This window comes from Salmo salar, chromosome 29 (assembly GCF_965601325.2).
Source record: "Salmo salar chromosome 29, fSalSal1, whole genome shotgun sequence".
Lineage (NCBI taxonomy): Eukaryota > Metazoa > Chordata > Actinopteri > Salmoniformes > Salmonidae > Salmo > Salmo salar.
In genome coordinates, this window is record NC_138319.1 from 23287610 (window position 1) to 23431788 (window position 144179).

Here is a 144179-nt window from a genome sequence, read left to right on the forward strand (position 1 = left end):
ACCAGGATCCTATTCCTGGAAGCGGGTCAGACATAAGCTCTCCCAGGGCGTCGGACCCCTGCTCCATTGTCTTGCTGGCTTGGCTGAGCTTACAGCTTCCCTTTATGACAGGTGTGATGGTGGCATCCCCCTGGAGACTAGAGGTAAACCGATTATGATTTTTAAACACCGATTATTGGATGACCAAAAAAGCCAATGCCGATTATTATTTTTTATATATTTGTAATAATAACAGTTACAATACTGAATGAACACTTTTTTAATTTAACTTAATATAATGCATAAATAAAATCAACTGTCTTCAATAAATAATGAAATGTGTTCCATTTTCTTTAAATAATGCAAAAACGGTGATGGAGAAAGTAAAAGTGCAATATGCAATACAAGCAACAAACAAAGAAGATAGTCTTTTGAAAAATAACTATTTTTCATAAAATTTTAGTTATCTTAGCTAGCTGAATTGTTTACCAGTTGCTAAGCAGTTGCTAGGGACTCTTTTGGAAGAAGCTAGCTAGCTAACGAAGAACAACAAAGAATATCTAGTTAACAGAAGAAAAGAAAGAGAAAATCAGGACAGAAGAAAAAGGATATCAAAGTGAAACAGTTCTCTAAAGACACAAGAGACAATAATACAAGAAACAACACTTCTGTAGCTTGTCAACTATGTGTCTGTCTATCCCTGTTCTCTCCCCTCTGCACAGGCCATACAAACGCTTCACACCGCGTGGCCGCTGCCACTCTAACCTGGTGGTCCCAGCGCGCACGACCCACGTGGAGTTCCAGGTCTCCGGCAGCCTCTGGAACTGCCGGTCTGCAGCCAACAAGGCTGAGTTCATCTCAGCCTATAAAACCCTCCAGTCCCTAGACTTCTGGCGCTGACGGAAACATGGATTACCACAGATAACACTGCTACTCCTACTGCTCTCTCTTCGTCTGCCCACGTGTTCTCGCATACCCCTAGAGCATCGAGCCAGCGGGGTGGTGGCACTGGAATCCTCATCTCTCCCAAGTGGACATTCTCTCTTTCTCCCCTGACCCATCTGTCTATCTCCTCATTTGAATTCCATGCTGTCACAGTTACTAGCCCTTTCAAGCTTAACATCCTTATCATTTATCGCCCTCCAGGTTCCCTTGGAGAGTTCATCAATGAGCTTGACGCCTTGATAAGTTCCTTTCCTGAAGATGGCTCACCTCTCACAGTTCTGGGTGACTTTAACCTCCCCACGTCTACCTTTGACTCATTCCTCTCTGCCTCCTTCTTTCCACTCCTCTCCTCTTTTGACCTCACCCTCTCACCTTCCCCCCCTACTCACAAGGCAGGCAATATGCTTGACCTCATCTTTACTAGATGCTGTTCTTCCACTAATCTCATTGCAACTCCCCTCCAAATCTCCAACCACTACCTTGTATCCTTTTCCCTCTTGCTCTCATCCAACACTTCTCACTCTGCCCCTACTCGGATGGTATTGCGCCGTCCCAACCTTCGCTCTCTCTCTCCCGCTACTCTCTCCTCTTCCATCCTATCATCTCTTCCCTCTGCTCAAACCTTCTCCAACCTATCTCCTGATTCTGCCTCCTCAACCCTCCTCTCCTCCCTTTCTGCATCCTTTGATTTTCTCTGTCCCCTATCCTCCAGGCCGGCTCGGTCCTCCCCTCCTGCTCCGTGGCTCGACGACTCACTACGAGCTCACAGAACAGGGCTCCGGGCAGCCGAGCGGAAATGGAGGAAAACTCGCCTTCCTGCGGACCTGGCATCCTTTCACTCCCTCCTCTCTACATTCTCCTCTTCTGTCTCTGCTGCTAAAGCCACTTTCTACCACTCTAAATTCCAAGCATCTGCCTCTAACCCTAGGAAGCTCTTTGCTACCTTCTCCTCCCTCCTGAATCCTCCCCCCTCCTCCCTCTCTGCGGATGACTTCGTCAACCATTTTGAAAAGAAGGTTGACGATATCCGATCCTCGTTTGCTAAGTCAAACGACACCGCTGGTCCTGCTCACACTGCCCTACCCTGTGCTTTGACCTCTTTCTCCCCTCTCTCTCCAGATTAAATCTCGCGTCTTGTGACGGCCGGCTGCCGAACAACCTGCCCACTTGACCCTATCCCCTCCTCTCTTCTCCAGACCATTTCCGGAGACCTTCTCCCCTACCTCACCTCGCTCATCAACTCATCCTTGACCGCTGGCTACGTCCCTTCCGTCTTCAAGAGAGCGAGAGTTGCACCCCTTCTGAAAAAACCTACACTCGATCCCTCCGATGTCAACAACTACAGACCAGTATCCCTTCTTTCTTTTCTCTCCAAAACTCTTGAATGTGCCGTCCTTGGCCAGCTCTCCTGCTATCTCTCTCAGAATGACCTTCTTGATCCTAATCAGTCATGTTTCAAGACTGGGCATTCAACTGAGACTGCTCTTCTCTGTGTCACGGAGGCTCGCCGCACTGCTAAAGCTAACTCTCTCTCCTCTGCTCTCATCCTTCTAGACCTATCTGCTGCCTTTGATACTGTGAACCATCAGATCCTCTCCACCCTCTCCGAGTTGGGCATCTCCGGCGCGGCCCACGCTTGGATTGCGTCCTACCTGACAGGTCGCTCCTACCAGGTGGCGTGGCGAGAATCTGTCTCCGCACCATGCGCTCTCATCACTGGTGTCCCCCAGGGCTCTGTTCTAGGCCCTCTCCTATTCTTGCTATACACCAAGTCACTTGGCTCTGTCATATCCTCACATGGTCTCTCCTATCATTGCTATGCAGACGACACACAATTAATCTTCTCCTTTCCCCCTTCTGATAACCAGGCGGCGAATCGCATCTCTGCATGTCTGTCAGACATATCAGTGTGGATGACGGATCACCACCTCAAGCTGAACCTCGGCAAGACGGAGCTGCTCTTCCTCCCGGGGAAGGACTGCCCGTTCCATGATCTCGCCATCACGGTTGACAACTCCCTTGTGTCCTCCTCCCAGAGTGTTAAGAACCTTGGCGTGATCCTGGACAACACCCTGTCGTTCTCCACTAACATCAAGGCGGTGACCCGATCCTGTAGGTTCATCCTCTACAACATTCGCAGAGTACGACCCTGCCTCACACAGGAAGCGGTGCAGGTCCTAATCCAGGCACTTGTCATCTCCCGTCTGGATTACTGCAACTCGCTGTTGGCTGGGCTCCCTGCCTGTGCCATTAAACCCCTACAACTCATCCAGAACGCCGCAGCCCGTCTGGTGTTCAACCTTCCCAAGTTCTCTCACGTCACCCCGCTCCTCCGCTCTCTCCACTGGCTTCCAGTTGAAGCTCGCATCCGCTACAAGACCATGGTGATTGCCTACGGAGCTGTGAAGGGAACGGCACCTCCATACCTTCAGGCTCTGATCAGGCCCTACACCCAAACAAGGGCACTGCGTTCATCCACCTCTGGCCTGCTGGCCCCCCTACCTCTGAGGAAGCACAGTTCCCGCTCAGCCCAGTCAAAACTGTTCGCTGCTCTGGCACCCCAATGGTGGAACAAGCTCCCTCATGACGCCAGGACAGCGGAGTCAATCACCACCTTCCGGAGACACCTGAAACCCCACCTCTTTAAGGAATACCTAGGATAGGATAAAGTAATCCTTCTAACCCCCCCCCCCCCCCCCCCCCCCCTTAAAAGATTTAGATGCACTATTGTAAAGTGGTTGTTCCACTGGATATCATAAGGTGAATGCACCATTTTGTAAGTCGCTCTGGATAAGAGCGTCTGCTAAATGACTTAAATGTAAATGTAATAGTATTGCTAGCCTAATCTCGGAGTTGATAGGCTTGAAGTCATAAACGGCGCAATGTTTGAAGCACAGCGAAGAGCTGCTGGCAAATGCAGGAAAGGGCTGTTTGAATGAATGCTTACGAGCCTGCTGCTGCCTACCACTGCTCAGTCAGACTGCTCAATCAAATCATAGACTTAATTATAAACACACAAATACAAGCCTTAGGTCATTAATATGGTCAAATCTGGAAACTATCATTTCCAAAACAAAACGTTATTTCTTTCAGTGAAATACGGAACCGTTCCGTATTTTATCTAACGGGTGGCATCCTTAAGTCTAAATATTGCTGTTACATTGCACAGCCTTCAATGTTATGTCATAATTATGTAAAATTCTGGCAAATTAATTACGGTCTTTGTTAGGAAGAAATGGTCTTCACACAGTTCGCAACGAGCCAGGCGGCCCAAACTGCTGCATATACTCTGCTTGCACAGAACGCAAGAGAAGTGACACAATTTCCATAGTTAAAAGAAATTAATGTTAACAGGCAATACAACAATACTAAATATGTAGGTTTAAAAATATATACTTGTGTATTGATTTTAAAGGCATTGACGTTTATGGTTAGGTACACTGGTGAAACGACAGTGTTTTTTTCGCGGATGCGCTTGTTAAATCACCCATTTTGCAAAGTAGGCTGTGATTCGATGATAAATTAACAGGCACCGCATCAATTATATGCAACGCAGGACAAGCTAGATAAACGAGTAATATCATCAACCATGTGTGGTTAACTAGTGATTATGTTAAGATTTTTTTTATATAAGATAAGGTTGACGCTAGCTAGCAACTTACCTTGGCTCCTTGCTGCACTCACGTAACAGGTAGTCAGCCTGACATGCAGTCTTCTCGTGGAGTGCAATGTAATCGGTCATAATCGGCAACCAAAAATGATGATTACCGATTGTTATGAAAACTTGTAATCGGCCATTCCGATTAATCGGTCGACCTCTACTGGAGACCCACATACCTTGTGTATGCATTGCTTGGGCCGGAGCCACCGCAGGCAGAGACCATCTGCTGCCAGTCCTGGACGGGGGTAGGACCGCTGGGACCACCTTGACCGGAGGGTGCATGCCCTGCGTCAGAAGGTTGGTAGCTTCGATGGTGACAACAGCTGTTCCCTGTTGGCCAGTGATGGGCTGTTCCTTGGGGACAATGCTGGCGTTGTTCACCGCCGTGAGCAGGGCTACCAGGCTGACAGGCCATCAGAAGCCGGCAGTGGGGCTTCATCGCCCCCAGCGGCTCGAGAGGCTATGAGGGGCCTACTCACCCGGGTAGCCACTGCACTGGACATCAAACTGGTGGACATTGATGACTCCATCTGTCCTCATCTCTGCTGAGTTCTGCAAGGCCTTGCAGGAGAGCTGTGCTGACTCACAGCAGAGACTGGACCATGGAGTTATGTTGTGGGCGCAGAGTCACTCGGCCTCCGGGAGTACCCAGCCATGGACACCATGATAGCTACCATGGTCCTCCCGGACCGGGAGATTATAGGGCGGAACCCACGACTGAAGCTGGGACCCCCCACAGTCTTTGACGCGGACTTGAAAGCCAAATATGGGTCCCTCTGCGCTCTTGGCCGCCTTACCAATGTGGCCATGCTGCTGCAGGCCTACCAGCAGACTCTGTTGCCCCGGCTGCAGGGGGACACAGAGGAGCTCCTCCGGGAAGCGATGGAGATGTGTCTCGCCTGCTTTCCCTGCTCCAGAGGGATGTGGCCTGCTCCAACGGACGGGCTGTGGCGCAGGTGGTTACCTCCCGGTGCCTTCTCTGGCTGGCCCAACCCTGTCTGCCAGCTGCTCTCCAGAACACATTTGCCACTCTCCCCATCACCCCAGGGCTGACGTTTGGCCCAGGGGTTAATGACATTCTGGAGCAGACTGATAAGGTTTGTAGGGACCGGGAGACCCTAAGACGGTTCACGCCGCCTCAGGCCCTGGGTCCAAGGCAGATGGACCGTCGCCACCCACCTGCACCTGAACGACGGTGGGGTCCCTCTCCTGCCCCATCTCCTTACGAACGACAGCGGGGAGGGGCACAGCGTGTGGTGGTGCAACAACCTGTCAACCGTCACTGCCGTAGGGACATGCTTGGGGCTCCAGAGGAGAGGCGGGCCCCGGCAGGACCCCTGACACACCGTTCCCCGACCTCGGCCTCTTCTCCTGGTCTCAAAGGGCAAATTGGGAGGAGTGTGTGGAGTCTCCATAGGTGCTTCCCCCCCTTGGAGATCAGCTCGTTCCTGTACAAGGGTGCCATCTGCAGGATCGAGACACCAGAATGGCTAGGTGGGTTCTACTCCACTTATTTTGTGGTCCCAAAAAGACGCGGCTGTTGGCTACCCCCCCTTGGCGCAGCAGGAACATCAATACACTAGAGCTCTGAGCTGTACTGCTGGCCCTGCCGTCTTTCCTTCCACATCTGAAGGGAAGACATGTCCTGGTGAGAACGGACAACACCACAGTGGTGGCTTACATCAACCATCAGGGTGGACTAAGGTACCACCGCCTCCATCTTATGGCACGGGAGCTCCTTCTCTGGGCTCAGGGATGTCTAGCATCTCTACGCGCAGTGCACATACCTGGCATCCTGAATGTGGCAGTGGATATGCTCTCAAGGGCCTGCCACCTTGACTGGAGCCTACATCCCCAGGTGGTGCAGCACCTGTGGGACAAGTTTGGAAGGGTTCAGGTGGACATGTTTGCTTGCCTGGACAATGCGCACTGCCCCCTGTGGTACTCCATGTCAGAGCCACTCTGGGCTTGGATGTTCTGGCTCACGATTGGCTCTTTTCCCCTGATCCAGGCTGTGCTGGACAGGACCAGGATGGCTGTCACTGGAATTTTTCTATCCCAATGATAATAATTAACAATCAATAAGCCTTGACTAATCCCCAAGGTTTGTAAGACACTGGGTTAAGAATAATTAGGCAAGGACTCAGCTTTCTGCAAAAGGCTCGTACAGTTTATTCAGAGAATGTTCTGAGGTCAATTACAGAAAGACATTCATTTTAAGCTAACTCTCCACTTACGCACATGCAACTCACCTACTGTTTGTGTGGAGGTATCCCTCCCTGGAGTTCTCATCACTGTTAATCACTGTCCAGTGCTGTCTGTTCCTTTCCCCTGAGATTAGGGGGACCTTGAAGGTTACTCCCTGTTTTCTCCTAAGTCTCTCCAGGTCGGGTCAAACGCATGTCTACAGTTCCCTTAGTCTAACACACACACACACGCGCACACATTTCCCTTCCTCCCGGGTCTTCTACTAGACCTTATGGGACTTAGGTTCAGTACTTTAATTATTCATTACACATGCTACAACTATTAATCAGTTACGTTTCAGGGATGGATTCTTTATTCATTTACCTTTATTATATAATTCCCTTATCAATGGCAGAGCATCGTCTGCTTCTGGTGGCCCCATACTGGCCCAGGCGACCCTGGTTCAGGCTTCTCCTGTCCCTGTTGTCTGGGACATCTGGGCAACTTCCCCTGAGACCGGACCTGCTGTTTCAGGCCAGGGGAACTCTGGCATCTGAGGCTGCACCACCTCAGTCTGTGGGTTTGGCCACTGAATGGCACCAATGGTCCATGTTAGGACTACAGGAGGGTGTAATGAACACCATGCAGAGCGCGAGGGCACTGACTACAACCGCGGCATACCAGTTGTGCTGGCGGTTCTGCTCTTGGTGCACTGGTATTGAGGTGGTGCCCGAGTCATGCGGGGTGCAGTATGTCCTCCAATACCTGCAATCTCGCTTGGATGAGGGCTTAGCAGCCTCTACACTGTGGGTATTTGGGCACTATCTGCCTGCCATGTGGGGTGGCTGGACAAGGCCAGTGGGTCGCCATTTCTTGGTCTCCAGGTTTATAAAGGGGGTTCGTTGCCTGCGTCCAGCTAGGACCTGCTCAATGGCGAGCTGGGATGTGGTCTTGGCAGATTTGGCAAAGCCGCCTTTCAAACCATTGGAGTCTGCCTCCCTGAAACGCCTCTCTATGAAGATGCTTTTCTTGGTAGCTATTAATTCCATGAAGAGGGTGGGTGAGCTCCATGCTCTTTCGATAAGTTTTGAGTGCAACCGGATGGACCCCGGGGGGTTGACTATCTCTCCGCCCCAACCCTTGATTCCTCCCGACGGTTCTGTCATATCCTGTCTGTTTACAACCCCCCCCCCCAAATGTTCATTATGCATTTAGTACTGTACATAGGCTACCATATTTAATGAATGCATCATGTCTTCACATTCCATCTGTATTGCTGGGATTCATCTCATTGTATGACAATAATATGCACACCAGAGAATAATCAGTAATTTTCAAGTCACATTTGTTCAGTGGCAACAGCCTGTCCTTGTTATTATTTCCAGTGGAGGCTGCTGAGGGGACGATGGCTCATAATAATGGCTGGAAAGAAGCAAATGGAATGGCATGAAACACATGGAACCTGTGTGTGATGTATTTGTTACCATTCCACATATTCCGCTCCAGCCTTTACCACAAGCCCATTCTCCCCAATTAAGGTGCCACCAACCTCCTGTGTTTTAATTTAACCCTATCAGTCCCGAGACACCAGTAAAAATCGGCTTTTCGTTTCTGACTTTTATTTATCTGCATGTCCAGCCCTTATTTAGCCTCACAATTAAGTGTTTTACCATTTTCCTTTCAGGACAACCAGGGCTACAAGTAGAACACAAGTCAATTTGACATAAACAGTTGTATTCATGAGTTTTATTGACAAATGTCCAACAACAAAAAGTCAGCCAAAGCAAATACATGAATAAATGAATTTCTGTAAATGTTGTAACTACAGAAATCGTTTCCTCACTGGGAAATGAATATCCAACTAGTCAGTGACAACTGTGGAGTTTGGGACAGAAACTGTGAGCTTATTATAGACACTGTCATGGGATTTGTAGAAGAACCCCTTACCTTCTAACAACTCTTGAGCAAAACATGTTCATGTGTCTGTTTTTCATAGATGGCTTTTAAGTGTGTAGCTCAAACCATACAGACTCTAGATGTTTTTGTAAAAAGACCCGGGCCCCTTCAGGATCCGCCCTTGTCTCACAAACACCACTCTAGCTCAGACCCCTGTTAATCGCACAGACTAATGGTTGGTACGTACGGATACAGAATAAACAGACAAATCCAATGGCACAACCCATGTAGCTCGAACACACACACACACTGTTTGAAAGGGGTTAGAAGTCCAAAAAACGCCTGCGTTATGGTGGGACTCATTGGGTTAATGTAACTAAAACATTTAAATGTTTAGTTATATTTTATTCCACCTGTTATTACCCTAACAATGGTCTGTAAATCATCTCTTGAATATTTTCCTGGGATAAATGCTGTAATTAAAAACAAAACATCGCACCATTGTCTGTAGGCCTAATCGTGTGCTCTCTGGGGAAAAGAAAGTTTAAAGACATTGAGGAGTATTTCACTCAATGGTTGGAGATGGATACCCTTCTCAGCTGTGATGAAACTCAAATGTTAACATGTGATCCTATATAGGGCAAGGCACAGCATCTTACATGATATTATTTGCATGGCTGCATACCAAATGTCCTTTTATAGCAACAACAAGATTAGTTTAATGCTGCAGAAACATAGAAAACATTCTCTATTGCACTATAGACTGTAAAGGACTCTTTCCCTCTCCTATAATCTGATCAGAATGATGCATACATCCCAAGTCTCCTAGCAGCTTCCGACTTCTTGGGCCCTTTTCTTTGGGGGAAGGGGTAGTGGTGATGGGGGCTAGAGGAGAGAAGAGGCGGCCGCTGCCCCCCAAAACTCAGTTGTCTGGACAAAACGGCTGGGGCTGAGAACTTCCGGGAGCCTGAACTGCTGTTACTGGCACTCAACTCTACAGAATGGATAGAAATAGAATCCCCCAAGACCTTCTCACTGGACGTCTCAGGAAAGTCTTCAGACAGCGAAGTAAAACTTGAATTACTGCCCGTGATTGTGGGGTTTGTATGTGGTGGTATAATGATGTTGGTCTGTCGGTGGATAGCCAAGGGTTTGCGCCATGGGGCTCTCTCCAAGTCCCCAACAAAGTCATTCTCAGACTCTAAGACCGACATCTTCCTCTCGTGTTTGCTCTTCATCTCCTGGTTGACTGGAACTACATTGACCAGAGATTGCCCACTGATTTCTGCTGCATCAGTTGATACTGTTAGGAAATAGAATGGAAATTTACAGACAGGTTTACACAGTCATCTGCAATCAACCTTCCAGCTCAATGGAAAAGTACTGTAACAAAAATATTACTTTTCTTCAAATGACCACATTTCCAGTATAGCTTAACTGCAGTATAACTGTATTTTGTTGCTCAAAGCAGGCTAGCAGGAAAAGCTTTTGTATGAAGAAACAAAAGTACCAAAGACTAATGCTGCCACGTGTCCATCCACAAGGACTCAAATTTATGTCATATAAATCAATTACTGCTACTTTGTTGCAACATGACCTTGAGGATGCACAATATTGTCTGCAATTTAACAACTTGTTGCCAGTACCAAAATGTTCAGACAACTGGGCCATGTTAAGTTACCAAACGTTCTCGAACGTTGCAAATAGAAATCCCATGAATAAAGCCGATGTGATTCTTTATTCTACATGTCAGATAGGCATGTAAGCGTCCTGCTGAACGCGCCCCCGGTTGGGTGCGTGCCAAGCTCTCGCAGCACTCTTCGAAAGCGATGTCTACCTTGTCTGAATAAAACCACCAGCGTCTGGCGCTTTTGTTTCTCTTTAGTCAAGTTGTACTGTTCCGTCAAAAGTGCAACATCCATCCTGGTTAGGTCCGCGACAATTTCGCTTTCGTCCGCTTCCTCGACCAAGTGATTCACGTCGCCGTTGTCTGTTTCACTACGGCTCCGGGATCTTATCTGTTCCCAGGAACACGTCGAATTGGAACAGCAGCACGACAACATCCTGTTTGCATTGATAACCAATTTGTATTTGTATTTCCCCAATCAAAGAAGGCACAGCTGATAGAATGATAAGTAGTTATCCACCTGCTGCCGGCAGTATAGCCTATACGGCACTGTCTACATCTCAGTAGGTGTAGTGTAGGCTAGTCTAAAGTGGTTCAAAAGTTTGAGTGATGTGCAAACAATTGAGGACAATTGAAGGTTGCCCTTTTCTTTTACAGTAGACCATGTAGGTTTATGTGTAGTTTTGGTGAAAGGTGAAAACTGCTTATGGTTATGATAGGCTAAAGTAAACTAGGCTACACAAACATCTTACATCTTCATACTATAGAATCCAGTAGTCTTTTATCTGTGGGCCTATCAATCAACATTGATTTTCATGTTCATATATTATGTTCTGGAAAAATGTGTTGAATGACCCAGTTACTTGGGCTGGCACTAACACAGTATATTGACACAGTGTTGTTGAAGTTGTGGGTGAGTCCTGCTTTGGAGGGGTGATTTAAATGGATGACGTGGTGGTAGGGACACATCTAGCAGGTGTACCTGCGCTGCAAAAAAACTCTGAAAATTAGCCCTTAGTTCAATGCTTAGTCTACTCGGGAGCCCAATGCTTAGGGCTCCTGAGTGGCACAGCGGTCTAAGGCACTGCATCTCAGTGCTAGAGGCATCACTACAGACCCTGGTTTGATTCCAGGCTGTATCACAACCGGACGTGACTGGGTGTCCCATAGGGCGGCGCACAATTGGTCCAGCGTCGTCAGGGTTTGGCCGGGGTTGGCCATTATTGTAAATAAGAATTTGTTCTTAAGTTACTTGCTTAGTTAAATACTCACACATCACTCCTTTGCCTGACACGTTCTCCTTACTAAAGCAGGGAGGCCTGTGTTTCAAAGATATCATTACCACAGTGATTTTCTATGCAAAACAGTCCCACTTCCATGAATTGTTTGTGGAGACCTGTGGATTTCCTGTTTCTGAAAAGTAAGCAATGAGCTGCTGATAACTCATGCAGCAAATAAAATAAAATTGATCTCTTGTCTCTTCCTGTCGGTCTGTCTGTAAATGTCCAAATACTAAAAGCTATGGGTGGAGCATCTGAAGCTAACTGAATGCAATCAAATCAAATTGTATTGGTCACACATACATATTTAGCAGGTGTAGCGAAATGCTTGTGGTTAGTTTAATAGTAAGTTTATGGTGCATTTATCCTACTTTTTGCAACAGACCTAATAGACAATAAGGAATATATATATATATATATATATATACTGAACAAAATATATATAAAAGCAACATGCAACAATTTCAACGATTTTACTGAGTTACAGTTCATATAAGGAAATCAGTCAATTGAAATAAATTCATTCATTAGGTCCTAATCTGACTGGGCAGGGGCACAGCCATTGGTGGGCCTGGGAGGGCATAGGCCCACCTACTTGGGAGCCAGGCCCACCCACAGGGAGCCAGGCCCAGCCAATCAGAATGAGTATTTCCCCACAAAAGAGCTTTATTACAGACAGAAATACTCCTCAGTTTCACCAGCTGTCTGTGTGGCTGGTCTCGGACGACCCTGCAGGTAAAGAAGCCAGATGTGGAGGTCCTGGGCTGGCGTGGTTACACGTGGTCTGCAGTTGTGAGGCCGGTTGGACATACTGCCAAATTCTCTAAAACGCTTATGGTAGAGAAATTAACATTAAATAATCTGGCAACAGCTTCGGTGGACATTTCTGCAGTCAGCATGCCAATTGCACGCTCCCTCAACTTGAGACATCTGTGGCATTGTGTTGTGTACCAAAACTGTACATTTTAGAGTGGCCTTTTATTGTCCCCAGCAGAAGGTGCACCTGTGTAATGATCATGCTATTTAATCTGCTTCTTGATATGCCACACCTGTCAAGTGGATGGATTATCTTGGCAAAGGAGAAATGTTCAGTAACAGGGATTTAAATACATCTGTGCACATACTTTGAGAGAAATAAACTTTTTGTGCATGTAGAACAATTCTGTGTTCTTTTATTTCAGCTCATGAAACATGGGACCAACACTTTACATGTTGCGTTTATATTTTTGTTCAGTATATAAAGAGACAGTATTTTTTGCTTGTCGTAAATGTTTATGACGTTTGTCATGAAGTATTCAAAAAGCCACTCACCAGAGCGTATTTGATTAAACAAAATGCAACGTAGGCAAGATATAGCTAGAAGAGTTTGAGTCTTTAACTGCAGCCTATATTGCATTTTTGGAGTGCGCTGCACCTTTAAACATGAACCCTGTGTGCACTGTTCAGAAACAGCGATACAGTGTTGCACTTCCAGTTTTAGGACGTAGAACTATGTGTTGACTACAATGGCTGCGTCCACCGACTCATTTTACCTGGGGTTTGATTTCAGCACTCAACAAGTAGGTTCAGATTATAATGCATGCTTTACGTCGTTCGGTTTGCAATATTGCCTATACGCAGACGCGTAGACTTTGTGTAACACGGAAGAAGAGAGAAAACGATGAATCAGCGGCTACAAATGAAGGCTCATCTGGAACATTTGACATAGCATAGGCCTACGGGAAGATAGCCTTTCAAATAGCCCATGTGTACCATGCTACATAAGCAATATTTAGTGGTTCTGGCATTCATTAATAAATTAAATGCGCGTAACATGTTTTCTCCTTTCATTCCACTGGACTTCGGACTTAGCCTAGCCAAACATTGAATTGCTTATTTCATAACATTTTGCCATTCTTCCTACTACATTGGCTGCAAAGCAGGCACTTCTGTTCCTGTATCCTACTGTAGTTCCTAAACTTACTCAACCCATTTCCCCAATGTGTTCAGCTGAAGGTGGTTGCTGTTGATGGGAACCTCAGTGTTGTCCACCAGGACAGTGTGCAGTTTGACAGTGAACTGCCAGAATTCGGGTAACACAAAATAAAAAAATACATTTCATAATGTGTAGGATGATATGTGTGCTGCCAACTGATAAATAGCTATGTCCTCTCGACTATAGCAGCACAATTCCAAGGCGGGCAAATCCTACACCCTTGATAGTAGGCTAGTCTACACAGTTTGGAATTAGTCCATGAAACTGACTTCTATCTTTTCATCTCCCCAGGACTCAGGGAGGGGTCCATATCCATGCAGACAGTCTGACTGTCACTTCTCCTGTGCTCATGTGGGTAAAGGTAGTCCACCATGAATACTTTACTACTTATTAGTGCACTGCACAGTGAATACTTCACTAGTACTCAGTAAAAGTACTAGTAGCTCAGTGGTCTGCTCACTCTCAAACCATTGCATAGCTGAAGTACTGAATTAACTTCCATCTAAGCTGTTATTCCGTTGAGTTCAAAGGTAGGGCCTACAGCAATAAAATTCCCCAAAGTGTTGTAACAAATGCATTACACTGCAAGGTTGATTAAACTAATATTATTAAACTGCAGTTAATTCAAATTTTGGGAAGATATCTCTCTTTGTAAGTAACTACTCACTGTTATCTTTTTTTAAATTATTTGACCAGGTAAGTTGACTGAGAACACATTCTCATTTACAGCAACAACCTGGGGAATAGTTTCAGGGGAGATGAATGAGCCAATTGTAAGCTGGGGATGATTAGGTGGCGGTGATGGTATGAGGGCAAGATTGGGAATTTGGCCAGGACACCAGGGTTAACACCCCTACTCTTACGATAAGTGCAATGGGATCTTTAATGACCTCAGAGAGTCAGGACACCTGTTTAACATCCCATCTGAAAGACAGCACCCTACACAGGGCAGTGTCCCCAATCACTGCCCTGGGGCATTGGGATATTTTTTAGACCAGAGGAAAGAATGCCTCCTACTGGCCCTCCAACACCACTTTCAGCAGCATCTGGTCTCCCATCCAAGGACTGACCAGGACCAACCCTGCTTAGCTTCAGAAGCAAGCCAGCAGTAGGATGCAGGGTGGTCTTCAGCAGAAATACACAACACTTTGAATCAATAGTCACCAAGATCAGATTCAAGAGCAATCTATGCGTAATAAGGATGCCATTGGCAGAGCTGAGCATGTTTTAGTCCTGTGATTTTTAACTGAGCAATTCCATGGTGATTTCCCAGGCACTTGACCTGATCCTTGGCAAGATGAAGAATGCAGGATTTGACTTCTCGCGTGTGAAAGCTCTATCTGGGAGTGGCCAGGTGTGTGGACTATTACTAGTACTCTATTATAGTGCTCCATTGTGTATTTTGAATACAGTCAGGCATTACATGTATTGTATTTCATCATTGCCTTGTTTTTACAGCAACATGGCAGTGTGTATTGGAGGAAAGGGACCAACCAAGTTCTCAGGGATCTCCATCCAGGAAAAAGTTTGCATGAACTTCTGAAGGTAGGTGGTCCCATACATGGCAGTAGCAGGGAGAGATTCTATACTCTCTGGTTGTCCTTTATGTTTATTACTACAGCAGAGTAGAGTGCATGTTTGCTAGTGACATGCCAGATAAAACAATTATCTCCCATTTTTGATAGTCAACTTCATCGTCCCATCAAATCAAATGTATTTATAAAGCCCTTCTAACATCAGCTGATATCTCAAAGTGCTGTACAGAAACCCAGCCTAAAACCCCAAACAGCAAGCGATGCAGGTGTAGAAGCATTTAATTTTTCACATACAGTTCAGTATCAGCAACAAGCACAAATGACATGCACCACTTGATTTGAAATACAGTGCCCTGTTTTTGGCAAATGTCAAATAGGCGGTGTCCGCCTGGTTAAAAGTTAATACATTACCTTCCTTGTGTGGGGGAGGAAAAAAACACATTTGCCACATCCTTTGATACATTGCAGGCACAGCCAACCCTATAGCCCAATGTTTGTTCATTAATCCAACAGTACAATCAAACCCTGAGGATTATTCAGTTAATACTAAGCTGAAGGGCCTCCTTTTTACATCAGTGAGTTTGCAAGTCTAAAAGGACCATGAGAAGGCGTTTCTATGAACATTTTGTCTCAAACCTGGTTCTCTTCCAAATTTGTTCTTGTCTTTGAATGCCTTGATATATATTTTGAGAGTATTACAGTAGTTAGTTGATTAGTAGTTGTTTTGATTCATTCAAACACTTTGTTTATTGAATACATTTTAGTTGTGCATGTTCCACTTCTATTAAGTGATTCCATGGATTGCAATAAATAAGCTAGTTTCTTGTCATCTGATTTCTCAGTTTGTATATTGATACATTATGCCTGTACTTGTGCCAACAGGGTGGTTTTGCAGTGTCAGATAGTCCAGTGTGGATGGACTCCAGCACTACAGAGCAGTGTCAGTACCTGGAGACAGCAATAGGTGGCGCTCAGAGAGTTGCAGACATCACAGGCTCCCGGGCCTATGAGGTGAGGAAGACTCAGTTTCCTTGACTGGATGGATTTGATGGATTGACTTAATTGACACTTACTTTACTCATTGTTTTACAAGTAACTTCAATCATTCATGTCTCCAAGTGATATGGACACAGGTAACACCTGTACACGTATGTGGGGGATCCAATATTTACTAAAGGCGCTGACCTTTTTTATCAATTCTATAACATTACCTTTCAGCGTTTCACTGGAAATCAGATCGCCAAGATTTACAAGGCCCAACCAGAGAAGTACGAGGACACAGAGGTGAGGTGACATGTCGTGCCCATTTTACTTGCCTGCTATCACCATTCCCCATTGTCTTATGTTAAATCCAATGATTTATATGCTCCATTGGTAAACTACTCTAGGTCGCATATCTGTGTGAATTCAATAAATGAAGGTAAATAGGGCTCTAAAAATGCCAGATAATTCTGCTCTCTTTGTGGAACATATTCTGTGTTGATTTAGTAGGAAAGATCAATAGAATTTCACTAGTTCTGTAATTGTCTGAAATATTTCCCCCTTCTTTTTTTGCTCTTCACTTCAGAGAATCTCATTGGTAAGCAGCTTTGCTGCCTCTCTCTTCCTGGGCAGCTATGCAGCTATTGATTACAGTGACGGTAAGGTACTGATGATAATGGTTAATGATGATTTTGTTATCGGTAGCACTTTATTGAATGGTACAGAAATTACTACACAATAGTAAGCTATGTTTCACTTTTTTGTTTCACTTTGGGATTTATTAAAACAAATGAGTACTGCATGTACAATTTGTTATCAGTTTAGTTACCACTTAGCACAAGAATGTACCTATTGGTAGCACATCATTTCATTGTAAATACTAGTGCAAACATTACCCTAAAATAAAGTTATCCTGCATTATAACATGTTATAATATAACATTTAAGTACAACTACTATGGAACAAATACCTTGGGAGTGAAGATCCTTCTTAAACAGTTTTATCTCAATCTCTTCCTTCAAAGACTCAATCATGGACACTCTTACTGACAGTTGTGGCTGCTTTGCGTGATGTATTGCTGTCACTACCTTCTTGCACTTTGTGCTGTTATCTGTGCCCAATAATGTTTGTACCATGTTGTGCTGCTGTCATGTTGTGTTGCTGCCATGCTGTGTTGTCATGTGTTGCTGCCTTGCTATGCTGTTGTCTTAGATCTCTCTTTATGTAGTGTTCTGTTGTCTCTTGTCGTGATGTGTGTTTTGTCCTATTTTTTAAATATATTTTCTTCTTTATTTAAATCCCAGCCCCTGTCCCCGCACGAGGCCTTTTGCCTTTTGGTAGGCTGTTATTGTAAATAACAATTTGTTCTTAACTGACTTGCCTAGTTAAATAAAGGTTAAATACAAAAATAAACAAATCCTTAAAGAGTTAGCTGTTTCAGACCATATTACTTTACCCCAGCATGCTTGAAACATCACTTACTATGGGAACACAGTGGGTTAACTCTCCAAGTTGGCTCGAACTTATCTCTGACACTTATTTCATTACAATGTTTTTACCTGGCAGAACCATTCTTTTAAGGTCTGCTGGATAACATTCATCATTGTGTTTGTGCAATAAGGTCGCCAAGGGATTTTTCTCCATCTGTTATCAGCAGCACTGAAACCAGGTTGACATTGTAATCAAGTCATGTAGCCTGTTTTTCACCTGAATTTCGTTACAATATACAACAGGGCAATATGAGGGAAATGTCTTGTTTATCATACAGGAAGATTACAGTAGTTGTGACAATTTGCACATGACATTCTAGTCTATCAGCACAACGATATCTGGCATATACGTAGAAGTATACCACAGTGCTGTGATAACATGCATTACAGTTTATGAATAACATAAATTCAGATTAGTGAGATTGGATTTAGTTAATAAAAACATTTATAATAAGACAATTTCAATGTTTATAAATGTATAGAAATAATGAAATACTTATGCATAGAAAGTGTATTAATAGTTTATTCATGATTTTTAATAAAAGTCATTATTAAGGGTTACCCAAACATTTGTTACACTCGGTTCCGTGATCCGCATTCTAATAAAATTGACTTCCATTGAGGTGCACTGTATATTCTATGTTCTTTGGAAAGGCTTGATCAGTCGTTCTGATTCGTGACATGTTCATTCTTCTCCTTTATTAAGGTTCAGGGATGAATTTGATGGACATATTCAGCAAACAGTGGGCAGACTCCTGTCTTGAGGCTACTGCTCCTCACCTGGAGGAGAGGCTGGGAGCCCTTGTGCATTCTTCAGCTGTCTTGGTGAGATACCCCTATATGCATTATCATGGTTCTTGACCATGTGTTGATATTTTTTGTCTATTCTCCTGGCTGGGCAACTGATAAGGAATGCAAATCAACTTTTGACTTTTGAATGGGCTGTGATTTCATCTCACGTGGAAGGTTGTTTTACATTTTCATTGTAAAATAAGTACGTTTTTGGTGAATTCCTCAGTTGCAAGTCCTTGGGTCAGGTCATGTAGGCTACATAATATCCATCGTATCACCTCATATTCAAATGTTTGTATTTAAATAGTTGTAGGTCAGCCTGAGGGCTCCGGCAATAATTGGATAAAGAACTGGGGCCATCAAGGCTTTCGTCCCAGCTCCACCTGTTTGTCTTTGGATCCTCGTAACACTTAAACTGCCGGGCCTCACTACCCCCGTACTATGCCAATGAACAGCCATTTTGTCTGCAACATTCTAACAGTCTAATAAATTAATTTCATATATACTATCGGAAAACGTATCCTTTGGTTGTGTTTATAAAGGTCTTGGGTAACATTAGAATACACTTTTTTTGTTAATTCTATGAACAAAAGTATTTTCCTTAGTTTATGTTACTGTAGGCGATCTGCTACTGCATGCTCACGTGTGGAGGGCACAGAAACCGAGGTTGTTCTTAGACAAATATATATTTTTTTTTAAATAAGAGCTAATCTCCAATTTTGAGAGTTATTTGGCAAAGCTACGTGTTTTGGAAACCTCAATCTATCTGAAACTACCTTACCGTGAAATGCTTACTTACAAACTAAAGTAAAAAATAAAAAGTAATACAATAACAAAGGCTATATACAAGGGGTACAGGTTAGTCTAGATAATTTGTACATGGAGGTAGGGGTGAAGTGACTATGCATAGATAATAAACAGTGAGTAGCAGCAGTGTACAAAACAAATGGGGGGGTTGTCACTGTAAATAGTCCGGTGGCCATTTGATTAATTGTTCAGCAGTCTTATGGCTTGGGGGCAGAAGCTGTTAAGGAGACTTTTGGTACTAGACTTGGCGCTCCGGTATCGCTTGCCGTGCGGTAGCAGAGAAAACAGTCTATGACTTGGGTGACTGGAGTCTGACAATTTTTGGGGCTTTCCTCTGACACCGCCTAGTATATAGGTCCTGGATGGCAGGAAGCATGGCCCCAGTGATGTACTGACATAGTAGAGACATAATCCAGATTTTATTTATGCAGTTAAATACAAGTAAGGCATGTGATGTATCAGAAATTGTGTAATATAATTGTCAACCTAAAATATTGTCATATAATTATAAATACAGTTTATGGTTTTATACACTTTCTGTATATATAGCCTTAAAATATATGTAAACAGACCATAAATGTTTGGGAAAGTTAGTGCTATTATATGATACAATATCAGTAGTTTTACAACTTGTCTACAGTAAGTCCTATCATCAACTGATTTTAGCCAATGTGTGGCTGTGGATTGAGTGCATTGTTTGAATGGAATGTTGGCATATTGGCATTTAATTTGAAAAATTAACAGAATCATTGCTCTAAAACTGGTGGCTGGCTAGCTAACAAACATAGATGTGGTAAAATCGAACTCGACCAAAACAATGGAATTGCCATGGAAACGCGTGGGGGAAAGGGCCGTGGGGGTAAGATCCCGAGTCTCCTCATTGCCATCCATCAAAACTATTGTTTATATGTGTATTTCATGTTGAGGTAAAAATCGGAGTATAATGCTTGTATGGATGTCAACCCCAACACATGTTCATGTCATCGTTGCCAATCAACTGCATTACAGTTAAAAACAAATTTGACTACCACCAGCGATTTCTTTATGCTAGTTATGCTAACCAGTTTATGCGCGCGGGAGTTAGCATTTAGCAGTCACTTCTTCAAAACTTGAAAAGGGACAACTTCTACATGTTATGCAGCGAAAACAGCCAAATATATCAAAATCGGACTTAAGTAATCAATACATAAATCATGATGGAGTTGACGAATATCTACTTTGTTAGATCAGATTTCTTGAATGTGTGCCAATCTGGTCAATGGAACGTCTGCGTTTACCGCATCTATACCTTGCAGATAAATGTGTGACCTTTATCCCACCTTACATGGTTCATGTCTATTCTAGTTATTTAGGAAAAGTCAAGGACTGATTGCTTTGCACAATATCCATAGGAAACGCTGATGACTGCTAAAGCTAACATTGGACTGTTCACATCTCTTTATTCCTCATCCTCTTCTATAAACCCTAACCTCACCTGGTTCCCCTCCACAGGGCCTCCTCTCTCCTTACCATGTCTCTCGTTATGGCTTCCCAGAGGACTGCAAAGTGGTGGCATTCACTGGGGATAACCCAGGTAAGAGCTTTATCATGCTCTGATGCTGTCTTTGTCAGGGGCCTCTGTTTTCTATTTTCCGTCATCTGGCCACTGGGTGGCAGTAGCACTGTACTGACTGCATTGATCTGCTCCAGTGATCCTCCTCCGCTCCTCCTATCCTACACATGGATGTTGTGCAGATTCTAATGAGTGTTTGGCGGCGGTGGTCACATGTTCGCCCTCCTCCCAGGCAGCTTGATATAAACCTGATGAACGGAGAGAAGAGCTGGCCCCTCGCCAAGCAAGCGGCACTGGTTTAAAGGGATAGTTTGGGATTTTGGCAATGAAGTTCTTTATATATTTCCCCAGAGTCAGATGAACTCGTGGATACAATGTTTTATGTCTCTGCGTCCAGTATGAAGGAAGTTAGAGTTTTTCCGAGCCAATGCTAACTAGTTTAGCACAATGACTGAACATTTTTGGGTACAGCTCATTGCCAAAATCCCAAACTATGCATTTAAGACTATCGCCATGCGACTTGTGCCGTGTGCTGCCCGTGTCTGTAGACTAGAGGTGGTGACTCTGCTTTTTCAATTAAATGCCGCGTAAACACTGAAACAAGCCTAGACCGCTCTCCTCTCTGCTAGTCCGCTCAGCAGTCATCTGCATAAAAGGGGCTTTACGACCAATTAAAAGGCGGGCGACGCCCAGACGGTGGTTGTGTGAGGGAGTCTGGCACAGTCGGTTGAGATTTAGCTCTTTCAGCACAGCTCGGTTTGAGCAGCCAAACAATAGCCAATGGACTAATTGATACCGTTTTGAAATTGCCTGGATATAATTAAATATTATCCATGGTGTGATATAGTAGATGAAGGGGAGGCAGGATACATAAGGAGTTGGTTATGAATGCCTAGACTAGACAGTGAGATGGCTGTCCTCGTATTTATACTAGTTGATCATTGTAAGAATTGATTAGGCTAGTTGATCAATGCAGGGGCTTATGCTAAGATTTGAAGAGCCATGGTGCATTCAGTAATTTAATTCAAATTGTTTGTTGATTGATATGTAGATAAGAGTATCATTAATAGTTATCATGTATGCAAAAAACTCACTTGAATGAATTTTCTGAGATGTGAAGGGACAGAAGTATCGAGGCAAACTACATGTCCATGACCGCTGTGTCTTGCCTAAACAAGCCCTCATATTTTCATCCAGATTTGAGAATGATTTAGTAGCTCAGGAAGGTATATGGATTGTATTTATTCTACACACTAATACATAAAGATGTCGACTTATCAATATATTTATACTACTACATTCCAATAAATCATCGCAGCAAACCATTTTTTAAGGTCAATGACAGATATGAAATTCTCAAAATTATTCCTAAGCTTCAGACTTGAACGCCGGTGAAGAATTGAAATGAGAATCCAGTCCGAGGGCCATTTTTCTCGGGACTGTCGTCCTTTCAGGGGCCTGCGTGTGTATGCGTCACAGCATGGGAAAGATTGATTTAACACTCTATGCAAGGTCACCAAGAAATCCAATAGACTGGAATTAATAAATCTTTCCACCAGGTCCGCCCTCTGAAGCCCCCAAAATTAAAACATGTAAAAGATCTGCCCAGCAACTCCCAACTCAACAGCAGAATTTGGGACTTGTTATGGGCCATACCTGTATACCTCGTTATGGGCCATACCTGTATACCTCGTTATGGACCATACCTGTATACCTCGTTATGGGCCATACCTGTATACCTCGTTATGGGCCATACCTGTATACCTCGTTATGGGCCATACCTGTATACCTCGTTATGGGCCGTACCTGTATACCTTGTTATGGGCCGTACCTGTATACCTTGTTATGGGCCATACCTGTATACCTTGTTGTCCATACAGAACAATGACAATATACAGTATATACACCCCATAGGATAACCCTTTTTGGTTCAAGGTAGAACTCTTTTGGGTTCCATGTAGAACCCTCTGTCGAAAGGGTTCTACATGGAACCCAAAAGAGGTTCTACCTGCAACCAAAAGGGTTTTACATGGAACCAAAAGGGGTTCTTAAGGGTTTTCCCATGGGGACAGCCAATGAACCCTTTTTGGTTTCAGATTGCACCTTTTTTTCTAAGAGTGTACCTTAGGTCACAGTCTGCGGATGGAATTGAAATTAAACGTCTCAATACGGTACTGCATGTTCAGTGACTCAAGTAGATCTGAGAGAATCTATGTTGTGTCTATGTTGTGCAGACGCATCCCATTTTAAAGGACAAAGGCAAGAGAGATGAATGGAACGTGGGCTAAAGGGAACTAGACTTTCTTACTGGCTTTCAATCTTCAATTAGTGTGTTTCAAGTCTGAATGCTGTTTTCATTTCTTATTCCAGGGTCCCTGGCTGGGATGAGGTTACAGGAAGGAGACATAGCCGTAAGACCTTTCATCTTTCTTTCTGCTCAAGCACAATACATCATATCATAGCCAATTAAAGGGTATAGGGCTCAAATGCTATCAAGTTGCATTTCAGTGCTTAAAGAGGTACAGAACTCTTGCTTCTGAGGCTACTCAGAAATGACCTCATTGGACACAAGGGCATACCTCCCCAGACCCATGAGCAAGGATGTTGTCGTTTTAGGAGATAAGAAATTGATTAATATTATTGAGGTGAACAATTTGCAACTAAGCTTCCATACAGCCTCTTTAGCTGCAGCAGTAGAGTAGTAAGGTGCAAGGAAGCCATGTTAAGGACCACATGGAGGTTTCATGGCATTAAATCATTCATGCCAAGAGGTCCGCCATTGTCCGACGAGGAGCAATATCAAGCTGTTTTCATCATCAAACGGAACACTTGGTAGAATGAACGCATTAAACGCATTACAGCGCTCGCTTTGAACTTCACCTAAATGAGGGAATCACACATTTTTCGAGATGCGCTTTGACTACCGGCTTTGAAATCACTTCAGAAACCTACAACCAAATATAATTCACTTACTCTAATCAGATTTTGTTTTGCATGTCTTCACTTAAAGGCTCATTGCAGTCAAAAATGTGATTTCCTGTGTTTTATATATATTTCCACACTAAGAGTTTGTAATAATACTGTAGAATTGTGAAAATGATGATAATGCCATTTTAGTGTAAAAGCAGTTTGAAAAGACCAACTGAAATTTCTGCCATTTTTAGTGCGATGGAGTTTTGGCCTGTCTGGTGACATCACCAGGTGGTAAATTAGTTAATAGATAATAAGAAAAGTTCAACCAAAGTTCCAATCCTCTGCTAATAACAGCTAGTTTTCCATTTTTCTCTCCCAACTCAGATCACTCCCAGACAGTCCTAGCAAAATTCTTGCTTGAGAAATAGCTCTTTGCTAAGAAGCAACCCACTGGGCAAAAACTGGTTGAATCAACGTTGTTTCCACATCATTTAAACCAAAAAATGTAATGTGATGACGTTGAATCCATGTGGAAAACTGATTGGATTTGAAAAAGTAATCAACGTCATAGCCGCGGGAAGTAGGGGTGCTGAGGTTGCTGCAGCACCCCCTGATAAATCACAATGGAGAAAAAAAAGAAATTATTGTAATTTAGTTTTTACCAAATTATTGCACTTGCCATTTAAAGATGCATTATGCAGAAATCGCTCTGCCATTTGCTGGTTGCAAATTGTTTTATAGTTCGCCTAATTTCAGTTTATGTGACAAAACAAGCAAGTATAGTGTAGAGAATCATTGTACCATCTAAACCGCTGTGAAAAATTATTTCCCAAAATATTGTATTTTAGTGTTCAAAACCGAAAGTAAAAGATGCAAAAACAAAACTTAAGCACTGGAATCATAGAAATAGTGCACATAGAACAGATTAGACTTCTTAGACTTGCTTTCATTGACAGATCTATAACCCACATATTATTTGGGGTGGCAGAGTAGCCTAGTGGTTAGAGCATTGGACTAGTAACTGAAAGGTTGCAAGTTCAAATCCCCGAGCTGACAAGGTACAAATCTGTCGTTATGCCCCTGAACAAGGCAGTTAACCCACTGTTCCTAGGCTGTCATTGAAAATAAGAATTTGTTCTTAACTGACCTGCCTAGTAAAATATGTGAACTTGGTTTGTTTGCCAAAAAAGTTACATATTGCAGCATTAATATGATGAAGAGAGCAGGGAGAAATGTCTCCCCCCCAAAAAAACATCTTCCCGTGGTCATAAACAGCGTAAGGGAATTTTGTATTTTGTTTACCCAACTTTTAACATAAATCCCCCCTATCCCTTTTGCCCTGGACTCTACAAGGTTGATTCCAATTCTTCCCACAGTTGTGTCAAGTTGGCTGGATGTCCTTTGTGTGGTGTGCAATTCTTGATACACATGAGAAACTGTTGAGTGACACATTCACATTCACTGAATGGCACACATAAACACTACATGTCCCAATTGTCTCAAGGCTTAAAAATGAAAGGATTTTCTTTTGCAATTTAGCACAAAACAAAAGCACACAAAAAAATAACCAAAAAACACAGCTGCAAGACATGAAATGAAGTATTGCTTAAGCAAGACATGGGACAAGAATAGAGCAACAGTGACAGTTACAACAACAGTAAGCATTCCTAGTCAATGTTCACAATCAGTCTCTGTCCAGATGGTCCAGAAACAGACCCCAAACCTTGAGAAATCTGTTGGAGGAGTTAGTCCTGAAAAAACTCATATTTTACAAGTTAATGGTCTTAATCATTTCTGCTAACCATCTATGGAAGCGAGGTTGGGTGGGTGACTTCCATTCTGTGAGGATCATTTTTTTTGCCGCCACCATTCCAAACATCAGAGCCTGTTGTTCCTAATTGGACAATCTTAGAAGAGACTCTGAGCAGCCAAAGAGAGTGAGTTCTGCGTCAGGGTCAATGGCCCTCTCATATACCTTTTGAATACCAATCAAAGATGCTCCTCCAAAAATTATTAAGTTCGGGCCAAAAAGGATGAGTTAATGAACCCTCTGAGGCTTTACATTTTTCACACAGTGTCACACAGTGGGGAGACCTGGGGTCTTTGGTTTTGGAGTAGCGAAGTCTATGCCTGACTATGTATTGTATCAATTGATATCTGGCATTGACAGAACAGGAGTGAATTCTAGACAGTGCTTCTCCCCATAGATCATCTGAGATCTCTATTTTACTCTTTACCCCAGGTCTCCATGAGATGACTAGTAGAGGCCTTTATGTATTTGACAAACTGTGAGAGGAGGTGTCTTGAGTTGGGAGGGCGATGTAGCAAATCATAAAACGAATATTGTACAGGGAGGGTGTCAACATTTTGAATTTTCCCTTTGATGTAGTGTCTGTTAAAAATACTTCTTTAACCTGTCTCCTCCTCCTTCACCTACACCGATTGAAGTGGATTTAACAAGTCACATCAAAAATCGATCATAGCTTTCACCTGGTTTCACCTGGTCAGTCTGTCATGGAAAGAGCATGTGTTCCTAATATTTTGTACACTCAGGTATATGTTATATAAGTGGTTATATAAGTTGTTTCTCCTTCCGTCTTCCTATCTTCCTCACTCCCAGGTGAGTCTTGGTACTAGCGACACAGTCTTCCTGTGGATCAAAGAGCCGAGGCCCACAGTGGAAGGACACATCTTCTGCAACCCAGTGGACCGCCCCTCCTATATGGCTTTGATATGGTAAACACCTCCCACACTACCCCCACGTCTTCAGAAACAAAGTAGTTCCCCCGCAGTTCACATTAGAATGGTATACATTTAACAAATGGCGAAGAAGCGCCACATCCCGTCACAATAGATCTAGAGCCAATACGCTCTGAAAACTTACATAAGCAGAAACAGTATAGCTTTGCAGAAACAGACCATGGAGGTGCAGTAGGTCTATAGAGTAGGGTTTAGCCACAGTACAATTTTTTTTTTTTTTTAATGCACGAAATGAAATGTATGCATTCACTACTGTAAGTCGCTCTGGATAAGAGCGTCTGCCAAATGACTAAAATGTAAATGTAAAAATGTAGACTAAGCCTATAGACTCAGTTCTCTTAGTGAAGTATCATTTATTGAACAACTTAGCTCTTTCTCTGAGGCATTCAGGTACAGTGCGTTCGGAAAGTATTCAGACCCCTTGACTTTTTTCACATTTTGTTATGATACAGCCTTATTCTAAAATGTATTAAATCGTTTTTTTCCTCATCAATCTACACACAATACCCCATCATGACAAAGCAAAAACAGGTTTTTAGACATTTTTGTACGTCAAAAAAAACCTGAACTATCACATAAGTATTCAGACCCTTCACTCAGTACTTTGTTGAAGCACCTTTGGCAGTGATTACAGCCTCGAGTCTCCTTGGGTATGACGCTACAAGCTTTGCACACCTGTATTTGGGGAGTTTCTCCAATTCTTCTCTGCAGATCCTCTCAAGCTCTGTCAGGTTGGATGGGGAGTGTCGCTGCACAGCTATTTTCAGGTCTCTCCAGAGATGTTCGATCGGGTTCAAGTCCAGGCTCTGGCTGGGCCACTCAAGGACATTCAGAAGCCACTCCTGCGTTGTCTTGGCTGTGTGCTTAAGGTCATTGTCCTGTTGGAAGGTGAACCTTCGCCCCACTCTGAGGTCCTGAGTGCTATGGAGCAGGTTTTCATTAAAGATCTCTCTGTACTTTGCTCCGTTCATCTTTCCCTCGATCCTGACTAGTCTCCCAGTCCCTGCCGCTGAAAGACACCCCAACAGCATGATAATGCCACCACCATGCTTCACCATAGGGATGGTGCCAGGGTTCTTCCAGACGTGACGCTTGGAATTCAGACCAGATAATCTTGTTTCTCATGGTCTGAGAGTACTTTAGGTGCATTTTGGCAAACTCTAAGTGGGCTGCTGACGCTTTTACTGAGGAGTGGCTTCCATCTGTCCACACTACCATAAAGACCTGATTGGTGGAGTGCTGCAGAGATGGTTGCCCTTCTGGAAGGTTCTCCCATCTCCACAGAGGAACTCTGGAGCTCAGTCAGAGTGACCATCAGGTTCTTAGTCACCTCCCTGACCAAAGCCCTTCTCCCCTGATTGCTCAGTTTGGGCCGGGAGGCCAGTGCTAGGAAGAGTCTCCATTTAAGAATGATGGAGGCCACTGTGTTCTTGGGGACCTTCAGTGCTGGTACCCTTCCCCAGATCTGTGCCTCGACACAATCCTGTCCCGGGGGCTCTACAGACAATTCCTTTGACCTCAGAGCTTGATTTTTGCTCTGACATGCACTGTCAACTGTGGGACCTTATATAGACAGGTGTGTGCCTTTCCAAATCATGTCCAATCAATTACCACAGGTAGACTTCAATCAAGTTGTAGAAACATCTCAAGGATGATCAATGGAAACAGGATGCACCTGAGCTCATTTTCGAGTCTCATAGCAAAGGGTCTGAATACTTATGTAAATAAGGTATTTTTGTTTTTTATTTTTAATACATTTTTCGCTTTGTTTATGGGGTATTGTGTGTAGATTGACGAGGAAAAATAATAATTGAATCAATTTTAGAATAAGGCTGTAACGTAACAAAATGTGGGGAAAAGTCAAGGGGTCTGAATACTTTCCGAATGCACTGTACATGATACATGACAAAGATTATTTCCACTGTACTACAACTGACCTGGTGATAAAAGCATGTTGTAAATGGCATAGATGTACTGAATGTAGTGAACAAGGTTATTATAGTAAACTAAAACGTAAATGAAATTGAAAACGGATCATGAAACAACAGTTTAGTAGTGAAATGAAATAATTAACAAACCCATTTGAAAAACTAAAACTATACTGAAACTATTATCGAAAATAAACCAAAAACCGTCATGAATTATGTTCAGTTTAACGTTTTTGTCGTGCCATAATCGAATGGGGTTTTTGTTCTCATGGGGTTTTCAAGCTTCTGAATCTGGTGGGTCAGATTGAGATTGACTTTATCATTTAAAGGTAGACTCAGTGAGACGACATGTTTGACTGGTAAGGCTAAAGCAACCGACTGTAGACAAAAGGCGAGGAGTGAAGTTGGGGGAGGTGCGTCTGCGACAGCTGAAAGTTGGACACTAATGTGGTTCAGATCAACATGGCACATCACAAACTGAAATTATAATATTATGTGTGTACATTGTACAATCAATTAGTAAGAAAGATCCTCAAATATCAAATGTATTTGTATATTTCCACTGTACACATAAATCACGGCAAATTGGTTCCATACCCACTTTCACGTGGGTCAAACTGAAAACACCCTAATGATTGGTTGACAATCGAGCCTCACAATGCAGGTGATGGATGAAGGTAGTCTGCAGAAACTTGCAGTCGACTACAGTCAAAATTTCATGATCTCTGATCAAATGATTTTTGTAAAGTTCATGCAGTCAACATGTAGGCGCACTTTGAAAGCAAGACTTTGGTCTCACACAGTCACACAAAGTGTCTGCGCATGTGCATGGGTACGCTTCACTCTGTTACAAAGTGGTAGCTACAGGAACAAAACAGCAGAGACATTTAGCTTCACGCTTCAACGCTCCTGGTTGTTGCGGAAATGTACCCACTATTACTGTTTACTTGGTGCGTCTACGTCATCTCTTTGAGTCTATCTTTAAAACTAACCTTAACCTATGATCTGACCAATCACCTTTACTGACCCACAGTAGCAAGAAGTGACATCCCAACACACATACATGTCTCCTAGCCTCCCACGCTACTTTATTTACATTTAAACATTTTTGTTGTAATTTTTACCCCCCTTTTTCGTGATTATGATCTTGTCTCATCGCTGCAACTCCCCAACGGGCTGGGGAGAGGCGAAGGTCGAGTCATGCATCCTCCGAAACATGACCCGCCATGCCTTACTTAACCCCCACTCGCTTAACCCAGAAGTCAGCCTGCAGGCGCCCGGCCTGCACTAGAGCACGATGAGCCAAGTAAAGCACCCCCGGCCAAACCCTCCCCTAACCCGGACGACACAGGGCCAAACCCTCCCCTAACCCGGACGACACTGGGCCAAACCCTCCCCTAACCCGGACGACACTGGGCCAATTGTGCACCGCCATATGGGACTCCTGGTCGGGCCGGTTGTGACACAGCCTGGGATCCAACCCCAGGCTGGAGTGACGCCGCAACACTGCGATGCAGTGCCTTAGACCGCAACACTGCGATGCAGTGCCTTAGACCGCACACTGCGATGCAGTGCCTTAGACCGCAACACTGCGATGCAGTGCCTTAGACCGCAACACTGCGATGCAGTGCCTTAGACCGCAACACTGCGATGCAGTGCCTTAGACCGCAACACTGCGATGCAGTGCCTTAGACCGCAACACTGCGATGCAGTGCCTTAGACCGCAACACTGCGATGCAGTGCCTTAGACCGCAACACTGCGATGCAGTGCCTTAGACCGCACACTGCGATGCAGTGCCTTAGACCGCAACACTGCGATGCAGTGCCTTAGACCGTAACACTGCGATGCAGTGCCTTAGACCGCAACACTGCGATGCAGTGCCTTAGACCGCAACACTGCGATGCAGTGCCTTAGACCGCAACACTGCGATGCAGTGCCTTAGACCGCTGCACCACTCAGGAGGCCCTTTATGTCCCTAACATTAAATTAAAACTGAAGCTAAATAATATAAAAATGAAATATCTGTTTTTATAAAACTTAAACTAAATAAAAACTAACGAATATAAAAACACAACTGCAATAACCTTGTTACCTAATGCTTACGATTGTTATGTGGCATTGACATTTAATTGAATTCCTTGAGACTTTGTTGAACTATAATTCTGTCACATACAGTCCTACACAAATTTGCCACTTGTCATTGTGCCACTGGTAACCTTGCACAAACACACAAACACACACACGCACACACACACACCAAGTGACATTGACATCTTTTACTAATCATTATCATCTGTCTGTATGACTCCTGTTCCATAATGTTTTAATCTACGGTAAAATAGAGTATTATAAATTAAGTGGTTTTACTCATAATAGCTGATACACAAAGGAGATTAAAATCGGAAAGGATGCTCAGGCATTTACTGTAGATGGCTTGCTTTGAATTCAATTATACTAAATTATGGTATTTCAGCCCAGGTAAATCGTGTGTGTGTGTGTGTGTGTGTGTGTGTGTGTGTGTGTGTGTGTGTGTGTGTGTGTGTGTGTGTGTGTGTGTGTGTGTGTGTGTGTGTGTGTGTGTGTGTGTGTGTGTGTGTGTGTGTGTGTGTGTGTACGTGTGCCTCCTGCCAGCTATAAGAATGGCTCCCTGACCAGAGAGAGGATCAGAAACAAGTGTGCTGGAGGGTCATGGGAAGTCTTCTCCTCGGTCCTGAGGACTACACCAATAGGGAACGACGGGAACATAGGTGATGATGTCAAACATGCTGTATCTATCAGTAGATTTGTTTTAGTCATCAAGTTGGATTGATTTAGAGACTGTAGGCCCCAGATTTATTCAGATAATGGCATGGTTTTCAGATAACGGCTTGATTTTTTTTGATGTGATGCTGACTGATTCTGAATGGGCTGGCATGTAACGTTCTCTCCCAGGGATTTATTTTGATGCCATGGAAATCACGCCGTCTGCAGTCGGAGTTCACAGATTTGACAAAGACAATACGAAGGTCAGTGCAAAGACTGCTGTATACTGAAGGAAGTCAAATTATGGATGGGATTCTATTTGCAGTTCAAACGAAAAACTGGAAACAGTAGTTCTCTGTGTTTCCATCTAAATGAAAAGATGTACAAGCACATAAGTAATTCATAAGTAAGAGATGAATGCATGTAGTTTTTTTATTGATCAATGTTTTATAATGTTTTATTGTCAGAGACACACAAAGATAAGTCACGCGAGGCTACAGTATCGCTGTCACCCTCTTTTCCTTATCCTTGTGAACTCCTTCAACGGGGCGGTGAAGCCGGAGGATTAGGAGACGTCATACAGGGTGATGTGAGGAGAGAGGTCAGAAGGGGTGGGGACTTAGCCCGGTGGGAATGAGGCTCTCCATTCCCCCAGTCAAAGAAAGTTCTGTAAGGGCAGGAATCTCCCATCTACTCCCCTGCTCCTTTGCCTGCGTTCCCAAAGCCTCTCTTTGTGTTCCCCTTCCCTTTCATCCCGCTCAGGTAGCCGGCTTCTCCGCCCAGGGGGAAATCCGAGCCCTGGTTGAGGGACAGTTCCTGGCAAAGAGGGTCCACGCCGAAAAGCTGGGTTATAAGATCAGTGAGTGGATGCCGTTTCTTTCTCCTCTCTCTTTCTCGTAGTCATTTTTTGCTTCCCTCCTAACTCATTATTGTACATTGACTTTCTCTCTCTCTTTTCTTATCTTCTACTCGCTCTTTCTTTTTTACTCTTTTTTTCCCCCCCTGGCATTTCCTTCATCTATCTTCTCTTCATCTCACACACACACACACCCACACACACACACACACACACACACACACACACACACACACACACACACACACAATCTCTGTCCCTCTCTCTCAACTGTGGTCAGTATCAGTAGTCTTTTAGCATAGTGGCTGGATGCAGTTTCACTCAAAAACCCCCGGAAGGGAACAGAATGCCTTAAAGATATTGAAGCATGAGGACTGAATAGGCTACCCCGTGCACTCACTTATCACAGCTATTTGGCAGACTCAATTTTGGCTCTATATTGGTCCAGAATATTAGTGATTAATCAAAGGCTGTGATTTTGCCTTGAGGACCTGGTATCGAGCGGCAGATTATTATTTTTTTATTCCCCCGCAATAGAAGTCCATTATTGCAGTCAAATTTGCTGAAGGAGAAAAAAAACAGAGTAATATTGTGATCCGTTAGGATATTTCTACTAACTGCTACTGTATGGATCTTGGCAGATGATGCTAGTTCAATTAAAGCACATTGATTACTGCCAAGGCGGAGTATTTTAAATTAGTCCATGAGGGATCTGTTTGTCTGTTGCCTTCATACAAAGCAAGCAGTTTGGTCCATCTGTCATCATTGGAATCACTCTGGGCCACTCTGCTATTTCTCAATGCATCCTTTCAATTCAAAACCATTGCAAAATGAAATGCTCAAAATGTAGCATTTTCCCAGAGAGTTTCAGGAGCCGGAGCCTACCAGGTTAGATCGATACTGTAGACAGGCAGGTTTGTGCACCGATTGATGCTGATTTCTCTTATGACGTTTGGGGCTGGTCCTATGTGTGTGTACGTGCGAGCGTGTACGTGCGAGCGTGTGTAGTCTGGCCCGAACTGCCAAGGCTAAGCTGAAATCTCACTCACTCGTCACCGAAGGTCAACATTCTGCCAGAGAATTTAACTTCAAATAAGACCCTCACTGGCCATCAATAGTAATGAATAATGTATTCACATACTGACAGATCACTCTTTAGTAAAAGGAAACCCTCTTATTGACACTCTAGGTCTATATACAGGGGGTAATCAACAAAGTGAAGGAGTCCAGGTGAGTCCAATGAGCGCAGCTGCGTGTATTGTTGGTAAAAGGAGTGTATAATGATGGGTAGCCTGGCGCCCTCGAGCGCCAGGGAGGAGGACCGGGAGCAGGCGTGACAGAGGTTATGTTATATCCACCTCAAATGGAATATTATGAACGAGCATGTTGTTGCTTTGCATCCTGGAGAAGTGATTTGCTGTTGACTGGGACGCCCAGGTTACAGTTTATTAAAGAGCTCGGTGTTCTGCTCTCTCTCTTTCTCTCTGGTCCCCCCCTCTTCTCTCTTTATGTCTCTCTTTCCCTCTCTGTACTCTTTCACTCTCTTTCTTTCTCTCTATCCTCCCTCTCATGTCCCTTCCTCTCTTCTCTCGATCCTCCCTCTCGTGTCCCTTCCTCTCTTCTCTCTATCCTCCCTCATGTCCCTTCCTCTCTTCTCTCTATCCTCCCTCTCATGTCCCTTCCTCTCTTCTCTCTCTCCCCTCCCTTTCATGTCCCTTCCTCTCTTCTCTCTCTACTCCTGTCATGTCCCTTCCTCTCTTCTCTCTCTCTCCTCGTGTCATGTCCCTTCCTCTCTTCTCTCTCTCTCTCTACTCCTCTCATGTCCCTTCCTCTCTTCTCTCTCTACTCCTCTCATGTCACTTCCTCTCTTCTCTCTCTACTCCTGTCATGTCCCTTCCTCTCTTCTCTCTCTCTCTCATGTCCCTTCCTCTCTTCTCTCTCCCCTCCTCTCATGTCACTTCCTCTCTTCTCTCTCCCCTCCTCTCATGTCACTTCCTCTCTTCTCTCTCTACTCCTCTCATGTCCCTTCTTCTCTCTCTCTACTCCTGTCATGTCCCTTCCTCTCTTCTCTCTCTCTCTCCTCGTGTCATGTCCCTTCCTCTCTTCTCTCTCCCCTCCCTTTCATGTCCCTTCCTCTCTTCTCTCTCTCTCTCTTCCTCTCATGTCACTTCCTCTCTTCTCTCTCTCTACTCCTGTCATGTCACTTCCTCTCTTCTCTCTCTCTACTCCTGTCATGTCCCTTCCTCTCTTCTCTCTCTCTACTCCTGTCATGTCCCTTCCTCTCTTCTCTCTCTCTCTCATGTCCCTTCCTCTCTTCTCTCTCATGTCCCTTCCTCTCTTCTCTCTCTCTCTCATGTCCCTTCCTCTCTTCTCTCTCTCTCTCCTCCTCTCATGTCCCTTCCTCTCTTCTCTCTCTCTCCTCCTCTCATGTCACTTCCTCTCTTCTCTCCCTCTCTCCTCCTCTCATGTCCCTTCCTCTCTCTCTCTCTCTCTCTCTCTCCTCCTCTCATGTCCCTTCCTCTCTTCTCTCTCTCTCTCTCTCTCTCATGTCCCTTCCTCTCTTCTCTCTCTCCTCCTCTCATGTCCCTTCCTCTCTTCTCTCTCTCTCTCCTCCTCTCATGTCCCTTCCTCTCTTCTCTCTCTCCTCCTCATGTCCCTTCCTCTCTTCTCTCTCTCTCTCTTATGTCCCTTCCTCTCTTCTCTCTCTCTCCTCCTCTCATGTCCCTTCCTCTCTTCTCTCTCTCTCTCTTCCTCTCATGTCACTTCCTCTCTTCTCTCTCTCTACTCCTGTCATGTCACTTCCTCTCTTCTCTCTCTCTACTCCTGTCATGTCCCTTCCTCTCTTCTCTCTCTCTCTCATGTCCCTTCCTCTCTTCTCTCTCATGTCCCTTCCTCTCTTCTCTCTCTCTCTCATGTCCCTTCCTCTCTTCTCTCTCTCTCTCCTCCTCTCATGTCCCTTCCTCTCTTCTCTCTCTCTCTCCTCCTCTCATGTCACTTCCTCTCTTCTCTCCCTCTCTCCTCCTCTCATGTCCCTTCCTCTCTCTCTCTCCTCCTCTCATGTCCCTTCCTCTCTTCTCTCATGTCCCTTCCTCTCTTCTCTCTCTCATGTCCCTTCCTCTCTTCTCTCTCTCCTCCTCTCATGTCCCTTCCTCTCTTCTCTCTCTCTCTCCTCCTCTCATGTCCCTTCCTCTCTTCTCTCTCTCTCCTCCTCATGTCCCTTCCTCTCTTCTCTCTCTCTCTCTTATGTCCCTTCCTCTTCTCTCTCTCTCCTCCTCTCATGTCCCTTCCTCTCATGTCCCTTCCTCTCTTCTCTCTCTCATGTCCCTTCCTCTCTTCTCTCTCTCTCTCATGTCCCTTCCTCTCTTCTCTCTCTCTCTCCTCCTCTCATGTCCCTTCCTCTCTTCTCTCTCTCTCTCTCATGTCCCTTCCTCTCTTCTCTCTCTCTCATGTCCCTTCCTCTCTCTCTCCTCCTCTCATGTCCCTTCCTCTCTTCTCTCTCTCTCTCCTCCTCTCATGTCCCTTCCTCTCTTCTCTCTCTCCTCCTCTCATGTCACTTCCTCTCTTCTCTCCCTCTCTCCTCCTCTCATGTCCCTTCCTCTCTTCTCTCTCTCTCTCTCCTCCTCTCATGTCCCTTCCTCTCTTCTCTCTCTCTCATGTCCCTTCCTCTCTTCTCTCTCATGTCCCTTCCTCTCTTCTCTCTCATGTCCCTTCCTCTCTTCTCTCTCATGTCCCTTCCTCTCTTCTCTCTCTCCTCCTCTCATGTCCCTTCCTCTCTTCTCTCTCTCTCCTCCTCATGTCCCTTCCTCTCTTCTCTCTCTCTCTCTTATGTCCCTTCCTCTCTTCTCTCTCTCTCCTCCTCTCATGTCCCTTCCTCTCATGTCCCTTCCTCTCTTCTCTCTCTCATGTCCCTTCCTCTCTTCTCTCTCTCTCTCTCATGTCCCTTCCTCTCTTCTCTCTCTCCTCCTCTCATGTCCCTTCCTCTCTTCTCTCTCATGTCCCTTCCTCTCTTCTCTCTCTCTCATGTCCCTTCCTCTCTCTCTCCTCCTCTCATGTCCCTTCCTCTCTTCTCTCTCTCTCTTCTCCTCTCATGTCCCTTCCTCTCTATCTCCTCTCCTTCTTGAATCTATTCTTTAAATCTAGTGACTACTTCACTCCGACCACTAGTCATCTTGTAAGCTTGTAGATTTATGTCCTGCTCAGCACTGACCAGTTTTCTCTCTAAACGATATGGATTAATCACAGAAAATGGAGAGGAGAGGACTGACTTAAATGTCACTTCTGACCTCAAATAAAGCAAATGATTGTGAAGATGATGACAGGGGTAGTGATTATAATGGTAGTGGTGTTAGTGATGATAATGGTGGCAGTGAGGATAATGGTGGCAGTGATGATAATGGTGGCAGCGATGATAATGGTGGCGGTGGTGCTGCTGCTTTTGATGACAGTGGTAATGATAATAATTGTGGTAATGATAATATTAGATATGAATGGTGATGATGATGTCAATCAAATCTAATCAATTATGCCAAGGGCATATCTTCTTCATACAGCCTCTTTAAGGGCCTTTATAAATGAATCCCCCTGACCACTAAGGAACATTGATTATCCAGCCAGACCTGGTGTTCTCCTTGAATTATTTACTTCCTCCTTCGATCCAGCCATCCTGTTCCTACCATGTATCCCCCTCTTTTCTTCTCCCCCTGCTTCTTGTCTTTGATACGTTCCAGCCAGGGGGAGGAAGGCATTGGCTACTTAAGAGGACAAGCCACTGAGGAAACATCGATAGAGTGGATGGATACTATCAACATGCATCCTTCCTTCTGAAGAAATCCCTGATCTAGCATTGCTGGATTGGTGAAAGCTACGTGATAAAACTCAATCAATCAATCAATGAAATTTTACATCAGCAGATGTCACAAAGTGCTTATACAGAACCAGCCTTAAACCCCAAACAGCAAGCAATGCAGATGTAGAAGCACGGTGGCTAGGAAAAACTCCCTAGAAAGGCACAAACCTAGGAAGAAACCTAGAGTGGAACCATGCTCTGAGGGGTGGCCAGTCCTCTTCTGGCTGTGCCGGGTGGAGATTATAAGAGTACATGACCAGTTAAGGCCAGATCGTTCTTCAAGATGTTCAAACATTCATAGATGACCAGCAGGGTCAAATAATAATCACAGTGGTTGTAGATGGTGCAGCAGGTCAGTACATCAGGAGTAAATGTCAGTTGGCTTTTCATAGCCGAGCACTGTTGTTTACACCTATCTGTTTGTGTTACAGTAAGTCAGTGATAACTTCAAGGAAAGGAGGAAGGAACGATGTGTTTTTAAGGTATTCAATTATGGCCTTCATGTTTTGTTGTGGCACATTCCTTTAAGATGATGTCCTCCATCAGGAATAGCTATACAAGTTACGATGTGTAGTGCTTTGACAGCATAGCTTCATTTTATGAAGAATAGTGGCTATTATTTTTATACACCGGAGCCTTTCTTTCAAGACAAACACGGATTCTGTCATCATCTGTAACGCCATGTAGGCTACTGTTGTAGTGTTACAGCTCTGCACTGTACTTACTGACAAATGTACCATTCTCATGTAACTCAAGTGATTGTTCGATCTAGCACCTCTATTTGGAAATTATATATGCTGTTTTTTTCCCCACAGAACGTTTTACTCTGGGTTGGGTCTTTAGTCTTTGAGTGCATGCGTTAGTGTGTGTGTGTGTGTGTGTGCGCGTCAGTGCGTGGGCACACGCGCGCATACGTATGCAATTGAGGACGTATGTGCCTTTATGTCATATATATATATACACTGCTCAAAAAAATAAAGGGAACACTTAAACAACACATCCTAGATCTGAATGAAAGAAATAATCTTATTAAATACTTTTTTCTTTACATAGTTGAATGTGCTGACAACAAAATCACACAAAAATAATCAATGGAAATCCAATTTATCAACCCATGGAGGTCTGGATTTGGAGTCACACTCAAAATGAAAGTGGAAAACCACACTACAGGCTGATCCAACTTTGATGTAATGTCCTTAAAACAAGTCAAAATGAGGCTCAGTAGTGTGTGTGGCCTCCACGTGCCTGTATGACCTCCCTACAACGCCTGGGCATGCTCCTGATGAGGTGGCGGATGGTCTCCTGAGGGATCTCCTCCCAGACCTGGACTAAAGCATCCGCCAACTCCTGGACAGTCTGTGGTGCAACGTGGCGTTGGTGGATGGAGCGAGACATGATATCCCAGATGTGCTCAATTGGATTTAGGTCTGGGGAACGGGCGGGCCAGTCCATAGCATCAATGCCTTCCTCTTGCTGGAACTGCTGACACACTCCAGCCACATGAGGTCTAGCATTGTCTTGCGTTAGGAGGAACCCAGGGCCAACCGCACCAGCATATGGTCTCACAAGGGGTCTGAGGATCTCATCTCGGTACCTAATGGCAGTCAGGCTACCTCTGGCGAGCACATGGAGGGCTGTGCGGCCCCCCAAAGAAATGCCACCCCACACCATGACTGACCCACCGCCAAACCGGTCATGCTGGAGGATGTTGCAGGCAGCAGAACGTTCTCCACGGCGTCTCCAGACTCTGTCACGTCTGTCACGTGCTCAGTGTGAACCTGCTTTCATCTGTGAAGAGCACAGGGCGCCAGTGGTGAATTTGCCAATCTTGGTGTTCTCTGGCAAATGCCAAACGTCCTGCACGGTGTTGGGCTGTAAACACAACCCCCACCTGTGGACGTCGGGCCCTCATACCACCCTCATGGAGTCTGTTTCTGACCGTTTGAGCAGACACATGCACATTTGTGGCCTGCTGGAGGTCATTTTGCAGGGCTCTGGCAGTGCTCCTCCTGCTCCTCCTTGCACAAAGGCGGAGGTAGCGGTCCTGCTGCTGGGTTGTTGCCCTCCTACGGCCTCCTCCACGTCTCCTGATGTACTGGCCTGTCTTTTGGTAGCGCCTCCATGCTCTGGACACTACGCTAACAGACACAGCAAACCTTCTTGCTACAGCTCGCATTGATGTGCCATCCTGGATTAGCTGCACTACCTGAGCCACTTGTGTGGGTTGTAGACTCCGTCTCATGCTACCACTAGAGTGAAAGCACCGCCAGCATTCAAAAGTGACCAAAACATCAGCCAGAAAGCATAGGAACTGAGAAGTGGTCTGTGGTCACCACCTGCTGAACCACTCCTTTATTGGGGGTGTCTTGCTTATTGCCTATAATTTCCACCTGTTGTCTATTCCATTTGCACAACAGCATGTGAAATGTATTGTCAATCAGTGTTGCTTCCTAAGTGGACAGTTTGATTTCACAGAAGTGTGATTGACTTGGAGTTACATTGTGTTGTTTAAGTGTTCCCTTTATTTTTTTTAGCAGTATATATATATATATATATATATATATATACTGCTCAAAACACTGTTCTGAACACCTCCAAAACAAAGGTCATGTGGTTTGGTAAGAAGAATGCCCCTCTCCCCACAGGTGTGATTACTACATCTGAGGGTTTAGAGCTTGAGGTATTCACCTCATACAAGTACTTGGGAGTATGGCTAGACGGCACACTGTCCTCCTCTCAGCACATATCAAAGCTGCAGGCTAAAGTTAAATCTAGACTTGGTTTCTTCTATCGTAATCACTCCTCTTTCACCCCAGCTGCCAAACTAACCCTGATTCAGATGACCATCCTACCCATGCTAGATTACGGAGACATAATTTATAGATCGGCAGGCAAGGGTGCTCTCAAGCGGGTAGATGTTCTTTACCATTCAGCCATCAGATTTGTCACCAATGCTCCTTATGGGAAACATCACTGCACTCTATACTCCTCTGTAAACTGGTCATCTCTGTATACCCGTCGCAAGACCCACTGGTTGATGCTTATTTATAAAACCCTCTTAGGCCTCACTCCCCCCTACCTGAGATATCTACTGCAGCCCTCATCCTCCACATACAACACCCGTTCTGCCAGTCACATTCTGTTAAAGGTCCCGAAAGCACACAAGCTGCAGCTAACGACTGGAACGAGCTGCAACAAACACTCAAACGGGACGGTTTTATCTCAATCAATTCATTCAAAGACTCAATCATGGACACTCTTACTGACAGTAGTGGCTACTTTGCGTGATGTATTGTTGTCTCTACTTTATTGCTCTTTGTGCCATTGTCTGTGCCCAATAATGTTTGTACCATGTTTTGTGCTGCTACCATGCTGTGTTGTTGTCTTAGGTCTCTCTTTATGTAGTGTTGTCTCTCTTGTCATGGTGTGTGTTGTCCTATAATTATTTTTATTCCCATCCCCGCAGGAGGCCTTTTGCCTTTTGGTAGGCTGTCATTGTAAATAAGAATGTTCTTAACTGACTTGCCTAGTTATATAAAGGTTGAATAAAACAATTTAAAAACCTGCTAGTTGAACATCTCATTCCAAAATCATGGGCATTAATATGGAGTTGCTCCCCCCTTTGCTGCTATAACAGCCTCCACTCTTCTGAGAAGGCTTTCCACTAGATGTTGGAACATTGCTGCGTGGACTTCTTTCCATTCAGCCATAAGAACATTAGTGAGGTCGGGCACTGATGTTTGGCAATTAGGCCTGGCTCGCAGTCGGGCATTCCAATTCATCCCAAAGGTGTTCGATGGGGTTGAGGTCAGGGCTCTGTGCAGGCCAGTCAAGATCTTCCACACCGATCTCGACAAACCATTTCTGGAACTCGATTTGTGCATGGGGGCATTGTCATGCTGGAACAGGAAAGGGCCTTCCTCAAACTGTTGCCACAAAGTTGGAAGCACAGAATCATTTAGAATGCCATTGTATGCTGTAGCGTTAAGATTTCACTTCACTGGAGCTAAGGGACCTAGCCCGATCCATGAAAAACAGCCCCAGACCATTATTCCTCCTCCATCAAACCTGACAGTTGGCACTATGCATTCGGGCAGGTAGCGTTCTCCTGGCATCCGCCAAACCCAGATTCGTCCATCAGACTGCCAGATAGTGAAGCGTAATTCATCACGCGTTTACACTGCTCCATAGTCCAATGGTGGCAAGCTTTACACCACGCCAGCCGACGCTTGGCATTGTGCATGGTGATCTTAGGCTTGCGTGCGGCTGCTTGGCCATCAAAACCCATTTCATGAAGCTCCCGGCGAACAGTTCTTGTGCTGAAGTTGCTTACAGAGTCAGTTTGGAACTCGGTAGTGAGTGTTGGAACCGAGGACAGACGATCTTTACGCGCTATGCGCTTCAGCACCTGGTGGTCCCGTTCTGTGAGCTTGTGTGGCCTACCACTTCGCAGCTGAGCCGTTGTTGCTCCTAGACATTTCCACTTCACAATAACAGCACTTACAGTTGACCGGGGCAGCTCTAGCAGGGCAGAAATTTGACCAACTGACTTGTTGGAAAGGTGGCATCCTATGACGGTGCCAAGTTGAAAGTCACTGAGCTCGTCAATAAGGCCATTCTACTGCCAATATTTGTCTATGGAGATTGCATGGCTGTGTGCTTGAGTTTATACACCTTTCAGCAATGGGTGTGGCTGAAGTAGCCAAATCCATTCATTTGAAGGGGTGTCCACATACGTTTGTATATATAGTGTCCATGCACAAGGAATGCAAGCGGCCTTCATGAATATTTGATGAATGCAGATCTATACAGGTAGATCTTAATCAGATCCCTATGTGGCGAGCAGAGGAGTGGAGCGGGTGTTATTTACATACAGTCACCGTACAGGCAGGAGAGCAGTAGGCATATAGGTGGGGGAACCCAGTGCCCTGCAAATGCCAGACTTAGTAACGCCCACTCTATGACAAGGGCCAAGGTCGTGTGTGTGTGTGTGTGTGTGTGTGTGTGAGAGAGAGGGAGAGAGAGACTGTTTGTGTGTGTCTGTGTTTATGCAACAGTGTATTGATCTGTGAGAAGACCGGTGCAGTGATGCAGAGTGTAACATGGTAAGGAAATGGATGTGCCAATACCTCACTGACAGGACATGGGTGTTTTCTGGTTTATGCTGTACTTTACCTGACTGAGAGATGCACTATTCAACATGTTCTACCCAATGACGCCCCAGGTGTTCCAAGACATTGGTGAGGAATGATTGTAGAAAATGTCATTATAAATTTTAGACTACACTTTTCCTCATAGTGTTACGGTGCTTCTAGCAACCCCTTGTCATAGATTAGAAATGCGCATGAAGAAAAACGCAAATGTATCTTCGTTATAGCCTGACATCAAAACAGATTTTGCCCAGGATTCCGTATGGTTTAACCAGGCTTTCTCTCTTATGTAGTGGGGGAAAATCACTACATCAAAACCCCTGCTGCTACTGTCATTTTAGACGCTTTTTGGCGCTTAGCCTATTTTCCTTCTCCCCCTCTCTCCATACTTTGAGTTTCTTTATTTTCTACAGATCCGACCTTCAGTACGTCTCGTCATTGAGGGAAGCAAAACAAAGCAACAAATCAATTGGGGAAGGCATACTGGGGATCCATTTCATTCAGATTGACACCCCAAGGCTAACATCGGCCGGCGTGACTGTTTTTAATAGTGTACACGGGAGAGCCAATTCCGTCTCACCACAGTATATATTATAATAATGCTCCAGTAAAACCACCTGAAACAAAGATTGCTGAACAAATTTCAATTTCACGCTGTTAACACGTTTCATGTGGAGCCTTATGGATATATATATATATATATATATTGTAGTCATGTATTGCGTATTTGCATGAGTTTCGACACCCACGATGGGAAAGATGGCATGCAGTACAGGCTACTGTATAAATGGTCCCACCATAAACAGAACATACGAGCTAATGAAGCCTTTCTAAGGCCTCTATAGATGTTTTAGAAATGATGCATAAGTAAATGTCATGCTATACAAAGGGTTGCAAACACTTGTGCCACATTTGACCAAGGAACATATTTCATAACACCCTTTGTGTAGTATAATCTACAGTGCTTATGAAGATTTTATGAATGCTCTATAAAGCCTTTATATGTTGTTGGACAGTGGAGTATGCTCCAGTAAGTCTTTATATGTTGCTGGACAGAGGAGTATGCTCCAGTAAGTCTTTATATGTTGTTGGACAGTGGAGTATGCTCCAGTAAGTCTTTATATGTTGCTGGACAGAGGAGTATGCTCCAGTAAGTCTTTATATGTTGCTGGACAGAGGAGTATGCTCCAGTAAGGATCTGTTACTCAGTTTCTGGAGGTCTGTAGACTGTCACTCCAATTGCAATGAACCTACCCTTCTACCCTGTTGTGATGAATCTTGCTGGAACTGGTATTGAATTAGCACTCTCTCTTTCATCTAGTATAGATTAGAAGATCACAATGCACGAGTGAAATACTGTAGACTATGGAACAATAGACTGGAACAATTGATGAAATGTCTATTTGAGGCTCTGGGTCTACTATACAGATCCCATCGATGGGTTGGCTGACAATCGTTGGGGCTGAAAGCCGTGTGATGTTATGATTCTGAACGGTCAGATAACTAACAACAATGACAAAAAGCTGCCATGTGGGGAATCTTAGGTGGCTCGTTTCAGCCAGTGCTTGATACCAGCAACATAACAATGTATTTGAGAGACAACAATTGCTCATTGTGCAGAGTTATGTTTTCAATAAACATTTCGAGACTAAATATACTTTACATGTTGTCAACAATCTAAGCCAACCCCTTCTGTTTTGCCGCTAAACAACCAACCCGTCTATGGAACCTTCCTGCAAAGATATTAGAAACGCAGGAGATAAGAATCGCAGCGGGAAATGTATGGAGAAACGTATAATGCTCTGCCCAGCAGAGTTTCCACAAATCACGTTGTCATGCTGCGTCGCACGGTTGCTAAGCTAATCGTCACGCAATACTTTCTAAAATTCAGGTTATGAGTCAAGGGAATTACTCTTTTCACGGTGCAATACTGAAGTACATTTTTTGTAGCAGGCTAGGAGTACTTACGCAGCAGTAAGTAAACCTGCTATTTTACTTAATGTAAGGTTGAGCTTCTTGTTCACGTAATTCGTTCTCATGTTGTGTTTTTGTGCTAGCGCCCAATTAACTCCTTGGAGATATCGCCTTGTCGGAGTGTACCCAGAATGCACCGCGCAGCCCATTGATGATATAGGGGCAACGTAGTTTCCCATCTCCTCAAAAGTATCACAAACACAGACTACCCCTAGCTAATCAGGAAACTCTCGGATATGTTGTGGTGGACTGTCATTGGAATTGCTTCACGGAACCTGCTAAAATTATGTTTGTAGTGTGTTAGTCAGTGTCAGCATGTAGTCAAAGCTAGCTACAACCACTTTTGGAGTAAACTAGTGCTCTCAAATCCTTTTCTGATGACGACAGCAGATGGGAGTTGTATTAATATCATGGCTAACTTAGCTAGATAACGTATATTAAGTGGCTAACTAGCTAGCTAGCTTTACCAACGTTTGGTGGTCAATGATAATGGCTGAGCTAGCAAACTATGTAACAAATGTATAATTTCAGATTCGAAAAATACTCCCAACAGGCTCTGCATTTTAGGAATCACAGTAGCAAGTACTCCTGATGCACTGTTCAATTATTTAGCCATTAAAAAATAAATCATTATAATTAAGAAAACGGTCAGTTTTTCCCACTGCTTTCATGTGTTTCAAACATGAGCTTCAGCTTGTCTGAGGTGTCGGACTTGACAACAGTTGCTATCCATTGGAGCTCTACGATTGGTTGGCCAAAATTCTGGGACGGGGCTAAGCGAAGGGTCCATTGGCCCATTATACTCTCCATGTTGTCCATGTTCTGATCTCACAAATAAATCACTGTTGGGAGCATATCAGTTGCAGACATTGTTTAATATTTTTCAGTATTCTCAGTTCTCTCTTGACACTTGTGAAGAGCTCTTTTGAGAGGCCAATTTCAAGTCGCATAAGAAAGTACCAAAATGCATGACAGTAGTATTTCAAGTGCTTATGTTCAATAAACTCTCTTTCTCTCGCATTCCCTCTCTCAATGACTCTAAACTCAACATGCAGTCAACCATCAATGATTACTCACTGCTGCAGTAGCAAAACTTCTGTCATTAATGTATCATCAGCGGTGTCACTGATGTCAGAATTCTCTCTTCAGTTCCAGGAACCCGAGTGCTGGCCACCGGAGGGGCTTCTTCTAACAAGGACATTCTGCAGGTTGGTGTTGTTGATAACCATCTCATGTTTTTATAAACTCTCTTTTTGGCTTTTTCTATCCCCTACAAATGGTTTATTTATAACCCCTGTTTTTCAAAGGCGCTACTGTGTGGTTTGGATCAAAACGCGTGAACACACACACACACAGTAGTTGATTACAGTATGTGTGCTGTCCTCAGGTCGCGGCGTGAAGCTAATACCATCTGACTGCCATGTCTCCTGCAGGGCCACACAGCTGTGTTTGAGGCCTTGTGATTCGCTATAAATGTACGCCGACCCCGGCTGACCTCTCTCCATACATTAGGCCCTGTGTGTGCTCTCATGGCCCCTTTGTTGTGCTCAGCCCAGCACACCCCATGCATTTACAATGTGCTCCCCCTTAAGCAAGACACTTGGCTGCAGTCCCTTCACTATTTTTGTGTGGGTGTTGTGGGCGGCACGCTCAGTTTCAATGATATTGACATGATGCAGTATTGGAAATGGAGCCATTAGAATGCGTTGCCATGCCAAGCCCCTGCGGAACAGACATTTGTTATGTATTCATATTCTCTCTGTGATGATGTTGTTACATGTTAGAAATATTTTGACGCTACAGATGTTTTGTTTGCCGTCTAATTATTTTTTTTTATTACAAAACATAATGTTGTATCGCTTCACGCCTTAACAAGGTTATTCCCTGATGAGTGGCAAGGTAATGAAATTAGAGCGCTGCAAAATTGTGTATGTTTTACACTCTAAGTGAGTGGAAATGGAATCAATCGGCCTCAAAACAGGAAACGATAACCATGAGGAAACTGTATGCTCTTTTGTTCCTTTGTTTCGTTTCTTGTTCGAGTGAAATGGATGAAAATGTTAGCGTTTTATCCTCTCTGCAGTGTTTAGAGATCTTATTTAAGCCACCACTAACCTGTGTAAATACAGATACAATCCACAGTATAGACTTCATAGAATTCAGTTCAGGTATGTGTCATTAGACATTGCTTTCTATATTACGGACAGTGACTCATACAATGTAACATTTGCAGACAGTAACATTTCCAATAACATGCGGTCCCATTCCTCTTCTCTCCATACTCAGGTGCTATCTGACGTGTTCGACGCTCCCGTGTACACCATTGACGTGGCCAACTCTGCCTGTCTAGGCTGTGGCTACAGGGCCCTGCAGGGTGAGTAAGACTGACGTATACAACAGAGTTTCTCCAACGCTGGCCCCGGAGAGCTGCAATACTGGGTGTGCAGATTTTTGTTCCAGCCCAGCACCAATACCCCTGCTTTAAATCATCAACTAATCTTGGTCTTGGGTCTGAACCATAATAGCGGATTCAGCTGGTGTTACTGCAGGGCTAGAACAAAAGACTGCGCTTGCAGTAGCTCTCCAGGACCGGAGTTGAAGAACCCTGGTATAGGAACCCTTGTGGAGATACATTTACAGAGTGACTCATACTGTTATTCAATATAATTTCCTGCCTACTTTGTTCCTGTGGTGTATTAGCATTCTTTTGTGTACAGCCGATTCCTCCATCTGATGGAGTTTAGAGGACACCCATGTTGGATATGTTTATGCTGGTTTCGCCATTAAAAGGATGTCCAGTAATTCACTCACATGTTCATCTGGAAGTGTACTAAATTAAGACAAATTGAAAAAAAATCCTCAGTGAATTCTCTTGAACTTTGACACTTCAAAGGCTTAAGCCAGCATGGAACCGGCAGACAGAAAAGATCAAGCAGTTGATAATTCTAAGAGCAGATTTTTTTGCAGCATCAAATAATCTGAAGAAGTCTTTACTTCTAAGTGTAAAATAAAGATTTTTGGCATTTCAAACACTAGGCAGAGCTATATCATAGAAGCTGCATTCAAACAGTAAGACAAATGTGTGCATTTAATTGAATATTTGGATTGATATTCTGTTTGTGCAGCTGACATGTTTTGTCATAATAATCCATTGATTGGTCTGATTCATGGGGATTTTTGGGCATGAATTTTGTCATCTGGAAGTTTGATCAATGGGATCGATTGGCTCTCAAAGACCCATTATCATAAAGATGAAATGGTATTTCCTCCCTCAAATTGAATCTATGTACAGTAGCAGACCTGGGTTCAAATAATATTTGTTGTTTCAAATACACTAGCTGCGCTTGATTGCGCAGCTAGTGTATTTGAGGAAATGGACCCAATGGCATATTCCCAAAAGTTCAAACCCCGCCCATCTGGCACTCCAGGCAGGCTCAATCAAATACTTAACGTAGATTAAAGACAAGTACTATTTGAATCCATGTCTGAATCATCTGACGTACAGCAGGAAAGAGAAAGGACATTCAACACTTAGTAATCCTTTGTCAGTTGGTCACAGGATTTAAATGTCAGCGAGAGGAATTTAATGTCTTAGCATTTAATAAATGGTATTGAATCGATGGCTTTTTAGAGATTAGCACTCTTAAATTAGGCTATAATTATTATTTTATTATGCATACTTGTTTTGCGGTCTCACCTTTCACCAATGTTTTCCCGGTTTCCATAAACACTGCTTATGCGCCTCGAATACCTTTTAATGGAAGTCAAAACTCATAAGTGGAATGCATCCGCTTGGTTGTTTTCTCTACCATTGTGCGAGTGTGTTTTTCTCAGAACGTTCATGTATAATCATGCATTCACATAGATCATCAATTATACTTAATGAAAACCTAATAATGTTTCAACCAGACTTGGATGGGTTGTATTATTATGTTTTTTTTCCAATACTTTGAATCTTTGATTGATTGTCTGCCTAGAGTGCCGGATGGGCAGGGTTTGCATTTTTAAGACGATTCCATTGGTTCGGTCATGCCAGGCAAGCTTAATCGAGCGCAGCTAAAGTACGAAAGAAAGTGAATACCATCTGAACCCAGGTGTGGTTTAAATGTACCAATCCACAGTGTGAGGCAATTACAACACTGCTCAAAGATCTAGCTCGTGTTACAATGGCCAAAACACGAAACAATTCAACACTGAAGGCTTGAATCTCCTCATTAGCGATAATCTATATAAAGATTATGAATGAGGGAGGAAGATATATGACTTATGAGTAGCTTAGAGGCAGAGAGACAAAACAGTATAACAAAGCCAGAGAGATGTACGGCATGTGTTTGATTAATCAGGCCTTTTGCTTCACCACCAGTCTAATCATTAGATCTTGTCATAAGTTGCTAATAAAGAAAAATGCCTGCGGAGATGATGTTGACGAGAGCTCATCTCTTTACACTGTTAATTAAACAATAAAGAATGAAGTGTCTCTGCTTCCTCCCCTCCCCCACTTCACAAACACCAGTCCCTGCGCGACGCAATACATGGTCTGGGGGGGAACAGAGACAGAGCCCCTGTTCTAGGTCCTCCGACGACAACCAAAGTCCATTTTCATTAAATGCAGTGCTCAGTTTGAATCGCTTGTCATTCTTTATTATATTCCAGAGGCGGGAAGCGGGGTGGGGGGGCTGAATCTGGGGGAGAGGGGTTGGGTCGAGCAGGTGGGGGGGGGGGGGTAATGTGCTTCTCCAGTGTAATTTCTATGCTGAGTGATCTCATTAATATTAGTATTTCTGCCATGTTTTAGGGTGACGGGGGAAACAGTTCCTGTATGTTGTTGACAGGCCGGGCTTCTTGGCCTCATTTTAGATTCCTCGCCAGGGACCGAGGCTTAGAAACAAACCAATAAATACGTCTCTAAAATGTAGCCCGGATGGAACCTGACTTTATTCAATAAGTCTGCCAAGACCAATTGCCTCCTCGTCTTCGGGACGGTTGAAATTAAGCACTCTGTCTTTTTTTGGCAGAAACACATGCGAGTGCATGCGTGCACACACACACACACACACACAGACACACACACACACACACACACAAATTAAGCCAATCGAGCGGGGAAAGGAATTGTTCTATGCCGTGTTTTTGCTTGAGTCAAATGTTGGATGTCGTGCCACAGTTTCTCAGCCATGGCTCACTAGGTACAGCTAAGTAAATACATGGATTTTTGATTACCAGCCTATGAGTGAACTGGGTCTGGGGCTTGGATAAGTAGCACTTAAGCACAGCAGGCCTTCATAATTCTTGCAGAAATGTCATGTGACTTGCAACATAAATATCGACTTAACGAAGCATTCGCCCCAATTTTCATTGACCCACTTAGCCATCCATGTTGAATCATGTAAACTGATGTAGAATAATGCTATATATGTATGATGCATATAGTGGCCCATAAAATACACCACAGCAATACTTCCATTTTGCCTTCCTTCCTTAACTACAAACGTCAACATATTTGACGTACGTATTTGATGTTTTTACTTTCATAAGTGACATTATTTGGAGATTGCGTTGTCAGATCTGAGCTGAAAATGTCAGTTTCAATGATGGAAGCGAAAATAAATTGAGTCTGGAAAGCCACAGTGATTGTGGCATTGTTCTACACAGCTCTGACCATGATACGTTAAAACAATATCCCTGCACCCAATAACCTGGCGTCAAATGTCAAGAGCATTCAGAGTCAACAGATATCGTAGAGACAAGCTATTCGACTCCTGCAGAAAAGGTCAGCGGTGCCGTAATGTCTTACGCAAACGACCACTGACATCGTGACCAATTTAGACCCGAAGCCTTTCTTCCTTACACCTTCACTGAACTTAAACACTAACTATAGAGCTTCTTCTCTTCATACAGTGTCCTTCAGAAACACTGAACTTAAACACTATACACCTTCTCATCACACAGTATCCTTCAGAAACACTGAGCTTAAAAACTGAGCTTGGGCTCCCGAGTAGCGCAGCGGTCTAAGGCACTGCATCTTAGTGCTAGAGGCGTCACTACAGACCCTGGTTCGATTCCAGGCTGTATCACAACCGGCCGTGATTGGGAATCCCAAAGGGCGGCGCACAATTGGCCCAGCGTCGTCCGGGTTAATGTTTGGCCGGGGTTGGCTGTCATTGTAAATAAGAATTTATTCTTAACTGACTTGCCTAGATAAATAAAGGTTAAAAAAAATAAACACTATGTAGCTTCTCTTCACACAGCGTCCTTCAGAAACACTGAGTTTAAACACTTTACAGCTTCTCTTCACACAGCGTCCTTTAGAAACACTGAGCTTAAACACTTTACAGCTTCTCTTCACAGTGTCCTTCAGAAACACTGAGCTTAAACACTATACAGCTTCTCTTCACAGTGTCCTTCAGAAACTCTGAGCTTAAACATTTTACAGCTTCTCTTCACAGTGTCCTTCAGAAACACTGAGCTTAAACACTTTACAGCTTCTCTTCACAGTGTCCTTCAGAAACACTGAGCTTAAACATTTTACAGCTTCTCTTCACAGTGTCCTTCAGAAACACTGAGCTTAAACACTATACAGCTTCTCTTCACAGTGTCCTTCAGAAACACTGAGCTTAAACACTATACAGCTTCTCTTCACACAGCGTCGTTCAGAAACACTGATCTTAAATACTTTACAGCTTCTCTTCACACAGTGTCGTTCAGAAACACTGAGCTTGCAATCATATTACAAGCTTTCTCATCCATTTATATGCAGATGATAGTCTTATACTCAGCTGGCCCCTCCCTGGATTTTGTGTTAAACTCTCTACAACAAAGCTTTCTTAGTGTCCAACAATCTTTCTCTGCCCTACAAAATAAAGGTCATGGGTTCGGTAAGAAGAATGCCCCCCTCTCCCCACCGTTGTGATTACTACCTCTGAGGGTTTAGAGCTTGAGGTAGTCAGTCACCTTATACAAGTACCTGGGAGTATGACTAGATGGTACACTGTACTTCTCTCAGCACATATCCAAGCTGCAGACTAAAGTTAAATCTAGACTTGGTTTCCTCCAACATAATCTCTCCTCTTTCACCCCAGCTGCAAAACTAACCCTGATTCAGATGACCATCCTACCCATGCTAGATTAAGGAGACGTAATTCATAGATCGGTAGGTAAGGGTGCTCTCGAAGAGCTAGATGTTCTTTACCATTCTGCCATCAGATTTGCCACCAATGCTCCTTATAGGACACATCACTGCACTCTATACTCCTCTGTAAACTGGTCATCGCTGTATACTCGGCGCAAGACCCACTGGTTGATGCTTATTTATAAAACCCTCTTAGGCCTCACTCCCCCCTATCTGAGATACCTACTGCAGCCCTCATCCTCTACATACAACACCTGTTCTGCCAGTCACATTCTGTTAAAGGTCCCCAAAGCATACACATCCCTGGGTCGCTCCTCTTTTCAGTTCGCGGCTGCTAGCGACTAGAACGAGCTGCACAAAGCACTAAAACTGGACAGTTTTATCTCCATCTCTACATTCAAAGACTCAATCATGGACACTTACTGACAATTGTGTCTGCTTCGCCTGATGTAGTATTGTTGTCTCTACCTTCTTGCCCTTTGTGCTGTTGTCTGTGCTTAACAATGTTTGTGCTGCTACCATATTGTGCTGCTGTCATGTAGTGTCACTACCGTGTTGTTGTGTTTCTACCATGCTGTGTTGTCGTCTTAGGTCTCTCTTTATGTAGTGTCTCTCGTGTCGTGATCTTTTTTAAATTTATTTTTTATAAAAAGCCCCTGTCCCCGCAGGAGGCCTTTTGCCTCTTGGTAGGCCGTCATTGTAAATAATAATTTGTTCTTAATTGACTTGCCTCGTTTTAAATATAGGTAACAAAAATTAATAAAATGACATGTGGTTGAAGCGACCAAACCTTTTCCTTGATGATTCCCTATTGATGTTTTAGCATTTATACGAAGCTATTTATCATGACACAAGGCAAGAACCAGATGCAGATGGTTGTAGTCTTACAATATTTATTAATCCAATAGGGGAAGGCAAGAGACTTGTTGTGGACAGGCAAAAGGGTCAAAACCAGTTCAGAGTTCAATAGGTACCGAAGGGCAGGCATTATCAAGGTCAGGCCAGGCAGGATGATCAGGCAGGTGGGAAAGTAGTCCAGAGTCAGGCAGGGGTCAAAACCAGGAGGACTATCAAAAAGAGAATAGAAAAAGGAGTATGGGGAAAAACACGCTGGATGACTTGACTAACATACAAGACGAACTGGCACAGAGAGAAAGGAAACACAGGGATAAATACAATGGGGAAAACAAGCGACACCTGGAGGGGGTGGAGACAATAACGATGACAGGTGAAATTGATCAGGGTGTGACACTGTTTACTTTGGCACTTGAAATGCAATTCTCATTTTTCGGATGGGGAAGCAATATATCCCACCTCCTAGAATAAATGTTTCCATACATACGATTACACATAATTTTAATGGTAGGTTTATTTGAACAGTGAGAGACAGAATAACAACAACAAAAATCCTGAAAAACGCATGTCAAAAATGTTATAAAATGATTTGCATTTTAATGAGGGAAATAAGTATTTGACCCCCTCTCAAACAGAAAGATTTCTGGCTCCCAGGTATATTTTATACAGGTAACGAGCTGAGATTAGGAGCACACTCTTAAAGGGAGTGCTCCTAATCTCAGCTTGTTACCTGTATAAAAGACACCTGTCCACAGAAGCAATCAATCAATCAGATTCCAAACTCTCCACCATGGCCAAGACCAAAGAGCTCTCCAAGGATGTCAGGGACAAGATTGTAGACCTACACAAGGCTGTAATGGGCTACAAGAACAGTTGATGTTGAGATGTGTTTGTTACTTGAACTCTGTGGAACATTTATTTGGGCTGCAATTTCTGAGGCTGGTAACTCTAATGAACTTATCCTCTGCAACAGAGGTAACTCTGGGTCTTCCTTTCCTGTGGCGGTCCTCATGAGAGCCAGGCTCATCATAGCGCATGAGGGTTTTTGTGACTGCACTTTCAAAGTTCTTGACATTTTCCAGATTGACTGACCTTCATGTCTTAAAGTAATGATGGACTGTCATTTCTCTTTGCTTTTTTGAGCTGTTCTTGCCATAATATGGTCTTTTACCAAATAGGGCTATCTTCTGTTTACCACCCCTACCTTGTCACAACACAACTGGTTGGCTCAAACAGATTTATTAAAGACATTCCACAAATTAACAAGGCACACCTGTTAATTGAAATGCATTCCAGGTGACTACCTCATGAAGCTAGTTGAGAGAATGCCAAGAGTGTGCAAAGTTGTCAAGGCAAAGGGTGGCTACTTTTAAGAATCTCAAATATAAAATATACTTTGATTTGTTTAACACTTTTTTGGTGACTACATGATTCCATATGAGATTTGTCATAGTTTTGATGTCTTCACTATTATTCTACAATGTAGAATATTTAGAAATAAAGAAAAACCCTTGAAGGAGTAGGTGTGTCCAAACTTTTGACTGGTACTGTACATACAGTTGAAGTCGGAAGTTTGCATACTTAGGTTGGAGTCATTAAAACTAGTTTTTCAACCACTCCACAAATTTCTTGTTAACGAACTATAGTTTTGGCAAGTCGGTTAGGACATCTACTTTGTGCATGACACAAGTCATTTTTCCACAACTTTGGAAGTATACTTGGGGTCATTGTCCATTGGAAGACCCATTTGCAACCAAGCTTTAACTTCCTGACTGATGTCTTGAGATGTTGCTTCAATATATCCACAACTTTCTTTCCTCATGATGCCATCTATTTTGTGAAGTGCACCGGCTTGCAAGCCTCCCCCTTTTTCCTCTAAACATAACAATGGTTATTATGGCCAAACAGTTATATTTTTGTTTCATCAGACCAGAGGACATTTCTCCAAAAAGTACAATCTTTGTCCCCATGTGCAGTTGCAAACCGTAGTTTGGCTTTTATATGGCGGTTTTGGAGCAGTGGCTTCTTCCTTGCTGAGCGGCATTCCAGGTTATGTCGATATAGGACTCGTTTTACTGTGGATATAGATACTTTTGTACCTGTTTCCTCCAGCATCTTCACAAGGTCCTTTGCTGTTGTTCTGGGATTGATTTGCACTTTTCGCACCAAAGTACGTTCATCTCTAGGAGACAGAATGCGTCTCCTTCCTGAGCGGTATGGCGGCTGCGTGGTCCCATGGTGTTTATACTTGAGTACTATTGTTTGTACAGATGAACGTGGTACCTTCAGGCATTTGGAAATTGCTCCCAAAGATGAACCAGACTTGTGGAGGTCTACAGAAGCTTCTAAAGCCATGACATAATTTTCTGGAATTTTCGAGGCTGTTTAACCTCTATGGGCTAGGTGGGACGCAAGCGTCCCACCCGTGGTGCACTCCATCAACAGCAGGTGCATTTCAAGAGCGGCAAATTTGAAACCAAATAAATGTCAAAATTCAAATTTTTCAAACATACAACTATCTTACACCCTTTGAAAGATAAACATCTCCTTAATCTAACCACGTTGTCCGATTTCAAAAAGGTTTTACGGTGAAAGCATAAAGTTAGATTATGTTAGGAGAGTACATTGACAATAGCTGTGTGTAATGTTTTGTCAATTCAAAGACGGCGTCACCAAAACCATAAAACCAGCTAAAATGATGCACTAACCTTTTACAATCTCCATCAGATGACACTCCTAGGACATTATGTTAGACAATGCATGCATTTTTAGTTCTATCAAGTTCATATTTATATCCAAAAACAGCGTTTTACTATGGTATTGATGTTGAGGAAATCGTTTCCCTCCAATAACCGGCAGTCAAGTCAGCACCACAAATTAAATAATTAAAATTAGAAAACATTGGTAAAATATTATATTGTCATTTAAAGAATTATAGATTTACATCTCTTGAACGCAATCAACTTGCCAGATTTAAAAATAACCTTACTGGGAAATCACACTTTGCAATAATCTGAGCACTGCGCCCAGAAAAATATGCTTTGCTATACAGACAAACGGCCATGTTGGAGAGATCTAAAATCGAAAATACAATGTAAATAATCCATTACCTTTGATTCTCTTCATCAGATGTCACTTCCAGGAATCCCAGGTCCATAACGAATGTAGTTTTGTTCAAAAAAGCTCATCATTTATATCCAAAAAGCTCCTTGTTGTTAGCACATGATCTAAGCCAGCCGGACTTCTCGTCATGAACGAGGGGAAAAAATATATTTACGTTCGTTCAAACATGTCAAACGTTGTATAGCATAAATCATTAGTGCCTTTTTTAACCAGAACATGAATAATATTCAAGGTGGACGAATGCATACTCTTTTATAACGTATTGGAACGAGGGTACCCAACATGAACTCGCGCGCCAGAGTCTAATCGGCCATCACCGTTCCATGGCTCTTGTTCGGTCAGATCTCACAGTAAAAGACTCAAAACACTTTGTAAAGGCTGGTGACATCTAGTGGAAGCAATAGGAAGTGCCAAAACATGAATCAACCCCTGTGTGTTTCAATGGCATAGGCTTAAAGGTAATTCAACACATCAGGTATCCACTTCCTGTCAGAAAATGTCTCTGGGTTTTGCCTGCCAAATGAGTTCTGTTATACTCACAGACACCATTCAAACAGTTTTAGAAACTTTAGGGTGTTTTCTATCCATATATAATAAGTATATGCATATTCTAGTTACTGGGTAGGATTAGTAACCAGATTAAATCGGGTACATTTTTTTTATCCAGCCGTGAAAATACTGCCCCCTAGCCCCAACAGGTTAAAGGCACAGTCAATTTACTGTATGTAAACTTCTGACCCACTGGAATTGTGATACAGTGAATTATAAGTGAAATAATCTGTCTGTAAACAATTGTTGGAAAAATTACTTGTGTCATGCAAAAAGTTGATGTTCTAACCAACTTGCCAAAACTATAGTTAACAAGAAATTTGTGGAGTGGTTGAAAAACAAGTTTTATTGACTCCAACCTAAGTGAACGTCGGTGAAATATTTACTTCGGCTGTCTCTTGAGTGTGTGTGGGGTACGTGACCATTTGTGTTCCTCTCTCTTTCCATGCTTTAACAGGTTTATGTGATAGATCTGTTCCGGGGGCCGTCGACCTGGCTGTCGGATCCGATAATTAACTTCTCCTATTCTCTCCAGTACTTCATATGGTCCTTTCCGTGTGGCTAGTAGTTTGCACTCTGTCGTGGGGACCAGCACTAACAACTTTTCTACTGGTTGAAATTCCCTCAGGGTAGCCTGCCGGTTATAAGTGTGCCGCTGGTGCTCTTGTGCTTGTCTCATGTGCTCTCTGACGATTGGCATGACTGTTGCTATCCTGTCTTGCATTGCCGTGACATGCTCTATAACACTAGTATACGGGGTGGATTGGTGCTCCCAGGTTTCCCAGGCGATGTCTAAGATTCCCCGGGGGTGCCTCCCATATACTAGCTCAAAGGGGGAAAACCCCAGCGAGGCTTGGGGAACCTCTCTAATGGCAAACATCAGATACGGCAACATGCAATCCCAGTTTTTCCCATCGTTATCGATTACCTTCCTGAGCATTGACTTCAGGGTGCAGTTGAATCTCTCAACTAGCCTGTCCATCTGAGGATGGTAAACCGATGTCCTCAACTGTTTCACCTGCCACAATTTACAAAGGTCCGCCATAAGGCGGGACATAAAGGGGGTTCCCTGGTCAGTAAGGATCTCCTTTGGAACCCCTACCCTGGTGAACAGGAGCACTAATTCCATGGCAATATTTTTGGAAGCCATTGTCCGAAGGGGAATGGCTTCTGGGTAGCGAGTGGCATAATCTAGAATGACCAGAATGTATTGGTACCTTCTGGCGGATTTGGCTAGTGGGCCCACTATATCCATCGCTATCCTCTCAATTGGCGTTTCAATAATTGGGAATGGCACTAGCGGGCTTCTAACAGCTGGTTGGGGAGCTGTTAACTGGCACTCCGGGCACTCTCCACAATGCCGAGCCACTTCAGCCTGAATTCCTGGCCAGTAAAACCTCCTTACAATCCGGTCTCGGGTTTTATCGATACCAAGTTGTCCATCCAGAATGTGCCCATGAGCTAGATCCTGTACTGTCCTCTGGTACCGGGTTGGGACCAACAACTGTTCCACCACATCAACCCCTATTTTTGACACTCTGTACACCAAACCCTTTTTCATGATGAAGTGGGGAAAACTATTAGGCATCGTCCCATCATTTATGGGAGTACCATATATGACCTGCACATCTGCTCTGGCTTGTTGCAGGGTTGGATCCTGGTTTTAGGTCGTCCCGCCTTTGGGTATTTGCAGCTGGTAACTGAGCCCCAATTTGGTTCGCTATTCCCTTTAGGCCTTTTCTTAACTCCCGGGTGTTTCTCTTGCTCCTCTCTGAGCAGCTGGTTGGTGTGGTGCTGGACCTGTAATGTGTCCTGATGATACATTCGCATTGCATCCTGATGAGCTATTTGTTGAGCTCTAGTTGCCTCTTTTTGGGTGGCCACCACTTGTAACAGGGCCTGTATGGCTCCCTCCATACTAATTTACCCCGAGCAATCTGTCCTAACCAAACAAAGCCACACAAAAAACCTGACTCCGCTTTGGAGTGCTAACTGAAAATGTTTTCCCCTCTACCTAACCAGCGGTATGGTTAGTCCATATGCCCTCATTCTCCACCATGTGTGACAAACCTCTTCAATATAGGAGAATTTGTCACAAATTAAGCTGAAAACGTCACCAAAATCACATTACATTTACATTTTAGTCATTTAGCAGACGCTCTTATACAGAGCGACTTACAGTAGTGAATGCATACATTTCATACATTTTTTTTATCTGTACTGGTCCCCCGTTGGAATCGAACCCACAACCCTGGCGTTGCAAACACCATGCTCTACCAACTGAGCCACACGGGACCACAGAAGAATGAGAGTACTTTCGAACAGGACAAGTACCTGTGTGTTTGTTTCTCCGTCCTGGTCCACGCAGGCCGCAGGCGAGGTCAAGGATAGCAGGGTTCGGTACACAAATCGGGTTCTCGGTAGGTCCAGTTCCAAACGCCAACAGGTAAGTCCAAACAGTCTAGCTCATACACGGTAAATCCAGATGATATATTGCGTCTCTTTCTCTATGGTTCACAGATCCTTCCAGCCCCTCCTCTCTCTCTTCCTGGTTTGTCTTGACCCCTTATCTGTGGGTCGGCCCCAACTTCTGAGTGTTCCCATTGCTTCTGGGAATTGTAGTTTTGGCAGTCGGCCATTTTGATCTGTAGTTCTGATTGGGGTGGCCATTTTAGTGAGAGGCCAGAGCCTGTTTATTAGTTCTGCTCTCATATCTGCCATTTATTCCTCGACCCCCTTCTTTGCCACATTAGTATTAAATGTTTAATACCCAATGGAAAAATACAGTATCTATGATGTACCCATTTTCAGCAATTCTTTGCCATAGGTTTTTTTTTACCTAGGTGATACACATTATATTGTGACGTACCCCTTTTCAACGATTGGTTGCCATTTGACAAACTTTTTACACGGTCGTATTTGATGTTTTTCTGTAAACGGAATCCACTTTTTGTTTGCCAGGACTTGTTGCTGAATCAGGAGTGTCCTTCGCTGAGACAGTGAGAAAAGCCCCAGAACCCCAGCTAGCAGTGACCCCAACTCCTGGAGCTGACAAGGTACAGTAGCACAACCCAATACAGCTCAGCAGCTCTCGCTCTCTTTCCTTCTCTTTCTCTCTACCGCTCCCCCTCCCTCTCGCTAGGTCAACACCGCGTCTTGGTTGTGATCAGCATTTATTCATATTGTGAATCTGTGTCTAAATATGGCCTCTTGCATATACAGTGGCAAGAAAAAGTATGTGAACCCTTTGGAATTACCTGGACTTCTGCATAATTAGTCTTACAATTTGATCTGATCTAAGTCACAACAATAGACAAACACAGTCTGCTTAAACTAATAACACACAAACAATTATACTTTTTCATGTCTTTATTGAACACACTGTGTAAACATTCACAGTGCAGGGTGGGAAAGGTTTGTGAACCCTTGGTTTTAATAACTACTTTGGCAGCAATAACCTCAACTAAATGTTTTCTGTAGTTGCGGATCAGACTTGCACAATGGTCAGGATAAATGTTGGACCATTCCTCTTTACAAAACTGTTTCAGTTCAGCAATATTCTTGGTATGTCTGGTGTGAACCACTCTCTTGACGCCATGCCACAGCATCTCAATCGGGTTGAGGTCAGGACTCTGACTGGACCACTCCAGAAGGCATATTTTCTTCTGTTGAAGCCATTCTGTTGTTGATTTACTTCTGTGTTTTGGGTCGTTGTCCTGTCCACCCAACTTCTGTTGAGCTTCAAGTGGAGGACAGATAGCCTTATATTCTCCTGCAAAATGTCTTGATAAACTTGGGAATTCATTTTTCCGTCGATGATAGCAAGCTGTCCAGGCCCTGAGGCAGCAAAGCAGCTCCAAACCATGATGCTCCTTTCACCATACGTTACAGTTGGGATGAGGTTTTGATGCTCTTGTGTGTTCCTTCCAAACAACTCAACTTTAGTTTAATTTGTCCACAGAATATTTTGCCAGTAGTGCTATGGAACATCCAGATGCTCTTTTGCGAACTTCAGATGTGCAGCAATGTTTTTTTAGACAGCAGTGGCTTCTTCCGTGGTGTCCTCCCATGAACACCATTCTTGTTTTATGTATCGTAGACTCATCAACAGAGATGTTAGCATGTTCCAGAGATTTCTTTAAGTCTTTAGCTGACACTAAGATTCTTCTTAACCTCATTGAGCATTCTGCGCTGTGCTCTTGCAGTCATCTTTGCAGGACGGCCACTCCTAGGGAGAGTAGCAACAGTGCTGAACTTTCTCCATTTATCGACAATTTGTCTTAGTGGACTGATGAACATCAAGGCTTTTAGAGATACTTTTGTAACCCTTCCCAGCTTTATGCAAGTCAACAATTCTTAATCTTGGGTCTTCTGAGATCTCTTTTGTTCGAGGCATGGTTCACATCAGGCAATGCTTCTTGTGAATAGCAAACTAAAATGTAGTGAGTGTTTTTTATAGGGCAGGGCAGCTCTAACCAACATCTCCAATCTCGTCTCAATGATTGTACTCCAGGTTACCTGACTTCTGACTCCAATTAGCTTTTGGAGAAGTCATTAGCCTAGGGGTTCACATACTTTTTCCAACCTATACTGTGAATGTTTAAATGATGTATTCAGTATAGACAAAATACAATAATTGGTGCTTTATTAGTTTAGGCACACTGTGTTTGTCTGTTAGATGAAGATCAGATCTAGTTTTATGACCAATTCATGCAGAAATCCAGATAATTCCAAAGGGTTCACATACTTTTTCTTGCCACTGTATGAGTAATACTTTGTGAAGGCATTTCAATAAGTTTTCCAAATGGATCACATACTATTTTAAGGTAAGGCATGGGAATGAGGGATACATATGCTAAGGAACTAGCTGTCTGTGCCTCAAAGGCAATGGCTCCAGGTCTACATTTTCTGTACAACACTTCTTTGATCACCTCTTTGATCTTTCTGAATGGTTTTAATGTTCCGCTGTTGGCTCAGGGCAGACAGCTTGGATGTAACATGCCGCCTAAACATTACTGTTAAGTAGCACCGACAGGATTGGCAAAGTGCTTAGCAATGTGACCAATGAAATAACAGTGTCCCAATGAAGTGACCAATGAAATCACTGTGTTGTAATGACCTGACCAATGAAATCACAGTGTCTTCGCCATATCCCGGCCTACCTCAAATGTCACAGAGCTCTACTGTTTAACAGTGGCAGCGTCACAGGGGGAACATGGGGATTGTGTGAGTGACGGCTATGACTACAAGACGCTTTTTTAGCCACTGAACTCTCCCCTCAGATTCTCCTCAGTCTCCAGACTTATCGGCTGCCGAATAGCCTACTTTTATGAGTCACTGCTTCTTCATTAAATGCTTCATCCCCCTTTGGTGAAGTGATTGTAAAAGTGAATTACATGCCATCCCCTCTGACCGGTGGTAGAAATACATGGGGGTCACGCAGGGACAGACGGTGGTTTGCTATCTAAATGGAGCCAGAGACTTTGTGTGTGTGTGTGTGTGTGTGTGTGTGTGTGTGGTGTGTGTGTGTGTGTGTGTGTGTGTGTGTGTGTGTGTGTGTGTGTGTGTGTGAGAGAAAGAAAGAAAGAAAGAAAGACTTTTACAGAAGGAGATTAATGGATGAGGGAAAAGCTCAGTTCTAGTTAAAATACATGTTATTTAGCACAAATAGGCCAATAAGGAGCTGTGTGAAATTGAAGTGACATTTCTGGGAATTAGTGGGCGAGGCAGCCATTGTGAGCATTTGTAAGAGATGCAGCCAATGCGGCCGCCGACAGTGGACTGATCAAGCGGCATCTTTGATAAAACACAGCGAGGTAATTGGAGTTTGGCGTACGGGGTCGGCGACTCTGCGTCATTGTGAACGGCCACTGCTGGGCTGCTAGTATGTGCAAATGGAGGCTTGAGCGATGTCGTTAACCCTCTAGAGTCTAAGCTGGGGGGAATTGTTTTATGATGGTCATACCAAGGATCATTCAGCTATTTGATTTAGAATTTTAGGACCCCTTTAGGTATCCCCGAAAAATAATGAATAACAGATTAATTCATAGAAAAACAGATATATACAGTTGAAGTCGGAAGTTGACATACACTTAGGTTGGAGTCATTAAAACTCTTTTTTCAACCATTCCACAAATTTCTTGTTAACAAACTATAGTTTTGGCAACTCAGTTAGGAAATCTACTTTGCATGACACGAGTAATTTTTCCAACAATTGTTTACAGACAGATTATTTCACTTATAATTCACTGTATCAAAATTCTAGTTGGTCAGAAGTTGACTGTGCCTTTAAAAAGCTTAGCAAATTCCAGAAAATGATATCATGGCTTTAGAAGCTTCTGATAGGCTAATTGACATAATTTGAGTCAATTGGAGGTGTACCTGTGGATGTATTTGAAGGCCTACCTTCAAACTCAGTGCCTCTTTGCTTAACATCATGGAAAAATCAAAAGAAATCAGCTAAGACCTCAGGAAAAAAATTGTTGACCTCCTCAAGTCTGGTTCATCTTTGGGAGCAATTTTCAAACGTCTGAAGATACCACGATCATCTGTACAAACAAGATTACGCTAGTATAAACACCATGGGACCACGCAGCCGTCATACCGCTCAGGAAGGAGACACGTTCTGTCTCCTAGAGATGAACGTACTTTGGTGCGAAAAGTGCAAATCAATCCCAGAACAACAGCAAAGGATCTTGTGAAGATGCTGGAGGAAACCGGTACAAAAGTATCTATATCCACAGTAAAACGAGTCCTATATCGACATAACCTGGAATGCCGCTCAGCAAGGAAGAAGCCACTGCTCCAAAACCACCATATAAAAGCCAGACTACGTTTTTCAACTGCACATAGGGACAAAGATTGTACTTTTTCCTCTGGTCTGATGAAACAAAAATATAAGTGTTTGGCCATAATGACCATTGTTATGTTTGGAGGAAAAAGAGGGAGGCTTGCAAGCTGAAGATCACCATCCCAACCGTGAAGCACAGGGGTGGCGGCATCATGTTGTGGGGTGCTTTGCTGCAGGAGGGACTGGTGCACTTCACAAAATAGATGGCACCATGAGGAAATAAGATTATGTTTGATATATTGAAGCAAAATCTCAAGACATCAGTCAGGAAGTTAAAGCTTGGTCACAAATGGGTCTTCCAAATGGACATTGACCCCAAGCATACTTCCAAAGTTGTGGCAAAATGGCTTAAGTACAACAAAGTCAAGGTATTGGAGTGGCCATCACAAAGCCCTGACCTCAATCCTATAGAAAATTTGTGGGCAGAACTGAAAAAGCGTGTGCGAGCAAGGAGGCCTACAAACCTGACTCAGTTACACCAGCTCTGTCAGGAGGAATGGGCCAAATTTCACTCAACTTATTGTGGGACGCTTGTGGAAGGCTACCTGACACGTTTGACCCAAGTTAAACAATTTAAAGGCAATGCTACCAAATACTAATTGAGTGTATGTAAACTTCTGACCCACTGGGAATGTCAAACAAAAGCTGAAATAATTTTCTACAATTATTCTGACATTTCACATTCTTAAATAGATTGGTGATCCTAACTGACCTAAGACAGGGAATTTTTACTAGGATTAAATGTCAGGAGTTGTGAAAAACTGAGTTTAAATGTATTTGGCTAAGGTGTATGTAAACTTCTGACTTCAACTGTAAGTTTTAGAGATATAAGAAAGATCAGGAAACTATTTGTATTTTTTTCACACATATTTTACCCCCTTTTTTTAGGTACTAAACTACTTACATATATACTTCCATTCCTTTTTTTTTTTTACTTGTACCAGCGAGTCATGTGAGGCTTGTGGGCATCCTAGAGAAAAACCTTTCCATAGAGGGGTCATATTAGTGTGTAGGCCAAACAGTCCAGACACTACAGACGTTTTTGTGAGAAAACTATTTTCTGGATGTCTCATGGTCTGACAAATACCGCTGAATCTCGGCCACCTTCCAATACAGATGCGTAAGGTCACAATTGGCAGATGCGGTGGATTGAGGCGCAGCCCATGCAAAAAACTGATCTCTATCTTAAACTGACACATTTTGATGGGAATATTTTTATTATGCTAATTAGAGTTCCATGGGGCCACTGAAATTGACTCAAGAGGGTTAACTGAGGTGTATATAGGTTGATCTCCCCGTGTAGGAATGGCCATTATTGACACAATGGTGTTTTCATGCTCTTATTGAGACCATAGTTTCTATACGAGGAAAATGTACTCACAAATCATCCTGCTTTACATTTTGAGAGCAGCTCACTCACTATTCACATTGCACAAGAGTTCATCATGTTTATTTGACATATGAACATATATGCATGGAAACCTATATATGTCTAGGACAAAACCATAAGGCCCAAGAGAGAACACATGCGCACATACTGTAGAGAGTTAGTGTGTGTGTGCTTGTATGTGTATCTGTGTGTGCCTGAGTGCCTGTGCTTACAATTCATGAAGAGCTTAACAGCAGGAGTGTGCCGAGGTGAACAAGTTCTTCCTATGAGGTGAAGGTATATAGCAGGCAGTACCCATTAGAAAACACACCGCACATACCTATAGATGGTGGGTGTGTGTGTGTGTGTGTGTGTGTGTGTGTGTGTATGTGTGTGTGTGTGTGTGTGTGTGTGTGTGTGTGTGTGTGTGTGTGTGTGTGTGTGTGTGTGTGTGTGTGTGTGTGTGTGTGTGTACAGTTCACAAAGCATTACACAGCAGCACAATGTGCCGAGGGGAACAGGTTCCTCTGACGTGGAAGTAAGTTAAGTTGTGCTCTTTTAGCCTCTGTAAGGGCTTAATTATGGGATAAGGGATGTGGGACATGCACTGTAGGTCTAGTTAATTAACATTGTCTAAGCTTAAAAGAAGAGGATCCTGGGATGATTGACAGTTGTCACAATGTTGTGAAATTTACTGGTTTTGTACTCCTTAGTCCAGAAGTTAAGAAGCAACATCAACAGTCAGGGTTGTAGGTGTCCATATTTGGACTTCTTCAGAGTCACAAGGAGTTGGTGTCAAGAGTAGGGTTGCACATTTTGGGGAATATTCAGAGATGGAAACTTTCCGTGGGAGTTAACGGGAATATATGGGAATTAACGAGAATATATGGTAATTCATGCAAATATATGCAAATTAATATAAATACCTTTTAAATGTAGATGTTTTTTGCATTGGATATATTTACTATATCATATGGAGACAGAAACATAAACCTTTTACCTTATCATAAGTAGACATAATTATAAATTATTAAGTCCTACCAATAGAAATTAAAAAAACTATTTAGTTACGAATTTAACTTTAATTAAATGAGTTGACTCTTCACATGGGATGATTTCACTGAACAACAAAAGAAAGGGAATATCGAGTGATCCCCAATGATCCATCGCATCTCCCAAAAACGTTTTCAACATGTAAAATGTTAGTCTACAAACTACAGCTTTGGTTGTCTTCCTCTCAGGCTTCCATGTCTTCTCCCTGGACCTCCTCAATGTCCACCTCTTGAACATCAGACTCTGAGGCCTCATCTTCACTGTCACTTTCAAACCTTGTTGAGGATGGCTCGTTGTCAGGCTCAAAAAGCCTCAAATTTGCCCGGATGGGTACATTTTTCAACCCTTGTATTGGTCAGCCTGTTGCGTGCTCTGGTGTGTGTGTGTTCCCAAACAAGAACCAGTTGTGCTCTGAGGCAGCTGATGTTGGTGGGATTTGGAGGATGATGGAGGCAACAAGGGAAAGAGCCTCAGATCCACAAAGTCCCTTCCATAGGGACTTGTTGATCTCTGCACCAGACAGGATTCTCTTGCCAGCATACTTGGGGTCCAACATGTACGCTGCAGCGTGTATGGGCTTCAGGCAGAAGTCGTCACGCTTTTTGATGTATTTCAGAACTGCAGTTTCCTCTGCTTTGAGCAACAGGGAAGTGTGCAGGGCAGTACGGACTTCTTCTCTTACATCTGCAAGCAGAGTCTGAACATCAGACAGGATGGCATTGTCTCCCTCAATTCGTGCAATGGCTACTGCTATAGGTTTCAGGAGTTTCAGGCTGCTTACCACTCTCTCCCAAAATACATAATCCAGGAGGATCCTCTTGATGGGGCTGTCCATATCGATATGGCTATTTCTTGGAGAGACTCCTTCCCCTCCTGGAGACTGTCAAACATGATGACAACACTACCCCAACGGGTGTTGCTGGGCAGCTTCAATGTGGAGCTCTTATTCTTCTCACTTTGCTTGGTGACGTAGATTGCTGCTATAACTTGATGACCCTTCACATAACTAACCATTTCCTTGGCTCTCTTGTAGAGTATATCCATTGTTTTCAGTGACATGATGACCTTGAGGAGCTGATTCAATACATGAGCAGCACAGCCAATGGGTGTGATGTGAGGGTAGGACTCCTCCACTTTAGATCAAGCAGCCTTCATGTTACAGCATTGTCTGTCACCAGTGCAAATACCTTTTGTGGTCCAAGGTCATTGATGACTACCTTCAGCTCATCTGTAATGTAGAGACCGGTGTGCCTGTTGTCCCTTGTGTCTGTGCTCTTGTGGAATACTGGTTGAGGGGTGGAGATGATGTAGTTAATTATTCCTTGCCCACAAACATTTGACCACCCATCAGCGACGATTGCAATACAGTCTGCTTTCTCTATTATTTGCTTGACCTTCACTTGAACTCTGAACTCTGCATCCAGCAAATGAGTAGATAAAGCATGTCTTGTTGGAGGGGCGTATGCTGGGCAAAGAACATTCAGAAATCTCTTCCAACACACATTGCCAGTTGCATACACAGCTCGAGCAAGACATTCATCAGCATTTCTCTGACTATGTTCCTCCATTGAGTCAAAAAAACTTCTGATTCCAGGAGGACCAATAGCTGTTGCTATTGATAAGGTGTCTGATTCATCATTTTCACCTCAAATAGAATTAGAGGGACTATTGTCAGAGGTTGGTTGTTGTGAGCGCTGAGGGAACTTTATGCACATGGCCAGATGATTCTGCATCTTTGTTGCATTCTTCACATATGGTTTGGCACAGTATTTGCAAATGTACACAGCTTTTCCTTCTACATTAGCTGCAGTGAAATGTCCCCACACATCAGATAGTGCCCGTGGCATTTTCCTGTAAAGATTAGGAAATAATTTGTCAAAAAAACCCAAATACAATTCCATGTACAGATAAATAGTTAAGCAGTTAGATTAAATAACTCCTTGGTAAGATAAAAGTTTCAAAATGAAACGTATGGAAACAGGTGAATTAACACTCAGTTATCAGGTTCAAGCAAGCTAAAATCCACATGGTAGCAATAACTATCTAGCAGAAATTGTTAACAAGTTAGAAATGATATAAACACACTTTGCTGTAGGCTACTATTTACTAGTTAACAAAAAATAATGTATGTCATATAAAATATATTCCCCCCACCCAGTATTGTAATCAAAACTTACCAGAAAGCATGTAGTCCTTGGCTCATACAGTGTAGTAGTGTGGGATCAATAGCATCTCATTTAGAGGTCGACCGATTATGATTTTTCAACGCCGATACCGATTTATTGGAGGACCAAAAAGCCGATTCCGATTAATCGCACGATTATTTTTTTTACCAATGTATTTATTTGTAATAATGACAATTACAACAATACTGAATGAACAACTATTTTAACTTAATATAATACATCAATAAAATCTATTTAGCCTCAAATAAATAATGAAACATGTTCAGTTTGATTTAAATAATGCATAAACAAAGTGTTGGAGAAGAAAGTAAAAGTGCAATATGTGCCATGTAAGAAAGCTAACGTTTAAGTTCCTTGCTCAGAACATGAGAACATATGAAAGCTGGTGGTTCCTTTTAACATGAATCTTCAATTTTCCCAGGTAAGATGTTTTAGGTTGTAGTTATTATAGGACTATTTCTCTCTATACCATTTGTATTTCATATACCTTTGACTATTGGATGTTCTTATAGGCACTTTAGTATTGCCAGTGTATCAGTATAGCTTCCGTCCCTCTCCTCGCTCCTACCTGGGCTCGAACCAGGAACACATCTACAACGGCCACCCTCGAAGCAGCGTTACCCATGTAGAGGAAGGGAAAAAACTACTCCGAGTCTCAGAGCGAGTGACGTTTGAATCGCTATTAGCGTGCACCCGCTAACTAGCTAGCCATTTCACATCGGTTACACCAGCCTCATCTTGGGAGTTGATAGGCTTGAAGTCATAAACAGCGCAATGCATTGCGAAGGACTGCTTACGAGCCTGCTGCTGCCTACCAGCGCTCAGTCAGACTGCTCTATCAAATCATAGACTTAATTATAACATAATAACACACAGAAACACGAGCCTTAGGTCATTAATATGGTCGAATCCGGAAACTATCATCTCGAAAACAAAACGTTATTCCTGTTACATTGCACAACCTTATGTCATAATTACGTAAAATTCTGACAAATTACCCAAAGTGTTGCATATACCCTGCCTGCGTGCAATGAACGCAAAATGACACAATTTCACCTGGTTAATATTGCCTGCTAAAATGGATTTCATTTAGCTAAATATGCAGGTTTAAAAATATATACTTCTGTGTAATGATTTTAAGAAAGGCATTGATGTTTATGGTTAGGTACAGTCGTGCAACGATTGTGCTTTTTTCGCAAATGCACTTTTGTTAAATCATCCCCCGTTTGGCGAAGTTGGCTGTATTTGTATGGAAGAAATGGTCTTCACAGTTCGCAACAAGCCAGGCGGCCCAAACTGCTGCAAATACCCTGACTCTGTTTGCAAGAGAAGTGACACATTTTCCCTAGTTAAAAGAAATTCATGTTAGCAGGCAATATTAACTAAATATGCAGGTTTAAAAATATATACTTGTGTATTGATTTTAAGAAAGGCATTGATGTTTATGGTTGGAGCAACGTGTACCTAAGCGATTATATGCAAAGCAGGACAGGCTAGATAAACTAGTAATATCATCAACCATGTGTAGTTAACTAGTGATTATGATTGATTGATTGTTTTTTATAAGTTTAATGCTAGCTAGCAACTTACCGTGGCTTCTTACTGCATTTGCGTAACCTCGTGGAGTGCAATGTAAAGCAGGTGGTTAGAGCGTTGGACTAGTTAACCGTAAGGTTGCAAGATTGAATCCCTGAGCTGACAAGGTACAAGGCAGTTAACCCACCGTTCCTAGGCCGTCATTGAAAATAAGAATGTGTTCTTAACTGACTTGTCTAGTTAAATAAAGGTAAAAAAAAAAACAGCCAAATCGGCGTCCAAAAATACCGATTTCCGATTGTTATGAAAACTTGAAATCGGCCCTAATTAATCTGCCATTCCGATTAATCGGCCGACCTCTATTCTCATTAGTGTGCAAGATCTTGAGAATCAGCTGTACATGTGATGGAAGAATGCACTGTGCATACAGAGGGTTGCAATTCCATTGAATTGGGGATAGTTTAACCAAAATATACCACAATACCTAGAATTGCCTTGTGTATCCCATAAAAGGTTCACTGTTAAAAGCTAACTTTTTTGATGAATTTAAGCAAAATTCCCCAAATTCCAGGGCTTAACTTCCAATGGAAAATTGACGGAAAAATTCTGGAAATTTGCCAGAAAGTTTTGACCCTTTGCAACCCTAGTCAAGAGTCACGCTCCTTCTCAGTTATGTTTTTTGCAGCGTATTTGGTGGTTCTTCAAAAATATTTTGGCATAAAAGCCCTCTCCTAGCAGGTGTGTCCTTCAGAGCACATCAACAGATTGACAGTACTATTATGTCAACAATGAAACTAGTAGTGAGGAGAAGGGAAAAAAACACTTTTAAAAGAGAGATGTTCCAAATGTGGGCTTAAACTTCAACCTTGATAAATATTCATGAGCTAGGACTATGACAGCTTAATGGCAAAACATCTTGATATTTTTTTAGCTTTTGTCTTTATTCCCGCAATCCCTCACTTCTCCCCCCCTTCCCTTCCCTCAAGGTCGTCTATGTAGGCTGTGTGAAAGAGAGACAGTAACGAAGTGGGCCGCTTGCTGTTTCTTAATTTGGAGTTTGACAGAAACATCACAGTTCAACAATTGTCTCATTGTGAAGGATTCTGGGAGGAAAAAGCTTAGTGCCTACCTCCCTCCTAAAATCAGACATTACCCACCCCAACAAAGGCACATTAACATGGCGACTGGTATGATTTGGGGTCCCGGGAAAAGGGAGACGGTTTGACATGTCGAATATCTCTCATATCTTTGGCATGTTGAATTTCTCTGTAATCACTGACATGTCACATCTCTGTTATCACCCAGTCAAGAAGAGATGCTCGTCATTCTAATGGTGAAGGTATGAATAACAACATACAGTGAGGGAAAAAAGTATTTGATCCCCTGCTGATTTTGTACGTTTGCCCACTGACAAAGAAATGATCAGTCTATAATTTTAATGGTAGGTTTATTTGAACAGTGAGAGACAGAATAACAACAACAAAAATCCAGAAAAACGCATGTCAAGAATGTTAGAAATTGATTTGCATGTTAATGAGGGAAATAAGTATTTGACCCCTCTGCAAAACATGACTTAGTACTTGGTGGCGAAACCCTTGTTGGCAATCACAGAGGTCAGATGTTTCTTGTAGTTGGCCACCTGGTTTGCACACATCTCAGGAGGGATTTTGTCCCACTCCTCTTTGCAGATCTTCTCCAAGACATTAAGGTTTTGAGGCTGACGTTTGGCAACTCGAACCTTCAGCTCCCTCCACAGATTTTCTATGGGATTAAGGTCTGGAGACTGGCTAGGCCACTCCAGGACCTTAATGTGCTTCTTCTTCAGCCACTCCTTTGTTGCCTTGGCCGTGTGTTTTGGGTCATTGTCATGCTGGAATACCCATCCACGACCCATTTTCAATGCCCTGGCTGAAGGAAGGAGGTTCTCACCCAAGATTTGACGGTACATAGCCCCGTCCATCGTCCCTTTGATGCAGTGAAGTTGTCCTCTCCCCTTAGCAGAAAAACACCCCCAAAGCATATAATGTTTCCACCTCCATGTTTGACGGTGGGGATGATGTTCTTGGGGTCATAGGCAGCATTCCTCCTCCTCCAAACACGGCGAGTTGAGTTGATGCCAAAGAGCTCCATTTTGGTCTCATCTGACCACAACACCTTCACCCAGTTGTCCTCTGGATCATTCAGATGTTCATTGGCAAACTTCAGACGGGCATGTATATGTGCTTTCTTGAGCAGGGGGACCTTGCGGGCGCCTCAGGATTTCAGTCCTTCACGGCGTAGTGTGTTACCAATTGTTTTCTTGGTGACTATGGTTCCAGCTGCCTTGAGATCATTGACAAGATCCTCCCGTGTAGTTCTGGGCTGATTCCTCACCGTTCTCATGATCATTGCAACTCCACGAGGTGAGTTCTTGCATGGAGCCCCAGGCCGAGGGAGATTGACAGTTCTTTTGTGTTTCTTCCATTTGCAAATAATCGCACCAACTGTTGTCACCTTCTCACCAAGCTGCTTGGTGATGGTCTTGTAGCCCATTCCAGGTCTACAATCTTGTCCCTGACATCCTTGGAGAGCTCTTTGGTCTTGGCCATGGTGGAGAGTTTGGAATCTGATTGATTGATTGCTTCTGTGGACAGGTGTCTTTTATACAGGTAACAAACTGAGATTAGGAGCACTCCCTTTAAGAGTGTGCTCCTAATCTCAGCTCGTTACCTGTATAAAAGACACCTGGGTGTCACGTCCAGACCAGTGAAAGGGGTCATTTGTCATTGTAGTATGGTCAGGGCGTGGCAGGGGGTGTTGTTTTTGTGTGTTTTGGGGTTGGTTGGTTTGTTTCATGGGGATTTGTTCTAGTTTTCATTTTCTATGTTCATTTTCTATGTGTGGCCGAGTATGGTTTCCAATCAGAGGCAGGTGTCTTTCGTTGTCTCTGATTGGAAGCCATACTTAGGCAGCCTGTTTTTTCCTGTGGGTTGTGGGTGGTTGTTTTTAGTATAGTCGTAGTACCTTACGCAACTGTCGTTTGTTTATTTTGTTTAAGTGTTCACTCATAATAAAGAAAGATGAGCACTCAACACGCTGCGCCTTGGTCCAATCCTTTAGACGATTGTGACAGAATCACCCACCACCGAAGGACCAAGCAGCGTAAGAAGGAGCAGCAGGAGGAATAGACATGGGAGCAGATATTGGACGGCAAGGGATCCTGGACATGGGAGGAGATCCAGAAGGGATGGAATCGCCGTCCATGGGAAGAAGTGGAGGCAGCAAGAGCAGAGCGGCGACGAGAGGAGGCTCTAAATGCACCTAAAGGCAAGACTGAGAGGCAGCCCCCATTTTTTAGGGGGGGGGGGTACAAGGGGAGTTGGGCAGGGTCAGGATGGAGTCCTGAGACAACTTCCTGGGCTTACTATGAAGAGCAAGTGATGGAGCAGACACCGTATTTTGCGGTGACGCGCACTGTGTCGTCAGGGCGCATACAAAGGCCGGTGCGAACTGTGCCCACACCCCGCAGTGATCGAGCGGAGTTGAGTATCCAGCCAGGGCGGGTTGTGCAGGCCGTGCGCTCCAGACCTCCAGTGCGCCTCCAAGACCCAGTGTACCCTGTGCCTGCTCCGCACACTCTACCTCCAGTGCGCCACCATAGCCCAGTACGCCCTGTTCCTGCTCCCCGCACTAGCCCGGAGGTGTGTGTGACTAGCCTGGCGGCTCCTATGCCAGCCCTACGTAGCAGACCTCCAGTGCATCACCAGAGCCCAGTATGTCCTGTTCATGCTCCCTGCACTAGCCTGAAGGTGTGTGTGACTAGCCTGGCGCCTCCTATGCCAGCCCCACTTAGCAGACTTCCAGTGCGCCACCATAGCCCGGTAAGGCCGGTGCCTGCTGTGAGCACGCGGTCCGAAGTATGTCTCCCCAGTCCGGTGAGACCAGTTCCAGCACCCCGAAGGAAGCCTCTAATGATGGTCAATGGTCCGACGTCTCCAGCGATAATCCATGGCATGAAGCCTCCAGTGATGATCCATGGCCCGGAGCCCGTAGGGATGATCCAAGGCACAAAGCCTCCAGTGATAACCCATGGCCCGGAGCCTCCAGTGATGATCCATGGCACAAAGCCTCCAGTGATTATCCATGACGCGGAACCAGTAGTGATGACCCATGGCACGGAGCCTGCAGCGAAGGTCCCCAGTCCGGAACCTACAGAGACGCTACTCAGCGCGGAGCCTCCAGCGACGTTCCTCAGCCCGGAGCCTCCAGCGACGTTCCTCAGCCCGGAGCCTCCAGCGACGTTCCTCAGCCCGGAGCCTCCAGCGACGCTCCTCAGCCCGGAGCCTCCAGCGACGCTCCTCAGCCCGGAGCCTCCAGCGACGCCTCCCAGTCCGGGGCCTCCAGCGACGCCTCCCAGTCCGGGGCCTCCAGCGACGCCTCCCAGTCCGGGGCCTCCAGCGACGCCTTCCAGTCCGGGGCCTCCAGCGACGCCTCCCAGTCCGGGGCCTCCAGCGACGCCTCCCAGTCCGGGGCCTCTAGCGACGCCTCCCAGTCCGGGCCTCTAGCGACGCCTCCCAGTCCGGGGCCTCTAGCGACGCCTCCCAGTCCGGGGCCTCCAGCGACGCCTCCCAGTCCGGGGCCTCCAGCGACGCCTCCCAGTCCGGGGCCTCCAACGACGGTCTGCAGCCCAGAGCCTTCAGCGTTGGTCTGCAGCCCAGAGCCTTCAGCGTTGGTCTGCAGCCCAGAGCCTTCAGCGGTGGTCTGCAGCCCAGAGTCTTCAGCAACGGTCTACAGCCCAGAGCCTCCAGCGGGGGTCGGCAGCGCAGAACAGGAGCTACGCCCGGAGCCAGAGCCACCTCCGTAGTGGGAGGATTGGCGAAGGGGGGGTGTAGCACAGGAACCGTCGTTGACGGTGCCACCCTCCCTTCCCTCCCTTTAGGTTTGGGGTTGTTTTTGTGGGGTTTTTTGTTTTGAGGTGCAGTCGGGGTCTGCACCTTCGGGGGGGGGGGGGGGGTACTGTCACGTCCTGACCAGTAAAAGGGGTCATTTGTCATTGTAGTATGGTCAGGGCGTGGCAGGGGGTGTTGTTTTTGTGTGTTTTGGGGTTGGTTTGTTTCATGGGGATTTGTTTTAGTTTTCATTTTCTATGTTCATTTTCTATGTGTGGCCGAGTATGGTTTCCAATCAGAGGCAGGTGTCTTTCATTGTCTCTGATTGGAAGCCATACTTAGGCAGCCTGTTTTTTCCTGTGGGTTGTGGGTGGTTGTTTTTCGTATAGTCGAAGTACCTTACGCAACTGTCGTTTGTTTATTTTGTTCAAGTGTTCACTCATAATAAAGGAAGATGAGCACTCAACACGCTGCGCCTTGGTCCAATCCTTTAGACGATAGTGACACTGGGAGACAGAAATCTTTCTGATTGAGAGTGGGTCAAATACTTATTTCCCTCATTAAAATGCAAATCAATTTATAACATTTTTGACATGCGTTTTTCTGGATTATTTTTGTTGTTATTCTGTCTCTCACTGTTCAAATAAACCTACCATTAAAATGATAGACTGATAATTTCTTTGTCAGTGGGCAAACGTACAAAATCGCCAGGGGATCAAATACTTTTTCCCCTCACTGTATATGCATATAGATATCAGTCCTAATTTTTGGTGTGTATGGGGGGCAAACAGTGGTAAGTGAAATTAGACTGCCATTGATTTGGAAGGGTATTTTTTGGGAATGGGGAAATATGGGCTAAATTGATATCAAACTTGTACCTTTCTGTCATTACAAACTGACAATACTATATGAGATGTAAATACACTTTTTATAATGCATTTATATCACATGAAAAATGCATGTATTTTAAATATTTTACAAGAGGAACGTAAAAGATACATGTAGCTACCAAACTGTCTGGGTTTCTTAAGATGATTCCAGTATTAGTGAGGAGATGTTTTGCAGGTTTTTCTCATGATGTACCTTTAAATAATTCAGTATTCTTCATAAATAACAATGAGAAATTTCACAACTGCTTATTACATGCATGATGTAGCACATCGAACAGGGTTTCCTCCTGCAGCGCTATAAATTTAGAAGCCTTTGATTATTATACTGTTTTGCGAGACAGCGTGTGGGACCCATTTCACACCCAGTGAATGACGATGTTCTTCGTAATGAGACAGCAATGTAAATCTTGTGTGTTTTATTTTTCCATTAATTGGCTACCAATCAAAATATAAAGTGTGTTGTTGCCTGGTCTGTTATATTCCTATACACAGTAGTCTAGTATATGTTCTGAATGTGCTGAAAGTCATACATGTTGTTTCTCCTCTCCGTCCCTCAATGGGCTGAGGCTACGGAACATGACACACACACACTCACACACACTGTATTGTTTGTATTCCTAAAGATAGAAAATGACTGCTTTGAAATGTTATGAAAGACACAGTTGTTTTGCCGTCATCTCTTTCATTGTCTGCAGAAGATCAGCTCTGGACCTGTACAGGTGTAGGGTCTTAATTTGAGCCATTTTGTTACAGCTGGAAAAAGAATCCTGAAGCAACAGGAAATGTGAATTACTATTTGGACATTTTTGTAGGAGTTTTTCGTAAGGGAAAATCAAATCAAACATATTTAAGTGGAAATTACAAACTTCAGAAGCCTTTTAAAACCTCAAATACACTACAAGTTTTACATTTTCTGCATTTCAGGAAAGCTCTCCTGTAACAGGGTGATCAAATTAAGATCCTACATCTTACAGCTGTTGAAAGAACCAGGGAACTTCATGTACTGTATGGAGAGTACATGATGTACTTTATGTACAGTAGCTTATCTTTGTGTTGTTAATAGACCTTTCAATCACTTTCACGTCACTTTAGCCTACCTATTGAGCTTTAAGGTGATGTTGTCTCAGTCGGTTTCACAGTACATTAACTACGGCGCTGCTTCTCTGAAGTGTGCCTTTTGTTCTAGCTTCTCGGCAGCGTATCTTTGAATGTGGTCTGAGGGACCGAGGAGCGCTGTGTGTTTGTGTGATATTAGAATACTCTATATTTGCTAGGCCCCGGTGGGAATTCATTGCAGATCACGTGTCAGCCCCTGTTGGGCGGGAATACGTTTAGCTGTCAGGGCGGCGGCGGCAACCTATTAAGGAGCTGGCAGCAATCAGACATGCCGGATTACCGTTCATTGCACTTTTATGCAAACCCGTCGAACATCCGCCCTCCATATTAACGACAGCTACTTAGCTACATGGTGTTGCTGGGAAAAGCAGAAGTTTTAGATTAAGTATACACCACCCTGGACAGTTTTACTAAACTATAAAAAGGAATTGAGTGAATCACAAAGCCTTGTACTTTTTAATGTTAACTGCTAGCATGCTGATGTTGCACAATGTTAGTTCTGGTCAGGGATTTGTAGGCTAACAGATAGCTAACACAGCTTTTGAAATAAACCTTCACAGTTTATTGAGAGCATAAATCAGTGTGTGAATATCCCTTTTTTACCCTAATACTGTTGGTCCTTTTTATCGACATAAGAAATCATGGATGTGCATAGGCCTCTCTGAGATTTCTCTCTGAGACCTGATTGATGTGGCCCATAGAAGGGACTACCCGGCCAAAAGGAGAGGAGTGTTAGTGTACCACACTACCCACTGTTCTCTGGGGCATCGGGGTGTTGTTGCTGTGGAAACGCTGGGTCTTTATCTCCCTTCATAGAGATTGTCAGAGGTCAGCAGAGACCACACTATTCAGAGGGTTCTTTAATTGGTGTTTACCTTACACGCACGTTTTGTTCTTCTATCCTCGGGGGACCTAAAATTGATTTCCATTCAAAATCCTATTTAACCTAAGCCTAACCCATAACCCTAAACCTAACCCCTTACCCTAACCCGTAACCCTAAACCTAACCACTAACCCCTAACCCTAATTCTAACCCTAAACCTAACCCCTAAGTTCATGGGGTCATTGGAAATGTCCCCACGAGGGAGAATTTTCCTTGTTTTACTGTCCTTGTGGGGCCGTTTGTGGATTTTAGGTCCCCACAAGGATAGAAAAACCAACCAACACACACACCACGCACACACTAGTTGTACTAAATGTCTATTACACTTTCCAAATTGAGTGTGCTGTTGACATGTACAATACAACACAATTCTGTTAGTATGCCCCCCCCCATAGCACAACATTAATGGATGGTGTCAAGGGGGCAGAAAGCTATTTTCTTAGGGATGGGGCACAGGCTGGCAGAGGAAAATATCTTTCACCCCTCCTTTTTTCCCCAAATATACACTCCCGCAATGCAATCTCTATAGACTCGGGAGAAGTAACTATGGCGCCGGAGAAGGCTGGCGTTTTTTTGTTTTGTTTTTTTGTTCATTTATTTTTCATTTATTTCAACTTATTTTGTACATAATGTTGCCGCTACCGTCTCTTATGACCAAAAATAACTTTTGGACATCAGGACTGCAATTACTCACCACGACTGTCAGAATTCTTTTTTTCCTTTAACGAGTCTGACGAGCCCGACCCGAATAATATACTGCTTTCTCGGGAACAGGCCCAGATCCCTATGATTTGCGTGAAGAGGAGGCAGAGAAAAAGGGGCCAGAGGGCGGGCTGCCTTCTGAGAATTTGTAGGCGATCGAATAAACCCCCACTTCTGCTAGCAAACGTGCAATCTTTGGAGAATAAAATTGATGATCTACGCGGAAGATTAAACTACCAACAGGACATTCAAAACTGTAATATCTTATGTTTCACGGAGTCGTGGCTGAACGACGACACTATCAACATACAGCTGGCTGGTTATACGCTGTACCGGCAGGATAGAACAGCAGCGTCTGGTAAGACAAGTGGTGGCGGACTATGTATTTTTGTAAATAACAGCTGGTGCACGATATCTTCATCAAATTTTATTTGTCACATACACATGGTTAGCAGATGTTAATGCGAGTGTAGCGAAATGCTTGTGCTTCTAGTTCCGACCATGCAGTAATATCTAACAAGTAATCTAACAATTTCACAACAACTACCTAATACACACAAGTGTAAAGGAATGAATAAGAATATGTACATAAAAATATATGGATGAGCGATGTCCAAACGGCATAGGCAAGATGCAGTAGATGGTATAGAGTACAGTATATACATATGAGATGAGTAATGTAGGGTATGTAAACATTATATAAAGTGGCATTGTTTAAAGTGGCTAGTGATACATTTATTACATCCAATTTTTAATTATTAAAGTGGCTAGAGATTTGAGTCAGTATGTTGGCAGCAGCGTCTCTATGTTAGTGATGGCTGTTTAACAGTCTGATGGCCTTGAGATAGAAGCTGTTTTTCAGTCTCTCGGTCCCAGCTTTGATGCACCTGTACTGACCTCGCCTTCTGGATGATAGCGGGGTGAACAGAGAGTGGCTCGGGTAGTTGTTGTCCTTGATGATCTTTTTCGCCTTCCTGTGACATCGGGTGGTATAGGTGTCCTGGAGGGCAGGTAGTTTGCCCCCAGTGATGCGTTGTGCAGACCTCACTACCCTCTGGAGAGCCTTACGGTTGTGGGCGGAGCATCTGTAAAAGTTTGTGTTTTTGATGACAAGCCAAATTTCTTCAGCCTCCTGAGGTTGAAGAGGCGCTGCTGCGCCTTCTTCACCACACTGTCTATGTGGGTGGACCATTTCAGTTTGTCCGTGATGTGTACGCCGAGGAACTTAAAACTTTCCACCTTCTCCACTACTGTCCCGTCGATGTGGATAGGGGGCTGCACCCTCTACTGTTTCCTGAAGTCCACGATCATCTCCTTTGTTTTGTTGACATTGAGTGTGAAGTTATTTTCCTGACACCACACAAACTTGATGATTGAGTTGGAGGCGTGCATGGCCACGCAGTCATGGGTGAACAGGGAGTACAGGAGAGGGCTGAGTACGCACCCTTGTGGGGCCTCAGCGGGGTGGAGATGTTTCCTACCCTCACCACCAGGGGGCGGCCCGTCAGGAAGTCCAGGACCCAGTTGCACAGGGCGGGGTTGAGACCCAGGGTCTCGAGCTTAATGTCGAGTTTGGAGGGTACAATGGTGTTAAATGCTGAGCTGTAGTCTATGAACAGCATTCTTACATAGGTATTCCTCTTGTCCAGATGGGTTAGGGCAGTGTGCAGTGTGATTGCGATTGCATTGTCTCTGGACCTATTGGGGCGGTAAGCAAATTGGAGTGGGTCTAGGGTGTCAGGTGGGGTGGAGTTGATAAGGTCCTTGACTAGTCTCTCAGTGCTATGGGGCGATAGTCATTTAGCTCAGTTACCTTAGCTTTCTTGGGAACAGGAACAATGGTGGCCCTCTTGAAGCATGTGGGAACAGCAGATTGAGATGGGGATTAATTGAATATGTCCATAAACACACCAGCCAGCTGGTCCGTCTGGGCCGGCAGCCTTGCGAGGGTTAACACGTTTAAATGTTGCTCGCCTGAGGTAGAGTATCTCATGATAAGCTGTAGACCACACTGTCTACCTAGAGTTTTCATCTGTATTTTTCGTAGCTGTTTACATACCACCACAGACTCTCACCACAGAGTCTGGCACTAAGACAGCATTGAATGAGCTGTATTCCGTCATAAGCAAACAAGAAAACACTCACCCAGAGGCGGCGCTCCTAGTAGCCGGGGACTTCAATGCAGGGAAACTTAAATCCATTTTACCAAATTTATTTCAGCATGTTAAATGTGCAACCAGAAGGGGAAAAACTCTGGACCACCTTTACTCCACACACAGAGATGCATACAAAGCTCTCCCTCGCCCTCCATTTGGCAACTCTGACCATAATTCTATCTTCCTGATTCCTGCTTACAAGCAAAAATTCAAGCAGGAAACACCAGTGACGAGATCGATTAAGTGGTCAGATGAAGCAGATGCTAAGCTACAGGACTGTTTTGCTAGCACAGACTGGAATATGTTCTGGGATTTCTCCGATGGCATTGAGGAGTACACCACATCATTCATTGGCTTCATCAATAAGTTCATTGATGACGTAGTCCCCACAGTGACCATACGTACATACCCCAACCAGAAGCCATGGATTACAGGCAACATCCGCACTGTCCTAAAGGCTAGAGCTGTCGCTTTCAAGGAGCAGGACTCTAACCCGGAAGCTTATAAGAGATCCCGCTATGCCCTCTGATGAACCATCAAACAGGCAAAGCGTCAATACAGGACTAAGATCGAATCGTACCACACCGACTCTGACGCTCGTCGGATGTGGCAGGGCTTGCAAACCATTACAGACTACAAAGGGAAGCACAGCCGAGAGCTGCCCAGTAACACGAGCCTACCAGACGAGCTAAACTACTTCTATGCTCACTTCGAGGCAAATAACACTGAAACATGCATGAGAGCACCAGCTGTTCCGGAAGACTGTGTGATCACGCTCTCCGCAGCCAATGTGAGTAAGACATTTTTACATTTTAGTCATTTTAGCAGACACTCTTATCCAGAGCGACTTACAGTAGTGAATGCATACATTTCATACATTTTGTTCTCTGTACTGGTCCCCCGTGGTAATCGAACCCACAACCCTGGCGTTGCAAACACCATGCTCTACCAACTGAGCCACACGGGAGCCACAAGGCCGCAGGGGCCCCTCAGGGTGCGTGCTCAGTCCCTTCCTGTACTCCCTGTTCACTCATGACTGCACGGCCAGGCACGACTCTAACGCCATCATTAAGTTTGCCGATGACAACACAGTGGTAGGCCTGATCAACGACAATGACGAGACAGCCTATAGGGAGGAGGTCAGAGACCTGGCTGTGTGGTGCCAGGACAACAACCTCTCCCTCAACGTGATCAAGACAAAGGAGATGATTGTGGACTACAGGAAACAGAGGACTGAGCACGCCCCCATTCGCATTGACGGGGCTGCAGTGGAGCAGGATGATAGCCTCAAGTTCCTTGGTGTCCACATCACCAACAAACTAACATGGTCCAAGCACACCAAGACAGTTGTGAAGAGGCCATGACAAAACCTATTCCCCCTCAGGAGACTGAAAAGATTTGCCATGGATCCTCAGATCCTCAAAAGATTCTACAGCTGCACCATCGAGATCACTACAGAGGGTAGTGCGAACGGCCCAGTACATCACTGGGGCCAAGCTTCCTGCCATCCAGGACCTTTATACCAGGCGGTGTCAAAGGAAGGCCTCAAAAATGGTCAAAGACACCAGCCACCCTAGTCATAGACTGTTCTCTCTGCTACTGCACGGCAAGCGGTACCGGAGCGCCAAGTCTAGGTCCAAGAGGCTTCTAAACAGCTTCTACCCCCAAGCCATAAGACTCCTGAACATCTAATTAAATGGCTACCCAGACTATTTGCATTGCCCCTCTCCCCCTCTTTTACACCACTGCTACTCTGTTGTTATCATCTATGCATAGTAACTTTAATAACTCTACCTCATGTACATATTACCTCAACTAACCGGTGCCCCCGCACATTGACTCTGTACCGGTACCCCCCTGTATATAGTCTCGCTATTTTTATTTTACTGCTGTTCTTTAATTACTTGTTACTTTTATTTCTTATTCTTATCCGTATTTCAAATATATATATTTTTTAACTGCATTGTAAGTAATGTCTACACCTGTTGTATTCGGCGTATGTGACTAATACTATTTGATTTGATTTAAATTGCAAGAGGATTAGATTCACTGAAGGAAATGTGGAGTGAGATGTATCTGATTTTTCACCTAAGCTGCTTATTGGGTCGTCCATCCATTTTTCGGACCCCTTTACGTTTTACACATTTTGTTACATTACAGCCTTATTTGAAAACTGATTAAATTATTCGTTTTTTTTCATCAATCTACACACAATACCCCATAATGTCAAAGGGAACCTGTGGTATATTCAATTGATTGGACATGATTTGGAAAGGCAAACACCTGTTTATATAAGGTCCCACAGTTGATAGTGTCAGATCAAAAACCAAGCCATGAGGTCGAAGGCATTGTTCGTAGAGCTCCGAGATAGGAGTATTACCTAAGTATTCAGACCCTTTACTCAGCACTTTGTTGAAGCACCTTGAGTCTTCTTGGGTATGACACTACAAGCTTGGCACACCTGTATTTGGGGAGTTTCTCCCATTCTTCTCTGCAGATCCTCTCAAGCTCTGTCAGGTTGGATGGGGAGCCTTGCTGCACAGCTATTTTCAGGTTTCTCCAGAGATGTTAAATATGGTTCCAGTCCGGGCTCTGGCTGGGCCACTCAAGGACATTCAGAAACTTGTCCCAAAGCCACTCCTGCATTGTCTTGGCTGTGTGCTTAGGGTCGTTGTCCTGTTGGAAAGTGAACCTTCACCCCAGTCTGAGGTCCTGAGCGCTCTGGAGCAGGTTTTCATCAAGGATCTCTCTGTACTTTGCTCTGTTCATCTTTCCCGCAATCCCAACTAGTCTCCCAGTCCCTGCAGCTGAAAAACATCCCCACAGCATGATGCTGCCACCATCTTTTTTTTATTTTTTAACCGTAAGAGTGGCTTCCGTCTGGCCACTCTACCATAAAGGCCTGATTGGTGGAGTGCTGCAGAGATAGTTCTCCTTCTGGAAGGTTCTCCCATCTTCACAGAGGAACTCTAGAGCTCTGTCAGAGTGAGTGACCATTGCTCAGATAGGCTGGGCGGCCAGCTCTAGGAAGAGTCTTGGTGGTTTAAAACTATATATATCTTCTGTATACCACCCCTACCTTGTCACAACACAACTGATTGGCTCACACGCATTAAGAAGGAAAGAAATGGCACAAATTAACTTTTAACAAGGCACACCTGTTAATTGAAATGCATTCCAGATGACTACCTCATGAAGCTGGTTAAGAGAATGCCAAGCGTGTGCAAAGCTGTCATCAAGGCAAAGGGTGGCTACTTTGAAGAATCTCAAATGTAAAATATATTTGAATTTGTTTAATACTTTTTTGGTTACTACATGATTCCATGTGTGTTATTTCTGTCACGTCCTGACCAGGTAAAAGGGTCTTTTGCCATAGTAGAATGGTCAGGGCGTGGCAGGGGGGTTGTTTTGTGTGTTTTGGGGTTTGTTGGTTTCTAGGGGAATGTGTTCTAGTTTTCATTTTCTATGTTTCATTTTCCAGGTTTGGCAGAGTACGGTTTCCAATCAGAGGCAGGTGTCTTTTGTTGTCTCTGATTGGAAGCCATACTTAGGCTGTTTTCCTTTGGGTTTTGTGGGTGGTTGTTTTCCATTATAGTCTTTGTACCTTACGGAACTGTTGGTCGTTGTATTTTTTCTGTTTAAGTGTTCTCCTATAATAAATTAAGAATGAGCACTCTACACACTGCGCCTTGGTCTGTTCTGTACGACGCCTGTGACAATTCCATAGTTTTGATGTCTTCACTATTATTCTGCAATGTAGAAAATAGTAAAAAATAAAGAAAAACCAGGTGTGTCCAAACTTTTGACTGGTACTGTATATTTACCCCAAAATGTGTGGGGTATTGGAAATGATGGAAGCTGCAATCTATCCGCAATATTAAAGCTGATCTACCCCCTACATTTCTTTGTTTAAAAGCCTAGTCCATGGATGGGCAACTTTGATGGGGGTGGGGGCCTCAAATCTGTGTACCCACATCCATACACACACATGCAGTCAGAGGTTCATTTCCTGCAATTCTACAACTTTCGCCATGAAGCGTGGAGAAAATGTTGCAGTTTTAAAGCAAGTTTGCTGCAATTCTACACATTTCACCATGGGGCGGAGAGAAGATTTTGTGTGCGACCACACACACGTGCACACACTCCCTCCAGCAGTGTTATGTCAATCTAATTTCCTGAGCATTGCACAGCGTTGGTGCATGGTGGCCCCGGCCAACTGCTGACACTGGTGTGATTAGCCACCCTGCTCTGGCATGATACGCTGTGGCACCATGGAGCTCTGGCCTAGAGCCAACACTCCACAGAGGAAGGGAGAGGGGCGGGTAGAGATGGGGAGGGGCATTGGAGGTAGAGGGCTGGAGCAGTGAGAATGGGGGCAGGGGTATGGCAGACAGCAAGCAAGTGAAAGGAGTCAGGTGGATAGAGAGGACCAGGGGAATGGAGTCAGGGGGATAGAGAGGACCAGGGGAATGGAGCCAGGGGGATAGAGAGGACCAGGGGAATGGAGTCAGGTGGATAGAGAGGACCAGGGGAATGGAGTCAGGGGGATAGAGAGGACCAGGGGAATGGAGTCAGGGGGATAGAGAGGACCAGGGGAATGGAGTCAGGGGGATAGAGAGGACCAGGAGAATGGAGTCAGGTGGATAGAGAGGACCAGGGGAATGGAGTCAGGGCTCAGAAAGTGAGGACCAGGGGAATGGAGCCAGGGGGATAGAGAGGACCAGGGGAATGGAGTCAGGGCTTAGAAAGAGAGGACCAGGGGAATGGAGTCAGGGGGATAGAGAGGACCAGGGGAATGAAGCCAGGGGGATATAGAGGACCAGGAGAATGGAGTCAGGGGGGATACAGAGAACCAGGGGAATGGAGCCAGGGGGATAGAGAGGACCAGGAGAATGGAGCCAGGTGGCTAGAGAGGACCAGGGGAATGGAGTCAGGTGGATAGAGAGGACCAGGGAAATGGAGTCAGGGAGATACAGAGGACCAGGAGAATGGAGCCAGGTGGATAGAGAGGACCAGGGGAATGGAGTCAGGGGGATAGAGAGGACCAGGGGAATGGAGTCAGGGCTCAGAAAGAGAGGACCAGGGGAATGGAGTCAGGGGGATAGAGAGGACCAGGGGAATGAAGCCAGGGGGATATAGAGGACCAGGAGAATGGAGTCAGGGGGGATACAGAGAACCAGGGGAATGGAGCCAGGGGGATAGAGAGGACCAGGAGAATGGAGCCAGGTGGCTAGAGAGGACCAGGGGAATGGAGTCAGGTGGATAGAGAGGACCAGGGAAATGGAGTCAGGGAGATACAGAGGACCAGGAGAATGGAGCCAGGTGGATAGAGAGGACCAGGGGAATGGAGTCAGGGGGATAGAGAGGACCAGGGGAATGGAGTCAGGGCTCAGAAAGAGAGGACCAGGGGAATGGAGTCAGGGCTCAGAAAGAGAGGACCAGGGGAATGGAGTCAGGGGGATAGAGAGGACCAGGGAAATGGAGTCAGGGGGATAGAGAGGACCAGGGGAATGGAGTCAGGGCTCAGAAAGAGAGGACCAGGGAAATGGAGTCAGGGCTCAGAAAGAGAGGACCAGGGGAATGGAGTCAGGGGGATAGAGAGGACCAGGGAAATGGAGTCAGGGGGATAGAGAGGACCAGGGGAATGGAGTCAGGGGGATAGAGAGGACCAGGGGAATGGAGTCAGGGGGATATAGAGGACCAGGGGAATGGAGTCAGGGCTCAGAAAGAGAGGACCAGGGGAATGGAGTCAGGGGGATAGAGAGGACCAGAGAAATGGAGTCAGGGGGATAGATGGATGGGGGAGAGAGACCGGAAAGAAGGGCAGAGTGAAAAGCAGGACGAGTGAAAGGCAGAACAGAAGGAGAACAGAGAGCCATGGACAGGCAGTGATCCATCCATCTATCCAACCATCTTTCATCCATCCATCCAGCATGCTTTGCACCATAAGTACTCATGTGGTGATTGTCATGTTATTTCCTAGGATGTGCAAGACTAGACTATGATATGTTTTCTGTACAATGATGCAATCAATGTTGCTTTCCTCTCTTTGTGTTTGACATGCTAATTAAACATTTGTAAACAAGGTCACCTCAGTCTAAAGCTAGGACCATGTGAAAGTTGAGCTAAATTCAAAGATTGATGTTATTCTCAAGTGTTTTTGTATAGCCCTAATACAATGACCAAGTCTAATGGATGTGAAATAAAAAGGTTTCAGACTGGAGTTGAAGACTCAATCAATATCAATATTCTTCTCACTGTACGCACGCACACACACACACACACACACACACATTTGTTTAACTATCTTTGTGGGGACCAAACAATTGATTCCCATTAAAATTCCTATTTTCCCTAAACCTAACCCCAACCCTAACCTTAACCCCAAAACCCTAACCCCTAAAAATAAACTGATCTCCTAACCCTAAACCTAACCCCTAATCCTAACAGTAATTCTCACCCTAATTGTAACCTTAACACTAAACCTAACCCCTAATCCTAACAGTAATTCTGACCCTAACCCTAATTGTAACCCTAACACTAAACCTAACCCCTAATCCTAACAGTAATTCTAACCCTAATCCTAACTCTAACCCTAACCCTAATTGTAACCCTAACACTAAACCTAACCTCTAAGCCTTAAAAAGCCTTTTTGTCCCCACTTGTCAGTATTGTCCTTGTTTTACTATCCTTGTGAGGACTTCTGGTCCCCATAAGGATAGTAACCCCCCCCCCCCCCCCCCCCCCCCCCCCACACCACACACAGGGTTCTAAGGGCAGACAAACAGTGTCCTGGCTGACTGTGACTTTTCAAAGCAAAATGACTGATGCTGTCCACAGTGTATTTTCAGAAGAAAGGCCATCCTGGCTCGGTGTCTGCTGCTATGCCCTGCTCTTAACCACTCAACCATGCGTGTCCATCCACCACAAGGGGAGAAAATAACCCAATTTTCTGGCCTCTGGGCTGGCAAACCACTTTATTTGGACTACTTTTCAGACCTAAAAAAAACTCTAAGGTCTGGTAGCCTTTTCATACCTCTGAGCCGAGCTAACTTAGACTGGGCTGGCTGGTTATACATTCAACCATATACCACTTTTTACACTACTGAGTTGAGACGAGCCGTACTGATCTGATCTGGTTACACATCCACCATATACTCTTTTAACAAAAAGGAAATGACAATTTGAATAAGAAATATCTGGGCCAGTACCGTACCGTACGGGGCGGTTCGGGTCGGGTTCAGAACAGTAGTTCAAAAAGGGTATCTGTAGAGGAGTGTTATTCAGCATTGTCCGCTGATCACTTTACCACATAGCACTAATGAAATGGATATTCTTCAATAGTTTTTTGCTTATATAGCACATTTAGGTTCTCACTGGGATTTCTTTGTCTTTTTTGTTTCAGGTGTTCGCTCCCCTGTTGAGGCGTTACGCTGAGCTGGAGGAGAGAGTGCTCCAGGAATCAAAGCAGTGACTGAACACGGGCAATTATTTCAATCAGCACATTTCTCCATGGTCTGATGAGCAAATATGAAGGACTTGCAAACCTGTGCCTTACACGTGATTCCAACCTCTTGATTTTGACTTTGTAAAACACCTTAAAAAAAAAGAAGATATTTAAGGTAATTTTTCATGAATGCATCTGCAAGTGACACGACCTTCTTCAATTTGTTTAGTTGTGATGACTCGTAGGGATTACACTAAGAATACCTAATTTTCTTTGCATTCTTCGCTTCTTCTGTCTAATGGTGTATTCAGCAACCATCTCTGTTGTCATGCCATGATCATTTCAATGGGCATTTAGATAGTCAAACAAGTATTTTGGGAAGTATGAAAGTTCCATAAGGGAATTGTCTTCTCACTCAGAAATGAACTGAATAATTTTGTTCTCATGGGAATTCTGAAAGACCTACAGTATTATGAGTATTCTGAATCTTCAGTGATCTACTGTGCTGATGCCCTCAAATTACTTCAAACAATAAAATCTATTGAACTTTTCATGACAACCCATGTCATTGCTGTGATTAATCACATTGGTGAAGGTGACTGAGACAGTCTTCTTACAATGAGATATTTGTATCTGTTTCTCCTTTGCTGATGTTCTGACTGGGGCTGTGTCCTACTGGTCTATTAATACCCAGCATTCCTAGCGGCTCATACACACACACACACACACACACACACACACACACACACACACACACACACACACACACACCACACACAGGCCCCACGATTGCCACTCCCAATCAATTGTTCATTATTCTCCTCCAGTGTGCTTAAATGATCTCCATAGTTGTGTTTATTAGGCAACAAGCTATAATACCATCGGTATTTTGACAAACATACTTTTAGATCAGGGGTGTCAAACATTACATGTTTTATTGTGTTAGGGAGGGAACGAACTCAATATACCTTAAAATGACTAAAACCAACTGGAAACTGTAGAAATGAGAATGGACTTACGTTCATACCATCTCTTTACTGTGTCCAGCTGGATAATAATCACAGAAATGAAAGCTAGACAGTCTAGAGCATCGAAAATTACAAAAACTATGGATATGTGGCCCCCAGGGCAAAATGACTTTGACACCCCTATTCTAGATGGCAAACATATAGGATGTTGAGGCGAATGGTTCTCTTGTCACTTTCTTTTTGGCACATTACACTGTCAACATGTCACAACGTTCCATTTTTGATCAACCTCCAGAGGATCTGAATTTGAGGGTGAACGTGACACTGTGCTGGGTGTAAGCGGGGGGGGTTGACAAGTGATGAGAGATTTCTCCTTTATTGTTGGGAGGCACAAACGCAAAGGAAAACCTTGCTAGTGGTCTGTGGGCCTGCGATCATCCACAAAAGAAAGAATACATTTAATATTTATAGAAATAATCCTAAAAGTAATGTATGATGATATACCATTAGTTACATACAGTGCCTTCCGAAAGTATTCATACCCCTTAACTTATTCTACACTTTGTTGTGTCTCACCCATCTACACAAAGTACCCCATAATGACAAAGTGAAAACGTTTTAGACATTTTTGCAAATGTATTGAAATTTAAATACAGAAATATCAAATGTGCATAAGTATTCACACCCCTGATTCAATACCTTGCAGAAGCTCCTTTGGCAGTGATTAAAGCTGTGAGTTGTTCTGGCTATGTCTCTAAGAGCTTTACACTCCTGGAATGTGCAATATTTGCCCATTGTTCTTTTCAAAATTCTTCAAGCTCTGTCAAATTGGTTGTTGATCATTGCTAGACTACCATTTTCAAGTCATTTTCAAGCAGATTTAAGTCAAAACTGTAACTCGGTCACTCAGGAACATTCACTGTTTTCTTCATAAGCAACTCCAGTGTAAATTTGGCCTTGTGTTTTAGGTGACTTAATCTCCCAGTGTCTGGTGGAAAGCAGACCGAACCAGGTTTTCCTCTAGGATTTTGCCTGTGCTTAGCTCCATTACGTTTATTTTTTATCCTAAAAAATCTCCCCAGTCTTTAACGATTACAAACATAACCATAACATGATGCAGCCACCACTATGCTTGAACAAATGGAGAGTGGTTCTCAGTAATGTGTTGTATTGGTTTTGCCCCAAACATAACACTTTGCATTCAGGACAAAAGGTTAATTGCTTTGCCACATTTTCTGCAGTATTACTTTAGTGCCTTGTTGCAAACAGGATGCATGTTTAGGATTTTTTTTTACAGGCTTCCTTCTTTTCACTCTGTCATTTAGGTTCGTATTGTGGAGTAATTACAAATTTTGTTGATTTTTTTTTTGTCATTTTAGTCATTTTAGCAGACGCTCTTATCCAGAGCGACTTATAGTAGTGAATGCATACATTTCATTTCATGTATTTTTTGTACAATGTTGTTGATCCATTCTTAGTTTTCTCCTATCACAGCCATTACACTCTGTAATTGTTTTAAAGTCACCATTGGACTCATGCTGAAATCCCTGAGAGGTTTCCTTCCTCTCCGGCAACTGAGTTAGGAAAGTTGCCTGTATCTTTGTAGGGACGGTGTATTGATACACCATCAAAAGTGTAATTAATAACTTCACTATGCTCTAAGGGATATTCAATGTCTGCTTTAAAAAAGAAAAAATCCATCTACCAATAGGTGCCCTTCTTTGCGAGGCATTGGAAAACCTGCCTGGTCTTTCTGGTTGAGTCTGTGTTTGAAATTCACTGCTCGACTGAGGGACCTTACAGATAATTGTATGTGTGGGGTAAAAATATTAGGTAGTCATTCAAAAATAATGTTAAACACTATTATTGCACACAGAGTGAGTCCATGCAACTTATTATGTGATTTGTTAAGCAATTCTTTTCTACACAACTTATTTAGGCTTGCCATAACAAAGGGGTTGAATACTTATTGACTCAAGACATTTCAGCTTTTTTAATTTCAAAAAACATAATTCCACTGACATTATGGGGTATTGTGTGTTTGTCAGTGACAAAAAATATCTAAATTTAGTCGATTTTCAATTCAGTCTGTAACACAACAACATGAGGAAAAAGTCAAGGGTGAAGCCGATATAACATTCTCAATAACATAGAGAACAACATCAAAATGGAAAATCTTCTTCTTACTGTCTGTCTGTCTGTCTTTTAATCGTTGGCATAAGTGGTTTCGATTCACTGCTCCCACATTGATTTTGACTGCCAGATTTTTTTATTTCACTTAAAGAAAATGCTTGTGCTTAACTGAGAGAATTCCTACTTCCTAGGAATCTCATCACCAAGATGTGGAAATTACGCTTTAATTAAACAAATTGGCTGTTCAGAGAACATTTGTGTCTTTTTCAAGAACAGAAAAACACAATAATTAAAGGAGTCAATGGAGTGGAACCCTTTTGCGTGTAAGGAGCTGCAAGTGATAAGTTATTCAGTTAGACTCAGTTAGGATATTAGGAAATGTAATCTTGTAAATCTCAAACGAAGTTCGATGAACTCTTTATATCCATGGCTCTGCTTCTTTTTAAACTATCAAAGGGTGAACTGGTAATGGACTGGAATTACACTTTATGTTACATGTGAGATATGTAAGATAATGAACAGTCTTTCAGCTGAAGAAATTATCATTGATATGTCATCTCATGATAAGATCATGAGATGGCACTGTGATCACAATTGTAAATGTGTGTCTGGTATCAACACTTGGGGAAATGTACCGGTAACCATTTTCATAAAATGTCTGTTGACCAAAGCGTCTATTACCTCCAAAGGTGCTGTGTGGCCTGAGGAGTGTTCTGGTAAGTTTGGCAGGCAGTTAGGGCTGTGTGAGTGACTGTCTCCCTGCATTTGTCCAGTTTATACCCACCCTGAAGGTAGCAATTGAGATGTCACAAACCCCTGAACCCAACAATCTCCTCTAAATCTCAGCTCAGAGAACTTCTCCACCTCTAATGTCACGTTGGGAGCAGATTTGTTTTGGTGAACTACGCTTGTATGGCTACCTTGCCAGAAACCTGAAGACTTGTGTGAGCTTGCAGTGTTTAGGTGCGCAGGTGTCATGGTTCGATAGGGTATACAAACATTGATTCAGTGGCTACTTGGGACTCTAATCATTATTCATTCCAACAAGTTTCAAGAATAAGGTTTTCTTGGGTTCAGGTTGGCACTTAACTACACAAAACACTGCTTTGCATGCAAACCAAAAAGAAAGTCAACTGTTTATTTTCTGTGCAGAAGGAGTTTTTGTTAAACTTATCCTGGAGTGCCAAAAACCAATTTCAACAGAAGAGGGCTCTTGCTGATATGCATGTACCTTTTCTTTCCAAAATCATCACCTTCCACTTATTAACAAGCCAAGAGCATAAATACAGTATCACAACACAGACCCAAACAATAATACACTCAGGGTTTCAGGCAAAGTTAGAAAGATACATATAAATGACACTAACAGTGCCCTGAAGACCATGTCTATTTTGGCTTGCCGTTGTGCATCACAGGATCAAATAATAGGCCAGCTCTTCCAGGGGGATGTTTTTTTCCTGACACTAATTCCTGTAACACACAACAGCTCTGAGCCACAGGAACAAAGAGACCCTCAGATTTAAGATGGGAAAGCATTGTGACAAATCCCTCCTTCCACAGAGCTCCTGGATCAAACATGTTTAGGCAGTGAGACGCAGGTTTTTTTGTACGTTTTTTTGTTGTTGTACATTTCTCTTTGTTGGCGGTTGTGTGTATGTGCACTTGAGTGTTAGGTTGTCAGAATACACTGAAAGTGTGTGGGCTATAGTATTCACTCCTCACTCTCTCTGTCTTCTCTCCTCTGAGACACACACACACGCACGTGTGCACACACACACACACACGCACACTCCCCTACCGAAACCTAATATGACAGTTGTTTGCGTAACCTTTCCAAAGCTCAGAAAGCATTTGTGACCATTTGATGCACCTGTCACCCCCATGGCAGTGCCGTGTATTTGGAGTAGTGTGTTAGGCGATAATGCGAGAGGCTGAAGCAAAAGAAAAATAAAGGATTACGCTGAAGAAAATGCTTCAGGAGGTTGAACTCCAAAGGATGAATAAAATGAAGCTCTCGCTGTGAATGAATCCGGCTATGATTTTTTTTTTTTAAAAAGGTTAGTATGCACTTGAGACCGTTAGCTCATATCACATTAGATCATAAATGTCGCACCTTTTGGAACAAAATTGAGTTCTTTGACTAATGCCGTGTGGCAGGATGAGATAGAATGTGGTTCAGATGAGGATATATGCTGATAGACGAGCAGCGGGGAAAATGTGGTTTTCCTTATGTGACTTGTCATGCCTGGACAAGACATCATGTGCATGGTTAATGCAATGTTGACACAAAAGCCTATGTGGCTTCTTTACAAGCACTCTCCCACTGTTTGTCTAACTGTATTGTTTTATTTGTATGACATTTAAATATTTAGCTTTAATTACTAAATGGGATGGGGAGTTATGGGGAGAAAAATAACATCCTCCAAAAGGGAGACAATATAAGACATACTTGTGTTTATTCTACACCACAGAATGTAATGAGTTAGGATGCCTCAAATAACCTTAATTAGTTACAGTGCAACAGCAGAGAAAGAAATGTAACGATATCAAACAGAATGGTTCAGTGAAGCGTTTGAGGATGAATTAGTATAATCTGAAAATATTTGTTTCATTGAGTCATTCTAGTGTACTCCAGACTTTTTGGGAGTTGGTTTTTACATTAAAACTTCCTGTGTTCTGTTGTCAAGGCCATGATGAGAATGGCATCGAGGTGCAGTGGTAGAGGCTGTTGGAATGTTGGAAGGTTTGAGTAAATTGTATCCATGCTGCCACTTTTTAACTATTTATTTTCTGTGTGTGTGCACGCACTCTAATACATTTTTTTTGGTCATTTAGCAGACGCTCTTATCCAGAGGGACAGCAGTGAGTGCATAGACTTTCATACTTTTTTGTACCGGTCCCCCATAGGAATCCAACTCACAACCCTGGCATTGCAAACACTATACTCTACCAACTGAGCCACACTTGTAACTGTGTTACAAGTTGTCCGCACACCACTGCTGACAACTTCCTGGCTTGTTTTCTACCGGGTAGAAAACAGTTAGACCTGTGAGTTGTCTTCCTGAAGTAGACCTATGGGTGGTTATATTTTCAGTAGGCCTGTGGGAGGTTAGTCATCTTCCTCCTCAGACACGCTGGGAGCATAGGAAGCCCTTGATGTTCTCCAGATGTGGAGGGATACCCCTGCCTCTGTTTAGTCACACCCATTACTTCCAGCAGTCTGGCGCTAACATTAAAAGCAGCTGTTGTTAGCAGTTCTAAGCTGGCCAGTTTGTCTCAGTAACTCAACTAGGTTTTATGGGGCGACTGGGTTTCACCTGAGCTCCTTCCCAGATGTCTGGGAAGAGGGGCCGGTGTTTCAACCCTGAGTGCAGTCTTCCAGTCGCACATGGCCTTTCACTGTGTGGTGTAAGTCAGCCATTTTGGGTGGTCCGGGACTTTGGTGTGTAGCCTGCGGGACAGGGGGTGGTGTGGGAGTTTAGACGAGCTCTGATGGAGTTTCGGAAGACCTGTTTATAGCCTACTGGAGAGGCAGAGCTCTGACTGCAGTCAGTTCTCAGAGTGAAGCTTTAGTAAGAATTACTGCTCTTGGTGGAAGGCCAACAGTCATAAAGCATGAATGAACTGCAGCACAGATATTCTCATCATCAAAGATGATCTGTGTCTAGAGTATTGCTCCAGAATCCATATTCAACAAAGCAATTTGAACTGTCATCTGGAAAACCACACAGTACTCACAAGTTAATCATGTCATTGAGCTTTTTCATATACTGCTGTTACTTTGGTGCATCTGAAGTTCAATTCACACAGCCCTATATCCTCCTCACTACTTCCTCCCTATGACTCCTGGAATACTTTAAGCTGTAGCGAGCCGGTCAAAACGTAGCCTACTTACTGTTCAAGGAGACAATCATTCTTTCAATTGGTATCCAGCAATTTCCTTTACTGCTAGCTATACATTGCCTAGCAGTAGCAGTGGGAAAAAGAGAGTAGACAGAAATAAATCCAACTGCTGCAAGAGTGCAGCTCTGTTGGTTTGTCATTCTGCACATAGTCACAGCATGGTTTTAGAGTGAAAGGCTTGTGAAGTCCAACTTCAACAACACAGAAGGCTTTAGTCAAAATACTCAAATAGCCTGGTTAACCATTATGGCTAGCAGCTAGCTGTTTTGTCAGCCCTGCATGCAATAAAGCTGATTATCCAACACTTGAACCAAAGTGCAATGTCCACTGCCTCTTCAATAATACATGCAGCCATTTTGTTTCCTCACATTGAACTTCCTTTTGCCAGATGAAAAAAAGAATGCTTGGAATAATTGCTAACACAATGTGGGTGGATTAACCTAGTTGTTTTTTAGGGAAGGTAGATGAGGTCTTTCTGCATAATATGCACCCTTGTCAATTCCTCTGTGGACATAGCATGAGACAGGGCTGCCACAGTCAGTTTGTGTCATGGTGCATCTCTGGCATGCGGGTAAAAACATGTTTCTGGAGTAGAGCAGACTTTGTCCTCTGGCTAGGTCTTAGCCTTGGAGGGCCTTATACGACCCTGTGTCCAGGTATCTTTAGTACCTAAGGTGTGAGGCCTAACATCAACAGAAGAAGCGTTAAATAAGCGTTAAAGCAGGTGAAGGGTGTGATTTCATCATATGTAACCAGGAACATAAAAAGCGACAGGAGATCTGCTCCCTCATCTCAGGGTAGAGGAAGGGCAGACAATGGGTTTTGACAGGTGTACGGGGTACATTTTAGGACACCATTAGCCTCAAGCCTCTGAGGGTAACCTAAAATGTACGCCGTACCTGTGCCCAAATTGACATCAAGGGTTCTAGCTAGCATTTGGCGACAAAGGGAGAGGGAAATGCTTGATTTGATCAATTGAAGTTTTATCGAAATACTGTTGTTTATAGTTACAATATCTGTGAGAGGTTTGACAAGTACTGTGCTGAAGCCCTGGCTTCTAACAAATCAAATCAAAGTTTATTTGTCACGTGCGCTGAATACAACAGGTGTAGACCTTACAGTGAAATGCTTACTTACAGGCTCTAACCAATAGTGCAAAACAAGTATTACGTGAACAATAGGTAGGTAAAGAAATAAAAACAACAGTAAAAAGACAGGCTATATACAGAAGCAGGGCTATAAAAGTAGCGAGGCTACATACAGACACCGGTGAGTCAGGCTGATTGAGGTAGTGAGGACATGTAGATATGGTTAAAGTGACTATGCATATATGATGAACAGAGAGTAGCAGTAGCATAAAAGAGGGGTTGGCGGGTGGTGGGTGTGACACAATGCATATAGCCCAGTTAGCCAATGTGCGGGAGCACTGGTTGGTCGGCCCAATTGAGGTAGTATGTACATGAATGTATAGTTAAAGTGACTATGCATATATGATAAACAGAGAGTAGCAGCAGCGTAAAAATAGGGATTTGGATAAGTGCACCGGTAGCAAAAAATGACACCACAACAGGAAAATCATTCCCAGATTGAGGAATATTACAAGACTATGTTTACAGCGTGGTGTAGAGAGAAACGGAGCCACACTGTGATTGTAAAATTTGCCGTGAATGTGTCTTTGAGTGACTTCTTTTATTTATTCATGAGAAAAGCCAAGTCGGTTACGTTATGCTTCCTGTCCTGATAGTGTTTGGGTGAAAGTCACAGAGGGACGCTCACACATGCCTGTCAAGCAGAGATAATATCTTGTTTTGTCAAATGGAAGATGTAAAGTTGGATTCCCACAGAGCCTGTTTTAGATGGTTCTCAAAACTCAAAATATTGAAAGAATTCAGGACAGCAGACACCCAAAGAAATATTTCCGACATTTCTGGTGAGGTATTTATTTTGAGCGTTGCTATAGCCCATTACTATAGAAACAGGTCCATTGGTATAGTTATAACGATTGGGCATAGCATTCATTTTTCAAAGGTATTGAGGGTGTTGTGTAGCTCTGGTATTCAAAGTGTGACAGTGCAAACAAAGTAAAAGACCTTGGCCTTGTGTGGGTGTATAGTGTTAAAGGTACAAGTTCTTCTGTGCATCAGTGCTCTATAGTCAATATATGTTTTGATAAAGAAGATGGTGAACATCTGCTTGGTTACTTTCCTTATGCCTTGGCTTTTCAATTTTGACAGATGAAAAACTGAACCCCTTCCTAATATTGAGTTGCCCCCCCCCCCTTTTCTCTCAGAACAGCCTCAATACAGCTGGGCATGGACTACAAAGTGTCGAAAGCGTTCCACAGGGATGCTGACCCATGTTGACTCCAATGCTCTCCACAGTCATGTCAAGTTGACTGGGTGTCTTTTGGGTGGTGGACCATTCTTGATACACACAGGAAACTGTTGAACGTGAAGTGTTGCAGTTCTTGGCACACTCAAACCAGAGCGCCTGGCACCTACTACTATACCCAGTTCAAAGGCACTTAGATCTTTTTGTCTTGCCCATTCACCCTCTGAATGGTACACATACACAATCCATGTCTCAAGGCTTCAAAATCCTTCTTTAACTTGTCTCCTCCTCTTCATGCTGCCAAACATACCCTCGTAAAACTGACTATCCTACCGATCCTTGACTTCGGCGATGTCATTTACAAAATAGCCTCCAACACTCTACTCAGCAAATTGGATGTAGTCTATCTCCAGGTCACCTATAAGTCTTTGCTAGGTAAAGCCCCGCCTTATCTCAGCTCAATGGTCACCATAGCAACACCCACCCGTAGCACACACTCCAGCAGGTATATTTCACTGGTCATCCCCAAAGCCAACACCTCCTTCGGCAGCCTTTCCTTCCAGTTCTCTGCTGCCAATGACGGGAATTAATTGAAAAAGTCACTGAAGCTGGAGAATTATATCTGCCTCACTAACTATAAGCATTAGCTGTCAGAGCAGCTTACCGATCACATCTGTAAATAGCCCACCCTACTACCTCATCCCCATATTGTTATTTTTTTTGCTCTTTTGCACTCCAGTATCTCTACTTGCACATCATCTGCACATGTATCACTCTAGTGTTAATGCTAATTGTAATTATTTCGCCACTGTGGCCTATTTATTGCCTTACCTCCCTAATCCTACTACTCTTGCACACACTGTATGTATATTTTTATATTGTGTTATTGACTGTACGTTTGTTTATTCCATGTGGAACTCTGTGTTGTTTTTGTCACACTGCTTTGCTTTATCTTGGCCAGGTCACAGTTGTAAATGAGAACTTGTTCTCAACTGGCCTACCTGGTTAAATAAAGGTGAAATAAATAAAAAACATCAACACTGATTGAAGTGGATTTAACAAGTGACATCAATAAGGGATCATAGCTTTCACCTGGATTCACCTGGTCAGTCTACAGTATGTCATGGAAAGAGCAGGTGTTTTGAGCACTCAGTGTTTACAATTACATAAAATACAATACAATATAGTAAAAATCATTTCCACAACCATGAGCCCTATCATCATGATATGAAGATAATAATATATGACGTTGCCAGGATCAATAGCCATTTCTGAGTAAGAATCGTCATTTCCAAATACCTCACGTTGTAGCCTGTCTCTTTTTCTACAGATGCTGCTAAATAGCTAACTACAGGGTAAACACAGTACTTTGAAACCACATTTGAAGAGCTTTAGAACACACTCCGGAATTCTGTTTTATGCAGTTCTTCAAGGCCAGAAGACCATATTCATAAATGCAGGCGTCTGAACCTCATAACCCCTCATGGTATACTACAAAGCATGTGTGTATTTCAGTTCAAAGATAAATCCTCTTCCTCACCGGGCAGGCATATTCCCAGTTCCAGGCATCTTGATAGATCAAGACATTGGTGAACCAACAAGCACACACAGATGGGGCAACTGGGCCCACTTTCAAGTTCCTCAAACCATCAACACCATATGAATCTAGCACTAGTCTACATTTGCCTACAAGGATTGGAAACAGGCAAAAGGCATCATTAGTAAGACAGGCCAAAACTATCATACATGGGAGGATTAAATTACGGTAAAACCAGCGCTCCAAATAGAAGTGTCACAAAACAAACAATACCTCACAGTGATGGGGTGCAAAGAACTGAACTAAATAGTGTGTGATAATGACATACAGGTGTGTGAACAGGTGATCAGAATTCAGGTGATTGGGATCTGGCGAGTGAGCTGTGTTCAGGGGATCTATGTGTTAGAGAGTGTGAGCTGGAAAGTGAGCTGCGTTCAGGGGATCTACGTGTTTGTGAGTTGGAAGCAGACGTTATAACACTGAGCAGAAATGTGCTTTCATATCAGCCATGTGCAACAGCTATGGTAGATCAATACATTTCAGTTGGCTCGCAAACTGCCTCATGATTATATTGGGTTTTCTGACACAACAGTGGTGCAGTTGATCTGTCAAACTTCCTGAGCGGTTTCAAATGCTCCACAGAAGTTAGAAAAGGATGTCCAGGACTACTACATTACCTATTTAAAGCAAAATATGAGTTTCATTGTGCACAACCGTCATTATTTGTCTGTTAAGGTCCTTAAAATGTATTTTCTTTCCCTACATTGGGTCTAAATGTCATGAAATCTCTTCTAATTGCACTCGTGTCGCTTAACAAATTGACATATTCCAACATGGCGGAGTGGTAAGGAATGAGCAACGAATAGCCAAGCAGCGGATGCTTAGCAACAACAACCGCCATATTTCTCATCGATGTACAACCTTACCCAACTCCGTCAAAATAATCGTCAGACGAACACACACAGTTCTACTGAATGGATGTCATAAATAAACAAACACAATAGCCCATGTCATCAATTAAGATGCATATTACTTACCTGCAATGAATGTATGGGTCCTAGGGGGCTTCGGGGGAGCAAATTAGTTGAGGAGGGACTAATTAGTATGATGTAATCGGGCTCACAAAGCATGATGCTTGGTGCTGTAACATGGCCCATTTAATTTAAGTATCTCGTTAATTAATCGTGGGGTGAAATTGACTGATGAGATGCCAGCGTGAATGGAAGATGAACTGGGAGGTGTGTGCGTGTCCATGTCCGTGCGTACGTGTGGAAGTGGTTTTGGCCTTCATTCCCCTCATTCAACGTACTGTACATTGATTGTACTGTAGCATTGCGGGTTCATCGGGTTGCTAATAAAGATTTAGTGTTTCAAAGTGCTTAACATTTGAACCTCAAGATGGGTTCAGGGACCCTGATTTCCATGTGTTGTACTTGTACCAACGACTGTCCTACAAGGTTGGCAGAGCTGAAATTCATTTTTTATGGATTGAACATTAGAGGACGACATGTACTTACTGGTAATGGATATATCCTACAGACCCCGTTCAAATGGAATGGATATACTGACAGATTATAGGAACATTCAGTACTGTCTAGAACCTATTTAAGAAAATCCCTAATTGGTTTTCTCTTTTATTCCACGGTTACTCTTTACTTTAATCATTCAATAACTTCTGATCCTTTTGGGTACAACAAGTCATTGACACACATGCCATCTCGCCCAAGGCCTTCCTATTGGGCACAAATCAGTTGAGTCAACATCGCTTCAATGTAATTTGTCAATGTGTAAAAAAACGTAAACTGTTGTTTTGAGGGTAAAATTACAACCACATGATTATGTCATTATTGTAACCAATTTTCAACAAAGACAAACCTTGTATAAATAACTGTTGAGTTTGTACCTTTGAAACAATGTTAGAGCTTCAACGTAATATCCACTATAAGAAAAAACCTATAGGCTGGACAGCACCTCCTACTGGAGAGTTGATCTATCTACAGCTATTCATTTGGTCTCCCATCCAGGGTTTTAACCAAGTCCAGCCCTGGTTAGTTTGATATTTGTCACTGAGTATTACTAATGTTCTATAGTGGGAATGATTATTATTGAGAAATCTCCACTTAATAGATTCACTGTTGCTATCGAAGTCATTTCAAAATGTTGGTTCAACAGAGCAAATGAAATGTAACCAACTTTATCAATCATATATCATGAATGATGCTATTTAAGCCTATATAGAATTTGTGATGTCATCAACAGCTGTTGTTTAAATTCAGCCCAGGATTCAACAAAAAATAGACAATACATATAGGCCTAGGGTTTCAAGATTTGGTTGATTTCAAATGGAATCTACAAGTTAATAATAAATATCCTGAATACACGTCTCCATTAAAGATGATGATTAAATCAAATCAAACTGTATTTAAAGTGTATTTAAAGTTTGATTTGTTTTGATTTAGGCCTATCCGTTATTTGAGATTTTTGGTTGAAATGAAGATGTGAATGGAACATATCAGTTCTAAATGTGTAAACTGGAATTAAAGCCAGACATGGTGGCCCAGATGGCACTATCCAAGCAGAAGATACATCTCCTTCAAAAGTTCATATTTGTTGTGTTGACAACCAAACACAATTCAATATCACTTTTGTAAGACAGTAAATAGCCTAATGTTAAGGCTATCTAACAAATGAATGTAACAGTATTTATTCAACCTTAAAATGGTTACTCAGTAACCTCAAAATGTGGCCATGGATGTGTTACTCATTTTGTAACAATACACATATTTTTATGTAGTCATAGAAAGCGTGCACGTTCAAGGTCACATGTCTGTGGAGAGTTTTACAATTGCTGTAATAATCTGCACAGAATATTGAACAGCATTGATCACTTGCACCATGTACTTTTAATGTAATCTCAACTAACTGCAATCCAGGTCATTTGGTTCTGCTGTTTGATGAAGCACAGTGATAACACATTCATCTGTTGTATAAATAAACCAAATATCTCACACTGTATTCCCTTTTGCACTTTGCTGTGCTTTTAAATGGTTGAAAGTGCAGTGATAACACATTGGTAATTCAACAAACTTTTGGCTGTCTTTTTGAGTGTTTGAAAATAGGTTGGAATTTCATTGATCAATGTATCTACCAAATATTACCCAATTCTCCACGTTGAAATGACATAGTGTGCCTAGTGGGTTTTGACCATCATGTGATGGTAGACTATATATTCTATCCCCCCGGAAAAATAATGCATGTCCTTGCATTCCTCAATTATTCATTTGGAGATCAATTAAAGTGTCAGTTTAATTTGATTTCAATGAATTACCATGTCATTGCGGCTGTGGCTCTGACAAGCATAAATCACTGTCATAAGAGCTGCTGACACCACACATTATATTGTCATGCTGTCAGACTCTTAAATAAGGCAAAGCATTGAATGAGGGAACATACTGTACAGCCACTAAATTGCAAACTAAGTATCAGGCTGTTTAGCTCTAATCATGTTTTAAGTAAGAGTTACCCAGCGAGCAAAACTGGTTGTCAAGATATCTCAGCTTTGACCCCTGGGGAGTTTATCTTGTTTACATGGTATAATTCTGAATGTTTTTAAAAGGGCATATGTCACCACCGAAAATATGTGTCAATACAATACACACCCTATTCTGTGGTGCTGTCATCTTCATTGGTCCCTGTAGTGGTGGCAAACCTAGCTATACTCTGATATCTGTGGCTGGTAGCAATGTTCAGTTGCTCATAGACAACATGATCCTCAGGCTATTTCATCCATACAAATTGTTTCACTTTCTCACCCAGGATCTTTCCTGTCACATAATATGCTGCATGCCATTTGCTTTTATAGCACGACATTACGATCAAAGGAAGTGCATAGGGAGTGTTTTTTAAATGAAAATGTGAGTCTATGAAATGCTAGTTTGAAATATGGACTGTTGCCTCCTGTGTTCTAGATACCTGCTGGGCTGTGGAGAGAAAGATCCATCTCACTCAACCTGCTCCCTTTAGTCTTGTCCTATGCTCTTGCGCTAGAAATCTACTGAGACAAACTGCCTTGGTTGTAGTCTAGGCTATACCTGGACTACAAACCTTACATCAGCACTTCAAAGTCAACCGGTCATACCACTACAGTGACAATTGAAAGCATGTTTGTGTGTCGTGTGCCTCTGTCACCAAGGACATCAAGGACATATCAGCAGTGCAGTATGGAAACCTAGACAAAGCATTTCTCTTATTATGTCCTCTCCCACCTCAACCTAACCTGCTGATGTTGGGCTTGTGTGGTCACAGCACTGCAGGCGACACAGTCTTCAGGTGAGAGGGGTCACGGCTGACTCATAGGTGGTTGTGATGTTTACCGTTCATTTTCACAGCTCTTATTACAAAACGTAAAACCCATCATCAAAAAGGCAGTTGTTTCAAAACTCTAAGCACATTTTCAATTGACTAAGTACAACACACAAAATCATACAGTCACTTTTTCACCAAACTTAATCAGTGTTTCATCTAGAAATACATGTTTCACGTCGCAATACATGTTCATATAAAGTAATTGCCTTTCACAATGCAATGCTCACATTACTTTTGATATGATTCTCTTCTCTTTTGTTAAAATACTTTTTACTATTCCTTAATCCGACTGCTCATAATTGATGATCATTTAAATGTTTGGAACACCTAATGATTTTACATGTCAACTGGTTTGTCTACTACAGATTTTGAGAACTACGTAATAAAAATGTATATCTCTAAAGCAGAAACATAACACGTATGACATATACTTGAATGTACTACTATGATTTTACTTCTCAGTAATAAAATAAATAAATATGATATTGACAAGATCAGAGATGTACTGTACATAACAAATCAAATCAATATTGATTGGTTGCGTATACAGATTAGCAAATGTTACAGCAGGTCCAGCGAAAAACTTGTGTTTCTAGCTCCTACAGTGCAGTAATACAAAACCAATAAGCAAATAATCCAGAAAGTCCAGAACAAGAAAGAAGTGCATCCCCTATACAGTAAACATGTATCCAAAATGAAGTTTCTGGGGTCTTTTTGATGGGGGGGGGGGGCTGTAGGTCTGGATTGAAATCATTGCATACCTCACCCATGGCCTGAAGGAGGGTGGTGCGCTCATGGGGATGGCATGAGCGTACCACCCTCCTTCGGGCCATGGGTGAGGCATGCAATAATTTAAATCCAGACCTACATTACCATTCAAAAGTTTGGAGTCACTTAGAAAGTTTGGGGTCACTTTTTGAAAGAAAAGCCCATTTTTTGCCAATTAAAATAACATCAAATTGATCAGAAATAGAGTGTAGACATTGTTAATGATGTTATTGACTGTTGTACGCGTTTATCTACATAGGCGTACAGAGGCCCATTATCAGCATCCACCACTCCTGTGTTCCAATGACACATTGTATTAGCTAGTCCAAGTTTATCATTTTAAAAGGCTAATTGATCATTAGAAAACCCTTTTGCAATTATGTTAGCACAGCTGAAAACTGTTGTTCTGATTAAAGAAGCAATAAAACTGGCCTTCTTTAGACTAGTTGAGTATCTGGAGCATCAACTGCGGTCATCCCCCTCTTCAAAGGGGGACACACTCTTGACCCAAACTGCTACAGACCTATATCTATCCTACCCTGCCTTTCTAAAGTCTTCGAAAGCCAAGTCAACAAACAGATTACCGACCATTTCGAATCCCACCGCACCTTCTCCGCTATGCAATCTGGTTTCAGAGCTGGTCATGGGTGCACCTCAGCCACGCTCAAGGTCCTAAACGATATCATAACCACCCTCGATAAAAGACAGTACTGTGCAGCCGTCTTCATCGACCTGGCCAAGGCTTTCGACTCTGTCAATCACCGCATTCTTATCGGCAAACTCAACAGCCTTGTTTTCTCAAATGACTGCCTCGCCTGGTTCACCAACTACTTCTCAGGTAGAGTTCAGTGTGTCAAATCGGAGGGCCTGTTGTCCGGACCTCTGGCAGTCTCTATGGGGGTGCCACAGGGTTCAGTTCTCGGGCCGAGTCTTTTCTCTGCATATATCAATGATGTCGCTCTTGCTGCTGGTGACTCTCTGATCCACCTCTATGCAGATGACACCATTCTGTATACATCTGGCCTTTCTTTGGACACTGTGCTAACAAACCTCCAAACGAGCTTCAATGCCATACAACACTCCTTCCGTGGCGTCCAACTGCTTTTAAATGCTAGTAATACTAAATGCATGCTCTTCAACCGATTTCCGCCCGCACCCGCCCGCCCAACTAGCATCACTACTCTGGGTGGTTCTGACTTAGAATATCTGGACAACTACAAATACCTAGGTGTCTGGTTAGACTGTAAACTCTCCTTACAGACTCACATTAAGCATCTCCAATCCAAAATTAAATCTAGAATCGGCTTCCTATTTCGCAACAAAGCCTCCTTTACTCATGCTGCCAAACAGACCCTCGTGAAACTGACTATCCTACCGATCCTTGACTTCGGCGATGTCATTTACAAAATTGCCTCCAACACTACTCAGCAAATTGGATGTAGTCTATCACAGTGCCATTCATTTTGACACCAAAGCCCCATATCCTACCCACCACTGTGACCTGTATGCTCTCGTTGGCTGGCCCTCGCCAGGTCATCTATAAGTCTTTGCTAGGTAAAGCCCCGCCTTATCTCAGCTCACTGGTCACCATAGCAACACCCACCCGTAGCACGCGCTCCAGCAGGTATATTTCACTGGTCATCCCCAAAGCCAACATCTCCTTTGGCCACCTTTCCTTCCAGTTCTCTGCTGCCAATGACTGTAATGAATTGCAAAAATCCCTGAAGCTGGAGACCTATATCTCCCTCTCTAACTTTAAGCATCAGCTGTCAGAGCAGCTTACCGATCACATCTGTAAATAGCCCACCCTACTACCTCATCCCCATATTGTTATTTTTTTTGCTCTTTTGAACTCCAGTATCTCTACTTGCACATCATCTGCACATGTATCACTCTAGTGTTAATGCTAAATTGTCATTATTTCGCCACTGTGGCCTATTTATTGCCTTACCTCCCTAATCCTACTACTCTTGCACACACTGTATATATATTTTTATATTGTGTTATTGACTGTACGTTTGTTTATTCCATGTGGAACTCTGTGTTGTTTTTGTCGCACTGCTTTGCTTTATCTTGGCCATGTCGCAGTTGTAAATGAGAACTTGTTCTCAACTGGCCTACCTGGTTAAATAAAGGTGAAATAAATAAAAATAAATAAAACTGTTTCTTTCATTTCTTTCATTTGAATACATTGTGAAAGATGTCTTCAGTGATCACACCTTTGATCACACATGGGATAGAAATGATTTAAATGTTATGTTCAGTACATTTATATGGCTAGTGCAAGTGTTTTGCCTGATGTGAAAACAGTGTAATGTACTGTAATTTACTGTACTGTAGTATACTACATTTTTGCTATTAGATTATCTGGTTGTTAAAATAACTACATTGGACGCTTCCTGGGTGGCGCAGTGGTCTAAGGGATTCTGGTTTTGAGCCCAGGCTCAGCCGCAGCCGGCCGCGACCGGGAGGCTCATGGGGCGACGCACAATTGGCCCAGCGTCGTCCGGGTTAGGGAGGGTTTGGCCGGCAGGCATATCCCTGTCTCATCGCGCACTAGCGAGTCCTGTGGCGGGCTGGGTGCAGTGCACGCTGACCAGGTCGCTAGGTGTACGGTGTTTCCTCCGACACATTGGTGCGGCTGGCTTCCGGGTTGGATGTGCGTTGTGTCAAGTAGTGCGGCTTGGTTGGGTTGTGTTTCGGAAGACGCATGGCTCTCGACCTTTGCCTCTCCCGAGTCCGTATGGGAGTTGCAGCGATGAGACAAGACAGTAACTACTACCAATTGGGGAGAAAAAGGGGTAAAAAAAATAATAAAAAAAATCACTAAATTGAGTAGACATCATTATGTTGTACTTTGGCGATTAAACCAGTGTACTCATTATTTTTCACAGTAAACTTATATTTTGGATCAATGCTTGAGTGGTGAAGATGTCTACAAACAAAATGAATGAAAGTTATTGAACGTAAGACTGACTGCATTACAAGTGTTACCAGTTTGGAGTTTTGTATTAAGAGTTTTGAAAATTCACCACATCATTTTTACTTGTGAAAATATTACCAAAGTGATAAAAAAACTGTAACTCACAGGTCAATACAAAAGCCTCTTGATCTGTAGCCCCTGGATACTTCCAGGGATAGAATGACAGAAATTGATTGGAGAGACTACATTATTCACACTGTAAAGGGGAGTGGTGCACAGGTGTGTGTGTGCACATATGCGTGCGTGTGCGTGCGTGCGTGTGTGTTTGTGTGTGCGAATAAAGGAGGGAGAAAAATAGAGAGAAACTGAGGTAAATAGAAGGGTATGTGAGACAGAGAGAGACACACGCACACATAATGAGAGAGAGGAAGAGATGAGAAATGGAGAGACAGAGATTACAGGAATGAGCACTTTAAATTGCAGGTTGTGCCTACATGGAAGCAGCTTTACCAGTAGAGCCTGTGCATCACTGCTGTCAGAAACAAAGCTGGGAAACAGAACATGGTAGGAATTCAAACAAGCACCTGAAGACAGAGTAAAAAAGCACATTAAACTCAGTGTGATGTGGAAAAACGGACTCTAAACTGACTTCAGAAAATACTCTGTCATATGTGCCACTACTGCCCATATAAAAAATACTACATTATACTATGGTCTAAATACTGTAGTATTACTATATTTATATACAATAGTATTCATTGTAGTGTTTTTGCTGACTTAACTGTAGCATTTATTGTAGTGTTTACAGTTAAAGAAAGAGTTAAAGAAAACTGTAGTATATACTATAGTAATTAATGTATTGTTTTTGTGGATTGCAGTATTCCGTAGTATTTACTGTAGTGTTTTTGCGGCCATTACTGTAGTATTTACTATAGTGTTTTTGTTTTATTATCTTTTAGATACAGTGCCTTCGGAAAGTATTCAGACCACTTGACCTTTTTCACATTTTGTTATGTTACAACCTTATTCTAAAATGTATGGAATAAACAACATTCCTCATCAATCTACACACAATATTCTATAATAAAAAAGCAAAAACAAATCTGTAGAAATGTTTGCAAGTGTATTAAAAATAAAAAAACAGAAATACCTAATTTACATAAGTATTCAGACCATTTTCTATGAGACTCGAATTTGAGCTCAGGTGCATCCATTGATCTTCCTTGATGTTTCTACAACTTGATTGGAGTCCACCTGTGGTAAATTCAATTGATTGGACATGATTTGGAAAGGCACACATCTGTTTATATAAGGTCTCACAGAGGCACAGATCTGGGGAAGGGTACCAAAACATTTCTGCAGCATTGAAGGTCCCCAAGAAAACAGTGGCCTCCATCATTCTTATTTGGAATAAGTTTGGAGCCACCAAGACCCTTCCTAGAGCTGGCCTCCTGGCCAAACTGAGCAATCGGGGGAGAAGGGACTTGGTCAGGGTGGTGACCAAGAAATCGATAGTCACTCTGACAGAGCGCTAGAGTTCATCTGTGGAGATGGGAGAACCTTCCAGGAGGAGAAGCATCTCTGCAGCACTCCACCAATCAAGCCTTTATGGTAGAGTGGCCAGACGGAAGCCACTCCTCAGGAAAAGGCACATGACAGCCCGCTTGAAGTTTGCCAAAAGGCACCTAAAGACTCTCAGACCATGAGAAACAAGATTCTCTGGTCTGATGAAACCATGATTGAACTCTTTGTCCTGAATGCGAAGCGTCGTGTCTGGAGGAAACCTGGCACCATTCTGATGGTGAAGCATAGTGGTGGCAGCATCATGCTGTGGGGATGTTTTTCAGAGGCAGGGAGACTAGTCTTAATTGAGGCAAAGATGAACGGTGAAAAGTACAGAGAGATCGTTGATGAAAACCTGCTCCAGGGCGCTCAGGACCTCAGACTGGGGTGAAGGTTCACCTTCCACCAGGACAATGACCCTAAGCACACAGCCAAGATAATGCAGGAGTGGCTTTGGGACAAGTCTCTGAATGTCCTTGAGTGGCCCAATCAGAGCCCGGAATTGAACCGGATTTAATATCTCTGGAGAGACCTGAAAATAGCTGTGTAGCAATGCTCCCCATTCAACCTGACAGAATTTGAGAGGATCTGCAGAGAAGAATGGGAGAAAGTCCCCAAGTACAGGTGTGCCAAGCTTGTAGCGTCATACCCAAGAAGACTCGAGGCTGTAATCGCTGCTAAATGTGCATCATCAAAGTACTGAGTAAAGGGTCTGAATACTGTGAAATTTAGTTATTTTTTTTTGCAAAAATGTTTTTATACCTGTTTTTGCTTTGTCATTATGGGGCATTGTGTGTAGATTGATGAGGAAAAAAGTATATTTAATATATTTTAGAATAAGGCTGTGACGTAGCAAACTGTGGAAAAAGTCAAGGGGTCTAAATACTTTCCGAAGGCACTGTAGAAGTGGAGGCTTTCTCCTTGAGGAAACCTACTGGAGAAATACTAAAGGAAACAGCTAGTTCAGAACTTCTGCTCTTTTCTACAGCCTATATGGAACACAATATGGTCTATACATGGTATTTAAACTCAGCAAAAAAAGAAACATCCTCTCACTGTCAACTGCGTTTATTTTCAGCAAACTTAGCATGTGTAAATATTTGTATGAACATAACAAGATTCAACAACTGAGACACAAACTGAACAAGTTCCACAGACATGTGACTAACAGAAATTGAATAATGTGTCCCTGAACAAACGGGGGGACAAAATCTAAAGTAACAGTCAGTATCTGGTGTGGCCACCAGCTGCATTAAGTAATGCAGTGCATCTCCTCCTCATGGACTACACCAGATTTGCCAGTTCTTGCTGTTTTGATTGGCCAGTTCTTGAACCTGCAAGTTGGGTACCACATGAGGGAGGAGGATGTCTTCCCTGTAACGCACAGGGTTGAGATTGCCTGAAATGACAACAAGCTCAGTCTGATGATGCTGTGTCACACCGCCCCAGACCATGACGAACCCTCCACCGCCAAATCGATCCCACTCCAGAGTACAGGCCTCGGTGTAACGCTCATTCCTTCAACGATAAACGCGAATCTGACCATCACCCCTGGTGAGACAAAACCGCTACTTGTCAGTGAAGAGCAATTTTTGCCAGTCCTGTCTGGTCCAGCGACGGTGGGTTTGTGCCCATAGACAATGTTGTTGCTGGTGATGTCTGGTGAAGACCTGCCTTACAACAGGCCTACAAGCCCTCAGTCCAGCCTCTCTCAGCCTATTGCGGACAGTCTGAGCACAGATGGAGGGATTGTGCGTTCCTGGTGTAACTCGGCAGTTGTTGTTGCCATCCTGTACCTGTCCCGCAGGTGTGATATCTGGATGTACCGATCCTGTGCAGATGTTGTTACACGTGGTCTGCCACTGCGAGGACGGTCAGCTGTCTGTCCTGTCTCCCTGCAGCGCTGTCTTAGGCGTCTCACAGTACAGACATTGCAATTTATTGCCCTGGCCACATCTGCAGTCCTCATGCCTCCTTGCAGCATGCCTAAGGCACGTTCACGCAGATGAGCAGGGACCCTGGGCATATTGGTGTTTTTCAGAGTCAGTAGAAAGGCCTCTGTAGTGTCCTAAGTTTTCATAACTGTGACTTTAATTGCTTACCTCCTGTAAGCTGTTAGTGTCTTAATGACCGTTCCACTGGTGCATGTTCATTAATTGTTTATGGTTCATTGAACAAGCATGGGAAACGTTTAAACCCTTTACAAAGAAGATCTGTGACGTTATTTGGATTTTTACGAATTATCTTGAAAGACAGGGTCCTGAAAAAGGGATGTTTCTTTTTTTGCTGAGGTTAGGTTTCTCACTTATGGGTGGCACAAATTGGGATATGAGGGAGGGGAATAGGCAGAGTATATGCAAATTAAATACTGTAGTATTTACTATATTTAAAAAAGTGTAGTGTTTTTACGGACATGTTTTTTTTCTGTATAATACTGTAGTATTTACTATAGTATTCTACAGTATAATACAACATTCTATAGTAAGTAATTCACACGATCAAGTGATACTACTGCGTGTAGTATAGTATTCTACAGTATATTGCAGTTTACTACAGAATTCTATAGTAAGTATTGTAGTATACTGTAGTAAACTGTAGTGTTTTTTCATGTGGGTGTAGTAAGTTTGATACGGATACAAAATTGAGATAAATCCCAATTGTGTATGACTGTTGACTTTCTCCTAAAACGCTATTAAGTATTTTAAAATGAACAACATGTCGTATATTCCCACTGGGCACACACTGGTTGAATCAATGTTGTTTCCAAGGAAATTATGTTGAACCAATGTGGAATACAAGTTGAATAGACGTCTGTGCCCAGTGGGTTATGTTATGATTTTCAGATTTTTATTAGCCTGTTTTGTGATAACCCAAAATCTTATGCTTCATACAGACGAACTGTGGTAACGAAGTGTATTCCAGTGGATGTTCTGTTATTTCCACATGGCATTAGGCTCTTCAACAAGGTAGTTATGGTACATAACACAGATTTCTCCTAACTGAACGCTAATGGACACCTTCCAATGATTGTGAACCAGACCACTCCACAGCACTTTATAAAACAAATATGACTACTAGTGAGAAAGCATTACTGCTTACCTGACTCCACTATCATGCTCTCTAAATAGGTCTGTACAACAGTGCACTTAGCCCGCTAGCCTCCTGCATACCTTACTCATGGCCACTGTGCTTAAATGAATGCAAGCAGCAATTTCTTACTATCCTTAAGCGACATCATTTCTCCAGAGCCATTGGTGGAGGAGTTAGGTTGGTCTACATCCGTGCTGATGTCTATGCTGTCATTAGTGTCCGTTAGCATCAATGTGGATCTTGTGTCTAGGATGGTCTAGCCAGGCGGTTAGAGCCGCTGACCACAAATCAGTCCAACCAGTGTCGGTGTGTGTTCAAATCCGACCAACTGCCGATGTTACAAACTCCTACCTTACCTGCTCTATCTGTAGAAATATACGAAAGATACTACAAATGAACATGGACCTCAATGGGGTGCGTAGGTTCAAACCCCCCTAACATAGCATTCGCTGTTTCTGGTATCTGCCTGCAGGCTTTTCTAGGGTATAAAAAAAGAATTACTGAAAATGTTGGAATGGACTTGAGTGCAGAAGTATGTTGTGCACTAAATAATGTAAAACAGCTAAGTGCCACTGGAGGGAGCTGGAGAGGGTTTTTAGATAAGAATAGGTTGGCAAGCTCCAGGGTGTGTGTGTGTGTGTGTGTGTGTGTGTGTGTGTGTGTGTGTGTGTGTGTGTGTTACAGTCTCACAGCGTAGATCACACACTCAAGATGGCGGAATAACAATTAATCCTGGCCGACCTGTGTGCTCTTGTCATTGAGTTAAAACCCAGATAATGCTATAAAATGCTATCTGAAGTCTGTGAATTTGCATTTGCCTTCTTGGGGGCAGATATATAAATAATGCATGTTGTCTAATTCATGCTTGTGCCAAGGGCTTTCAGTGATGCCAGTGCACAGTCCTTATAAAATAATTACGGCACGACATTGTGCTTACTCAGACAAACAAATAAATCTTTTGAAGCGGTGCCAACCTCTTTTGGCGATTTGAAAGCTGGTTGGGACTATACACTTTTATTTCGAACCTCAAATATGACAACAAGGCGATGACACAACATACTTTATTTTACTTATATAATTTGTTTCAAGAAACCACGGCGCTTTGACCTATACCAGATTCAGTTGCATCCGCCAAAAACATGTTTGAGGTAATGGCATCTTGGATGGAACAGTGGTATTGTAACAAGATATGAAAAACACTGTGTGGTCCTGTTTGGCTCAGTTTGTAAGAGTGTGAAACTAGCAATGTCAAAGATTGTGCTTATTAGAATTGTCAGTGTTCAGTGCTTTTGACAGTGTAATATAATCACTGTAGGACTAAACTCTCTCATGGAGAGGATGGACCCTGGAATCAAAATGGTCAATGATGACATAGATAGCAGGTTTCTTGGCTACACTCTTAGAAAAAAAGGTGCTATCTAGAACCAAAAGGGGTTCTTCAGCTGTCCCTATAGGAGAACCCTTTGAAGAACCCCTTTTGGGTCCAGGTATAACCCTTTTTGTTCTAGGTAGAATCCTTTTCGGTTCCATGTAGAACCTTTTCTAAAAAGGGTTCTACCTGGAACCAAAGAGGGTTCTCTGATAAGGACAGCCGCTGAACCATTTTGAACCCTTTTTTCTAGGAGTGTATTTGAATGAATATTCAACTGAAACTGAGACTAACCACATGTGGTCATGTACTACTAAGATGACCACAAACGTCTCTGAACCACAATGCAGAATTCCGGTCACAAAGAAGTTGACAGCGGATCATGAAGACCTTGTATTGAACCATGTCGTAACATGAAGACCTTGTATTGGACCATGTGGCAACATGAAGACCTTGTATTGGACCACGTGGTAACATGAAGACCTTGTATTGGACCACATGGTAACATGAAGACCTTGTATTGGACCACATGGTAACATGAAGACCTTGTATTGGACCTTGTGGCAACATGAAGACCTTGTATTGGACCACATGGTAACATGAAGACCTTGTATTGGACCACGTGGTAACATGAAGACCTTGTATTGGACCACATGATAACATGAAGATCTTGTATTGGACCATGTGGCAACATGAAGATATTGTATTGGACCACGTGGTAACATGAAGATCTTGTATTGGACCACGTGGTAACATGAAGACCTTGTATTGGACCACGTGGTAACATGAAGATCTTGTATTGGACCATGTGGCAACATGAAGACCTTGTATTGGACCATGTGGTAACATGAAGACCTTGTATTGGACCATGTGGTAACATGAAGACCTTGTATTGGACCATGTGGTAACATAAAGATCTTGTATTGGACCATGTGGCAACATTAAGACCTTGTATTGGACCATGTGGTAACATGAAGACCTTGTATTGGACCATGTGGTAACATGAAGACCTTGTATTGGACCACGTGGTAACAAGAAGACCTTGTATTGGACCATGTGGCAACATGAAGACCTTGTATTGGACCATGTGGTAACATGAAGACCTTGTATTGGACCATGTGGTAACATGAAGACCTTGTATTGGACCATGTGGTAACATGAAGACCTTGTATTGGACCACGTGGTAACATGAAGACCTTGTATTAGACCACGTGGTAACATGAAGATCTTGTATTGAACCATGTGGTAACATGAAGACCTTGTATTGGACCACGTGGTAACATGAGGACCTTGTATTGGACCACGTGGTAACATGAAGAGCTTGTATTGGACCACGTGGTAACATGAAGACCTTGTATTAGACCACGTGGTAACAAGAAGACCTTGTATTGGACCATGTGGTAACATGAAGACCTTGTATTGGACCATGTGGTAACATGAAGACCTTGTATTGGACCACGTGGTAACATGAGGACCTTGTATTGGACCACGTGGTAACATGAAGATCTTGTATTGGACCACGTGGTAACATGAAGACCTTGTATTAGACCACGTGGTAACATGAAGATCTTGTATTGGACCATGTGGTAACATGAAGACCTTGTATTGGACCACGTGGTAACATGAAGATCTTGTATTGGACCACTTGGTTGCAGTGTTTCACTCCAGGACATCGTATCCTCCAACAAAGTATTCCATTATAAGCATATCAAAGAACTGGCCGTGAATATTAAATTAAATCAAAGTTTATTAGTCACATGCACAGGATACAGCGGGTGTAAACGGTAAAGTGAAATGCTTACTTGCAGCTCTTACTCAACAGTGCAAATTAAACATCCAGTAGCAAAGCTAATCAACAGACAATAAGTAGATCAGAGCAGAACAGAGCAGAACAGAGCAGAACAGTCGGTAATCAAGACAAGGTCATTTGCCCTTATATACAAAACAATGCCATTTTTTGCAGGAATGCGATGGTAGTAGGTGAAGTGTAAAGAATAAATATAATAAAAAGTAGCAGCGATGAATGGTGTATTGTGTTTATGTGTATTTATGTGCGTGTATGAGTGACTATTGAATTCTGTTGAATTGGAAGTATAAAGGTGGAATACATGAATGCAATGATAAGAACAAAGAAATAGAAATGTAAAAACATACGTAAATGTATCTAAAGAAATGGAAAAGATTTCCTGAAGGATTCAGATTTAAGCAAGTATCAGACTTGATCATTTGTTCTTCAATAGCCAGATGGAGATTATCAGTCTCATGACTTTTAACCTTTCCGATTCAAGCACTTCTCAAGTGGAATCACTAAATTGGATGTAGAACAACCGTTTACAATATTCTAACCGCAGGCCAATGTCACTGTTTCTAACTCTTTAGAAAACACACCAAGGGTGTTGTGGAATAAAAAAGATTTCTATTCTGTGACTAGTTATACCATAGAAAACCGTGGAACAAAGGCAATAGATGTAATAGAAAAATAAGAATAGTTTCCATAGGAGAGAGGCCATGAGGTCTAGTCGAGTTCTGGGAATCAGCTGCTCCCCAGTAGTCGTGATAGTGGTGATCTCTGGCAAATGGCAGCTGCTCCACCTTTTGTTTGCTGGTTGCCTGGTGCCCATGAGAGAAGCAGATCAATCTTCTCTGGAGTTAGTAACACACCACTCAAGTTCTAGGTTCAAAACCCTGTTAAAAATAGCCACGCATCCATTTTCTTAAAATGTTTTGCTTCGAGTTCAGTAGTGATAGTCAGAGAAGTCGATGTATGAAATGTAGTTTGATTATCCCAATTAGCGGTTGCATAACACATGGCAAGATCCGGCAAGATAACGCTACCATTTATTTTGTGAGAGATGTGTTGATTTCCTGCATTAGGCTTTCAGGGGATAAAGGAATATGAGAAAATAATGAATGTTGGCTCTTTGATGTGGGGTACGGCACCAGTAGTGTTGTGTGGGTAAAATCACTGAGGAAGCCACACCAAGCCAGTAGAAAAGCCATATTACAACCTATGTTGTGATAAATGCATTGTTTGCTCTGTAACCCATTTGTTCATACACCACTGTGAGGTAACCTAGTGGTTAGAGCGTTGGGCCAGTAACCGAAAGGTCAGGGCGTGACAGGCGGACTCACTTAACACAAATGCATCTTTTGTAAATAATGGCTGAGTGTTGGAGTGTGCCCCTGGCTATCTGTAAATTTAAAAAACAAGAAAATGGTGCCGTCTGCTTTTCTTAATATAAGGAATTTAAAATTATTTTTACTTTTACTTCTACTTTTGATACTTAAGTATATTTGAGCAATTACATTTACTTTTGATACTTAAGTATAATTAAAACCAAATACCTTTAGACTTTTACTCAAGTACTATTTTACTGGGTGACTTTCACTTTTACTTGAGTAACTTTCTATTAGGGTATCTGTCCTTTTACTCAAGAATGACAATTGGGTAATTTTTCCACCACTGTATACAAACATGTTATGGGCATACATATCCAACATGTTCTCAGGGCAATTCGTATAATTCTGTACATAAATCTGGTACACTCCATTTACTATGATATATTACATTACGTTAGGTTACATTATGAATGGCATAGCAGTTGTACAATATCATACACATTATAGAATGTATAGTGTATTATTATACATATTTCTCTGAGACCAGGTTTCTTGTTGCGCCCAATGACAACAAAAGAGAATTAGTGGAGAATTTACATTGGTGGACCGCACCACCTCTCCAGAGGGGGGTGCGGTCTGTCAAACGCATTACCGGGGACAAACTACCCGCCCTCCAGGACACCTACAGCACCTGATGTCACAGGAAGGCCAAAAATATCATCAAGGACATCAACCACCCGAGCCACTGCCTGTTCACCCCGCTATCATCCAGAAGGCAAGGTCAGTACAGGTGCATCAAAGCTGGGACCGAGAGACTGAAAAACAGCTATCTCAAGGCCATTAGACTGTTAAACAGCCATCACTAGCACATTAGAGGCTGCTGCCTATAGGCATAGACTAGAAATCACTGGCCACTCTAAGAAATGGAACACTAGTCACTTTAATAATGTTTACATATCTGACATTACTCATCTAATATGTATAAACTGTTTTCTATACTATTCTACGGTATCTTAGTCACTTAATAATGTTTACACATCTTGCATTACTCATCTCATATGTATAGACTGTTTTCTATACTATTCTACGGTATCTTAGTCACTTAATAATGTTTACATATCTGGCATTACTCATCTCATATGTTGTATATACTGTATTCTATACTATTCTACTGTATCTTAGTCTGTTCCACTCTGACATTTCTTGTCCATATATGTATATAGTCTTAATTCATTCCTACTTAGATTTGTGTGTATTGGGTATATGTTGTGTAATTTGTTAGATATTACTTGTTAGACATTACTGCACTGTCGGAGCTAGAAGAACAAGCATTTTGCCACACGCGCAATAACATCTGGTAGTCACGTGTATGTGACTAATAACATTTGATTTGATTTGGTTAGGTGAACTAACGACAAAAGTAGGATAATTTATGTAAAAGGTTAGGAGAACTAAAATGACACAGGTTAGGTAAAATGGCTTACTCAAACACGAAAACCTTTGGACTGCTAGACGGTGACGGATTACCCCCACCCATCCTCCCCGACCAACCTCCCTTCTCTTATTTCTGTCTAAAGTAACTACACCATTAGTAGGTATCATGTCTTGGAGGTGCTCAGAAATAAGTCAAGTATGTTTCGCGAGGCTCTGAGGCCAGGCTGACATATCCAAAAATATCAATGGCAGCCTCTTTGTTAAAACTCAGCAGTCAGGCGAGTGTGAGGTGAATCAAGTTTGTTTTCCTCAGCTCTGAGGACAAGGTCCATGCTTCGCAGAATCCCTCCAACAGTGCCCGTATATTCCATTACATGACGTATGGTTCTCCACAGCCCTGGATCATAACATCTGCCATTACTACCCCGCTACCCCTCCTCCTCCCTCCATTCCACATCACATGAGGTCAGTGGACAGACAGGCGCATTAAGACAATTAAGACGGGCCCCTTAACCCTGCTGTCTGGCTCCCCGACGCGGGCGGAAAAGCTTCTATCGTTCGCCTGGGCAAGACTGATGACAAATAGAAGGCCATTACCAGGAAGGAGGTAACTCCAGGACTTCAGAGCGTCTGAGAGAGGCTGGTGCTGTAGCAATTACCCAAGACGACCGGATCGAACAGCGGGAAGAGAGAAGAGAGGACAGAGGTGATGTGAGTGTAAGAGAGAGGGAGAGGACGAGAGAGGGAGAGGGAAAAAAAATAGAGAAAATGTGAGAGTGAGAGAAAAAGAAAAGAAAGAGGAGATGGGAAGAGAGGAAAAAAGAAGACAAAAAGAAAGAGGAAAGGAGACATAAAGGGACGAACAAAAGAGAGGAAGAAACTCAATTGAAGAGAAGAGACGGCCTGGATTTATCACTCACTATCATAGAGTGTTTACCTCAGAGGAATCCTGATGGTAAAGTAAGACTGGGAAAGGTCAGACTCAACAACCTGTTAGAGAATTAGGGCTATTCAAAAAGGGAGCTGTCCTCTTGGAAACAACAGTATTGAATCAACACTGTCTCACTGATATCAGTGCAGGGTTCTGTTACACACTTAGATTTATGTCTAGTCCTATACTTTTCTTTCACACAGTATGAAACCACAAACGTCACCAAATTGCCTCCACCTAGCCAATCCTCTCAGATGGAGTAGCTAGGGTCTAGGAAAGACTGAACCAAGAGAACCAGCCCCCCCCCCCCCATACAGACCAGACCCAAGAATCTCAGCCCTGACTGGGAGCCAACCATCGGTTCCCCTCCTGGACCCCACTGGCCTGGCCTGCTGCTGTGCTAACTGCATTTCAGACAGACGCTTTTACAGCCTGATTTACAGGGCCACATGATTTCCACATGGCTAAACTATGTCCTTTGTAGCCGCTCACGACTCCCTTCCCCCTTACCCTCTCATGGACAGCTGTTCATCAATCTTAGAGCAGATAAAGCTGTCCTCTCTCTCTCTCAGCAGCCAGTCCAGACTATGGGCCACTGTTAGGTGAGAGGCTGGAGAGTTTAGCCAAGATGGCCGACATGTTTTTGTTCTGAGAGATGAAAGCATGTAGCCAGTGTGACATGCGGCTCTAGTTTTGAGGTAGGTAGATCTTTGGCATAAAAATATTCATACCACTGGGCCAACAACATGAGAGCAGCCATTGGTAATCAATAGACTGCAAAAGATTGTTAATTGATTGAGCATCTACAAATGCAGCAATGTTACAAGCCAAGGGACATGCAGTTGACACTAATACATTAAACAAAATAGATAAATAAATAGATAAGTAAATATGAGTGACTTTCGGATATTTGATTAGTCGATGTTTCGTACATTGATAGATTACTATGAATCGACTATTGAATTCTACATAGAACCTGTGAAGGGGGAGGTGAAAGATGACTGACAGTAGGATGGCGAGGGAAGACTGAGTGTAAGTGTAAGCTACAGAGGAAGACAGAGGAGAGGACAGTCCGCTAGGATAGCTGGTGCCATTCATATCAGTGTATTTCTGCCACATAAAACCATATTATACTGAATTATATTGAGGCTGCTTACACTGGCGTCCTTTTTACCTCTGACAAATCCGCTGGAATCTCTACATGGCATTATTTCTGATCCTGTGACATTGGATCATTTAATATGTCTACGCTACCCACATAAACCTACAGCAGAGACACCCATAAACAAATACAAGCAGGTGAGGGTTGAGTGATGCGTTGTTGGCTCAGGTCTAGCGATACATGCCACGGCACTTTTTAGCAATGGCCTTCAATGGCCTCACCAGGCGAAAATTAATAGTTCCCGAGCGCCAGATAAACGATGGTGTATGTATTGGACCCCGCCTAATAAAATCTGGACGATCCGTCCAGAAGAACAGAACATTACTCTCCCCACCAAGCCCTAGCCAAGGAGTGGGTGGGATTTATGATGGGTAAGCACCTTTTTCTTTTCTCTCCATTGATTTTGGGATGGTCAATCGGATGATTGTGAGAAGACTGAAGATTTATGACCCCGGAGGAACCAATAGTTTTCATCCAGGGTGTAAAGCCTGGAGAGCGAATAGCCTTCACCCGCTATCCCATACTGAGAGAAAGTTGTGTTTCTTCCAGGGCCCTAGCCCAGAAAAAAACGGTGTAATAAATGGACAACTCAATCACTGTGATTGCTACTGGGGTTCTGGGAAGTGAAAAAAAATCATGGTGAAATCAACACTTTGATGGAATGAAAGATAAGAAGCTAGGCAATTTGGGATACATTAATCAATCTGAGATAACTTGCCTCAAAGGGCGATTCATCTCTCATCTCCACCCTCCGCCCGTTGATATATCTAGATAAAGCGCATAGCTTTATTGAACACTTGTAATCATTAAATGCTTTCGATACAAATTAACTTACCGCAGTTCCTACGATCTATGTGGAGGAGGGAGAGCGGGAGAGGCAGACAGGGAGCAAATCCTCGGAGATGAATCAAAAAGGAACCAAAGTGACATTCTGTATCTTCTGTCTCTCCCAAGAACGAAGGCATTAAAATTACACAAGACTGCAGCATTTCTGTATTCTCTTCCCCTTCTCTCACCTCCTCTCTATTTGTGCTCAAAGTGTGCGGCATTAAACTTTTATGTGGCTAACCAACAGCTAGGAAATTGGTTCTTGGGTTGTATGACATTGGTAGGAAAAAAACTGTGAGAAAAATCCCCTCCACCCCATCAAGTAACAGTCTTGAGGCTGACTCATAGGTATCTGTTGCTGTGTGTAGTGAATCGATATACAGTGTCTTCAGAAAATATTCATACCCCTTGACTTATTCCACATTTTATTGTGTTACAGAATTCAAAATGAATTAAATACTCCATAATGACAAAGTAAAAACATGTTTGCAGAACTTTTAGCAATTTTATTTCAAATGAAATACAGAAATGTCTAATTTACATTAGTATTCACACCTCTAAGTCAATACTTAGTAGAATCCCCTTCGGCAGCGACTACAGCTGAGAGTCTTTAGTGTCTAAGAGCTTTCCACACCTGGATTGTGCAACATTTGCTCGTTATTCTTTTCAAAATTCTTCAAGCTCTGTCAAATTGGTTGTTGATCATTGTTAGACAACCTTTTTCAGGTCTTGTTATAGATTTTCAAGTAGATTTAAGTCAAAACTGTAACACGGCCACTCATTCACATTCTTGGTAAGCAACTGTGTATAACGGCGCCAAAGGTGATGGCTGCTGTTTTACGGGCTCCTAACCAATTATGCTATTTTGTGTGTTTTTTCGCATTGTTTGTAATTTATTTTGTACATAATGTTTCTGTTGGTCTCTTATGACCGAAAAGAGCTTCTGGATATCAGAACAACGATTACTCACCTCGAACTGGACAAAGTTTTTTTCTTTAATGAGTCTGACGCAAAGGATATACTGTTGCTCCCGGACCAGCCAAATCCCCGTCCTTCGCATGAAGAAAAGATAGAGATACAGGGGGCGCAGATCCAGGTGCCTTCTGAGAATTCGTCAGTGAAAGTGTAAACCGCCTTTACTATCCGTTCTATTCGCCAACGTGCAATCACTGAGAATAATTTGGATGAGCTCCGTTCGAGACTATCCTACCAACAGAACATTAAATACTGTAATATCTTATGTTTCACGAGTCGGGGCTGAACGGTAACACGGACAATATACAATTGGCTGGGTTTACCTTGCATTGGCAAGACAGTCTCGAGGTATTGCTCGCCTGAGGTAGAGTACCTCATGATAAGCTGTAGACGACACTACCTACCAAGTTTTCATCTATATTTTTCGTAGCTGTCTATTTCCCACCACAGACAAATGCTGGCACTAAGACCGCACTCAACTGCACTCAACGAGTATAAGGCCATAAGCAAACAAGAAAATGCTGATCCAGAAGTGGCCGGGGACTTTAATGCAGGCGAACCTAAATCCTTTTGACCTAATTTCTACCAGCATGTCACATGTGCAACCAGAGAAAAAAAACTGTATACCACCTTTACTCCACACAAAGAGACACGTTCAAAGCTCTCCCTCGCCCTCCATTTGGCAAATCTGACCATAATTCTATACTCCTGATTCCTGCTTACAAGCAAAAACCAAAGCAGGATGTACCAGTGACTCGCTCAATACAGAAGTGGTCAGATGACGCGGATGCTACGCTACACGACTGTTTTGCTAGCACAGACAGGAATATGTGCTGGGATTCATCCAATGGCATTGAGGAGTATACCACCTCAGTCACCGGCTTCATCAATAAGTGCATCAAGGACGTCGTCCCCACAGTGACCATACGTAAATATCCCAACCAGAAGCCATGGATTACAGGCCACATCCGCACCAAGCCAAAGGCTAGAGCTGCCGCTTTCAAGGAGCAGGACACTAACCAGACGCTTATAAGAAATCCCGCTATGCCCTCCGACAAACCATCAAACAGGGAAAGCGTCAATACAGGACTAAGATTGAATCCTACTTCACCGGCTCTAACAAATGTCAGAAGTGGCAGGGCTTGAAAACTATTACGGACAACAAAGGGAAACCCAGCCGCAAGCTGCCCAGTGACGCGAGTCAACCAGACAGGCTAAATGCCTTTTATGCTCGCTTCGAGGCAAGCAACACTGAAGCATGCATGAGGGCACCAGATGTTCCAGACAATTGTTTAATCACGTTCTCCGTAGCCAAACATTCACAAGGCCACGGGGCCAGACGGATTACCAGGACGTGTACTCAGAGCATGCGCGGACCAGCTGGCAAGTGTCTTCACTGACATTTTCAACCTCTCCCTGACCGAGTCTGTAATGTCTACATGTTTCAAGCAGACCACCATAGTCTCTGTGCCCAAGAAAGCAAAGATAACCTGCCTGAATGACTACCGCTCCGTAGCACTCACGTCTGTTACCATGAAGTGCTTTGAAAGGATGGTCATGGCTCACATCAACAACCTCATCTCGGAAACCCTAAACCGCCTCCAATTTGCATACTGCCCCAACAGATCCACAGATGACGCAATCTCATTTGCACTCCACACTGCCCTTTCCCACCTGGACAAAAGGAACACCTATGTGAGAATGCTGCTCATTGACTACAGCTCAGTGTTCACCCCCATAGTGCCCAGAAAGCTCATCACTAAGCTAAGGACCCTGTACCTAAACACCTCCCTCTGCAACTGGATCCTGGACTTCCTGACGGGCCACCCCCAGGTGGTAAGAGTAGGCAACAATACAACTGCCATTCTGATCCTCAACACGGGGGCCAGTAACCAAAAGGTTTCTGGATCGAATCCACGAGCTGACAAGGTAATAATATGTCGTTCTGCCCCTAAGCAAGGCAGTTAACCAACTGTTCCCTGGGAGCCAAAGACGTGGATGTCAATTATGGCAGCCCCTCGCACCTCTCTGATTCATAGCGGTTGGGTTAAATGTGGAAGACACATTTCAGTTGAAGGCATTCAGTTGTACAACTGACTAAGTATCCCCCTTTTCCTTTTCCTCAGGGGTGCATTGTCCCCTCCTATACTCCCTGTTCACCCATGACTGTGTGGCCAAGCATGACTCCGACACCATCATTAAGTTTGCTGACACAACAGTGGTAGGCCTGATCACCGACAACAATGAGACAGCCTATAGGGAGGAGGTTAGAGACCAGGCAGTGTGGTGCCAGGACAACAACCTCTCCCACAACATGAGCAAGACTAAGGAGCTGATCATGGACTACAGGAAAAGGAGGGCCGAACATGTCCCCATTCACATCGACGGGGTTGTAGTGGAGCGGGTCAAGAGCTTCAAGTTCCTTGGTGTCCACATCATCAACAAACTATCATGATCCAAACACACCAAGACAGTTGTGAAAAGGGCATGACAACGCCTCTTCTCCCTACAGGAGACTGAACAGATTTGGCATGGGTCCCCAGATCCTCACAAATTTCTACAGCTGCACCATCGAGAGCATCCTGACCTCTATACCAGGTGGTGTCAGAGGAATGCCCCAAAAATAGTCAAAGACTCCAGTCACCCAAGTCATAGACTGTTCTCTCAGCTACTGCACGGCAAGCGGTACCGGAGCACCAAGTCTGGGTCCAAAAGGCCCCTCATAAGCTTCTACACCCAAGCCATAAGACTGCTGAACAAATAATCAAATGGTCACACAGACTATTTGCATTGACCCCCCCCCCCTCGCTGTCTATTATCTATGCATAGTCACTTTACCCCTACCTACATGTACAAATGACGTCAATTACCTCAACTTACAAGTACCTACTGTATATAGCCTTGTTATTATTATTTTATTGTGTTACTTTTTTCAACAAGTTTATTTTCTTAACTCTATTTTCTTAAAACTGCATTGTTGGTTAAGGGCTTGTAAGTAAACATTTCATGGTAAGGTCTACACCTGTTGTAATCGGCGCATATGACAAATACAATTTGATTTGAACTCCAGTGTAGATTTGGCCTTGTGTTTTAGGTTATTTGTCCTGCTGAAAGGTGAATTCATCTCCCAGTATCTGGTGGAAAGCAGACTGAACAAGATTTTCCACTTGGATTTTGCCTGTGCTTAGCTCCATTCCGTAAATTTTTTTATTCTGAAAATCTCCCCAGTCCTTAACTTGTTAAGGTATAGGGAGCAGTATTTTCGATTTCGGATGAAAAGCGTGCCCAGAGTAAACTGCCTAATACTCGCGCCCAGAGTCAAATATTTGCATATTATTAGATTTGGATAGAAAACAAAGTTTCTAAAACTGTTTGAATGATGTCTGTGAGTATAACAAAACTCATATGGCAGGCAAAAACCTGAGAAAAATCCAACCAGGAAGTGGGAAATCTGATGCTTGTAGTCTTTTCAAGTCATTGCCTATCTAACACACAGTGACTTAGGGTTCATTTTGCACTTCCTAAGGCTTCCACTAGATGTCAACAGTCTTTAGAACCTTGTTTCAGGCTTTTGCAGTGAACAGAGAGCGAACAAGAAGGCCGGGAAGTTGGTGACTCAGAAAATGACATGAGTTCATTGGCGCGCATTCACGTGATGAGGTAGCTGTGTTCCATAACGTTTTTCAAGACATTGGAATCGTCCAGTTGGAATATTATTGAAGTTTTATGTTAAAAGGCCCTAAAGATTGATGCTATACAACGTTTGACATGTTTCTACGAACGTAAATAGAACTTTTTTGGACTTTTCATCGTGAAATTTTCGGCGCGCTTCCTACATTTGGAGTAGCTTACTGAACGCGCAAACAACAAGGAGTTATTTGGACATAAATTATGGACTTTATCGAACAAAACAACATTTATTGTGGACCTGGGATTCCTGGAAGTGCCTTCTGATGAAGATCATCAAAGGTAAGTGAATATTTATAATGCTATTTATGATTTTAGATGACTCCAAAATGGCGGGTATCTGTATTGCCTGATGTATTTTTCTGAGCGCCGTACTCAGATTATTGCAAAGTGTGCTTTCCCCGTGAAGCTTTTTTTAAATCTGTCACAGCGGTTGCATTAAGGAGATGTTTATATATAATTCTTTGAATAACAATTTAATATTTTATCAACGTTTATGATGAGTATTTTTGTAAATTGTTGTGCTGATTCACTGGCAGTTTTGGAGGCAAAATATTTTCTGAACATCACGCGCCAATGTAAAATGGGGTTTTTGGATATAAATATGAACTTTATCAAGCAAAACATACATGTATTGTGTAACATGAAGTCCTATGAGTGCCATCTGATGAAGATCATCAAAGGTTAGTGAATATTTTAGCTGTATTTTTGGTTTTTGTGATGCATGTCCTTGCTTGGAAAATGGCTGTGTGGTTTTTCTTGTGAAGTTTATGTCCTAACATAATCTAATTTTATGCTTTCGCCGTAGAGCCTTTTTGAAATCGGACAATGTGGTTAGATTAACGAGAAGTTTATCTTTAAAATGGTGTAAAATAGTTGATTGTTTGAGAAAATGAAATTATGAGATTTTTGCTGTTTTGTATTTCGCGCCATGCTATTTCACTGGCTGTTGAATAGTGTGTCCCGCAGGTGGGACGGTCATGTCCCACCTAGCCCATAGAAGTTAACGATTACATGCATACCCATAACATGATGCAGCCACCACTATGCTTGAAAATATGGAGAGTGGTACTCAGTAATGTGTTGTATTGGATTTGCTCCAAACATAACACTTTCTATTCAGGAGAAAAAGTTAAGTATTTTGCCAATTTTTTTTGCAGTATTACTTTTGTGCCTTGTGGCAAACAGGATTAATGTTTTGGAATATTTTTATTCTGTACAGGTTTCCTTCTTTTCAGTCTTTCATTTCGGTTAGTATTGTGGAGTAACTGTAATGCCATTGATCCATCCTCAGTTTTCTCTTATCACAGCCATTAAACTCTATAACTGTTTTAAAGTCACCATTGGTCTCATGGTGAAATCCCTGAGCTGTTTCCTTCCTCTCCGGCAACTGAATTAGGAAGGACACTTGTATCTTTGTAGTGACTGGGTTCATTGATACACCATCCAAAGTGTAATGAATAACTTCATTATTCTCAAAGGGCTATTCATTGTCTGCTTTTACATTTTTCCCCATCTACCAATAGGTGCCCGTCTTTGCGAGGCATTTGAAAACCTCCCTGGTCTTTGTGGTTGAATCTGTGTTTGAAATTCGCTGCTTGACTGAGGGACCTTACAATTATCTGTATGTGTGGGGTACAGAGATGAGGTAGTCATTCAAAAATTATGTTAAACACTATTATTGCACACAGAGTGAGCCCATGCAACTTATTATGTGACTTGTTATGCACATTTTTACTCCTGAACTTATTTAGGCTTGCCATAACAAAGGGGTTGAATACTTATTGAGTCAAAACATTTCAGCTTTATATTTTTTATTAATTGGTAAACATTTAAAAAAAAAAACATTATGGGGTATTGTGTTGGCCAGTGACAAAAATAAATCTAAATTCCAAACATTTTAAATTCAGGCTGTAACTACAAAATGTGGAAAAAGTCAAGGGGTGTGAATACTTTCTGAAGGCACTTTATGCTTATCACCGCCCACGTGTGTCTATTGATTGCAGTCTAATTTTACCTCCTGGAATGGTGGGTGTCAAGCCGTGGCCGATTGGTGCCTCCATGCCTGCTCCTAACATCCCCGTAAGTCTGTACACTTGGCAAGAGTGTAGACATGGGGCAAGGCCAGTTTCCAGCAGCGAACATGGGAGCCTGGAGGACTAAATCATGCTAGGACGATGCAGACAACGTGACTACGGTCACTGACTCTAATACTCTGGCATAATTATGTTATCATTTGTTGTTGGCGTGTAGAGCTTCCTCTCTGATTTATGTGTCCATTACTGTGAGGTTAGCACAAGATTCACATACAGTTCATGGAAAAGTTCAAATTGAGGAGTGATTAAGTTTTTGCTGTTGTCTGTTGTCATGACATGAGGTGTTCCAGAATCTGCGAGCACAAAAATGTGTATTGTGTATTGTAGCATTCCATAGTCCCTGTCGTCTTCATATTGTGTTTACATTGTGTTATTGTGTACTGAAGCTACGGAACCAAATCCCCCATACTTCCCCATGAGCTCCTGAGAGGTGCAGCGGTCTAAGGCACTGCATCTCAGTGCAAGAGGTGTCACAAAAAACCTTGGTTCGAATCCAGGCTGTATCACATCCGGCCATGATTGGGAGTACCATACGGCGGCGCACAATTGGTCCAGCGTCATCCAAGTTTGGCCGGGGTCGACCGTCATTGTAAATAATAATTTGTTCTTAACTGACTTGCCTAGCTAAATAAAGATGAAATAAATGCAAGGTATCATGCTTGCAATGATTGCATATTAAACATTCCAATTTAATCAGATAGGTCAACACGTGCGTCATTGAAAACTCTTCACCTCATTAACATAGATGTTATAGCCAGGATCAGAGCAGGCAGACCAATCCGCTGTATGACAGCTTCGGGATCATTGCTTTATGAGCCAGAGATGAGATGCTATTAGCATGTGATTCTGAATGGGTGATCTTTAGGTGGGCTGCGTTTGTAATGATTCCTTTGAAGGAGCTCATAAAGAGGCATGGCCACAGGAGCCATAAAACAGGTTGTAAATGCCGGAGGACAAAAGGACAGTCAAACTGACCAGGAGTGGAGGGTGGCTCCATAACAGATCCAACAACACACCCAAACAGAACCTTGCTCAGTAGGGCATGTCATAGTCAAATGGTTTGCAACAGGAAAATAACATCTGTGTTTTAATTGGACATGTTTAGGTGGTAGGGGAGGACATTTCAAAATGTCTTTGCCTGAACACTGCCCAGCTCCTATACGTGACATGTGATGATGTCTGTGAGAGCAGCTACACCCAGCTTGCTAATTGTGTTCTGTTACCACTTGTTTAAATATGAATCCTTATTCATGTCTTGTCTTTATGTGTTTATGACATGCTAACCCTTCAACTGCTGCTCTTATACATTTCAATAGCAGTTTGGGGTTGACGGTGCATTCAGCCATTTTACAGTGTATATGATTTGGTATTTTGTATGCTAAGTGAATATTGAGAGAATTGTCATACAAACATTGTTTATGGCATATGAAGCACAACTCTGCCAGAATGAATGTAAGCCTTTAACACAGACATAGTTAAATATACATGTCATCAACAACAAGTTATAGGAAGTCACATTAACATTCTCTGTGTGCTGCAATCCTTGTCCAAATGCATTTTCTCATAAGATAGAAATAACACAATAACGCTAATAACATATTTTGAGTGGAATTATTAAACAGGTTCTGTTTGAATGAATTTCTAATTTATCTGTATAAATCATAATATTATATCAGATTTACAGCAGTGATATAATCTCTCCATCTCATAGATCATCTTCATTAACAATCATTTGAAGCCACCTAATAAAAAGACGGACTGGTATTGTGAAAGTATGTGTGGAAAATCTCCAGAGGAGATAATAGCAATGGTGGACACTGGAGCCATTATTCCAAACCCCTGAGCGCTTCATCCAATTTACATTTTAGTAGACCCTCTTATCCAGAGTGACTTACAGTAATGAGTGCATACATTTTGTTGTTGTTGTACTGGTCCCACATGGGAATTGAACACACAACCCTGGCATTGCGAGCGCCATGCACTACCAACTAAGCCACACGGGACCCATAATTACACACGGGACTGATGTGGAGTCATCGACCATGAACCAGTAGCCATGTGCTTCTTATATGGACTATCACATCATATGAAGTTATGGGGTCTTCTTATGTGGGGAGAGACACCAACAATAGTTACGAATGACATTTCCATGAGTGATGACCCAGGTTTAGTGAAGCTATGGCTCATTCCTCATCATTTGCACCCATTAACGGAGCATGCCTGTCACTCACGTCGCACGGCTCCGCCCCCTGGCTGATATGTACAGGCCTGACACCCCTGTCATATAACGGGCCCTTAACATGTAGGAATGGCCGCTGGTTCTCCAACGCGCCAACGAATGTCGTGTATCTAAATCTTCTTCATTACAGTCTACGGTTCTGTGTTTCACCGTAGCTCCTTCTTTTTATGAGTCAACAATGTTGTGTCGTGACTCTCGGGCAGCGACCACGCCGGAGCTGAAACGCCAGTGAATTGCACTTAATCTCATGCCATCAGCATTAATCTACGATCGGGTTTCCATCGCACACTCACCCCAGAGTAAAGTGATCCCTGAGGGCTATCTGTGTTAGTCAATCCCCCTCCCTTTTGCCCTCAGAACAGCCTCAATTCATTGCGGCACGGACTCTGCATTCCACAGGGATGCTGGCCCATGTTCACGCCAATACTTCCCACAGTTGTGTCAAGTTGGCTAAATGTCATTTGGGTGATGGACCATTCTTGATACACACAGGAAACAGTTGAGCGAGAAAAATCGAGCAGCGTAGCAGCGTTACACAAACTGGTGCACCTGGCACCTACTAACATACCCTGTTCAAAGGCATTTTTTTTGTCTTGTCCAGTCACCCACTGAATGGCACACATACACATTCCATGCCTCAAGGATTAGCAATCCTTCTTGTCTCCTCCCCTTCATCTACACTGATTGAAGTGGATTTAACAATTGACCTCAATAAGGGATCATAGCTTTCACCTGGATTCACCTGGTCAGTCTATGTCATGGAAAGAACAGGTGTTCTTAATGTTTTCAATACTCAGTTTATATTTGACTGCTGAATTGAAGCACCAGTTTGGGTGAAGAGCACCATTGATAGACAGTAGACACTGTTGTTCTATCTATAAAGGAATCCTAGGACCATATTTGAGAGCAAAACCCATTTGGAGACTCTACCGACCAATCCCAAAGCAACCCCTATAGCTCCTAGAAGATCTGACAGGGTTTCATACTGTAGGTGTAAGCAATATGGTAAAAAGTCCCCCTAACCTATTACCTATCCATTCCTCCCAGATCACCACAAGTGAGTAAAGGATAGGGGTTAGGGGTTGGTTTGGGATTGGACATAGGTAGGAGATTAGAGGTAAAAGAGAGAGAGAGTAAGACAGAGAGAGGAAGAGGGGAGGAGAATGAGAGGTGGGTAGAAAAATAAATATTTTTATTACATATGAAGAGTGGGAGGAGGGAAAGTCAAGTAGCTCCTCCATGCTTATGAAACAGCAAACTAGCCCCGATATACATTGTCCCCATTTAGGTTTCCTGCGTCAGCGAATGTTGTACCCACTCACAAGTTTTCCTTTCCCCTTCAAGGCGGGATAAATAATGAATTTTCAATCATGTGCTTGAGACGAATGTGAATGCAGGGATATGCACCCCACCCTCCATCCAGTCCTTACATACAGCAGGAGCTGAGCTGTTAACAACATAGATCTGTCTGTGCCTCCTCCTCGCCTCTGCGCTCAATGCACACTGTACTGTAAATGTTGTCTATGTCTCTGTCACTGTCATTGGACCCCAGCAACACATCTGGGTGCTATTCATTAGGCCCCAGATGGACGAAAATGCACTAAAACACAAATGTACTACATAGATATGTCTCAAAACGTTTTCTGTTGCAAAATGTTGTGCATTTCTATTGCATGCTCAAATGACTACGACCATGGTTTTGGCACCCATGCTCTTTAACACATGCAGTGTTATAGATTGGTGGATGAGAGGGGAGGTGTTGGGTCGGAGGGGAGGAGTGTGGTGACACGTTGCCATGACATATTAGCAGAAAGTTTCTCTCCATGGTGGTGGGCGTGTTCCCCTGTTGCCATGGTAAAGTTGCCTGGGAACGTGGAAGTGAAAGTGTAGAATGTTTATGCTTATTAAATGTCCCCGCAGACACCCACCTCAACCTTCCACAATGACACCCCACCCCATTCATCTGTCCAACACTGGTCCTAGACAATATTCCTGTGTTCAAAATACACACATCCAATATACTTCAAAGTTGTAGGATGCCAGTCATATTCTGAGAAAACCCCCCTATGAATTTATATAGGATTTATAATTATGGTTGCATATTTGGACTTGAAATGTGGCTGTTACACAGCTATTCGATATACTAGGCTTTTGCTCTGAGAAACTCGGGGTCGGGAATCCTTTTTTCCAGATTTTTTGATCATGTCGCCCTTGGTGACGTCAGACTGTGGTTGCCAGAGGCATATCCAGCAGCACTATTAGGAAAGAGAGCTCTCAAGGTCTGTCTAGGTACTCCTGGATAATACATTAGTGTACAAGTCCGGCGGCTTATAGATAGCCAAGAGCAACAGTACATCACCCCCTTCTCTTAATAGAGCCAGCCTCGGTTCCTGTGTTTGCAGTCTTATAGCTTTCCACATGCCCCCCAACCGCGTGATCCTTCATGTGTCAAACCAAGGAGAGGGAGCACACACATGCGGGTTTGTGCACACACACACACATGCCCGCACTTACACACCCAAGCAAGCCCTATCCCCCTGCCTTATTAATTATGTATACAGTCACAATAGAGGCGGTTTGCAGGAAAAAGCACATGACCAATAGTTTCCTGCTTGGTTTAAGCGAATGATGGGAGGGCCATGATTTCCCTAAGGGGCTGTTCTAGGCTTCTCTGCTGAGGAGGAGAAACAGAGATCTTCCCCATAAAACCTGATTGTTAATTTTGAGCGAATGAGGACAGCGATTAAAATGGATGACATTTCAAAAGCATAATAACAATGTGGCCATGATTGACTGCGACTGATCTGTGGCAGGCATGCTGTTATTGTTACTTGAAGTCTCACTAGAAGCCGGGAGAATGATATGTACCAATATTTCATACTTCTCTGATGGATTTATTTTTTCTGTCACAAATGTAACCAGGATGATATGAACATGAATGAGTTCTCTGATCCCTAGTACCACTCCAATATCTATATTGAAGGAGTTTTTCCCCCTTCCATTACACGTCTGAAGTGCTATCGCGTAGAATCCTCAACTCTAGCTCATTTCGGTGGAGTGTTGCTATCTCTCTATGGGAAGATAAGCCATCCCCTGAAACCTTTATCTGCTCAGAGGGAGGAATGCACCTTAATGAAGTGCACTGTACACACACACTCACACGCACGCACGCACACACACACATGCACACACACTTGTTTACATAATGCCTTTATTGAAGTTGTAATCTGAAAGGCAGGTGTATTGAGGGAGGAGGGAGCACTTTGTAAAAGGTTGGATTAGAGGGGCCCTTGCTAGTTTAATGGATTAACGGATGGTTCTCATTTGTGTCCTTATAAACCTGTCAAGAACCTGTTAGGAACCATTACGGCCGAGGATTGCTTATAGAGGAAACAGAAAAAGGAATGAGTAAGGAATGTCTTTTTGTTTAATGTTATTCTAGACAGTATTTATCTTGCATTTAACCAGGCATGCCAATTGAGCTTCAAAACATATTTTTTAAGGGAGACCTGGCAAGAAATCTCATAACAGGAGTATTATTATATTTTCCTGTCTCTTCACTTTCTGACATCCTAACTGAATCCTAATGATATGTATCAAAACTATTTGCCCATTGGAATCCCATATCGTATGTCGGATAAACCTGTAATTTGAGAAAATGCTCTATGTCACATGAATGCAGCGAAATGGTAATTATAATCTAAATATTCACATCGTCAGTGCTCGAAGACCTATGGGAATATTTGACTAGCTAGACCCATACACAAACACCTCAGAAAAAGCCAACCGACGTTTTTCTCCAGCATCGTGATGTCGCAAAAGGCAGAACCTGCATGGCTAACATTGTATTTATAGCCCCAGGAAGTAGGCCACTCTCCATCGCTTACATCCTAGCATACATCTTAAACATGTTACACAATAATGCGGTTATGTAACAATTCAGAGAAGTGGCACTTAGGGGTTTCCGGCTGCAGCCCATCTAAGAGCCCTCTGCGATGCTCCGGCAATCTGGGTCTTACCGGGAATCTCTTGATACGTTGGTATGGAGGAGGAAGGAAGGAGTGAAGACAATATCAAGCATCCTGATCCACCCCTGCGGTGTAAACACATGTAAATCCATATGGGCAAACTATATGCATCAGGATATATAAAGAATACCACTTGGCACACTACCTCATTTCAATGTCTAAATGTGGGTAATATTTGGTTGAGACGTTGATCAATGAGATATAAACCTTTATTCACCCACTCAAAAAGACAGCCAGAGTTTTTTTGTCATCTAACTGTGTTATCACTGCTAGTAGATACCCATAGACTTCCAGTCATTGTGCTAACGCTATGGAACAATGGTTCGCATAACTACCTCTAACTTCGTTCATACTGGACACAAAGACATAGAACTGATATCTACAAGTCCATCTGACTCTGGGGAAGTAGAGAAAAATCCTGTCAGGAATTTCCTCGTCTTCTGACGATATAACGAAATCATCGTCGGAAAAGGTAGACCAATACGCAGCAGGTATGTGATTGTTCATTTTGAACATTTATTCACTTCAAAACGAATACAAAACAACAAACAAGAGAACGACCGATTCACTGACAGTCTGCAAGGCACAAGGCTAACACAGAACAATCCCCCACAAATAACAAACAAACACACCCTCATATATGGGACTCTCAATCAAAGGCAGATAGACAACACCTGCCTTCAACTGAGAGTCCCAACCCCAATTAACCAAACATAGAAACAGACATACTAGACTAAACATAGAAATACCTAAACATAAACCAAAACCCGGAAATACTAAATCAAACACCCTTTTAACAAACACACCACCCCGAACCACATAAAACGAATACCCTCTGCCACGTCCTGACCAAACTACAATACTAATTAACCCTTATACTGGCCAGGACGTGACAAATCCCAAAGTATCCCAGTAAAGGAGATGTATCTAATGCTTGGATAGTTTCATCTGAGCCACTGGGTTAATCCTATTCCTCAACTTTTATTTTTGGTTTAGTTGGAGACGTACATCCAACATATAATTTGTTAACGTGTTGACAAGTTAATAGGCTATTTACTGTATTGCAAAAGTGCTATTGAATTGTATTTGGTTGTCAACGTAAACAAATATCAACATTTGAAGGGGATGTATCTTTTGTACCACTGACTTAGTCTGGCTTTAATTCAAGTTTGTCTACAAATTAATCATTTATATGTTGGATTCATGTCTCCATTTCAAATCGAAAATCAAAGTTAAGTTTAGGACGAAATCAAACCAGAGGCCATGAGTAACTTGGTCAAAAAGAATGTCATCGATTGGCCTATGGGTGGCGCAGTTATAAGCAGTCTCACTTAAACCCTCATATCCGTCTTCCCGTTTGACTTAGTCTTGAAACTTTGATGTAGGCATCTTTCCTTATTCCGAACATCCTGCATCCTGCTTCAAGGACCCATAAGGTCCGCCAGAATAGATACTGTATTCCTCCACCACCAAATGCGGTATGTAGGCCGATGGTACTTATCTTAACTTAGTTTGAGAAAAGCTAAAATATTGGTTAAGAGATGGCTGAGTTATTGATAAATCAGGAAATCTGATTTTACGTGTACATTTAAATCCTTCATAAATCCACTCCACAATGGCCTATCAACTTTTTAAGGGTCATCAAAGCCATTACCATGATGAACCATGTTGTTTGGCATTGATATTTTTTTTTAATTATGAAACTAGTAACAATTCACTTGTTTGACTATTTAATGCTAATGATTAAAATAATCATTAAAGTCAGATTCACTCTAAATTTGGTCTTTGGACTCATCACAATAGTCACTAAAGTTTGAGAAAATTACATTGATACATTCAAAGATGGCCACACTATACCACTATATGCATATTAGCACATATGCTCTCATAAACCATAGGACCAAATGACACCAAATTCGGGATTGTAGGCCTTAAAGTTCATGAAAAGTCTAAATAATATTTTCTATGAAATGTGATGATGTTTGGATGAAACCAGATCAAAGTATGATGACCAAAGTATGAAAACTGAATGTTGCTTCTACATTGCTAAAGTTTGATCATAAAGTTACTGGACCCCTCCCCCATGCAAAACACTTAGATTCAGGAGGCGGGATTATTAAGGGGATATGGTGACATCACCCTAGCTCTCATTTTAATACACCAATGGTAACATGTTATTCTCTTACCTAATTTAAAAAGGTACTGCCTTGTAAGCAACATCGGAGAAGGTGTGTTTGCAACAGGGGCACAGTATAACTAGATAGCTACTCTACAGGTGCCAACAATTGACTGTAGGTTGTCAGCAAATATAATTAAAAGTTTACGCTATTGATCTATGGCAAAGATACTTATATGTTTCCCCTCTGACACAGTTGTCATGTCAACACCTGTCAGTCCTGCTGTCAACCACATCATAAAACATTTTTACATCATTAGCTAGGTTTCCATCCAATTGGCGACAGATTTTCATGCGGATATTCTCAAATCGGCATAAATAAAATATGTGATGGACTTGTTGAATATGATATAAGATCCCAGCCCACTGAGCCCGTCTTTTCAAACTTCCTGGTAGTTAGCCATGAGAGAAAAAGTACTTTTTGCAAAAAAAAATGTAATTTCTATCTCCCAAAAATATAATGGGTGATATCTGAGTCATTCAAAAGGCTATTTTATTTGGGAATCAGAATGACTGTTAGATCAGTCTTTAATGGTTTTGAGAAAAATAGATGCTACATTAAAATATGGCCACACTGTTCCTATAGATGCACGTTAGCACATACAGTACCAGTCAAAAGTTGACACACCAACTCATTCAAGGGTTTTTCTTCATTTTTACTATTTCCACATTGTAGAATAATAGTGAAGACATTAAAACTATGAAATAACACATATAGGAATCATGTCGTAACCAAAAAAGTGTTTTTAGATTTTAGATTCTTCAAAATAGCCGCCCTTTGCCTTGATGACAGCTTTGCACACTCTTGGCATTCTCTCAACCAGTTTCCCTGGAATGCGTTTCCAACAGTCTTGAAGGAGTTCCCACATATGCTGAGCACTTGTTGGCAGCTTATTCTTCACTCTGTGGTCCAACACATCCCAAACCATCTCAATTGGGTTGAGGTCGGGTGATTGTGGAGGCCAGGTCATCTGATGCAGCACTCCATCACTCTCCTTCTTGGTCTAATAGCCCTTACACAGCCTAGAGGTGTGTTGGGTCATTGTCCTGTTGAAAAACAAATGATAGTCCCTGCTAAGCGCAAACCAGATGGGATAGTGTATCGCTGCAGAATGCTGTGGTAGCCATGCTGGTTAAGTGTGCTTTGAATTCTAAATAAATCATTGACAGTGTCACCAGCAAAGCACCATCACACCTCCTCCTCCATGCTTCTGAGGGTCAGTTTCAGCTACTCTGCGTCTTATTTTTGGAACCAAAAATCTCAAATTTGGACTCATCAGACCAAAGGACAGATTTCCACCAAACAAATGTCCATTGCTCATGTTTCTTGGCCCAAGCAAGTCACTTCTTCTTATTGGTGTCCTTTAGTAGTGGTTTCTTTGCAGAAATTCAACCATGAAGGCCTGATTCATGTAGTCTCATCTGAACAGTTGATGTTGAGATGTGTCTGTTACTTGAACTCTGGAAAGCATTTATTTGGGCTGCAATCTGAGGTACAGTAAACTCAATTTTTTAAATTTATTATACCTTTATTTAACTAGGCAAGTCAGTTAAGAACAAATTCTTATTTTCAATGACAGCCTAGGAACAGTGGGTTAACTGCCTTGTTCAGGGGCAGAATGACAGGTTTGTACCTTGTCAGCTCAGGGATTCAAACTTGCAACCTTGCGGTTGCTAGTCCAACGCTCTAACCACTAGGCTACGCTGCCACCCCAATGAACCTATCCTCTGCAGCAGAGGTAAATCTGAGTCTTCCTTTCCTGTGGCGGTCCTCATGAGGGTCAGTTTCATCATAGCGCTTCATGTTTTTCGCGACTGCACTTGAAGAAACTTTCAAAGTTCTTGAAATTTTCAGGATTGACTGACCTTCCTGTCTTAAATTAATGATGGACTATCATTCCCCTTTCCTTATTTGAGCTGTTCTTGCCATAATATGGATTTGATATTTTACCAAATAGGGCTATCTTCTGTATACCACACCTATCTTGTTACAACACAACTGATTGGCTCAAAAATATTTTAAGAAGGAAAGAAATTCCAGAAATTCACTTTTACCAAGGCACACCTGTTAATTGAAATGCATTCCAGGTGACTACATTTACATTACAGTCATTTAGCAGACACTCTTATCCAGAGCAACTTACAGTAGTGAACGCATACATTTCATGCATTGTTTGAATTTTTTTATTTTTATGTACTGGCCCCCCGTGGGAATCAAAACCACAACCCTGGCGTTGCACACACCATGCTGGCATTGCAAACACCATGCTCTACCAACTGAGCCACAGGGAAGACTACCTCATGAAGCTGTTTGAGAGGCCAAGAGTGTGCAAAGCTGTCATCAAGGCAAAGGGTGGCAACTTGGAAGAATCTCAAATATAAAATATATTTTGAGTTGTTTAAAACCTTTTTGGTTACTACATGATTCCATATGTGTTATTTCATAGTTTTGATGTCTTCACAATTATTGTACAATGTAGAAAATAGAAAGAAATTAAGAAAAATCCTGGAATGAGTAGGTGTGTCCAAACGTTTGACTGGTACTGTACATACAGTATGCTAATGCTAAAAATACTTAACAAATGTTCTTCTCGTGAACCATAAATCAGATTGACTCCAGATTTGGTATATAGACTCAATGAATTAGCCTCTAATGAATTTCAGTTTGATTAGATGCTGCATGGTACCGTATCACACCTGGGCTATAAGAACTGAACCGATAGATAAGGGTGTATATGTCCTTAGAAGCTTTGTGAGATAAAGTCACTGCAACCTTAGATGGCTGGACCAGACCAGTTGGTGGCACTATAGATGTCATTGGCACAAGTGGCACCATAGGATACTAGAGCAATAACTATTGACCAGGTGGACTTTGTCTCATGCAAGTTAATGTTAGATAAGAATTATACAGACGAACAATGTGAAATATTGTGAAAATAACGCTGAAAATGTTTCACAAATCTTAACAAATCAAATCGTATTTGTTACATGCGCCGAATATAACAGGTGTAGACTTTACCATGAAATGCTTACTTACAAGCCCTTTCCCAACAATACACAGTTAAGAAAGACAAATTTGCTAAATAAAAAATGAAATAGCACCACAATAAAATAACAATAACGAGGCTATACAGTATTCAAGGAGTACTGGTAACGAGGCAATGTGTATGGGTATGAGGTAGTTGAGCTAATTGAGGTAATACAGTGCCTTCAGAAAGTATTCACACTTATCGTCATCAGTCATCAGGCCTATCCCTGTCATGTTGTCGGCAACCTTAATAATGGTGTTGGAGTCGTGCACAGCCGCACAGTCGTGGGTGAACAGGGAGTACAGGAGGGGACTTAGCACGTAACCCTGAGGGGCCCCGTGTTGAGGGTTAGTGTGGTGGATGTGTTGTTGACTACCCTCACCACCTGGGGGCGGCCCGTCAGGAAGTCCAGGTTCCAGTTGCAGAGGGAGGTGTTCAGTCCAAGGGTCCTTAGCTTAGTGATGAGCTTGTAGGGCACTATGGTGTTGAAACGCTGAGCTGTAGTCAATGAACAGCATTCTCACATAGGTGTTATTTTTGTCCAGGTGGGAAAGGGCAGTGTGGAGTGCAATAGAGATTGCTTCATTTGTGGATCTTTTGGGGCGATATGCAAATTGGTGTGGGTCCAGTGTCTGGGATGATGGTGTTGATATGAGCCATGACCATCCTTTCAAAGCATTTCATGGCTACAGTTGTGAGTGCTACGGGGCGATAGTCAAACAGGTTACCTTGGCTTTCTTGGGCACAGGGACTATGGTGGTCTCTTTGAAACATGTAGGTATTACAGACTAGGTCAGGGAGAGTTTGAAAATGTCTGTGAAGACACTTGCCACTTGGTCAGCATATGCTCTGAGTACGCGTCTTGGTAATCTGTCTGGCCCTGCTACCTTGTGAATGTTAACTTGTTTAAAGGTTTTACTAACAGCTGGTGCTCTCATGCATGGTTCAGTGTTGCTTGCCTCAAAGTGATCATAGAAGGCATCTAGCTCGTCTGGTAGGCTTGGGTCACTAGGCAGCTCGCAGCTGGGTTTCCCTTTATGATCCGCGATAGTTTGTAAGCCCTGACACATCCAACAAGCGTTATCAACCTTTAGTCAAATTAATACTAGATTTGGTGTATAAACTCAATACATTAAGTAATATCTTTAAGAATTATTAACTGCTGCATTCAAAGATAACCAATCTACAGCACTAGACTAAACTTGCGTCATCCATGTGGTATTGCGGGAGAAACATGGTAATCTTATTTACAATGACGGCCTACCCCGGCAAAACCCTAATGACGCTGGGTTTGTTTCCCAATCATGGCCGGTTGTGATACAGCCTGTAATCAAACCAGGGTTTGTAGTGATGCCTCTAGCACTGACATGCAGTGCATTAGACCGCTGCGCCACTCAGGAGCCCTGATTGCACATAAAGGAAGATAGAGTGCTTGATTTGTGTCCTATCATGTAGGAACTATCTGTCATCCTGTGAACCCCATTCATTGCTGCTCGCAGCTATCTTTTAAAGTGCATTTACTGTTTGATTTGATTTAATCCTATTCTTTAAGTTCGATTTTTGGTTGAAATGGAGATGTGAATCCATCATATCAATTGTTAATTTGGAGACAAAGTGGATTTAAAGCCAGACCAAGTCAGTGGCACATATGGAATTATCCAAGCAGAAAATACATCTGGTGATATTTGGTTGTGTTGATAACCAAACACAATATCCAGTTTGTTTGCAAATTAATATTTTTTTTAACCTTTATTTAACTAGGCAAGTCCGTTAAGAACAAATTCTTATTTACAATGACAGCCTACCAGGAATCAGTGGGTTAACTTGTTGAGGGGCAAAACAACAGATTTTCACCTTGGGGATTTGATCCAGCAACCTTTCAGTTACTGGCCCAAAGCTCTAACCACTAGGCTACCTGCATGTTGCATTCATGTCTTCATCTCAACCAAAAATGAAGTTAAAGAAAATGACGAAATAAAATGAAATCTAACTTTAAACACATTTTAAATAAAGTTTGATTTAGTCCTATTCTTTAACTTATATTTTTGGTTGAGATGGAGTCATCATGAAATCAAACATATAAATTATTAATTAACTTTAAGATTCCATTTGAAATCAACCACAGCTTGAAACCGTATATACAGTTGAAGTCGGAAGTTTACATACACCTTAGCCAAATACTTTTAAACTCAGTTTTTCACAAATCCTGACATTTAATCCTAGTAACAATTCCCTGTCTTGGGTCAGTTAGGATCACCACTTTATTTTAAGAATGTGAAATGTCAGAATAATAGTAGAGAGAATGATTTATTTCAACTTTTATTTCTTTCATCACATTCCCAGTGGGTCAGAAGTTTACATACACTCAATTAGTATTTGGTAGCATTGCCTTTAAATTGTTTAACTTGGGTCAAACATTTCGGGTAGCAATCCACAAGCTTCCCACAATAAGTTGGGTGAATTTTTGCCCATTCCTCCTGACAGAGCTGGTGTAACTGAGTCATGAGTCAGGTTTGTAGGCCTCCTTGCTCGCACACACTTTTTCAGTTCTGCCACAAAATTTCTAAAGGATTGAGGTCAGGGCTTTGTGATGGCCACTCCAATACATTTACATTTACATTTAAGTCATTTAGCAGACGCTCTTATCCAGAGCGACTTACAAATACCTTGACTTTGTTGTCCTTAAGCCATTTTGCCACAACTTTGGAAGTATGTTTGGGGTCATTTTCCATTTGGAAGACCCATTTGCGACCAAGCTTTAACTTCCTGACTGATGTCTTGAGATGTTGCTTCCATATATCCACATAATTTTCCCACCTCATGATGCCATCTATTTTGTGAAGTGCACCAGTCCCTCCTGCAGCAAAGCACCCCCACAACATGATGCTGCCACCCCCGTGCGTCACGGTTGGGATGGTGATCTTCGGCTTGCAAGCCTCCCCCTTTTTCATCCTAACATAACGATGGTCATTATGGCCAAACAGTTCTATTTTTGTTTCATCAGACCAGAGGACAATTCTCCAAAATGTACAATCTTTGTCCCCATGTGCAGTTGCAAACCGTAGTCTGGCTTTTTTATGGCAGTATTGGAGCAGCGGCTTCTTCCTTGCTGAGCAGCCTTTCAGGTTATGTCGATATAGAACTCGTTTTACTGTGGATATAGATACTTTTGTACCTGTTTCCTCCAGCATCTTCACAAGGTCCTTTGCTGTTGTTCTGGGATTGATTTGCACTTTTCGCACCAAACTACGTTCATCTATAGGAGATAGAACGCATCTCCTTCCTGAGAGGTATGATGGCTGTGTGGTCCCATGGTGTTTAGACTTGTGTACTATTGTTTGTACAGATGAACGTGGTACCTTCAGGTGTTTGGAAATTGCTCCCAAGGATGAACCAGATTTGTGGACGTCTACAATTTTTGATTTCTTTTGATTTTCCCATGATGTCAAGCAAAGAGGCACTGAGTTTGAAGGTAGGCCTTGAAATACATCCACAGGTACACCTCCAATTGACTCAAATGATTTCAATTAGCCTATCAGAAGCTTCTAAAGCCATGACATCATTTTCTGGAATTTTCCAAGCTGTTTAAAGGCACAGTCAACTTAGTGTATGTAAACTTCTGACCAACTGGAAATGTGATACAGTAAATTATAAGTGAAATAATCTGTCTGTAAACAATTGTTGGAAAAATTACTTGTGTCATGCACAAAGTAGATGTCCTAACTGACTTGCCGAATCTATAGTTTGTTAACAAGAAATGTGTGTAGTGCTTGAAAAACGAGTTTTAATGACTCCAACCTAAGTGTATGTAAACTTCCCGACTTCAACTATATGTATTTTCAAAGTTTAGTTGAACCCTGGGTTGAATTGAAACAATAGCTGTTGATGACTTTGCAAATGCTATATACTGTAGGTCTAAATAGTATAATTGATGATATGTTACTTATAAAGTATGGTTACATTTTATTTGCTCTGTTAAACCTTCCCTTTGGAGTTAATAAGAGACTTCTCCATAATCATTCTTGCGATAGCACATTGGTAGTAGTCAGTGACAAATATCAAAGCCAAGCAGGAGTAACCTTCGTTACAAACCTGGATGGGAGAATTAAGGGATAGCTGTAGATAGACCAACTCTCCAGTAGGAGGTGCTACCCAGCTTACCTTTTTTTCTGATAGTGGATATAACATTGAAGATCTGACATTGTTTCAAAGGTACAAATTAATCAAATGTTATGCAAGGTTTGTCTATGTTGAAAATTGGTTACCATGATGACATAATCCTGTGGTCGAAATGTTATCCTCAAAACAACAGTTTCAGACCTTGGAACTATGAGGTTCTATCTGACATTTTGGTAAAAAAGGAGATATTCACATAGAGTTGCTCTTTAGGATGTCCTTCACATGTGATATATGTCAAATTTGTGAAAAAGTCCATAAAAAAAACATGTAAATAAAACAATCGGAAAGTTCTATCTGCGTAAACACCTTTGAACTTGGCGCTATAAGATTCTATCTGCAATCCAATCATATAATGCTGGGTTGTCAATAAAAATGTACTGTATGTAAGGCGATGTACCTCTTGAGTCATGAAAGAGGAAGACATCACAAAACAGTTCTAAGATCTGGCAAGCAGCATACCACTCTGCATCCCACTGCTGGCTTGCTGCTGAGCAGGGTTGGTTGTGGTCAGTCCCTGGATGGGAGACCAGATGCTGCTGTAAGTGGTGTTGGAGAGCCAGTAGGAGACACAGACATTGCCCTGTGTAGAGTGCTGTCTTTCAGATGTGATGTTAAACAGGTGTCCTGACTCTCTGTGGTCACTAAAAGATCCCATGTGTTCCCGAGAGGTGCAGTGGTCTAAGGCACTGCCTCTCAGTGCTAGAGGTAATGCCCGTGGTTCGATCCCGGGCATTATCACAACAGGTCTTGATTGGGAGTCCCATAGGGCGGTGCACAATTGGCCCAATGTCGTCCGTGTTAGGGTTTAGCCAGGGTAGGCTGTCATTGTGAAATAACAATTTGTTCTTAACTGACTTGCCTAGTTAAATAAAGGTTAAATAAATAAAAAATAAGAGTAGGGATGTTAACCCTGGTGTCCTGGCTAAATTCCCAATCTGGCCCTCATGGCCACCTAATCATCCCCAGCTTCCAATTGACTCATTCATCCCTCTACTGTCTGCTGTTGTTGCTGTAAATGAGAATATGTTCTCTGTCAACTTACCTTGAAAAATACGAATCTCAAAACCATACATTTAGCATTAACCTTATAGTCCCAAATCTTAGAAATAGGTTCTGGTCCTCACGACTTTTGAGATACACAGTGTCTCTGTGGTACGCACGCACGCACGCACACACACACACACACACACACACACTTCAGCTCTTTATGGTAATAACTAATAAATACAGGTGCCATAGGCCCATTGGAGAAGCATTGCTGTTTTTGTCTTGTTCTATATCAATTCGAAAACCTTCATGGAAGGAGTATTTCACTACATTTACAAACATACCAGATTTGATTGATAACTAGAAAGTAGTTTACTGACTTTGGGTGTCAGAGACCAGAAAAATATATCAGTTTACTCATCCAGAGCTAAGCTTTAGCAATGTTGCAAGTTCTCCATAGGATATAGTGTATTTGTCATTTTACTTGAACTATCGCTTTAACAAATGTGTGATGAACATTAATTAATATATTTGATAATGTGATTAGAAAGAAGGGTTTATTTAATCATTAAATGTTTGTACTTTTCTATTAATTTAAAATAATTGTAAAATTATGTGCCAGATTAACCTTATGGCTGAACCCAGATAGAACCTTATGGCTGAACCCAGATTGAACCTTATGGCTGATCCAAGATTGAACCTTATGGCTGAACCCAGATAGAACCTTATGGCTGAACCCAGATTGAACCTTATGGCTGATCCGAGATTGAACCTTATGGCTGATCCCAGATAGAACCTTATGGCTGAACCCAGATAGAACCTTATGGCTGAACCCAGATTGAACCTTATGGCTGAACCCAGATAGAACCTTATGGCTGAACCCAGATTGAACCTTATGGCTGATCCGAGATTGAACCTTATGGTTGAACTCATATTGAACCTTATGGCTGATCCGAGATTGAACCTTATGGCTGAACCCAGATTGAACCTTATGGCTGAACCCAGATTGACATTTCAGAACCATGAGGTTCTATCTGTGTTTGCACCGCCCCCAATAAATTTACAATTTACAAATGTCTCAGTATTTTGACAATCTGCACTTTAGGTACCTTTAAAGTGAGGACCTTACTGGGTTATGAAAGAAGAATTCACTACCAAGCAGTTCTGATATCTGAAAACTTTGATGCTCAAGTTCTCAGAACTATGCTTTGTGCAGATAAAACTTTATAGTTTCAAAGTCACGAGATAACATTGCTGTCTTTTTACAAATCCAATGTGTTTTCCACGTCAAAATACGTTGACAAATGACATTGAAACAACATTGATTCAACCAGTTTGTGCCCAGTGGGTAGGGAATATCTGATCCCGGCCATAATATGGACGAGGTGATAGAAATATGTTCATGTGTTTGTCGGTATGACATTTTACTGGAACAGTTAAACCCAAGGTGTCACAGACGACAGAACTATAATGTCATATTTGCATTGATATATGACCAAAATGATGGGTTCGAAAGTAGTAGCCTTTATGGTTGCTAGGATACAATAGACCCTATTCAATAAAAAGCAGGATTAAGTCAACAATAATATTTACCCGGTGCAGCGGGAACTCGTGTGAATTGATATGAGGTTGAGTTAACATTGTTTTGTAGAAAACATGAATTCAAACCAGCGCTCCCTTGCAGCGCTTGAAGAAACACAGTGCTCTCAGAAAGGATTCACACCCATTTACTTTTTCCACATTTTTTGTGTGGAGTAAAAATGGAGTAA

The 144179-nt window shown here is 42.9% G+C and overlaps 1 protein-coding gene across 3 annotated transcripts; it reads left to right on the forward strand.

Annotated features, from left to right (window-relative positions):
* Window positions 1-12939: 12939 nt before the first annotated feature.
* On the forward strand, window positions 12940-87148 carry xylb (xylulokinase homolog (H. influenzae)). 3 transcript variants are annotated; one of them, XM_014181342.3, is made up of 19 exons: window positions 12940-13134; window positions 13565-13647; window positions 13842-13911; window positions 14824-14904; window positions 15009-15095; window positions 15968-16096; window positions 16304-16369; window positions 16653-16725; window positions 18263-18381; window positions 20647-20728; window positions 23078-23118; window positions 26241-26356; window positions 30941-31056; window positions 31241-31314; window positions 31814-31910; window positions 45027-45085; window positions 46164-46251; window positions 58495-58589; window positions 86548-87148. In XM_014181342.3, exons 1-19 carry the CDS (start codon window positions 13081-13083, stop codon window positions 86614-86616), a joined length of 1599 nt encoding a protein of 532 aa, XP_014036817.1. In that variant the 5' UTR covers window positions 12940-13080; the 3' UTR covers window positions 86617-87148. The 3 variants fall into 3 exon arrangements, with proteins under 3 accessions (XP_014036817.1, XP_014036819.1, XP_014036818.1); XM_014181343.3 differs by having other exon boundaries at window positions 13116-13134; window positions 13842-13901; XM_014181344.3 differs by lacking the exons at window positions 45027-45085; window positions 46164-46251; window positions 58495-58589; window positions 86548-87148 and adding an exon at window positions 36635-36917.
* Window positions 87149-144179: the final 57031 nt, after the last annotated feature.

Excerpts from the sequence above, each read along its gene's own strand:
- xylb (XM_014181342.3), top strand. The coding sequence starts at position 13,081 with ATGGCTGCGTCCACCGACTCATTTTACCTGGGGTTTGATTTCAGCACT. Across the intron at positions 20,729-23,077 it reads ATTCACTGGGGATAACCCAG|GGTCCCTGGCTGGGATGAGG; the intron begins GTAAGAGCTTTA and ends TTCTTATTCCAG. Across the intron at positions 31,057-31,240 it reads AGGGAACGACGGGAACATAG|GGATTTATTTTGATGCCATG; the intron begins GTGATGATGTCA and ends GTTCTCTCCCAG.